The following is a 140,452-nucleotide window of genomic DNA, read 5'->3' as shown; positions in this document are numbered from 1 at the left end:
CTGTATTTGCACTAATTTTATATTCTTCTGTATCATTAATCATCTATAGTGGTCTTGTACTGTGCTGTATCCTCCCTAAGTTCCCCACTTAGATAAAGGTATTCCATGAGGGTAGGGAGAACTCTCCTATGATAACAAATGATGGCAGGTGGAACAATGGAGGAAACACAAGACACTGCACTGAAGACTCTGGCAGTCCAGGGGAATCCCCCAATCCTGCGCATGTCCTCCCTCTTTGGTGTCCTTAAGTTCACCTATGATGTGTCAGACCCCAAACATGCCACTACCTAGACATGCACCCTCCTCCTCGATGCCCATTTTGAGGGGGTTATGCCTAGAACAGCCCAAAATACCTAGGGATGATCTATTCTGGGAAAAAATGGATATTTCCCTGAAATTGAAGGTGGCAAGCCCCCAGACACTTAATAAATATGCAAACCTTGATCTACAACTTGGGCCATTCTATTAGCCTTAATAAACACTTTTATACCTCTGGACAGAATAGAATTTTGAGCCTCCAATTCTTTGGGAAAGATCCTGCTATAAACTTTGGTGTGTTTTCCCACAACAGATATATATATATAGGAGATGGGAGACAGAAGTCAAAGCTGATACGGTGAAAAGATAAAAGGACTTAAAAAAGAAGAGAAAAACAGCAGAGGATTAAAAGCTGCTTGTCATAGCACAGCAGAAGCAGAAATAGAAGCAACTGGGGCAGTTAGGTGGCTGAGAGGATTGAGAGCCAGGTCTAGAGATGGGAGGTCCTGGGTTCAACTCTGGTCTCAGACACTTCCCAATTGTGTGACCCTGGGAAAGTCACTTAACACCCATTTCCTAGCCTTTACTACTCTTCTGCCTTGGAACCAATGTATACTATTGACTCTAAAACAGAAGGAAATGGAAGGAAGGCAGGAAGGAAGGCAGGAAGGAAGGCAGAAAAGAAAGAAAGAAAGAAAGAAAGAAAGAAAGAAAGAAAGAAAGAAAGAAAGAAAGAAAGAAAGAAAGAAAGAAAGAAAGAAAGAAAGAAAGAAAGAAAGAAAGAAAGAAAGAAAGAAAGAAAGAAAGAAAGAAAGAAAGAAAGAAAGAAAGAAAGAAAGAGAAAGAAAGAAAGAGAAAGAAAGAAAGAGAACGAAAGAACGAAAGAAAGAAAGAAAGAAAGAAAGAAAGAAAGAAAGAAAGAAAGAAAGAAAGAGAAAGAAAGAGAGAGAGAGAAAGAAAGAGAGAAACAGAGAGAAAGGGAAGGCGGAGGGGAGAGGAAAGGAAAGAGTAGGGAAGGGGGAGGAAAGGAAGGAGTGGAGATGGGGGAGGGAGGAAGGAGTGGAGATGGGGGGGGGGGAGGGAGGAAGGGAAGAGAGGCAATAGAAGCAATTAGGAGAACAACATTATTCTAGAATTCCCCCATCCAAGTACTAACCAAATCCAACCTTGCTTAGTTTCTGAGGATAGACAAGATTGGATGCATTCAGGATTGTTTGATAATAGTAAGGACAATGCAAAGATCTAGAAATTTGATGCCATTGTGAATTTAAGAAAAGGCAAATCTTGCCAAAGGATTGCATTCCACTTGGGTAAGGTGAAAAAACAGATGATTATTTTGGACCACACTGTATTTGCTATTCCACAGTAGATACAAATTTAGCAAGGAGAAGCAAGGTGAAATGAAAAGCAGGGGCATATCAAGGAATAATCATTATTCTAGAAACCTCATGCCCACCCAAAGAAGACAAAAGTACCTTAGCACCTTTGGTGGCAACCAAAGAAAACAAATAATGTGCTTGATATTATTATTGTTATTATTATTTTAGAAACCTTTTCCTTCCCTTTTAGTATCAATACTGTATATTGATTCTGAGGCAAAAGGGTGGTAAGAGCTAGGCAGTGGCAGTTAAATGACTTGCCTAGGGTCACACAGCTAGGAAATGTCTCAGGCCAAATTTGAACTCAAGACTCAAATTTGAACTCCTGTCTCTAGCCCTGGCTCTCAATCCACTAAGCTACCTAACCGCCCCTCCAAAAAAATGTACTTTATAAAGATCCATGACCAAAGAAGCCCATCTGAATGGCTTGGGAAAAAGAGACCTCACCTCCAGCCCCACTCCCACATAAACCCTCAGACAAAAATATGGAAAAAAAATAGGAAGAAACTCCTAGATTAAGGGTTCTTAGCATTTTTGAGTCATGGACCCTTTTACTCAGCTTAGGGACCCTTTCTCAGAATAATACTTTTATGGGTTTTTTTTCCATTAACAAACATCTTTTTTCTCTCCCTTTCATTTCCCCCTCTTGCTGAAAAAAAAAAAAGAAAGAAAAGAAAATATGCATAGTCAAGTAAAATAAGTTCCATCATTGATTATATGCAAGGAAATCTCTTATTCTACATAAAAATAATGTTTTTAAATGCACAAAATAAAATACACAGAAATACAAAGGGAACTGATTATATTGAAATAGTTATTAAAAACAATTTTAAAGCCAAATTTATTGAGCCCAGATTAAGAACTCCCATTCCAGATAGTAACAAATCTGCAGAAATAACATCTACTGTCTAACCTTATCACAGAAAGAGTAATTATGTCCTTGGTCCATCTGTCCTACAGAAAACAAAGTCCTGGCCTCCACAATTCCTGCTGTGAGGCCAATAACAGAATCTGAAAAGACAAAGTCCTTTCCTAAAGGCATAGCACTGTATCATTTGGGAATGGGGTTACAGCAAAGGACCCTGGGACATCACTGTATGGAAACAGGACACAGAGTAGAACAAATGCTTCCCAGATTCCAGCAAGCTAAAATACTAAAACTCTAACTCTGAGCCATCTGGCCCCCTTCCATCCTTTTGAAAAGGGGATAAACAGGACTATAGGGCAGTGTTATATATTCAGTTCTGCAAGCATTTATTAAGCACCTACTATATGCCAGGCTATTTTGCTAGGTGCTAGGGATACAAAGACAAAAATGAAGAATCCTTGCTCTCAAGGAAAGAAAGTCTCTGCTCTCATATGCTACAAGGGTAAACACAAAACAGTGACAAAATATGAAGTATATGAGCTCCTCTTCCTGAGTTCAAATTTGAACTTCAACACTTCCCTGGGCAACTCACTTAACCCTGCCACTGCTAACCCTTCCTACTCTTCTGCCTTGGAACCAATACACAGTATTAGTCTAAGTCAGAAGATAAGGGTTTCTTAATAATAATAATAATAATAATAAGTAGATAGGATTCGAAGCAGGGAGTCAGAAGGATCTGGGTTCAAATGTGACCCCAGTCAAATGTGACTTCCTAGCTGTGTGACCCTGGGCAAGTCACTTCACCTTGTTTGCCTCAGTTTCCTCATCTGTCAAATGAGCTAGAGAAGGAAATGGTAAACCACTTTAATATGTTTGCCAAGAAAACTCCTGATGGGGTCATGAAGAGACAGAAATGACTAAAATAACTCAATAACTTGAGCTGAATAAACCTTGAGATTCCAAGAATAGGAGTAAAAGAGGCAAACCATTCCAGACCTAGGAGACAGCCTATACAAAGGAAATAAGATGTCACATATAGGGAATAGCAAGTAGAACATTTTAATTGGAACATGGTTTGCAAAGGGGAGTAATGGAAAATAAGTCTAAAAATATAGGTTAAAGCCTGATTGTGACATTCTTTAAATACCAAATGGAGAAGTCTGTATGTGTCCTAGAGGCAATTGGGAGCCACTGGAGCTTTTTGAGCAGAGCAAGTTACAGGGTTAGATCTTTGTTTTAGGAATGTCCATTTAGATGCTATATGGAAGATGGATCAATGAGGGGTAGATGCAAGAGACAGAGAGAACATTTAAGAGGATATTCTGACCTAAATGCAAATGATTCATACCTGAATGAGATTCCACACTTTTATCTGAGATGGAAAAAAAGTGTCTTAGAATCTTTTTTCCATTAAAGAGGCCAACTGACGTACCCCATGTGGAACCAAATTAGGGAAGCCAGCAGGTCATCTTCCCCAAGCCAAAACTTGCTGGATCTACCATGATGGAGGGAAGTAGAGAAGAGAACTTCTATAAAATAAGGAAATAAGTGACTACTTAAATCAACTTAACCAACATTTATAAAGCATTTACTGTGTGCGAAGCATTAGGGAGGTCCTGAAGACACAAAAATGGAAGAGTCCCTGTCTTAAAAGGATTTTGAGTCTCCAGGGGTCTGAGGTGAATCACATCAGATTGCACTCAGGAGAAATGATCCTTAAATTTTCAGTTGGACATTTACACTTCTGAAATCAGTAAATACTACAAATGAGGGTTGATTTTGTATTTTGTTGATAGTCTAAACTTAAGAACCTGATAGAAAAATAATAATAATACAAATTAAACTTGAAAGTATGTTGTACATGTATGGTTGTTAAACATTTACTGGCATACTGCCACATATACAATTTTATGAGATTTAAAAATATTTATTCATTTCTATCATTCAAGGCTCAGGTTCATTCCTCCTTCAGTTTTGGGTTAGCCAAAAGCCTGTCTTCTCTTAATATTTTTTTGTACTTCTCCAATTCATTTTTTTTAAACCCTTACCTTCCATTTTGGAATCAATACTGTGTATTGGCTCCAAGGCAGAAGAGTGGTAAGGGCTAGGCAATGGGGGTCAAGTGACTTGCCCAGGGTCACACAGCTGGGAAGTGTCTGAGGCCAGATTTGAACCTAGAACCTCCCATCTCTAGGCCTGGCTCTCAATCTACTGAGCTACCAGCTGCCCCCTTCCAATTCATTTTAGTTCAGGATATTTATTTCCCCAATTACATGTAATAATAATTTTCAACATGTTTTCAAAAATTACAAGATCCAAACTGTCTCCCTCCCTCTCATCCCTCTTCCCACTTGGAGATGGTAAATAGTTTGATCTGGGTCATACATGTATTATCATGTAAAACACACTTCTATATCGTTCATTGTTAAGAGCGGATTCATACAAAACTCAAACCCCAAATAAGACCATAAATACACTAATGTGAAAGATAGCATGCTTTGCTCCACATCCATCTGATTCAAACAGTTCCTTCTCTGGGGATGGATAACATTCCCTAACATAAATTTTTCAGAATTATCCCAGATCACTGTATTGCTGAGAGTAGCTAAGTCTTCATCATCGTACAATATTGCTGTTACTGTGTTCTCCTGGTTCTGCTCATTTCCCTCTGTACCAGTTCCTGCAGATCTTTCCAGCTTTTCTAAAATCATCCTGCATTTCTTACAGCACAATAGTATTCCATCACCAACATATAGCACTATTTGTTCAGCCATTCCCCAAATGATGGGCAATCCCTCGATTTCCAATTCTTTGCCACCACAAAAAGAGCTGCTATGAATATTTTTGCACAAGAAGGTCCTTTTCCCTTTTTTATGATCTCTTTGGGATACAGACCCAGTAGTAGATCAAAAGCTATGCACAATTTTATAGCCCTTTGGGTATAGTTCCAAATTGCCCTTCCTTCTGTGAATATTAATCTCACCTGACCAATACCTGATTCCTGGAATAATGTTTAAGAAAGACTATTTAACATGCTAACCTCATCCAAATAAAGAACAGTGGGAGCAGAAACGCAGAAGAAAAACATATGATTGGTCATGTGGTTTGATGGGAATATGATCAGAGTTTTGGTGTCAAAAGATATCTCTATTGCAAATATGAATAATATGGAAATAGATTTTAAACAATGATACCTGTATAACCCAGTGGAACTGTTTATCAGCTCCAGGAGAGGGGAGAAGGATGAGGGGTGGGAAAAATCATGAATCTTGTAACCATGGAAAAATAATCTAAATAAATAAATTTTAAATTTTAATTTTAAATTAATTTTAATTTAAAAAATTTAATATGCCTCTGATAAAAGCCAAAGTGGAGTTTGCACTCCCAGAGTGATTTAGTTATCTATTAGCTCCCTGATGTCAGTTTTCTTGATTGTCTTGGTGACATGTAAATCTTTCCCCTCAACTGCCCTCTAACTAAAACTCTAAATGTAGTTTATGCTGTAACCTGTCTTAATTTATCTATAGAGTCTATTAAACTAGATTTGTTTCCTTAAGGGATGTATGAGATTATAACTTTGCTTAAATAAGTTTGTTCAACTTTTATGACCATTGAAGAAGGCGTGGGGTTACAAATCTATCTTTTCTTTAACTTTTGTAACCTAAGAAGAAGGTCTAAGATTGTAGTATGTAAAAGAATTATTATTCTGTCACTCTGAGGTAATTTTGTCCACAAGAGACCTTGTTAGAATCCTAATCTTTGTTTTGTTTTGTTTTGTTTTGTTGCTGTTGTTTGAGACTGAACCTATGCTTAAGCATAATAAAAATTAGGTTTTTCTGTCTATAATTTCTTCATTGTGCTGAGTCAATTTTAGCAGCAAAAATACTTCCCACATAAACTTAGAAAAGAGATATTTGTCCCATAACAACATATATACCCTGTGGCTCCCCTCAAATGTGGGTCAGCAGACAGGTTACCCCAGGACTGAGGCAATCTGTGGAACCATCACTCACAGACCTCCTAGGGATAGGCTTATTCTTACCAGTCATCCAAAGGACACTTTAGTTCAACTCAAGACATTTACTCAAATGACAAAACAAATAATGTGGAAAAAAAAAGATTCCCTTCTCTCCCCAGGATAACCCATGCATATATGGAGTACCGTCTTCCCCAAGTTACCACATCACAGGTTGGGAAAAACTATTAGAGACTTCTTCTCATAAGGCTACTTTCCTTCTATTTTGTATGTATCTTGAATATACATCAAGATATAAATTCCTGAGAGCAAGGACTTATTTTCTTTCGTATCACCAGCATTTAGCACAATGCCTGGCATATAGTAAATGCTTAATAAATATTTGTTGAGGGAGCAGCTAGGTGCCTTAGTGAACTGAGAGCCAGGCTAAGAAAGGAGATCTCCTGAGTTCAAATCTGACCTCAGACACTTACTAGTTGTGTGACCCTGGAAAAGTCATTTAATCCCTATCACGTCATCCTTCCTACTCTTCTGCCTTGGAACCAATATCCATATGGATTCTAAGATAGAAAGTAAGGGTTTAAAAAAATAAATATTTGCTGATTGTTCAATAAAAATCCTACAAATATACATGGCTAGAAAATAGGCACAAAGGGGCACACACCAGGAATTCATTTGGTCAAGACACACATGTATAGCATACACACCCTGCCAAGACAACTTCTGCATGCAACCCTGCAGGGCTGTCAAGATCTTCTGAAGACTGCATCATGCTGCTCTCTGCTGAGCAGATTGTTCTGCCAGTCACCTTGCCTCCACTGGCCATTACTCTACCAGTCTTATGGATATTCCCTCTCTGTGCCACTAGTTTCTGGACTTTGTCTTTTCAGGACCATCTATTGGCCATCTCAGCTCCCTGTGAAGCACAGAAACTAGAAAGTATCTCCTTGGTCCAGCAGGATGATGTCTCTTTTAATACTTAGCTGCTGGGTCTATGAACCACCGGATCTAGATAAGTACAGTCAAACAAAAACAAGCTAAAATGGTCCAGGAGAAGTTAGTGCTTATTTCTGGTGCTAAGTCAAAAGCCATTGTTCCGGACAACTATATGACTTCAGGTTGGAAAATTTCCTAGAAACTTCCATTTAACCCCAATTTTCTCCCTCCCTCCCAATTCATTTCACAGAATCATGTTATATTTTTTTTTTTATTTTAGAATTAGGAGAGACCTCAGATAACATTATCTTACCCATATTTAAAAAAAGATTTGGACTTTCAGTGACTTGAAAACTTCCAAAGAGGGGAACATACTTCATCCATAGTAGTAGTCTCTCGGTAACCGAGGATGACGTTTGTCTTTGTGCGCTTTCATCTGTGATGTAGATGAGTGCACAAAAAACACTTGTGCGTGGGCTGCCCATTATACCACTTTTCAATAGTTCCAATTATTAAGAAAGTTTTCTTGATATCAGGCCTAATTTTGCCTTCTTGTAACTTCCACCCACTGAGTAAACTATCTGTTGGCCTGTTCTATCCCTGCAATGGCTACACACTCTTCTTCCTTCCCCGACTTAAGCTTTTAGTGAACAAATCCAGCTGTACACTATCCTTTCCTTTCAAATCAATTATCTCCTTATCCTATCACAAATCACTTCCCTGACAAATCCTAACCCTGAATTACACCTACAATCTGCCTCCTTCATTCCTACTCATATGCTGCAATATGGATCTGGAGGAAATCCTATAACTGTAATGATCGGGTACACTACAAATTTAAGTTATTTAATCTCAATTGAGTTCTCATTTCAGCAAGACAATCATTCTATTCTTGCTTAATTGATTCCCCTCCTACTCTCTATACAGCTGCTCTTCCAAACCTTTTCATTTCTTCTAAAGCTGAAAAAATTGAGGCATTCACCAAGAATTCCCTCTTCTCCCCTTCTCTTCATATCAGATCACTCAAACATTTGTCCTTGTTACTGCCTGCTTCGATACATATGACTCTTCTCTTTGACAAGGCAAACCCCTCTACATACACCTTTAAACCTATCCCTCCTTGTCTTTTCCAGTCGATTGCCCCCACTATCATCCTCACTTCGTGCCGCTCAGCCTCACTTAAATCCAATTTAAGTGCAGATCATTTGGTCCTCTTCAAAAAGGAAAGACAAACAACACACAAACTACTGGTTCCTTCCCCATTATCTACAAATGCAATCATATATCTTCATGCTTTAAAAATTCTCATTTGATTGTGTTACCCTGACTAGTTATGATCACCCATCTTTACTTTCCTTCATGGCTAAATTCCTTGGGGAAAAAAAAAATATATATATATACATATACTCAGTGCCTGTATTTCCTATTCTCTTTCCTTCCCTCCCTCTGTCTCTCTGTCTCCCTCCCTCCCTCCCTCTCTCTCTCTCTCTCTCTCCCCCAACCTCATCATTAAAATGGAACTGCTCTCCTTTTAACTGCAAATCAAATAGTCTTTCCTCAGTCCCTCATCCTCCTAGATACTCTCTCTTAAGTTTTCTTCAAATTAATCTCTCCCAATCCACTTCCTACCTACATAACTGTTACTTCTCAGTCTTTCTCCTCATTTTTTATCCATGTTATGCCAGCTAACTGTGGGTATCCCCAAAAATTCTGTCCTGGCCCCTCTTCCCTTTTTCTTCTATACTCTCTTTTGGAGATCTCATCAGACTTTATAAATTCAATTATCATCTCTATGCCTATAATTCTACATAGTTAGCCCTAAGCTCTCTCCTTAACTAGAGACCAAAATAATCAAATGCCTTTTGGCAGTTAGAACTCGATACCCCACAAGCATCTCAAACTCATTATGTCCAAAACATCTCATTGTCTTTCCCCTAAACTCTTTCCTCTTTCTCACTTCCATACTAATAACCCAGGCTCACAACTTCTGTGTCATCCTCAACTCTTCACATTCATTCACCACATATATCCAATCTGTTGCCATAGCTTGACTTTTCTACATGAAGAATCTCTCATACAAATACTTTTCCTTCCATTTACTGTGGGCCACAACTCCAAGAAACTAGGTGTCCCAACACCCAACAAGAGTGACAGACCTGGAGTCAGAAAAACTCATCTTCCCAAATTCAAATCTGGCCTTGGACACTTACTCTGTGACCTTAGGCTAGCCATTTAACCTTGTTTGCCTCAGTTCTTCATCTATAAAATGAGCTGGAGAAGGAAATGGCCAACCACTCCGGTGTCTTTGCTAAGAAAACCCCAAATGGAGTCAAGAAGAGTCAGACTGGCCTCAGATAATTACTAGCTATTTGACCCTGGGCAAGTCAACTAAGTTGCCTTAGTTCCTCATTTGTAAAATGAGTTGGGGAAGGAAATAGTGAATCATGGCATCTTTGCCAAGAAAATCCCAAATGGGATCACAAAGACTGAAATGACCTAACAACAACAAAAGACCACCATCTGAGTTTAGACTTTCATCATTACCTCTCACCAGGACTATTACAGTAGCCTTCTGATCTATCTTCACTTCATTTGACAAAGTAATTTTCCTAAAGCCATTATCTGACTGGAGTTGCTTCCCTACTCAATAAACCTCACTGACTCCCTATTACCACCAGAAATTTAATGGCCTCTATGTGGTAAAGCGCTCCATACCCACTATCCACTCTCAAATACGCTGGGCTATTTTCTGTTCCTTAAACACAATACAGATCCATCTCCTATCTCTATTCTTTTGTACCGGCTATCCTTCTCTTAATTTCCCTGGCTTTCTTCAAGTCTCAGTTCAGATACTCCCTGCTAGTATCTTTTCCTCTGATATCTCACTTCTACTCTGTATAGAAATCTTCTATGTAGAGAATTATGTATATGCTTTGAATGAGAATTCCCTGAGGAAAGGGCTGTTTTCAAACTTTCTTTGCTTTTTATAGTATCTGGCACATAGAAATTCTTTTTTCTTAAACCCTTACCTTCTGACTTAAACATCAATTTTAAGACAGAAGAGCAGCAAGGGCTAGGCAATAGAGGTTAAGTGATCTCCCATGGTCTCACAGCTGGGGAGTGTCTGAAGTCAAATTTGAACCCAGTTCCTCTTGACTCCAGCACTGGCTCTCTATCCACTATGCTATCTAGCTTTCCCTGCACATAGAATTTCTGAATAAATGCTTTTTTTTTAACCCTTACCTTCCATCTTAGAATCAATACTATATATTGGTTCCAAGGCAGAAGAGTGGCAAGGGCTAGGCAATGGGGGTCAAGTGACTTGCCCAGGGTCACCCAGCTGGGAAGTGTCTGAGGCCAGATTTGAACCCTCCCGTCTCTGGGCCTGACTCTCAATCCACTGAGCTACCCAGCTGCCCCCTGAATACATGCTTTTGGATTGACTGATTGAAAGCACTAATAAAAATTTTATTCAACAAATGCCAAATACCATGATATCCTACTATATTCTACTCGTATCCATGTAGTATCCTACTATAGACCTACTTCCAGACTGACATGAAACAATTAATGATTACTCTTTGGGCCCAGGAAGGCGGCTTCCAAGCCGCCTAATTGCACTCTTGTCTGGTCTACATCTCTCCATCTTTTCCCAAGCACAGCATTCAAGAATTTATCAAGTGCTTTTCTAAAATCTGGGTAATCGAGCTCTTTGGCATTCCTCCTAATATACCAATTTAGTCATCTTGTCACAAAAAAAAAGGAAGTAACATGAGCCAGATAGATCCTGCTCTTCATGAAGGCGTGCTGACTCCCTGTGATCACTGCTTTATGATGCTCACTAACTATCCCTGCAATAGTAGTTTCTTTTTTTCCCCACTTTACACAAACTCCAAGTCAACTAATGAATATCCACTGATGGAATCCACTGATTCTGTTCTTTCCTCGTTGAACAAAAACAGGACAATGATTGCCTCTCCAAGTTGGACGTGTTTCTCCTCTTCGACTTTTCCAATTCCACGGACAGGGGCTCAGCATTGCCTCGGTCCATTCTTTCAGTCCCCAGGATGCAATTTATCTGGGCCAGGCTCCTTGAATTTATCCAGGGCAGCTCAGTGCACTTCTACCGTCACCTTCCTTATCTAGAGTATCAAATCAACTCCCTCGTAGCTATTTTCGTTCTGTCCTTTTCCGTCCAAAGATCATTCTACCCCAGGGCAGAGAAAACAGACACAAAACAGTCCAGCAGCTTCACCTTCTGCTGGCATCAGGTTCGCTGCTCCTCCAGCCTGAGGGGCAGTCATCCTTTCTTGGAGACTCCCTTTTTCATACACTATGTCTATAGAGATAGGGAATGGGCCCGTGATTTCATTAGTATCCTGAACTCCCAGCTGAGGAAACTCTCTACCAATGCAGGTCAGCATCATCTCTGAATCTTAGAGTTGCCTAGAACACTGAAAAGAAGCTAAGGAACTAACCCAGTATGTGTCTCATTATCAGTATCAAAAGTGGGGCTTAGGGGGAAGCTAGGTGGCTCGGTGGATTGAGAGCCAGACCCAAAGATGGACGGTCCTGGGTTCAAATCTGATCTCAGACACTTCCCAGCTGTGTGACCCTGGGCAAGTCACTTGACCCTTATTGCCTAGCCCTTACTGCTCTTCTACCTTAGAACCAATACCCAGTATTGATTCTAAGATGGAAGGTAAGGGTTTAAAAGAAAGTGGGGCTTAAAGTGGGATTTTATCCCACTTTACAATTCACTATGCCAGGCTGTCTCTATTAGCCAATAGACTAGTTGTTCAGTAGTTTTTCACTTACTTGTTTTTGATTCTTTGAGACCCCATTTGAGGTTTTCTGGGCAAGGATACTGGCCTGGTTTGCCATTCCTTTCTCCAGTTCATTTTACAGATGAGAAAACTGAGGTAAATAAGGTAAAGTGACTTGCCTATGGTCACATAACTAGTAAGTATCTGAGGCTGGATTTAACTCAGATCCTCTTGATTCCAGGGTTGGCATTCTATCCATTCTATCCACTGTAACACCTATCTGTCTCAAAATAAACCAGAAACAAAAAAACCTGCCTTTTTGTTATTCTTAGCTTTCCTTACTTTCCTCAGTTCACTCTGAGTTTTCATGGACCAATATTGTTCTTACAGTTTCCTCTGACATATCTTGTTCGTTGACTATTGCTTTGCTTGCTTTCATCTTCTGTACATGTCTCTTTAAAATGTAAGCAGGGAGAAAAATAATAAAATAATAAAATTAAAAATTAACAGGAGGCAGCTAGGTGGCTCAGGCATAGAAATGGGAGGTTCTGGAATCAGATCAGGCCTCAGGAACTGCCTAGCTGTGTGACCCTGGACAAGTCACTTAACCTCCATTGCCTAGCCCTTACTACTCTTCTGCCTTGGAACCAATTTTCAATATTGATTCCAAAATGAAAGGTAAGGGTTTAAAAAAATTTAAGCAGGTTTGTTATGGAGGTTTTGTGTTTCTAAAATAAAATACTGTTGATCTTTTTTGTTGATTAGTTATTTTCAACTGTATCTAGTTGCATAATTCCAAAATGGTTGTACTGTTTTCCTATCACAGCACTGACATTGACTATTCCTCTCTTTTGTCATCTTTGCTCATTTGCAGACTGTGAGGTGGAACCTCCCAGTTGTTTTGATAAGCACTTATTATTAGTGATCTAGAATATTCTTTCACATGATTTTTAATTAATAGTTTGCAATTCTTCTTTTGAGAACTGTTTGTTCATATCCTTTGTCCACTTACCTCTCAGGGATTCTTTTTTATTTCCCCAGATGGGGGGAGAGGCAAGGTGGAGGGAAGATAAATTTTCATTAAAAATTCTAAATTTAAAAGTAGAATAAATGTTCTAAAATTCAAAATAAATCTAACCAGAAATTCAAAATCAAATAAAATATATGACTCTCCCTTCCTCTGCCTCCAGAACTAATGCCAACATTGGAGGCAGGGAGGGACTGAGGTCCTAAATAAACTTAGGAGACTAGCCTGGCCAAAGGCACCCCCACCCCAAGACTAAAATGATTTCCCTTGGCTCCTTGCTGAGAAAGAATAAGAAGGTGAAAATAATCCACATTAATTCAAAGGGAGTATCTATCCTCTACCCACCCTTCCTCCACCCTCACACAGACTCATTAATTCACACAAAGCAGGGCCAAATCCAGGGCCACCCTCTTCCCTAGCTCCCACTTTCTGTGGGTTTTTTTTAAATGTTTTTCATAACTTCCCTCATAAATTATGAAATCACTAAGTGCTAAATGTTTTATATCATAATGCTTTAAAAATACAACCCATTTCTTTCTTTCTGAGATTATGAACATTTAAGTAACACATTTACATGTGTTACTTTTTTCTATTATAACTTACAAAAATTCCTTTCTTTAGTTTTTAAATTATTGCTTTCATTTTACAAAGCACTGTACATACCTAATTTCATTTGATCCTTACAGTGATGCTGAAAAATAAGGAGAACAGATATTACTGTTCCCATTTCACAAATGGAGAGACGAAGGTCCAGGGCAGCTAGGGGAAGAAGTCGATAGAATGTAGGGTTTGGAGCCAGGAAGATTCATCTTCCTGAGTTCAAATCTGCCCTCAGTCACTTCCCAGATGGGAAAGTCGCTTAACCTCTGTTTGCCTCAGTTTCCTCAACTGCTAGCTGAGGATAATAATAGTACCTACCTTACAGGGCTTTTTTGAGGATCAAATGAGGTATTTGTAAAGTGCTTGGCATATAGTAGGGTCATATATAAATGTCTATTCCCTTAATGCTGTTACAGCTACTTCAACTAAGGGTGCCAATGCAGATCACACTCTATATATAGGATCACAGGTTTAGAGCTGGAGGGGTCCTTAGAGGACCCCCCTTGCCAACCTCTCCTTTTATATATAAGGAACTGAGGCCCAGAAAAGGTTAATTGACCTCCCCAAGGTTACACAGGTGCCCTATTGAACAGGAGTAGAACCAGGTTCAAACCATGCTAGCCACTATGTTCTGGGATAAGCTCTGAATTTTTTTTAACCCTTACCATATGTTTTAGAATTGATACAGTATATTGGTTCCAAGGCAGAAGAGTGGTAAGGACTAGGCAATGGGGGTTAAGTGACTTGTTCAGGGTCACACAGCTAGGAAGTGTCTGAGGGCAGCTTTGAACTCTGGTCTCTAGGCCTGGCTCTCCATCCACTGAGCCACCTAACTGCCTTCGATTGTTTTGAAAGTCAAAATTTCTCCTTATCCACCTCTCTTCCTTTCCTCCTCCTCCTCCTCCTCCCTGTCACTTTCTCTCTGTGACTATCTCTTTTTCCATCTCCTTCTTTGTCTATCTCTTTTCCTGTATGCCTGTCTCTTCCTTTCTCTGTCTCTCTCCCTATCTCTTTGTCTGGCTCTCTGTCTCCATCTTTCTGTGTTTCTGCCACTCTCTGTCTGTTGTTCTTTCCCTTCCTCTCTCTTTGTCCCCTTCTCCATTTCTGTCTCTCTACCTCTCTGTCTCTCTCCAACTAATCATGAACACTGAAACTCACAGGACTAAACAATTCACTTTTAATGGCCATGTAATTTATTAGTAGTATTGAAAGCATATAAAATATTAGTTAAAACAATATAGACCAGGGGGAAGTTAAGTGATTCAATGGATAGAACCCAGAGCTAGAGACAAGAGATCCTGGATTCAAATCTGATCTCCAATGCTTGCTAGTTTTGTGACCCTGGGCAAGTCCCTTAACCCCATTTGCCTAGCTCTTAACTGCTCTTCTGCCTTGGAACAGATACTAATTCTAAGAATTAAGAATTAGATTCTAATTGTAAGACAGAAAGTAAGGGTTTGAGGTTTTTTTTAAACCAAGTTTTTTTAGACCAGGTTGCAATAATGTTGAATTTCTTTCTTTCCTGAGTTCAATTTCCTGCCCTTTTCCATCCCATCCTCTTGCTTCCCTCGAAGCAGAATAGAAAGGAAAATGATTGGTAAGTGAAGTTGATAGGGGTTAATGCTAATTGGGTCTCATCCAAAGAATTGATTGATGGCTCAAACTGACTCCATTTTGAGGAAACAAGCTTTATTATAAGAGAATATAAAGAGTAGCTAGTATAAGTAAATAAGATAAGATAAAGAGATGAGGAGAGGAGGTGTGGTAAATAAAGTTAAAGAATGAGAGTGAGAGGTTAGTGTTTGGGGTTCTCAGGAATGCTTTTTATCTCCATTAGTTACTAAGGAAGGAGTCATTGGTTTGAGCAGTTGTTGCCCTGTGTCCCCCCCAGGGAACTGATGACACCATACCCATGGTCCATTTTGGTCTGGGTGGTTTTACCCAGGATTCTCTCTGTTTACTCACTGGGGAAGCAAACTGCCATTTACATGGCATGCTAATGATATGTTAAATACTCTGGGGCAACTTTAGGTCAAGTTTTGCTCTTTTCTGCTCTGACACTAAGAAAAGGCAATGAGTTTTTTTCATAATTGTGAATCTAAGCAATTCCTATCTCTTATCTGAAAGATGGCTTCATCCTAATCAACTACGGTTTCTATGTCATTTTGATTGCTTACAGATACTTGGAAGGGATGGTAGGACATTTTAGCTCTCATCAAAGTGAGTGCTGGGGGAAGTAAGAGGGAGAAGACTATGAATTAGATTTTACTTGCTCTTACCAACCAAAGCTGCGAGCCCAGCCCTATGTGATATCAATGTATTCTTCTGGGCTCAGGGCTCCCTACCTCCTAGAGCAATATCAGTGAACCTTTTAGAGACCCATGCCCCACCCCAACCCTTGCCTCCCCAGAGACCACCATGCCATGCCCCACCCTCCCACTGAGTACTGGGCATGCCCCTCTCCACCTGATCAATGCTCCAATTGGGCTGCTGGGTGAAAGCGAGTAATGGGAAGAATGTTCTCAGCAAGTGCAGAGAGGGGGAAGGGAGTGGTCCAAGTGCTCTGCTCCCCTCCAGCTTTGCTTCCTGTGAGCCATCTACCTTACCCCCTCTGTGTCCCCATTGGGCTGCTGGGCAGGGGGGTGGGGGATGTGAAAAAATGTCATCAAGCATGATGAAGAGGAGGAGGGGAGCAGCTCCACCTGAGTCCCTCTGCCTTTCTAGTAATGAACTCTTGGTGAGGGAGTGTGCTCACAGAGAATGTGCTGTGGGCCATCTTTGGATAGATTCACCATCACTGTCCTACAGTCATTCCCAGTTCAATTAGCACCTCACATCTGTTCTTGGTCTTGTCATCTCTACTCTCCACTATTTACCCCCCAAAATCCCTACTCTTCCTCTGCTGCATGGTAGGGCAAGCCTGGGGAACCCCTGAGCAGTTCCTTCTCCTTCTTATCTACTGATCTGCCCAGATGTTGGGTGCCCTTGGCTGAAGCAAACCCAAAGGAAATGGACACCTAGCCTTTGGCCTGCAATCACTCCAACCCTGCCAAGAATCTAAGACCTTTGGTCCCCCAAAGGCTCTGTGATCTCTGCAAGGTTCTTCTGAATCTTCCTAGGTCTCAGCCAGCACAGGTTACACTCATTTCCACTCATTACAATAGAGGTAGTTCAGAAATTTCTTCCTAACACACTTAAAAGATGACTGGAGACCCATGGAGTTCATGATCCACTTGCCTCCTTCTTCACTGGATTCAATAAATATTGTCACAATATGTTAAGCTGGGGTATGTGTACAGTTCAAGCTTGTAAGCCAATTGTTAAATTTTCAGCATAAGCATTTACACCATAGGCAGTGACAGCGAGAATTCTAGCAAGACCTTTTGGCCAGACCCATAGGGAAGGAGCTCAGTATCTTTTCATTCCAGCTCTTACAACCATTCAGAGAAACAGAAGGGATAAATCCCTATTCCCAGTCTAATGCCTCAATGTAGGTACACTGAGGAGACTACAGGTAAGGGAGACCCTGACACTGTAAAAATTGTATTTAGCTATTTCCTGATTGTAATAATGAAGATACTTAGTTTAACAAAATCAGGAATGTCTTGGGAACTCTAAATTACTCCACCCTACTTAGACCATACTTTAGGGAAAGATAAAGTTGTAATCTCCTGATTGAACAATGAAGGTACTTAACTCTTACCTTATAGTGAAGCTAGAACTTTAAGCTAAGTCTATTTTAATATCTTAATACAAAAAGGTGTTAAGTAACTATAAAGGTTAAATTAATCACACAAAGGTTAAGTAACTCACAAAAGGTGAATTTAACAAAGAAGTGTTAAGTAACTCTAAAGATATAATCTAATCAAAGAAGATGAGAACTAAAAAGAATGGGCATTTAGAGGAGGAGACACAAGAGTGAAAGGTCTATATATTTGGCTCACTTCCTCTCTTGGGCACCTTTCTGGCGGCAGAGAGTTGGCTAGTGGCAGCGTGCTGGGCCTTTAGGCATCTTAGCGTGGCTACAAGCTATTGTCCGGTTTGGTGGTGAGTTTCTGGCTTTTTCCTCCTTTACTTTCCAACTTTAACCTCTTAGAAGCCTCTAATCTTCTTCAGAGACCTAGAGGTGGGGATTTTAAACTCCCCCTGCCACAAGCCAGGCAGGAGAAATTCTATATCCTCTTCCCTCCTTCTCCTTAAATTCTTTCCCTCTATATTAATTAAATTTACCATAAATTTCCAGACTGACTTGGGTATTTTATTTGAGATTTCCCTTGGCGACCAATTAAATCTAGATTTTAAGTCACGACCCTAAAATTATCCTTATAACACATATATAATGAAATAATTGATCGGTAAGCAGAAATTACTTGTCCCTCCTGACAACCTCCACTGCAATAGAATTGAGGCATCTTTGGTGTCTGTTGCACACAGAATGAAGTCTTGATCAAAAAGGAAAACCACAAAAACAAATTTTCCTCAATTTTCCCATCACCTATGCTAATGATTAACCATGGCCTAAATGTACCTTATGACTTGAGAGATTAACTAATTTGGTTAATTCCAATTAAATAGACATTCAAAAATCTAGTCTTTTGTTGCCAAAAAAACACACACACAAAAAAACAAAAAAAAACATGTTTCCAAAGAATTTCAGTGCATTTTTGAACCTATTTGTTAACCATATAAATAGGTTAATGAGTTTGCAAGAACAATGAAGTGACAAATGGGAAGATAGAAATTTATTTGAGTTTCAACAACACCTTTGCATATTTGGTAGACATGACTTTAAAAAAAAAAAGTCTCATTACCTAGTAAATCCAAAGAGCAATTCATCTCTTCTATTTGGTTCTGTATATTTGTGTGAGGTGCATCATTTTTTTACCTCTAATAGACATAAAAACCAAGTATTGAAATAAAATGAACTTAGAACCAGATCACTATATCAAAAAGGGTTAAACCAAGATTTTCAAAAATAAAGCAGTCTTTTTTTTTTTAACCTCCATCTTAGAATCAATACTGTGTATTGGTTCCAAGGCAGAAGAGCAGTAAGCGCTAGGCAATGGGAGTTGTGACTTGCCCAGGGTCACACAGCTAGGAACTACCTGAGGCCTGAGGAGGACCTTCCTTCTCCCAGGCCTGGCTCAAAAGTCCCTTTCATTACCATCACACACCTGTTTGATATTAGATCTATGCAAATAACCTCCTGGAGGAAGATCAAGACCTGAAGGTCAGAATGAAGCTAGTGATCTTTTATTCAACATTCCTACAACAAAAGCACTGCTCTCTGAGGCAGCCAGGTGGCTCAGTGGATAGAAAGCCAGGATTAAAGTACAGAATACCTGGGTTCAAATCTAGCCTCAGACACTTCCTAGTTGGATGACCCTGGGCAAGTCCACTTAACCCTCTTTTGCCTCACCCTTCTTGCTCTCCTGCGTTAGGTCCAATACTTAAAATCAATCTAAGACAGATGGTAAGGATTTAAAAAGAAAAAGAAACTGTATGGGCCCTGAGGAGAACAAACAACTTTTATGTATGGAATGCAATAGTATCAAAATGGAACCTGAGGTCAAAATCTTGACAAAGACAATCAAAATGGAAAAAGGTATTGAGTTCATGCCATAGAAAGACTGGTTGAAGGTACTGGGGATAGTAAGCCTCGAAGAAAAAGAACCTGATGGGAACATGATAGCTGTCTGCAAGTACCTTAATGGTTGTTATATGGAAGAGAAGGTAGATTTTTCTGTTTTGTCCAAGAGGAAAGAATCACAGATGATCTTGAAGGATAAAATTATCATTTAGGCAAGTCAAGAAATTATCATTCACTCTGCTTTCAGCTGAGAATGAGTGCTCTAGCAGAAATCTAAATAATGTAAGTCCTTTACTACCATATCACACTACCAGGCTTGTGATAATTCCCAGACTCTTCATCTACCCTTAGAGAAAGGTGCTATTAACATACTCATTTTACAGAAGAGGAATTCAAAGCAGGTAAGAATTAAGTGACTTGCCCAGGGTCACATAGGAAGGAACTGTCTGAAGTTGGATTTGAACTCAGGTCTTCCTAACTCCAGGCCCAGAGCTCTATCCAGTTTAGTACTAATTATCTTAGGGAGACCTGTGAGAAAGAGGGATCAAACAGATTGTCACTTTAATGTTCAATTCAGAGTTAAGGAGCTAAGTGCTTTGTGTTTTCTGTATCCATTTATGGGATGAAGTGAGTCTCCTTCATTGTGCATTTTCTTTTTTTTCTTAATAATTTTACCTAATAGAATTTATTTCCAGGTATCTTAGCCCCTTCTTTCCCTCCCCAAGAAGTATCACTCGACAAACATAATAGATTATGCCTTTTGAGTTTCCATATTTCAATTCATTCTCTGGAGGTAAACAATAACAAGTTATTCTTCAAGTATTAAATCTGTAGTTGTACATAATGTTCTATTGATTCTACTTGTTTCCCTACATTATCTCATGTAGTTCTTTCCAAGTTTTTAAAAAAATTAATCTGTTCATTGTTTCTTTCGGGAGAGTAGTATTCCATCACAATCACACATCACAATTTATTTAGTCATTCCCCATTTCCAGTTCTTTGCCACAATAAAGAGAGCTGCTATAAATATCTTGGATATAGGTTCTTTTCCTTTTCCCCTGATCTCCTTGGGAAATAGATCATCTGCATTTTTCTAAAGGGTGAAATATATGCTTTCTTTCCCTATGTGCATTTCAGTAAATTAAATGCCAGTACAATATCTGAGGATTCCATCACCCACATTCAGGGAAACCTAGATATGAATTATGAGTATACCGGAAGATTTTTCTGGAATAATGTCAGGTGAAAGCAATGAGCCAAGGAGGAAAAAATAACTCTCCTGGGTCCAAGAATGGACCTGGGTTAGCACAAACCCAGAGTCTTGGCTTAGAAGCGCTAACACCAAAGGTTAAATTGAGAATCGGCAAAAGAATAGTTTATATTTTCTTCATTCTGCCTCTCTTGGAAAGGAAGAGAAGCAGAGGATTATGGGGCAGTACTATAATACAAATGATCTAATCCCCTCGCTTTAGAAACTATGTCCCAAGAAGACAAATGTGTCTAGAATCTCTCTCCATCAAAGAGACAAAATAAAGTACCTCGGGAAGACTCGCATGAAAGTTCCTATTGCTCCATCCTTCAAACAAAAACACAGTTAACCTACCATGGAGTGGGACTCTCTGAAAGAGAAAATTAAACAACTGATCAGCCAGCAGAGATGAGTTCCCCCTGCTGTCTACTTCTCTCTTAGAGAAAAAGAGGACTCCAGTGTAGCCAGTTCAGTACAGCTTCCCTGCTAGGCTGAGCACATGAACCTTGAGTTATGACCTAGAAAACAAGGCCCACAGGCTGCCACCAAATGTGGAAAAGAGGCTGGGGTGAGGAAGGAGGGAAAAGATAAGGAATATGATGCTTCAAATCCAGGGTGACCTTTATAATCTCACACAGTATAGGCTCATAGATCTAGAAGGGACTGCAGAGGTCATTTAGTCCAAACTCTCATTTTAAGCCTTTACCTTCTGTCTTAAAATTGGTACTATTTTAGTTCCAAGGCAGAAGAGCAGTAAGGGCTAGGCAACTGAAATTAAGTGACTTGCCCAGGATCAAACAGCTAAGTGTTTGAGGTCAGATTTGAACCCAGGACCCTCCTATTTCCAAGCCTGGCTCTCTATCCACTGAACCACCTAGTTGCTCAATAACTTTTTTTTTTTAAACCTTTACCTTTTGTCTTAGAATTCATATTAAATATGGGTTCGAGGACAGAAAAATAGTAAGGGCTAGGCAATGGTGGTTAAGTGACTTGCCCAGGGTCACACAGCTAGAAAGTGTCTGAAGGTACATTTGAACCCAGAACCTGCCATCTCCAGGCCTGGGTCTCTTTCTACTGAACCACTTAGCTGCCCTCCGACCCCTCATTTTATTTTTTTAAGCCCTTACCTTCCATCTTAGGATCAATACTGTGCATTTGTTCCAAGGCAGAAGAATGGTAAGGGCTAAGCAATGGAGGTCAAGTGACTTGCACAGGGTCACACAGCTAAGAAGTGTCTGAGGTCAGATTTGAATCCAGGACCTCCCATCTCTGGGTCTGGCTCTCAATCCCCTGAGCCACCCAGCTGCCCCCTAACCCCTCATTTTAGAAGGAAGAAAATTGAGGCTTGAAGTTAAGTGATTTGCCCAAGATCATACTGATGGGATTTGAGCCAGGGCTAATGCTCTTTCTACTGGAAGTAGGGCTAACAAGTTGTGGGGTAAGGGAAAGGAGAAAGTAACTGTGGAAACCCTGAACCAGTGAGTAGTGGTCCCACAATGAAAGAATGCTTAGCAGGAAAACCCAAATGAAAGAAGGGGCTTCCATTGAGATATAATTCTCCCCTCAGAAGGAATTTCTGTTATAGGCTTCTTGGTAGCTATGATAGGGTGAGGAGAGTTTCCAGCCCTGAGAAAATGAGAGGACTGCTCCAGACAATAATGGCCAGACCCTCTGCTCTGGAAAAACCTCAGATCAATAATGACAAACATTTATTAAGCCCTGGCACTGGAATTGGGAAAATAAAAACCAAAATGAGCCTGCCTCTGGGAAATTTGGTAGAAATAGGGAGTCGATCCACCATGCACACAGTAAGTAAATACGTGGTAATTTGAGGAGGGAGAGAGCAGCAACAAGCAGGAGGATGGAGGAGATGGAGGCCTGAGGTGGTGGCACCTTGATGATCACTGGGCCTGTTAGGAAGCTTTGGTGAAAGGGGAAACCTGGCCAAGCATGGAGCAACAATGCTGCTGGGATCAGTGGCTAAATCTCTTGTTGCCGCCCTTCCCCAGATGGAGCATTGGGCAAAGGAATAGGGTTTAAGGGGAGGCTGTACAGAGGACATGTCGTACAAGTGAGCTGAGGTAAGGGGTGGTAGCAGCAGCAGCAGCAACAGCAGTATCCTTGTATAGCAGACAACCAGGCAGAGATTCAGTCTCATTGGCTGAGATGGAGCAAAGGGACCTCATGGTCCAAGTGAAAAAAAGCAGGAGCCATACAGATAATCCTCAGAAGGGTGGCTAGGAGGCATGGTGAATAGACTGTTGGGCCTGAGATCAGGAAGACCCAAATTCAAATCCAGCCTCAGACACTTAGCTATTCAACCCTGGGCAGGTCATTTAACCAGTTTGCCTCAGTTTCCTAATCTATAAAATGGGGATAATAACACCAATCTCCCAGGGTGGTTGTGAGGATTGTTAGCACAGTGTCTGGTACATAGCATGTGCTCTATAAATGTTATCTTATGATTATTATTGAGGCCTTAAGGCCTTAGTTTCAGGTGTTTCAGTGCTAATCTTGGGATCAGATCCATATTTGAATTGGAGTGAGGACACTCATTAGATATTGGATCATGGGCGAAATATGGCTCTCTAACCCCATTTCCTCTTCTATAATGTAAGGATCACAGTCTAATAGTATTTATATAGTCCTTTAAGATTTGCAAGTCACTAAAGCCCCTATCAGCTCTGACTTTCCCATGTTTTATAATCTCTCCTAACTTCACCCATTTGATTTATAAATTTCCCCTTCAAGCTGCAACACTATATTCTTTATTATTCTATATTACAAGTTAAATTCTAGGTCTAACCATGCCCTGTTCCAAGGTTTAAGTCCAACTTAAAAGTCTGTGATTCTCTGAAGGTATCTCTACAAGATTTAATCTCTGTTAAGAGATTTAAAAAAATGTTCAAAACAGCATATAAATTATCTCATTTAATCCTCAACAATCCTGACAAGTAGGTGCTATTATTATCCCCACCTTACAGAGGAGGAAACTGAGGCAGACAGCAGTTAAGTGACTTGCCTAGGGTCACACAGCTAGTTAAGTATCTGAGGCAGGATCTGAAGTCTACCTGACTCCAGACCTAGGCCTCATGCCCATTATGCTACCTACTTTGGTACTGTATAAATGTGAATTTTTATAAGTGACAACAGCAACAACTGCTTCCCTGCTGATCTTCAAATCTATCTTGTGAGAGATTGGAAAAGGAAACAGGGTCATAGATTTAGAACAGGAAAAGACCTCAAAGGTCATCTGGTCCAAATCCATCATTTTACAAAGAAGGAAAAAATGAGAGAGATGAAGTAATTTGCTTAAGGTCACACCGTTAGGAAGTAGTAGAGCTAAGATTTGAATTGTAGGACTTTCTTCTGCACCATATTCCATTCATTTAACAGGGAATTATTTCTAATAAAACAGCTTCTCTTCTTTTTTACACCTCTGGAGGACAGAGCAAAAAAACCTTTTCTTTTATAGAGGGCTCAAAATTCCAATCATCTCTTCATTGGCCACCAACCACTCTGGTTTCAACTCATAATCCTGTTTGGTTACCCCCATACTCCTATGCTGGGTACCTTCTAGTGCCCTCATTTCCTCTTCAGCTTTCTTTTGTGTACCATCTTCCCCAGTTAGATTGTAATCTCCCTGAGGACAGGAACTATTGCCTTTTATTTGTATCTCCCAGCATTTAGCATATTCTGACACACAGAAGGCATTATATATAGTACAGTGGATGCCTGGAGTCAGGAGGATCTGAGTTCAAATCCAGCCTCAGATACTTATTAGTTTCACAACCACGGGCAAGTCATTTTACCCTATTTGCCTCAGTTTCTTCATCTGTAAAATGAGCTGGAGGAGACAATGACAAACCACTTCCACATCTTTGCTAAGAAAACCCCAAATTGAGTCACAAAGAGTTGGACACAACTGAAATGCCTGAACAAGCAAAATCACATTTTGGGGGGAATTCAGGTAAAGGTCTTGGTATTACCAAGTGTGTAATTTAATAAAGATTAGAATTGCTAACAAGGTTCCACTTCATTTGTGGAAGAAAGTCAGATAAACTTTCCAGAAAAATCACAGAAGCTTGAATCAAAAAAGCTTGAGCAAAAATCTCATGTAAGTTCCCTTAGGTCTCTGTTGTCAAACCAATGGATATGTGTGCTAGAGGGGGCTGCTCCCCATCCCCTTTCCATACAAGCCTGAGGACATTTCTCACATGCTGGACCTCTCTGCCCAGCAGTCCAATGGGAGCCCTTCTTCCCTCCCCTGTCTGGAGTAACTTGTGGGGGGGGGCCCACATTTGGGGTGAGGGTGCAGTTGGGACACTCAGTCTCTAAAAGGTTCCCTATCACTGCCCTAGGTCCACAGAGACAACAGGTCACACTGGGGTCACACAGCATATTCTCTATCTGCCTCACATTGAATTAAATCCTAACCTACTGTAGTTCTAGCACAAGAAAATCAAAAGATAAATCCCAATTTCAAAGATTTTCATCCATTTCAGAAAAAGTGAACAGCCAAGGATTATGGGGGCAACAATTTGAAAATGGTCAGAGGAGGAACAGCTAAGTCTTAGAGAGCCAGGCTAGAAATGGAAGGTCCTCTAAATTCAGGACACTTCCCAACTAGGTGACCCCAGGCAAGTCACTTAACCTCATTTGTCTAGCCCTTACCATTCTTCTGGTTTTGAACCCAAGACAGAAGGTAAAGGCTTAAAAAGAAAAAAAAAAAGAGAGAGAGAGAAATATTCTGGGTTTAGCTACCTACTACCTTTGTGACTTTGAACAAACCTTGAGGAAACTTGGTTTCTTCAGCTGTAACATAAGGAGAGTTGGATTAAGCAATCTCTGAGGTTCCTTCCAGATCAAAATCCTATTAAATCAATGCTATTATTGCCCCCAGTTTTCAGATGAGGAAACTTGGGAATCAATGAGGTTCAACAACCTGTCCATCTAGGAAGTAAAGGAGAGGAGAACAGCTAATATCATAAACTTCCACTGCTTTCTCAGTTCAAATTAAAAAAAAAAATCTACCAGATTAATGGGAGGCCTGTGGAGAAAGACATCTCTCTACCTATTAGTGGACCGCTGGGTTATGCTGACCTGGATCCTCTCTAATTGCTGGGTAAATTAAAAGCCCTGAGAGGATAGAGGCCAAATGTGATTAGGCAATTAATAAAGGCAGGAAATGATGCTAAGCAAAAAAAAAGTCTGGACTGCCTCTGTTCCTCCTGCCAGCCCAGTTGCCACTTAGAGGGGCCAAAAATAGACTCAAGGATGGGGATTTTCTCCACAAAGTAGGGAGGTACCGGGAAGGGAATGAAGGTATTATGCTAGAGCCCCTTCTCTCCCTTCCCTTACCCCATCCCTTGTCTCCTCAAGCCCCAACATTAAAAGTTATCATTAAATAACACCACTATTTCAGAGATGGGCAAATTGTGGTCTCTGACCAAATCCACCTGCCACCCATTTTTGAACAGCCCTCAAGCTAAGAACAATGTTTACATTTTTAATACAAACCTTACTTAAAAATGTAAAAACCATTTTTAGCTCATAGACTGTACAAAACAGGCAGTGGGCCAGACCTGGCTCAAAGGCTATAATCAGCCAACTCCTGAACGATATGACTCCTCACAATTTACAGAGCATTTTTCTCTGGGATGAGTAGATATGTTTTATTTCTGTTGCTCATGGTCCCACATCTCCCAGAGCTTAGCAAGGGTTTGCAAGATACTAGACACTTAAATGGTTTTTGAATGAATGTCTTGAGAAGATTTGCACTCAAAGGATCTGATTTTGCGAATTACTAATGGGAAGATAAGCACATCATTTCCTCTCCTTTCACCTCAGTTTACTCCTCTGTAGAAATAAGTTGAAATAAATATCTCAAAAGATTCCTTCTGCCTCTAAATCTCCTAATGACAACTATATTCATATTTTCATGGTGCTTTATGATTACAAAGTGCTTGCCAAAAAAAATACTGACAAGCAAATATTATTAAGGCCATTTTACAGAGCAGGGAAACTGAAGCTCAGTGATATGAAGGAATATGCCTGCAACCATCGTTCAACAGGGCTGTTTCTCCTGCAGTCCAGTTTGTAACAAAGGAATAACTGGACTTGGTGTTAGGGAGTCCTGAATTCAAGTCTTACCTTTGATTTGAACTCAGGTGTTCCTGACTCCAGGCTCAGTTCTCTGACCCACCAAATAAAATAAAACTTTACAATTATTGAATGGCTTTCGTTATAGCTATTGATCAAAATTTTGGCTTTGTCCGGTATGACCTCGGACAATTACTCTCGGAGTCTTTCCTCTTGTGTAAAATGAAGGATTTGGACCAGATGAACTCTAAAGTCCTTTCCAGCTCTACATGGATCTCATATTGAATAAAAGACTAATCTCAGAGAGGAAAAGAAGGTGTTTCTCCTCTCCTAGTTTTTTCTAAAGTTCCAAACGTTAAGACGCTAGAAAACCACTCCAGTAGGAGCCGCTGCACAAAAATGTCCCTTCTCACTTGCCATAATCCTCTTTTCACTACACCCCTGACCCCTGACCCCGAGAAGCCACCGCCAGAAGGAAAGATGGCGGCGGCGGCGTGGTTGGAAAACGGGTATCTGTGGCAGGCCTTCCGCAGGGTTCCAGGATGGAAAAGTCCCTGTCCTAAGACCTGGGCCCACCGCCGTCAGCTCTCCTCACGCCCTCCCCAGCCTTCGGCCTCGGTCATCCGAACTGCCTTCCTTCACTTCTTCCGGGATCGTCATGGCCATCAGCTAGTGCCCTCTGCCTCCGTAATGCCTCGCAGCGATCCTGGCCTGCTCTTCGTCAATGCGGGAATGAACCAGGTGGGGGCGGGGCTTGAGCGAAAAGCTGGAGGAAGCTGAGGGGGTGTGGCCTCCCTTTGGCGGGGAACGAGAAATTGTAGACCCAAAGGGAATTGGCGGCGGGACCTAAAGAGTTTGGGGGTGGGGCATATCCGAGCTCGGTCGGGGTTTTTATAAAGGGGTTTGTGGTCCCTGCTCCGGGAATTTTGCCTTAAGGAAATTTGTGTACCGTTTCCTGGAGTTGAAATGACTCACGTGAGTAGGGACGCGGAAATGGGGAGACATTTGGGGAAATCCAAGTCCCTAGTTTCTTCTAGTAAGGATGAAATGGTGTTGTGAATGGAATATTGGTCGGGGAAACAGGTGTTCAGATCCAGAAAGCAAATCACTTAGCCTCTCTCAATCTCCGTTCCCTTATCTGTAAAGTGGGGATAACACTAGCACCTACTCAGAATTATTGTGAATTTCCAATGAGTTAGCTTTTTTCAAGTAGTAGTGGTAGTAGTAGTATATAGGAAGCAGTTGGTGGCTCAGTGGATTAATTACCTTTTTTTTATTTTTTAAACCCTTACCTTCTGTCTTACAGTCAATACTGTGTATTGATTCCAAAGCAGAAGAGTGGTAAGGGCTAGGCAATGGGGGTTAAGTGACTTGCCCAGGGTCACACAGCTAGGAAGTGTCTGAGGACCCATTGAACCTAGGACCTTCTGTCTCTAGGCCTGGCTCTCAATCCACTGAGCCACCCAGCTGCCCCATATTTATTATCTTTTTAAAAGCTTTTTTTTTTTTAAACCTCGCCAAAGGGCCTGTCTTAGGACCAAATCTACACTGTCTTTACTCTCGTCTCTTTGGTACTATACCTGTATTTTCTAGTCACAGAATCAGTTATCCAGTATTTATTAAGCACCTACTATATGCTAGGCATTGTACTAGACCCTGGGGATACAAATACAAAAGACTTCCTTCAAGCAGTTTATATTCTGTACAGATGTATATTTCCAGTCTTTTCTGAGCTTCAGTACTGTGTCACCAATTACCTATAGAATATTTCAAACTGGACATCACAGAAACATTTCAAACTCAATATGTCTAAAACAACTCATTTTCTTCCATCCATAAGCTCTCCCTTTTTTCCAAACATATCACTATCCCAGTTTCCAGGGTTTGTAATCTTGCCATTCTTTTTTTTTTAATCCTTTCCTTCTGCCTTAGAATTGTATGTATTAGTTCTAAGGCATAAGAGTGGTAAGGGTAAGGCAGTTGGGATTATATGATTTGCTCAGGGTTACACATCCAGGAAGTATCTGGGATTAGAGTTGAACCTAGAACCTCCCATCTCCAGGTTTGGCTTTCTATTCATAATTGAGCCACCTACCCGCCCCTTACTGTTATTCTTGATTCCTCACTTCCTTATCCTTTACATCCAGTCAGTGGCCAAATCTCCACATCTCTTCCGACCACTTCTCTCTACTTATAGATCTTCTATCACCTCTCACCTAGATTACTGAAACAACTGCAGTCCTACACACACACACACACACACACACACACACACACACACACACACAGAGGGAACCACTAGAATTAACTGTAAAGTGATTTTCTTTATGCACAGGTCTGACCATGTCACTACCCTAAATAGTAAGTTCTTTCCTCTTTGAGATAAACTCTTTAGCTTTTAAAGCCTTTTGTAACCCTTATCTTTCCCCCTTCTCACACTCTTTGAGCCATATTGGCCTCTCTATTCCTCCCCCATGGTATGCCATCTTTGCCCTGGTGATCCCCCTGGGACCTCCAATGCACTCCTCCTTCACCTTTACCTCAAAGAAGTCCTTTCTTCCTTTGAGACACAGCTTAAGTAACACCTTCTACATTATGTAGGATGTATATATAAGTTACTTGCGAGTAAAGATTATTTCATTCTTCAAAAGGATTCTTTTAGGCTTTTCTTTTTCTTTTTTTCCCCCCAATTCAAGGGATATGAGGAGAGGGAAATGTGCTTATTGATTGACGAAAATCAAGAAGTTTAACAGTCCCAAATGAGAGAGAGAGAGAAAGAGAGAGAGCGCACTATTCCTTCAAAGCTACTCACATAAAGATTATTTGTAATTGTCAAAAAAACTGTATGCAAACTAAATGGACAACAATGGTTAAAAAAAAAGATTCTTTTATATTTGCATCCCCAGTACTTGGCAGACAGTAGGTGCTTAATAAATGCATGCTGATTGATTAATTGATTCTCTAGGTTAGTAGAATGTTAGAACTGGAAAGAACCTTAAAGATCAGATAGTTAATTGTCCTCATTTTAGAGATCACACCTAGCTCTCAGATTGCCCACTATTTTTTCCCTACTCAGTAAAAATCTGTGTCCTAGTCATTCTGAGCTCACCTTCCACCTTTCCTATACTTGGCCAGTAACATGGAAACATGACATAATAGAACATGTGCTAAGCTAGGATCAAAGTCTAACTTAAAGTCCTGACTTGACCTCTTAGCTGATACATGTATATCTTTAGACAAGTCATTAAAGCTGTTCAGGCCTTAGTGGCTTGAGTGGTAACATGGAATGCTTGCACTGTCTACCTCCCCAGGTTGTGAAGACTAGAAAAGATTATGTGCATAACCATAAAGTGTGAGTTATTAATTGTGGGATCCATTTCCATGTACTCTCATCCCAGTTCAAACCAATCTTCTTGGGCACAGTGGACCCTCGAAGTGAGATGGCCCGGTTCCGACGAGTAGCCAACAGCCAGAAGTGTGTTCGGACAGGAGGGCGACATAATGACCTGGAGGATGTAGGCCGAGACCTTTCCCACCATACCTTCTTTGAGATGCTTGGCAACTGGGCATTTGGAGGTGAATACTTTAAGGTGAGTTAACCAAGGACCCTTTAATCAGGAAAGAGAAGAGGTAAGACTTAGCAAAGAAAGGTGTTATTAGTCAGTGGATGGATCTTTCTTTCTTCCATCCTTCATGTATCCATTCACCCTTGTATAGACTCCTGAACCAGACACCAGGCAGAAAGAGAAGATGTGCTAGTGTTCTACATACTTATATAAATATCTCTTATTGGATTGTGAGTTTATGAACATTGGTGCAGTGCTTTGCACATGAGAGATGTTTGACAAATACCTACTGAACAAAGGGTACAAACTCAAAGCATTATATGAGTCCAGAAAAGTAAGGTGATCTCTGAGAGCTTGAATGTCTCAGAAGAACCTCCTAGGGAAAGTATGACTTCAGCTGGACTCTGAAGGAAGGCTTAAACTTATGGAAGCCAAAAGCAGGAGGGAGGACATCTCAAGAAGACAGGCTGCCTTAAGGCAAAGTTTAGAAATAAGAACACATATGGTGAGTTCAAGGAGATTTATTCATATAAATTCTGAAGAGTTAGGTTATATAGGATTACAGAAGGACAATGACATCTTTCCATAATACTCATCATTCCTTACTCAGGAAGAGGCCTGCAGCATGGCCTGGGAGCTGCTGACCCACATCTATGAAATTCCTCAGGACAGACTATGGGTAACTTATTTTGGTGGTAATCCTCCTGAGGGGCTGGCCCCAGACTACGAGAGCAGGGATATCTGGCTCAGCTTGGGGTAAGCATGGTTTTGAAGGGTTATTAAAAAATATGAAGCTAAGCCTTTGGGAAAGCTGCCAATTTGCATCCTGTATTTTTGGTTCTTTGGGGGAAAAAGAAAAGAGGAGGAGTACAGATCTCCAGCACTTAACTACAGCCAAAATTAAGAATAAGCAAGGTAGGCATTTTACCTAGGGCACAATACACATTTGGGAAGGTAGGAGTGAAGGACATTTTAAAATATTCCATTGTGTAAACAGCCACATTTATAACATCAGAAAATTTTGTTCTTTGTGCACCCAGATATTTATATTGTGGTGAGTCAAGTTGCATGTGTTACTGTGAAGCCTCCAAAGAATAATTCTAGAGGAAACATTTTCAAACTTGACCTCAGGTCCACAGATGCCTTGCCCAGATGTTGTCTTAGACCATCACAGAGGACTCTAAGGCTGAAGCTAAAAGGCCATAGTTGTCAAGTTTACAGATTCATGCTATTTACAGAATGGAGAGGATTCCTCCAGATTTTCCTGTAGATTGCCTAATCCTATCAACACTCAGCCAGTTTTTTTTCCCCACACTTAACTAGGGTACCTTCTTCCCGGGTGCTTTCCTTTGGACCATCAGAAAATTTCTGGGAGATGGGAGAGATAGGACCTTGTGGACCCTGTACTGAAATCCACTATGACCTATCAGGAGGAGTGGGTCCTCCCCAACTGGTAGAGCTCTGGAATCTGGTCTTCATGCAGTATAACAGGTAACAGGGTAACATAGTATCATGGAAATTGTGCTGACTTGGCATTAAGTAACCTGGATTCTGGTCCCATTGATTAGTTCTGTGAATATGGACAAGACAGACTAGATCAAGGTTTCTCAAGCTTTGGGCTTGAAATAGATTGATGGATGCTACAATTGTTATTCTGGGAGTCCAAGAATCTAAATGGTCCCATTAACAACAGGATAAAGGAGAGAGTTAAGATAAATTTTAGTGGAAATTAATCCTAATTCCATGCCAAAATTTTGCCATGTGGAATAAGTATTTTTTTTGGTTTGATGTATAATTCATTACAGATATTTACACATCATTCCCACTTCCAATTAAATAGAAGTAACAATAACAGTGACCTCACCTGAAAGTACATGTAGCAGTTTACATCTGTAGAAGTCTTCCCCATTTCTTTCTTTTTTTAAGTTTATTTTATTTAATTGATTAATTTAGAGCATTTTTCCAGGATAACAAAAATCGTGTTCTTTTCCTCCTCTCCCCCAAACCCCTCCCATATCCGATGCACAATTCTACTCCCCCATTTCTTTCTAACTAAAAAATAAAACTAAAAAAACAACTAAAAAATAAAAATATAAAAATAAAAAATAAAATCTATTGTTTATGCCTTCCACCCCTACCTTATTGGGGGGGAAAGAAAAACAAATTGCTTGTAACAAATATATAAAATAAACAAAACGAATACCCACAATGGCTGTATACCAAAATATACATATCTCATTCCACACCCTAAATCCTAAATCATGTAGAGAGGTCCTCTGGAGTTCCCAACAGTCACTATATTGCTCATTGTTCTAGTGACTTTCAAAGTTGTTTTTACAGTGTTGTTGTCAGTGTATAAATTGTTCTCCTGCTTCTGCTTATTTCATTCTTCATCAGTTTATAAAAGTCCTTGAAAGTGTTAATTTTTATAACATTGATATTATAATACAAATTGTTCTTCTGGGTCTGGTTTAATACTAGGAAACCATAAAATAATTAACATATTAGCAATACAATCCACACAAATTATATTATTATATCATTAGATGCAGAAACAGTTTTTTATAAGATATATGCCATTTCTTTTAAAGCACTAGCAAGTATAGAAATAAATGGACCTTTCCTTAAAATGATATATAATATATATCTAAAACCAAGAGCTACCATTTTTTATCACATAAACTGAATCCTTTCCAATAAATACAGGGGTGAAACAAAGAAGTCACCACTTATATTTGACATATTAGAAATACTGACTATAGCAATATGACAAGAAAAAAATTGGAGAAATAACCATAAGAAAAGAAGAAATAAAATTATCCCTGTTCACAGATAATATGATAATGTACTTAAAGAACTCAGAATGGTCATCTAAAAGATTAACTGAAACAATAACTTCATCATAATTGAAGAATATAAAATAAATCCATAAAAATCAGCAGTATGTCTATAAAATACCAATAGAATCCAGTAGAAATTCCATTTAAAATTTCTTCAAAGTATATAAAATACTTGGAAGTCTACCTTTCAAGTATTTTCAATAATGTTACTTAATATTAATAAGAAAAGACTACTGTCAGTATTGACATTTTCTCATTGAGCCTTTTTAGGCTTACCTTTTACCTTTACTCAAAGGTAAGCAGTTTTAAAATTATTACATTAGCTGATTTCTAAGATCCTGGCTAGCTGTGCAGCTACATGAGTGAAGGGTATACAGAAGCAGAGGTCAACCCTGAGCACCTGCCTGGGAAAGGAATTCTGCATTCTAAGGGGAGGAGCAAAACCCGAACAAAAAGGCTAATAATACCTCCACTGGTGGTTGGTCATGGTTGATGGCCATGACTACTGGGCAGTGGCCTGGGGGCAGGTTGTTCAGGTCCCTAACCCTGTTGCCACCACTCTTCCTCCTTTCCCTAGTAATTCTACCTCATACTTAGAATCCTAAAGCAGAGTCATCACTGAGGGAATCGTGGTGCTCAGAAACTCTTTGTAACTAACCTACTGTCATCAGGGAGGCAGATGGAAGCTTGCAGCTCCTGCCCCATCGGCATGTGGACACTGGCATGGGCCTGGAAAGGCTGGTGGCTGTGTTGCAGAACAAACGTTCTACCTATGACACAGACCTCTTCTCCCCGCTGCTTACAGCTATCCAGCAGGTAACACACACACGCATATCTCTCTCTAAGCTGGCCCCCTTGGACCCAAGGCAAAAACCATTCTGCTGCTTACCTGCTGTGACTCAGGCCAGTCCTTTTTCCTCCCTGGGTCTCAGTTTCCTCACCTGTGAAATGAAGTATTTGGAGTAGGTGATCTCCTAAGAAAGACCTGTTCCACCTCTCCATCTTATGCATGTTGTAGAGGGAAGAACACTAGATCGAGAGTCAAATGACCTGGGTTTGAATTGCAGCTGGGCCACTTACTACTAGAGCAAGTCATTTCCCTTTTCCAGGCCTCAGTTTCTATTTCTATTAAATGAGCAGGTTGAGCTAGTTGATCTCTCAAGTGCTTTGCCATTCAAAACCCTGAGATTCTGTGGCCAGTGTCCACCCTGTAAACTCTTGAAGACAAGAAATGTGTCTAGTGAGAGCTAGAAGGACCTCAGAGGCCATCAAGGCACATCCCCTCCCACTTTACAGATGAAGAAGCCCAAACCCAGAGAAATTAAGTGACTTGTCCAAGATCACACAGCTAATAAAAATCAGAGGGAGGATAATATGAACCCAAGACCTGGGACTTCTTTGTAGTGCAGCAGGCACTTTGGTGAATATTTGTCTATTATCTGAGACCCCGATTTCCTGCTTCCTAGCCTGACCAGGCTGGATGTGGTCATCTGCTGCTATGACTACCTGGGGAGAGCTCATGTCAGCCCATCCCTCTCTCCAGCTTTCCCTTTCACCTCCCCATCCCTCCCACCCTTCAACACTCACACATTCACAGGGTGAGATTTTAAAGGGGCCTGAGGGGAGGCAAGGGCAAGTCTCTGAGAGGTTGCTGCAGTTCATCTCTTCTCACTCCCTCAGGGCTGCAGGGCACCCCCATACCAGGGCCAGGTGGGTAAGGCAGATGGGGGACACACAGACATGGCGTACCGAGTGGTGGCCGACCACATCCGCACCCTGAGTATCTGCATGGCTGATGGGGTTTATCCCGGCATGTCTGGAGCCTCGTGAGTCTGGGAGGGCCCCCAGGGGACTGGCTACAGGGTGGGGAAGGGGGAGACACTGCACTGAGAATTGTCTCAGTGCAGAATGCAGAGAAGAGATGTTTTCATTTCTGGATCTGTGTCCTCCACTCCCAGACTAGTTCTCCGACAGATCCTTCGTCGAGCCATTCGTTTCTCCTCAGAGGTGCTCCAGGCACCTCCGGGCTTTCTAAGCAGCCTGGTGCCCATCGTTGTGGAGACACTGGTAAGAACAGAGATTCTCCCCAGCCCACCTCAGCCCTGAGAAGATCTGGACGATACCTGAATTTGGGGTGTTTGGGACTCTTCACTCCTCATTCTCCTTGTCATTAGGTCTGAGAATGATGTGAACTGCTTATGCTGGAACCCAAGGATAACTTAGGGGAAATTCTTAGCCTTGTTAGGAAAGCCCTCACCTAATAACTTCATGGTAATAGTAACAATAACAATAGAGAAAGCTAGCAGTTACAAAGCATTTTAGAGTTTACAGAGCACTGTGCAAATCTTATCTCATTCTCACAACCACTTTAAGAGGTAGAAGCTATCATCCCATTTTACAGGTGAGAAAACTGAGGCAGGCTAAGGTTAAATGACTTGCCCAGAGTCCTATAGTTGGTAAGTGTCAGGGTCTGAACTTGGGTCTTCTTGCCCCCAGGCCCAGTGCTCCAGCTACTCCACCACCTAGGTCCTTGGGGAATAGTGGGTGACTACTCTTTGAGGATGTTGTAAAGGGGCTTCTTGTTTGATCATCACAATCCACTTTGGGAGTAGAACCCATATTTTGTCTTGGCCCATGATCATTATATACTGATATTGTCTCTTGGCCCCAAAGCATCCAAGTGTCCTTGCTCTCTCTTTCCCCACTCTGTCCCCACTTGGGCCCTATCCTGTCTCCCTTCCCTCAAGCCAATCTCAAGACGAAGAAAGGAGTGGAAAAGTGTGTGGGAGAGGGGTGGTGACTGAGTGGGCACCCTGATCCTGTTTTTTTATGGCCCCCTTCTAAATTGTAAGCTCTTGGAAGGCAAGCACTGTCTTTCACATGGGCAATAAGAATCCATTTACAAAAGGAGGTGGCATAAAGTGTCCCTGAACCCAGGAAGGGCTAAGTATGCCCCACTTTCCTGTCTTAGCCTTTCTTCATCCCCTCTCCAGGGAGATGCCTACCCAGAGCTGCAGAAGAACACCACCCAGGTACGGGATTCTGGTGGCATGGAACAGCATAGGCTGTGAGGAAGGAGGAGCTTGGCCTGAAGCACAGCAGGGCAGGAGGGCCCTCTGTCCTTGCCTAACCTGGCCTGTCTCACCCCTTTGCTCTCATTCTTCTCCTCACCTCTCCAAGATTACCAGCCTGGTGGCAGAGGAAGAGACTGCCTTCCTCTCTTCCCTAGAGCGAGGCCGCCGTGTCATCGATCGGACCCTGCAGCAGCTGGGCCCCTCTCACCTGTTCCCAGGTAAATGGGCTTCTTGAGGAATAGTGCCAGGTGAGGGGTAGAGAGTGGTCTCAGAAGCCTCATCCCATTGCCCGCCCTCCCTCCCCTCTGCCTTGTTTTCTCTCCCCGTGCACTCCAACCCCTTCTGCAGGAAGGAAGCCCTCTGCCCTCCCTCCACCAGTCATTGCTGTTCTTTCTGCCTCATGGGCCCCCCACTTTTTGAAGAGCCAGAGTAGGGCTTCTCTGGAGCAAGCCTCAGAGCCTAGTATTTGGTCTGAGGCAGCACCATGCCAAGGCCTAGAAGTCAGTCTGTGGAATTAGAAAAGAAGCCTTTCTTCACTGTTTTTACCCAGCCCCTTCTTTTCCTTCCCTTTCTCCTCTCCCACCTTCAGCGTTCTCTGCCCCTTTTTCCTTTAAGCTGAAGTAGCCTGGTCCTTGTCTGGGAACCTGGGGCTGCCTCTGGATCTGGTGGGGCTGATGCTGGAGGAGAAGGGTGTGCAGCTGGACTCAGCTGGTCTGGAGCAACTGGCCCAGGAGGAGGCCCAGGTAACGGGACAAGTCAGGAAAGGCCAGAGCAATCGTTGAGTGCCGACGTGTCTGGATCACCTCTTCAGAGGCTCTCTTAGTTCACTATGGCAGGGGGCTTCCACCCATCAGGGCTGTGGCCATTGGGAGGATCAGAGGAGACCTGGCCCCCACCCTCCAGGAGCTCCTGCCCCCCTGGGGGCAGACAGACCTTATCTATGTGCAAGCGCTGGCCAGAGGGAACTAAGAAAGGATGCGTGGTGCCCAGTGTGCTTGAGCAGGGGGGTGAGCAGCAGGATCATTTCTCACTGATGCTCTCCCTTCTGGAGGTGGAGGGGGCGGGGGAGGTTGATGCTTACACACCTGAGCTCGCTGAGCTCGCTTCATCGTTGGGACTGAATCAAGGAGTCCTTCCAAACCTCCAGCAGTCACTTAAACCACCCCATCCGTGGAGGAGCTCCCTGCATGCCTTATTGTCCCCTCTGCCTCCTCTACCTCCCCTGCCAGCGACGGAGCCAAGCCCAGCAGGCCAAGCCAGCAAAGAAAGCGGAGCTGCGCCTGGACATCCATGCTCTGAGCCAGTTGCAGAGGCAGGGGGTCCCCCCGACCGATGACTCCTCCAAGTATAACTACTCATTGCTGCCTAACGGCTCTTATGGTAAGAGAAGGCTGAGGGAGCTGGAGCTCTGGCACAGTGTCTGCCTCACAAGCCACTAGGGTGGGAGCCGGCCTGATGAATGGTGCCCAGAGCAGGCCGCCAGGTGTCGCTGTGGCCTCGGCGCCCCTCTCTAACCATTTGGCCCAGCAGCAGAATAGAAGGGCTGCTGATCTCTTAGGACCTAAAACAGAGAAATACCTTAGACACCTTCCAGTCATGCACTCTGGTGTAACCCATGGCCCCCTTCTCAGAATAATTGTTTTAAAAGCATAAAGTAAAACATAGGATTAAAAAAGAAACCAATTATAGTAGAGTACAGTGATCAAAAAAATTGTTTTAAAGTTCACAGGCAAGGGGGCAGCTGGGTAGCTTAGTGGATTGAGAGCCAGGCCTAGAGATGAAAAGTCCTATTTCTATTCTCAGATATTTCCCAGCGGTGTGACCCTGGGCAAGTCACTTGACCCCCATTGCCTAGCCCTTACCACTCTTCTCCCTTGGAACTCATACACGGTATTGATTCTAAGATGGAAGGTAAGGGTTTAGGGAAAAAAAAGTTCACAAACCCTGATCTAGTCCAATTCCCACATGAATCAGCAGCTTTCCACATGCCCAACGTCCAGCCTGACTGACCTCCCTTCTCCCAGCACTGACCCTATACTCCTCTTACCCTCCTGCAGAATTTGGAGCCTGTGAAGCTGAGATAATACAGTTGTATACGCTGGATGGGGCGGCCACGGACTCAGTGGGGGAAGGTCAACGTTGTGGCCTTCTTCTGGACAAGACCAACTTCTATGCTGAGCAAGGAGGCCAAGCTTGTGACCGGGGCTATCTGATATGCAAGGGGCAACAAGTGAGTCAGACTATTCCCCCACCAGCTTAGCCCCTTTACTCTCCTTCAGCACATGACAGCCGTGCTTTATCACACTCTTCTCTCTCCTCAGAGCTCCTATAGCTTGAGCTTCCACTTTTCTTAAGATACTTAGCATACTTGCTTGGCTCGGTGATGACTTATATCCATCTTCTCCTTCCTACCAACTGTAGGCTCTGTGAGAGCAGAAACAAGCTTATTCATCTTTGTGGCCCCCTACAGTGCCTTGACCTCACTGACTATTTATTGACTAGCTGGTGGGTGATCTCCCAGCACCAGCCAGTTGTCCCTCTGCGTACAACTGTCTCTTTCATCCCCCCAGAATCCCAGAGGGGATCAGCCGGGTAATTCAGTGGGAGCTACTATTCGAGTCCTAGGCCTGTGAGGGGAGGAGAGGGGGTGTGGAGAACACTAAAGCAAAGATCAATACTTTTGTCTCTCTGCCTTTCCTCCAGGATGTGCTATTCCCAGTCATTGGGGCTCAGATTTATGGGGGTTTCATTCTTCATGAGGTGATAGCCCTGGAGACCTTGAAGGTGGGAGACCAGGTCCAACTGCATGTGGATGAGGTAAGGCTCTCCTGCCCCCAGAGCATCACTGCACTTCTCTGGGCCTTCTGGAATAGACTAGGAAAAGAAGGGAGGGAAGAGGCCTGGGGCTTCCCTGATGTGAACCACGCCACACCTGCCTCCCCGCTCACCCTTTCCACAGGACCCTAGATAACCCTGCGTCCCAGGAAAGCATGAGGATTCTTGTGTTGTAGGAATGGCGTCTGGGCTGCATGAAGAAACACACGGCCACCCATTTGCTGAGCTGGGCACTGCGGCAGGAGCTGGGCCCAAACACACAGCAGTGTGGTTCCCACCTGAGCCCCGAGAGACTTCGCTTTGATGTGGCCACCCTGGTAGGCAGGAAAAATGGAGGGAGGGCTAATAAAGGACACAAGTGAAGAAGGGCAGGAGCGAATGGGAACACACCCATATGAGTACAACCTCAAGCTGGGAGAACAATGTCACACAAGGATCACTTAAAAGAATTGGAGATGTTTGGCTGGGAGGAGAAAAGACTCAGGGAGGAACACAGCAGCCATCTTCCAAAGGGCCATTAAGGGAATCCTGGGTAAACTTACTCTCCTGGGTCTCAGAGGACAGGGAGATAGATGTAGTTGGTGGCAGTTTCAGAGAAGCTGACTTGAACTTGAATCAAGAGCAAACTGCCTGACATTGAAAGCTATTCAAAGGGAAAACTCCATGCCACCAGAGGTCATGGGCTCTTTGGGTTTGGAGATCTCCAAGCAAAGGCTGGAAAGTTGCCTTTGGGGATATTCCTAGAGGGTGTTCCTCATCAGGGCCTCTTCCTACTTTAATTATGTGACACGGGAAGAGTTGGGAAGATTGGTGACATTGTGTGCCTGGATGTGTGTGGTGTGTGACCCAGATCTGGTACTCAGAAAAACCCGAGTTCCATCCCCACTCTCAGCTCCTGGTTAGTTAGTTGTATGACTATGACATGACTATGAATATGACAAATGATGGGACAGTCCCATCTCTAAAATGAGCCTGATAGACTAAATGGTTTCTAAGATCCCGTCTAGGTCTGACAGGCTCATATCCCATGAGTTCTACATGGAGGAGGTATTAGGCCTAATTGGGTGAGGGTGAAAGAGCATCTGTCCTTTCCATCTATATAATATGCCCATTTCTGCCATCTCAGAGATTGCTGCCCTTTAAACTAGAATGCACTTCTCTCTGCCCACATATGTCCCTTCCTTCTTTCTGTGTCTGGCTCAAAACCCACTCCTTCAGGAGTACTTCTCTGGGGAACCCTCAGATATCTCAGACTTCCCCTAAACTTAGTATACCTTAGCATTTATGTTTGGTTTATCCCTGCATGTGTTGTCACGTAGTGTTATAGATGCTGTCTAGGTAAATTCCCTCACTTTATAGATTTTTTTTTTAAACCCTCACCTTCCATCTTAGAGTCAACACTGTGTATTGGCTCCAAGGCAGAAGAGTGGTAAGGGCTAGGCAAAGGGGGTCAAGTGACTTGCCCAGGGTCACACAGCTGGGAAGTATCTGAGGCCAGATTTGAACCTAGGACCTCCCGTCTCTAGGCCTGGCTCTCAATCCACTGAGCCACCTAGCTGCCCCCTACTTTGTAGATTATAAGCTTTCTAAGGGCAGAAATCTGGTCCTTTATCTCTTTAGATCCTCTCATAATAAAGGGGTTCAGCTTTTTCTAAACAGATCTCTTCCGTGATTCACTGGTTTTGAGAACCACCAGATCCACCAGTCTTAGAGCCACCCACCATAAATGTTCATTTCTGAAGAAATAAGTCCCAGGGAGTCATTCCTCCCTGTATTTCTGTAGGCTCCATTGACATCTGAGCAGCTTCAGGCAGTGGAGGAGACCATCCGAGTGGCTGTAGGGCAGGACAAGCCTGTGTACATGGCTGAGGTGGCTCTGGAGCTAACCACCCAAATTCCAGGCTTGCGCTCACTTGATGAGGTAAGGGAGAGGAAGAACAGCAAGGCTTTGGCTCAAGAACTCCCTCAAGGTGAGGGTCTTTAATGTGTCTCCTTCCCCTGCCACAGGTCTACCCTGACCCTGTGCGGGTGGTGTCCGTCGGGGTACCTGTAGCCATTGCCCTGGCCCCCACCTCCCAGGCCGCACTGCAGACATCTGTAGAACTGTGCTGTGGCACGTAAGTCACCCATTCTCACTGCCCCAGGCCAGGTGCCCATGTGCTTGTCAACCCCTCAACCTCTGTTTCCTCACATTCCTCTGGGGGTCATGGGCTTAGGATTCTAGAATGCCTATCCTCCTAGTCTCCCCCTTCATTTTGCCCCTAGGCACCTGCTACGTACAGGGGCCATTGGAGACCTGACTATAGTTGGAGAAAAGCCACTGTCCAAGGGCATCGTCCGCCTGGTGGCTGTCACGGGGGAGCAGGCCCAGCAGGTCAGAGATCATATGGGAAGAAAGCAGGGAAAGGGAAAGGGCAAGTCTAGCTGAGGGGAAATTGGAGGGGGGGGGATCCTGAGCTGGGGGAGGCAGGCTGGAGAAAGCACAGACAACCCTTGAGCTTTGGTCTGGGGGGGGAGGATGCTAGCAAAGGGGGGCCTGGCTAGCAGACTGTCCATTTTCCCCACTCACCAGGCCCGAGATGTTGGCCAGAATCTGGCTCAAGAGGTTGAAGCGGCTTCAGCTCGACTACACCAGGGAAGCCAGAATGTTGTGGAGGCTCAGCATCTCTCCAAGGCTGTGGGGCGGCTCAGTGATGTGAGGACCACATCTTTCTCTCTTCTCTTCCCATTGTCTGGCCGAAGCCCTCCTCCAGTCTCCCTGTCTCATACCAAGATGGTTACCAGGGGGCATTCTCTGTTGGGAACTTTTGGGTGAGAAGGTGATAGTGTGGTGCTTTGGGCCCAGGCCCTGCCTCTGCCCTAGAACTCTGTGAGAAAATGTAGCTATGTTGTTGTCTTATCTGACCAGACAGTGGACACAGCTGTGATGCCCCAGTGGCAGCGTCGGGAGCTGCAGGCCATCCTGAAGAGACTGCAGCGTCGTGCCAACACTGCCATCCGAAAACTGGAGATAGGGCTGGTAAGGGAGCTGGTCTTGCTGGGGCCTGGGAATGTGTGGGGTGACAGTCTAGAAAACAGTCTTCCCCATCACCTAGATGGCACACTCCACAGAAGGGGCCAATCATATAAGGCAAGGGGATGGGAAAATCAGAACTTGGGTCGTAAGGGAGAATAAGTCATCAGGGAAGACTTCCTGGAAAAAAAGGTCTGGAAGGATGTGGAGTTGGAGTAGAAGGAAGAAAGAGACTAGGGCTTAGAATTACCTAAAGGCAGCTTGGCTAGGATTGAGGAAGATGTCATTGAAACTTTCAGCTTCTGCAGAATGGCCAAGGCCAGCCTTCTCAGAGCTCCTGCCACACTTCTCAGAACCTGTAAGAAGTACAAGGAGTTGATACATGGAAGTACAAATGCTAAGACTAGGCCAGGGCACTAGGGGTGGGAGCTGTTCCCTCACAACTCAGGGAGGGGGAGAAAAGAGGAATATATGTAGAAAGAAGAGGATCTAGACCTCTGTCCCCTCCATACCACCATATTCAGAGACAGGCTTTCTTCTTTTCTCCCACTCCCATTTCTGTTCTTTAGGCCACAGCAAAATCCCGGGAGATACTGGAGAAACACCCTGTGGGCCCCTTCATTGTGGACACAGTCCCAACTGAGTCCCTCTCGGTATGTCATAGGGAAGAACCAGAGGACATCTAAGAAGGGAGGGAAACAGGAAGAGGCTGGCTTCAGGAGAAGGGAGAGAAGCAGCCTGGATGGGGCGGTTCATAACAAGTGTCAGGGAGACAAGGGGAGCTACAGTGAGGATCTTCTTGCTGGACCACTTCTTTGTGCTTTAGAGGGAAACAGACCAGTGGTCAAGAGGACCCTGATGGGAAAAGGCCTGTAATTAGTGAGCCATGGGGCCACTGAATCTCAGTGTAACTCTCCCTCCCCAGCTGCTAGTGAAGGTGGTGAAACAGCTGTGTGAGCAAGTCCCTGGTGCCTCCGTGTTACTCCTCAGCCCCCAAGCCCCAGGGAAGGTGCTCTGTGCCTGCCAGGTGGCCCAGGTGAGTACAGAGAGGAAAGAGGCCCCATGTTTACCCCATCCTACATCCTTAGTTAAAGAGGTAACGAGAGACTACCTGCTCACTGGTCCATGATGACATCTCTGCTTTAAGTCATCATTTGGAAGGGCTAGAGCTCTAAGAAAGAGATTAAAAGATAGCCCAGGATGGGGAATTCCCCATGTATTAAAAACAGTGCCTGCAGGGACAGGTAGGACCTGGCCTCAGACACTTCTAGCTGTGTGATCTTGGGCAAGTCACTTACCCCCTCCCCCAATTGCCTGGCCCTTACCACTCTTCTGCCGTGGGACCAATACACAGTATTGAGTCTAAGGTGGAAGGTACAGTTTTCAACAAAACAAAACAGTGCCTGCGCAAGGGAAAGAGTTTATTCTTCAATTCCCTGCCCCAGTGGGGAGCTGGTACCTGTATGTTCTCTTCCATGTCAGCCTTCCTCCTCTTTATCATGTGAGCTTCTGTGGTCCCTTCAGTTAGCAAGGACAGAGTCCCTGTTCCCTGTAGCTCTGAGCTATATACATCGCCCACCCAGCAGGCTTCCCTCCTCCACACCCCCTCCCTGTGTCAGCCCCAGACATCCCCAGGAGTATTCTGAGGTGTGTGTGTCTGTGTGCACACGCACGCACGCACATGTACATGGCCAACGACAACCCAGGGCTCACCTGGTCACAGGTGGGGTTGGGCAGCTGGAGATTCCCAGGTGCTGTGTGCTGGTGGTGAGGGGCAATGTCTTGTTCCTTCCCCAGGACGCAGTATCCACCCTCACCGCTGAAACCTGGGCATCAGCCGTGTGTAGCCACATGGGAGGCAAGGCCTGGGGCTCCCGAGCTGTGGCTCAGGGATCAGGGAACACCAGTGACCTGGAGGCTGTGCTGAACATGGCTCGGGCCTTTGCCCTCAACCAGCAGTAACCCAGGACTGTTGGGTGAAGAGGAGCAGGGAGGCCCAGTGGGGTGGGAACCAGAGGCCTTGGTGACCAATGACTAGGAAACTAAGGATATCAGTCAAGAGCTCAGGAGAGCCTCAGCTTAACTGTGGGTCCTTCATCTGTGCCGGTCTCCCTCAGTGGGGAGCCCAGGGGACCTTCCCACAAAGTGAGGATGTGTATCCAGTGTGTTTCTTAGCTATGAACACTGTGCCGAAGCTGTGGCTGCCTATGGAAAAGGACCGGCGGCTCTCACACGTTCCTAGGAAGGAGAGAGGTCTTTCCTTTCCCTTCCCATCTCTGAACAGAGTGCTCAGCAGCACTTCTGTCCATGTCTTGTTCCCTCGGGCCTGAGCCTAGGGTCCGAAACCTGTCACCACTGATTCAGCATCTCCACAGATGACATCAAACCTGAACAAGTGACAGGGATGAGCTTAGCCTTCTTTGTCCCCAGAGCTAAAGGGCATAGAGGCCCTGGCCTGGCACTCTAAGAGCCCTCAGACCAGATGGAAGATTAAACAACACTTGTGCCCAGAGCAAGCAACTCTGACTACCTCCTCCCTCCTGGACTGGTCCTCAGGAGGACATTGGAGGGCCCAACAGGACACCTGCTGAAATGCCAGCCTACTTCCCTCAGTCTAGGCATCTCACACTTCTGTCTCCTGGCAGTTTTTTCCTAGACTCTGCCATCAAATGCTGGGGAAGCTAGGAATGAGCCTCAATAAGGGTGAGGAGAGATGACCTAGGACAGCTTTCCCTTCAGGTCTCTGCAGCTGGATTTGGATTTCTGGCCGAGCATCAAAATTGTAAAAGGCCTCCAGTTTACCAGCATCCAGTGGTGTCATTTGTGAATTTTAAAAGTCTCCATCTTGGTCTAGCACCCAAAAATTGTGCACACCCACCTACACGGGCATGCGCTAGTCAATGACTAATCAGAAATAATTAACTGCCCACCTGGGCTGTCCTAAGCCAAGCTAGAGCCAACCATTGGATTTGTGAGACACAGGAAGTGAGGTAGGGAACAGCCTCTGGAATTCGCGGAACTTCCTGTGGAGAGAGCTAGAGGGAGTTGGTGTTAGGAGCTTGGAGAGAGAGGACGCCCGCAGACAGCTTTCCTTCAGATCGGTCACGTGAGTTAAGGACTGGTTCTTTCCACCTGGGCCTTTAGGCCTAAACTCCCTCTGCCTTGGTCAGAGGTTGAGTAGCCCCTTTTCCCTTTTCTCTTCTCTCCTTCTCTCCCTCTCCTTTTCCCTACTCCCGTTGTGATTAAACCTCCATAAACTCCATTCTGACTTGAGTGTTCATTTTAGGAATTTCATAAGTAAATTCCTTGGCGGCCATTGTTCAATATTACATAAATCCTGTAGCCACATTTTAGCCATTACAATATTATAACTCTCTCCCAGAGACCTAAATTTCCCCATTACAGTTTGGCGACCACGAAGGGACAAAGAACTTTCAGTCTTCTGATTTCTTTTCTGATCTTAAATTCAGTTTTAATAGCTAGTACCTAGAAAGCGGCCCCGCCGCTTCCTGCCTGCAGCCTGCAGCCCTGATCATCCTCACCTGGTACCTGGTCCCGGCCTTGCCCACCCCCGCAGCCGCTCCAGCTCCTGAACCTTATCAGTCTTCTGATCTCCTTACTATCACCTGGGAGAAATCCCACCCCGGCTACCCCCTCTGGCTCTTGGCCCTGCCTTAGTGCTTGGAAGGTTTCTAGAACCTCAATAAATTTCCTGAATTTTCTTGCCTTTTCAACCCACTTATTGCTCACTCCGTCAGCCCTGTTACCAAATACCTTGGCTTAAAGACACAGCTGCCAGAACAGGTGAGTATAAAACACCTTTTCTCTTTTCCCTTTACCCCTTAAGTTAAATTGGGGTCAACAGGATTTTTTTTCCTTCTCCTCTTTGTCTCTCATTTCCGTCTCCTTTTACTTTAAGGAGGTGGCTCAGTAGAGAGAGGCAGGCCAGGCTTACCTAATCAACTAAGCAAGGAGGAACCTCAGGAGAAGGAGCTCTTAGGAGCTCCTAGCCCGCAAAAAACAGCTGAATACAGCTAGGGAGCTAACTTAAAACCCATTTTTTTTTCTGTTTCCTGGCCTTTCTAGTCTTAAAAATTTAAGTGGGCTTTGCTCAAGGAAGATAGCACATGGTCCTAGCGGCTTTAGCCTGAGGGCCAAAGAAGATTGCTGGGACCCACCCACATACACTTTGTAAAGAAGGAGAATTTACAATACAATAGGCCCTTAGCCTGTATCTCAGAGCCACCTACTGTAAAAAGAAAAAGCCTGTGGAAAGTTTGCTGCTTTGCCCTGCTCCCCACTTGCTTTGTGAAATTACAAAATATACATATAAAAATGACTACTATATTCTTTGACAATTATATGGCAGCTGAAGAAGTAGGGGCATTGAGGAATGAAGGATACCTCCAAATTTTTATATTAATAGGTACTGTCATTTTTGTAATCCTCAATACTATATTTAGAGATGAAAAAATAAAAAAAATTGAGGATAAAATGCAAGCCCAATTAGAAGATCTAAAAAGTCTCTTACAAGATCAAGTGGAAAACAACCACTCTACCAGAAACAGACCTGTTTCTGAACCTTTGAATGAGGAAATTTCCTTCCCTGAAATAGAGATGGAAAGCACCCTCCCTATAGCCCAGTTAACAGACTGCTTCTCTCGTGCAGTGCAAATCTTGTCTGAATTTAATCCCCAAAACCCTCCCCCTGCAATCCCAGCTTCTCATGTTCCTTCTCCTACAGAAAACCAAATTCCAATGCAAGAGAAATCTTGTCCTCCTAGGGAAACCCGTTCTTGTCAAACTGACCCACAGGTGCAAAATTCAACTAGAGGCCTGTTTCCTCTAAGAGAAGTACCTGAAATAGGACGAAATGGGGATGTGGTGACTTTAAGACATAGGATACCGTTTACTCCCCAAGAAATAAATGAATTTACACGAAATATCCCCACATATGAACAAGATCCTTTTCTAGTAACAAAAAAGATGGGAGACATATTTTTTCAGTATAATCCGTCTTACAAGGACGTTGAGAGCTTACTACAGGCTTTTTTAAGTGAACGTGAAAAAAATAAAATAATTGCTCATGTCAACAAAACCAGGGGGCGTAATGCAGCACATTGGCCATCTCAGGATCCCGAATGGGACTATAACAATCCTGATGATTATCTACAACTATACCGTTGTAGAGAGGCCATCCTCACGTCCATGAAGGAATGTGCAGACAATACAGATAAGTGGATGGAACTGGAAAAAATTAAGCAAAAGGCCGAAGAAACCCCCTCCAGATTTATGGACAGAATTATCGAGTTTGGGGACAGATACTTAGATTGGGACTTAACTAAAGAGAGTAGTATAAGACAAGTTAGAAGAATCTTTGTAAACAATTCTTGCAAAGCAATTAAAAATTACTTCAAAACACAATGCCCAAGATGGTCAGATATGGACCTTGAAGAATTGCGAAAAACAGCTATATATGTTTTAAAGGGAAACGAAGAAAAGGAGATAGAAAATAATGATGACATGGAGGAAATGAAGAAAAAAATGAAATATTTAATAGATAGGATAACTAAATTAGAAAGTGGGCATGATAATGAACCAACGACAATTGCCCCTCTCCAGAAATCCAATTATCAATCCATTACTTGCCACTTCTGTGAGAAGAAGGGCCACAAAATGATGGAATGTAGAACCTTTCTTAAGATGTTTGGAAGGAATACACAGTTTAATAATAGTTTTAGAAATAATAACTATAATGAATATAGAAATAAGAACTTTAGAAACCAGAACTATAGAAATAGGAATTGGGAAATTAATGACAATGCTCAAATTGAAGAAAATTTTAATGATAATACTCAACAATATATGAGAAATGGCGCTCGTCCAAAAACTACTCGAGGTACTAATGACCCTCAGAGAGGTGCCCTTCAGGGGGGTGCCCAAGGAATATCCCAAAAACAATGATGGTGCCCGGGGGGGGCTGGGGCACAGGAATCAGAGGATACAACCTTTGATTTCCCGGACCCTGATGTCCTACTACCCGTTGTCCCTATCCACTGCCCTCCCCATACTAATGAACCCCATGTTACCTTAAAGGTGGGTAACACCTATTATGATTGTCTATTAGACACCGGAGCTTCCTGGTCTGTATTAAAGAGAAAACCTGATTTACAATGTTATTCTATTGGCTCAGAGAATGTAATGGGAGTATCAGGAATAACCCAAAGAGTTAAAAGACTTCCTCCTAGAATGGTGTCTGTAGGACCCCTAGAGGTACAACACTCTTTCCTTTTGATGCCTGACTCCCCTTTAAATTTGCTGGGGAGGGACCTTCTATGCAAACTCAGAGCCACAATAACCTGCTCCCCAGATGGCTCATTATCATTAGAAGTACCAGAGGAATCTTTAAAATTACTCCCTGTACTTCTCTCGGAAAACCAGGACGCAAAAGAGCCTTCCATTTTCGAAATACCTAAAGATATACCTGAGTCTCTTTGGGCCACATCTTCTTCTGATGTAGGATTACTTAAATCTGCTGTTCCTGTGCAGATAAAAACTAAATCTAGCCCACCTCCTTCTATCCCTCAGTATCCCCTCTCAAAGGAGGCAATTGAGGGTATTACACCAGTTATTAACTCATTAATAGAACAGGGAATAATAATCCCTTGCAAATCTGAATACAACACGCCCATCCTACCAATTAAAAAACCAAAAAAAGGGCCCGATGGCAAGCACATCTATAGATTTATACAGGATCTAAGGGCAGTAAATAATCACGTTATAAAAAGACACTCCGTAGTTTCTAACATACATACTATTATTTCATCTATTCCTAGCACAGCTACATACTTTACAGTAGTAGACTTGTGTTCAGCCTTTTTTTCCATACCAATACATGAAAACTCCAGACATATTTTTGCTTTCACCTGGAAGGGCTCACAATATACCTGGTGTCGGCTGCCACAGGGTTATGTCGAAAGTCCGAGCTTATTTGAGCAAATTTTGAGCCAAGACACAGACAATATAACATTTAAAAATAGCAAATTAATCAAATATGTAGATGATCTACTCTTGGCTTCAACAGATGCAAAAACATGTCAAGAAGATAGCAAACACCTTCTTTTGGAATTGCACAAAAGAGGTCATAAGATCTCGAAGGACAAAGTCCAGTGGTGTCTCCCCAAAGTAGAATATTTGGGGTTCATTCTGACAGCTGGTGCCCGCTCTATTTCTCCCAAGCGAATTGAGAATATTCAAAAATTGAGTGCTCCTACCACTAAAAAACAGTTAAGAGCAATTCTGGGAGCAACAGGGTTTTGCAGACAATGGATTCCTTGTTATGGGGAAATTACTAAACCTCTTATAGCACTAACAAGGGATGCAGTCCCTGAACCCCTCAAATTAGAGCCTGAACACCTGTCAGCTCTATCAGAGCTAAAAAAGGCTATCTTATCTGCCCCTGCTCTAGGCATCCCAGATTACAACAAGCCATTTACTTTGTATGTACATGAACGAAGAGGAGTAGCCTCTGGTGTTTTAACTCAGACTTTGGGACCTTCTCAGCGCCCAATTGCTTATTATTCAGCCCAACTAGACCCAGTAGCAGCAGGAGCACCACCATGCCTTAGAGGAGTAGCTGCTACAGCCTTACTAGTAACAAAAACCGTTGATTTAGTATTGGGATGTCCATTAACAATAATGTGCCCACATGAGATTGAAGCATTATTGGTAAAACATAGAACACAGGCATTCTCGGATCAGAGAATTACAAGGTATGAAATAACCTTATTAAATAGTGAAAATATTACCTTGAAACGCTGTTCAACTCTTAACCCTGCCACCTTGCTTCCAGATTTACCTACTTCAGGAGAACCATTACATAACTGTGAAACATTAGTGTCCATGGCAGAAAAGCCTCGAGATAATCTCTTGGACACTCCCTTAGACAATGCAGATCTGATCTTATTTACCGATGGTTCCTCTTTTATGAGGGATGGCATACGTTACACTGGAGCTGCCGTAGTCTCAGAATTTGCCACTGAATGGTCAGCTTCACTGCCCTCTAACATTAGCGCTCAAGGAGCAGAGCTCATAGCTCTGAAACATGCCTGTATAATTGCCAAGGATAAAAAGGCAACAATTTATACAGATTCTAGATATGCTTTTGGCATTTGTCACTCAGTCGGGATGCTATGGCTCCAAAGAGGATTTTTAACCTCAGCTGGAAAATCCATAGCTAATGCAGAAATTATTAATGAAGTTCTTTCTGCTCTCAAACTGCCTAAAGCCTTAGCTGTAGTTCATTGCTCTGCCCATACAGGTGGCTCTGACCCTGTCTCTAGAGGAAATGACCGAGCAGATGCCGCTGCAAAACTAGCAGCCATAGAAGGACCTGGATTAATTTTAACATTAACAACCACTGATAATTTAAATTTATCACTCTCCTATAATGAAAAGGAAGTGGAAAAATGGAAACAAAAATTTAAAGCAAAACAGATTAATGGAGTATGGGTGTCATCTGAAGGAAAACCCCTGCTCCCTAGAAGTTTCTATCACCAAATTTGCCAATCTGTTCATAATAATGGCCACTTTGGTACCCAGGGCATCGTGGACTCTGTTAAGAGAGTATGGATAGCCCCTGGTATAACTACCATAGCCTCTAAAGTGTGTTCATCCTGCCCTACCTGCCAGGCATATAACCAACATGCCTTTCGTGGTAAAGCCTTTGGTGGACGTCCTCTGGCTTACACACCTTTTGAGCACCTGCAGATAGATTTTATAACGATGCCAAAGGCTGGACAATATAAATTTTGTTTGGTCATAGTAGACCAACTGACCAGATGGCCAGAAGCATTTCCTACAGCCCGAGCCACAGCAGCTTTTGTTGCTAAGGTGCTTTTAAAAGAAATTATTCCTCGCTTTGGCCTACCAGCACGTATTGACTCCGATAGAGGGAGTCATTTTACCGATTCTGTTTTAAACCAGATATATTCTTGCTTGGGAATAACTCCCAGATTCCATGTTCCATATCACCCCCAGAGTTCAGGCCAAGTTGAGAGGATGAACAAAGAACTTAAAACTATGATTGGAAAATTATGCACTGAGACCCATTTAAAATGGCCTGAAATTCTCCCTCTGGCCCTATTTTATCTTAGAAGCAGGCCTAGAGGAGACTTACATATTTCACCATTTGAGATGCTTTTTGGACATCCGCCTATACAGGCTAAGCCTTTCTCCCCGGCTTATACATCGCTATTAGGGGGAGATATTACTATTGCTTCCTATATACAGGAGTTACAGCACAAACTGCGTGAGCTACATGAATCCGGAGCTGCAGTACAAGCTGGACCACTAGACTTCTCACTTCACGACCTGAACCCAGGAGACAACGTGTATATAAAGAATTTCAAGCGTACTGGAGCAACTGAACCTTCATGGGAAGGACCATTCCAAATATTGTTAACTACTCCAACATCTATAAAGGTTGGAGAAAAGGACTCTTGGATTCACTGTTCTCATGTAAAGAGAGCATCTTCTGTTGAGACTGATTGACTCTATCCTATACATGCATTGGAGATAACTACCCATTGACAAGTGGAAATGTTTTATTCTGCTTTTGACACATTGAATTCCTAAATTTAATTTTTTTTCCTTTTTTCCTTTTTTTTCTCTTTTCCTTATTTTATTATTATTATTATTTTTACATTATTTTATTTTTTCCCTTTTTCTCATTTCTATGTACTTAAGGTACATATGATCAATATTAATTTTTATTCTACAATATTAGTTTAAATATATATACTTGCTGTTATTATTAATACGCACCCAAACAGCTTTAGACTATGGGAACCTGCCAGTTATTGATAATTGTTGTGGGACTATGATTAATGTTTGTGTCTGATTCTAGGAATGAGATCAAACAAGGAGCACAGAGATAACCTGGATAATGCCAAAAGAGCTCACAGGTCTAAAAATCAAAAGACCAATCCAGGTAGGATTAATGCATTTCTAAGCCAATACTAAGGACTTGAACCTAGTGTGAGACTCGGGGTTGCGACACTTGACAGACGTTAAGATGTAGGCCTTCCCTGTATCCACACTCTTCGTGATAGTACCTACAGACAAGTACCTAAGGTTGGCTACCGTCCTGGCTCCATCCATTCCTGAGAACGAAGGTAAAATCAGACGAGGGAATAACACTTCCCTAGATATAAAATAGAAATCTGGTCCTCTTTTTTCTCTCCTATAGTATGGCAACTTCCTGTAGCCTTGGCTGCAAATGGGGAAGTAAAATTATGCTACATTCTGTCCTACAGACTTGTGGGATTAGAAATTACTTAACTGGACCCTAATTACAGGGGCCTGTAAAAATAAGAAAAAAATTTTTTTTATTTTTATTCTTGCTTTCTCAAATTTTGTATACATAGATTTTTTTTTGAATTTTGATACTGAATTTGAATTCTTCTTTAATATAAATATGCATATAAAAAGGGTTTATATATTTTCCCTTAATTTTTTCCCTTTTTCTTCTTTTGATTTTGATTTTTGATTTTATTTTCATATTTTTTTGTTTTTCTTTTGAATTAACTCACACACCCCCACAACTAAAACTTGAATCCTCAGCTGGACTCAGTGTTTTTTTCAACACTTTCTTCAGGGGGGATTGTATTTCATAAAATCCAAGATTTAAATTTTGTTCGAGAGAAATCTTCAGAGAAGAAGCTTGCTAACTAACTGAATCCAGAGAATGAACTGTTTGCAGAAAGATATCTAAACCTTTTCACTACAGGAAGATCCAGAATGAACCTTGGGGTGTGGTTGATTGAACATTCTTTGAATGTACACTCTTATGCCAAAGGGGACTGCCCCCTAATTGGCTTTTGTCAATGCGCCCAGCAAAACATTGGTTTTTGCTGTCTTTCTCTCTCCTCTATTTCCCCATATTTACAACTATTATAATTTTCCTCTTAGTGGGTAAAAAAAAATTTTTGTATACACATATAGTTAGAAATTTTTGGGGTGCAGTATGCTTATGTTTAGTGATCAATTGGGGAGACTAGTCTCCCAATCATCATCAGGGGGGATTGTGAATTTTAAAAGTCTCCATCTTGGTCTAGCACCCAAAAATTGTGCACACCCACCTACACGGGCATGCGCTAGTCAATGACTAATCAGAAATAATTAACTGCCCACCTGGGCTGTCCTAAGCCAAGCTAGAGCCAACCATTGGATTTGTGAGACACAGGAAGTGAGGTAGGGAACAGCCTCTGGAATTCGCGGAACTTCCTGTGGAGAGAGCTAGAGGGAGTTGGTGTTAGGAGCTTGGAGAGAGAGGACGCCCGCAGACAGCTTTCCTTCAGATCGGTCACGTGAGTTAAGGACTGGTTCTTTCCACCTGGGCCTTTAGGCCTAAACTCCCTCTGCCTTGGTCAGAGGTTGAGTAGCCCCTTTTCCCTTTTCTCTTCTCTCCTTCTCTCCCTCTCCTTTTCCCTACTCCCGTTGTGATTAAACCTCCATAAACTCCATTCTGACTTGAGTGTTCATTTTAGGAATTTCATAAGTAAATTCCTTGGCGGCCATTGTTCAATATTACATAAATCCTGTAGCCACATTTTAGCCATTACAATATTATAACTCTCTCCCAGAGACCTAAATTTCCCCATTACACATTTAAAGGTCTCTTACTCCAGTAGAGCTTGGACCCTCCATGGTGTGATTCTACTTGACAGTTGATTTCTCATTTTAATTAAGATGTTACTGATTTATTGATTAATCACTGCTGTGAGCACAATAGTCTCCAAAGTTCCAAGAGTCTGGCCCCAGTGTTGTTTACTCCTGCCCTGCCTATGCCTCTGGGGTTTCTACGTCTTCCATCAGGGCCAGACTCCTCCTCCCTCCCAACCTCATTAAGGCCATGAGCTCACTGGGGGAGGGGAAGGCACGGGAAAAGATGCTGGATAATGCACCTCTGGAGCCCCAACCCCTAGAAGATGGGATGGGCCCAAGGATGGAGACTACAGCTCTCTTCATTCCCACCTCCAGAAGGAAGGGAGAGCTAGAGGGACCAGGTGGGGCTGAGCCAGGAAGGACCTGGGGCTTAGGATTTGCCACCCGATTCCCTCTTCAGGGGTCCTAGAAAAAAAGGGAAAGGAGGATACCCTTACCCAAAGATGCCGGAGGCAGGAGAAACGCACCTTTTTGCACATCCCTGGTCAAGGGAATTATTTCACAACTTTCCCTGAGGTTGGGGTCAGGGTTAGGAGGGCTCAATCTTCCATCTCATCTCTAGGAAAGGGGTCCCAAGATCCCCTGGGAACACCCTTCTTCCTCAGCTTTAATTCTTGTCCTAAAGGGAATGAAGGAGGGAGAGGCGTTCCCCACAGTCAGCACTTCACACACGAAAGAAATATGACACACAGCCCCGTGGCAAACGTGTAAGAGAGCTCTGTGCTGAACAAAGCACATATGTGTGCACTGAACATCTGTGTATGCAGCACCCAGTACCCCAAGCCCATGCAAACTGCGCAGGCTCCTTCCCTTAACAACAGCCCGCGTGCATAGCAACCAATGCAGAGAGCCTTCCGGTTAGGGGGAGGGGAGGTGTCTCCATGGAGACAGAGCCAGGCAGAGGGTCCTGACTAGACAAGGCAACCCAGGCAGCTGGTGAGGAGACCTTGGGGAGGGGACCCGACAGATTGATGCCCTTGTATCCCTTGTCCTTGGAGGTCACCCTGCCCCATCCTCTCCTGTCTCCCCCTGGATTAAAGAAGTCTCCTTTGCCAACATCTCCCTTCAGCTCTTCAGTACCTTCCCCAGGTTAGCCCCTTGTGACTTATTCTCTCTGTGATGGCCCATCTGCCTGAGGGATGGGTAGGAGGGGGGAAGCCTCAGCAGTAGCCTCTTGGGATCACCCTACAGCTGAAGGAAGGTACCTGGGGTTCCCTTGCTTATTTACTTAATGATAAGTGGGGGAGGGTTGAGCTAGCTGTCTATAGAGGGGTGGAGAAGATGGAGAGAAATCCAAAGAAAAGGACCTGGGGATATCAACGCTTCTGCCTCTGCCTTGTTCCTACCCTGCTTTAGCATCCCTGGGGAGATTGGCCCCTTTGGGAGACCAGACTTTCTTTTCCTTGCCTCCCTCCTTGCAGTCTCTTCCCCTTGGCTCCCGAATAGGCTGCTACAGCCTTTCCTCCTCCCAGGGAAGTGGACAGGCACTGCAATGACCTTTAGAAAGCAGAATACTGAGAATAGCCCAGTAGGAGTTATCAGTGTTCAAGGTAGAGTGAGGAAGGTTAAAAAAAAAAACTCTTTTTGGGTCAGTCCTGGATTGGGGCCTGCCGAAGCCACAAGCAGGTCTGAGCAAGAGCCATAGGCTTAGAGGACAGGGAAACGATGTGATAGAGCCTGGGATGGAAGGCAGAAAACGTGAGTGTGAATCTCAGCAGCATCCATTACGAACTAGCCTGTGACCTTGGCAAATGATTCAGCTTCTCACACTGTCATCTCATTCTTATAATGGGAATTGGACTTCTACTGTATACCATATAGACACTGTTGGGAGGAGAGCACTTTGTAAAGACTAATGGCTCATGTAAATGTGTTTCTCTCCGTTTTATAAGTAATTCTGCAGGGCTGAGTGAGACTAAGTCCAAGTATTCTGGTTTGGGGGTGGGGAGGGCAGTAGGAGAAGGTAGAAGAGGAATGACTCAAAATGTAACGTGTCCATTGAAAGTCTTACTGGATCACCTTTGTGCCTTGGTTTCCTTATCTGTCAAATGGCAGCAGTGGATCCCTAGATGAAGATATCTTCCACAATTCCATAGGTTCCTCATTCCTACCACCAGAAATCCCCTTCTGCCCCTTGTCCTGATGCTCTAAGGAACCTCGATAACCCTTGATAATCCCCTGTTTGAGATGCCTTGGCCAGATTTCACTTAATGCCCATTCCCACACAGAGCTCTCCACAAGTTAAGATGATTATTTCACCATAAATCAGCTCTACCTGCTTGTAGAGTTTTATGGGAATAGTCAAGAAACATAGAGATAGCACTCCTCCCCAAGAAGGATGTATGAGAAGGCAAGTGAGGGTCCATTTGTTAGGAAACTAGTCTGGGGGAAATCCCTGCTTGTAGGGATATGGGAATGGTCTCATCCTATCTTTCCAGGCTTCTCACACGTGACATTTTTCCCCTTTACAAATCTACAACATCGGCCTGCTTGCTATTCCTCCTACAGAACAGAACATCTCCTACCTCTATACCTTTGCCCTGGCTGCTCCCTATTCCTCAAAGGTTCTCCCTTCTTACCTCTGCCTCTTATAATCTCAAGTTGTCAGCAGTTATACTAAGGACATTTCCCTGGTCATCTGTCTATCCAATTTAGGTCATTGAAAATCAGAATCATCAACTGAATTAGGACATCTGGTCACCCATATCAGTGAACCTACCTATTGTAGACAATAGATGCTAACATGGAACCTTGGAGTTGCTGGACTGGCAGAGAGGTCTCCTCAAATGTGTTTTTTTAACCTTGGCACCCAATTGCATTGGGTCTTAACTCTGACCCACCAGGTCTTAGAAGAAAATAAGTAAAGGAAAAGAAAGAAGTGAAGAGAATTAGCCCCATTTTTCAGGGACTGTATTCTCAGGATTGGGCCCTGCCTGTCAAGATATCCTTACCAGTCACACTAGAGACCACTGTGGTACAAAATCAGATACACTTGTAAGTGTGGTGAGCTCTGGCATGGAGGAGACCAAAAACCACTGGACATATTGCCACTTTATTGTATTCCTCATGGCCCAGGAATCCCAGGACTGAGTTCAATTCTGGATGACTGACCCTAAAGGGGGGGCTTCTCTTTTTGCTCATTACCACCACCTGGAGTTCCCCAGTGGGGTGAAAACTCTCCAAAGCAAAGCCTCAGTATAGCTGGTGTCTAGGTTTTCCCAAATGTTGGCATCACAGAGTCCCCAACCTCTACGTAGGCACTTGGTGTACAATATTTGTATCAGGTATGGAGTAGCCTTCATTTCACCCACTACAGAAAATGTATGAGATGATAACATTTCACAGCCTGTGAACAAATGAGGAGATATAATAGAAGCTAATATTTATATGGTGGTGGTATTCAGTTGTGGTCAACTCTTTCTAATCCCACTTGGAGTTTTCTTGGCAAAGATTCCAGAGTAGTTTGCTATTCCCTTCTCTAGCTCATTTTATAGATGAGGAAACTAAGGCAAACACAATTAGGTGACTTGCCCAGGGTCACACTGCCAGTCTAAAGCCAAATTTGAACTGGGGAAGATGAGTCTCCAGTCTGGTTACTCTATCCATTGTATCACCTAACTGCCCCGTTTAGAAGGTGTTTTATGTGTATATTTATATGGCAAGTGCTTTACATATCCTATCTCATTTGGTCCTCACAACAGCTTTGTGAGGTAGATACTAGATAACTCATTAGACTCCCCCTGAAAGTTAAAAGACATGGTGGACACTATTTAAACAAACAGTCATCTCCCACCTCAACTGTCCAAGCAGCTCACGTCAATAGTGTAGAGGGGATCATAGGATCATAGATTTAGAGCTAGAAGAGATCTTCCATTGAGCCCAATCTTTATTTAAAATATGAGTAAATCGAGTTTTGGAGAGAATAATTGACCAGGGTCACAGCTAGTAAGTATAGGGAGCTCTGAGGATTTGAACCCAGGACCTCTTGATTCCAGAACCCATGCCTTATCCCTCCAGGAGCCAGAGGCTAGGAGAGCACCCTGTCTAGGGATTCCCAACCCTCATGAAGACCGCTTCACTTCTTAGAGGGCCTGTTCTTCCTCAGAGACACTATCTTGCCTCAGCAGACCCACCTGCTTCATCTTCCTCATCATCTCTTCATAAACCCCATTGCCCTTCCCAGAATCCATCCCTCCCTCAAACTCTGTCCCCTCTCAGAGACAATGTCCTCTTTCTCTCATGTCTTTTACTTTTTAATCTCTGATCTTCCATTTTAGAATCAATCTTGTGTATTGGTTCCAAGGCAGAGGAGTGGTAAGGGCTAGGCAATGGGGATGAAGTGACCTGCCCAGGGTCACACAGCTGGGAAGTGTCTGAGGCTAGATTTGAATCCAGGACCTCCCATCTCTAGGCCTCACTCTCACTCCACTGAGCCACCCAGCTGCTCCTCAACATCTTCTTTTCAAAAGACCCAATTGCCCCGTTCAGATGCCATTCATTCATGGGCCTCTTTCTCCTTACAGAGTCTCAATCTTCCCTTCCCACCCCACCACATCGCTACAGGCCTGTCATTGTCCAGGCTGGTTAGTCAAATATGTTGGATTCTAATTGGCATGAATCTGAATTTCATTTCCATTCTGAGCATCAAAATGCAAAAATCCCCACCCTGGCTCCTTCCCTTTCCTCCTCCTCTTCCAGGACAGAGCTCCGCCTCACAGATAACCACCCCCTCGGAGGGCTCTTCGGCACCCTCCCTCCTTGCCCACTCCTCAGTGCTGGAGGGGCTGCCTAGAAGGGCCACCACCGAAGGGACCTGTGCTGCAGCCAGCACTGAGTGCTGAGTGGGGCCAGACAGGGGGCAGCACCATCTGCTGTGCTCCCTCTGCCAGGGAACACAGTGGCTTGGTTCAAAGGAGCCCTCCCCACCGTGCAGGAAGCCAAGAAACCATTCCAAAGGAATCCAGGCTAGCTGGGGAAGCAGGCAGAGGTCACCGGGCCCACCTAGGTCCTCCAGCCTCCACCTCCCCGTAAGCGAGGCAAGAAAGAGCCTTATGTCGCAGTCACATCCCCAGAAATTCAGAGCCAAATTTACCTCCATTTTCACTGCCAACAGATGCCTGCTGTTGTCTGGAATGTCGAGAGTGGAGGGAGAGAAAAGGAAACAAGGGGCCTCCTTCCCTGCGATCCCCCCTCCTCCACCTCCTTCCCATCCCTCCGTTCTGCTGATCCACTCCCAAGAAGTCCAGTCCATCATCCAACAGGGGGTCCCCAAAGGGTCAGTGAGTCAAAGGTGACCCTCTCTCCCCACCCCCAAGACAGAAATGTCAGTTCATAGCAAAAAGGAATCATTTTATTCTTTTATTTTTAAACCCTGACCTTCTGTCTTAGAATCAATACGGTGTACTGGTTCCAAAGTAGAAGAGCGGTAAGGGCTAGGCAATGGGGGTTAAGTGACTTGTCCAGGGTCACACAGCTAGGAAATGTCTGAGACCACATTTGAACCCAGGACCTTCCAACTCTGGGCCTGGCTCTCAATCCCCTGAGCCACCCAGCTGCCTCTCATTTCATTCTTTGCACCCAAGTGTCTGGCATATAGTAAGTGTCAAATAAATACTTAGTGTGTTGCTAAGAGGTCTCGGGTCAGACCAGAACTCTAGAAGGATGAGGATGGAGAAAGTTTCCCTGACCTGAGACCAGCTAGAGCATGGGCCTGGGTCTATTGCAACCCTGTTAGGAGGGAGAAGCCAAGGCCAGTTGAGGGGAAGGAGGCTGTGGGTGGGAGAACAACCCGGTCTTGTGGCCTGAGGCATTCAGATTCCAGTAATGAGAGGCAGATTTGTGTATCCTTTGTGCGTATAGAAAAACTGGATACACTTATCTCCAGTCACCGGTCGGGCCGCCCTGTACATCCATTTTTGGGAAGCCCATCGGGTTCCCTCCCAAAGGCTCTTCTGCTCTCGGGGGCTCTCAGCCCAATTGCTGCAGTAACAAATCCTCATCCCCTCTCCCACATCCCCGCGGTACCCCATCTCCCTCAGAGCGAACGAGCACACCTGTCAAGTAAACCATTGCTTACTTGATCTGTAAACCAAATTCTAATTAAGGAACTCTCTATTAAACGTTGAAGTTTAATCATTTTAAAGCATTATCCTTTGGTGATTAAACCCCCGTTTGCCCAAGAGTAAAGACATTCTCTTCTTTGATGGTAAGGTGAAAAACTGTTGTTTAAGGCTCCACATCGGTTCCTCTAATCTTCCTCTGGGGTCCCCACTGTTTCCCTCATCCCCTTCCCCTCTCCTTGGCTGCCCACTCTTCTCTTTCCAGCTCTTCCTATATCCTAAAAGACATTCCAGGATGGCGCTGGCCACAACCCGGCTTGATCTCTAACTCCATCTTTATCATCGAGCATTTTGTGGATGCCTGCGATGCACCAGCCGCTGACGGACACTAACCATGTCTCTTGCCCTAGGACCTTGGCAGCGACTTCTTCCGGCTCTTCCTGCTTGAGGAGTCTCCTGCTCCCAAACCAGTGAACCCTTTGCGTCACAGGCTTAGCCTGCTCTCAGGTAACCATGACGGTCCCCCCACCATCAACGACCTCGGGGGCCAACCCGGCCTCCAACACCCGGAGGATGCGTCGCATCATTTCAGAGGACCCTGAATGGACCTTGGCCATCGTACCCATGCTCTCTGACCTCTGCTTGCAGAATATTATCCTCAACTTTGAGAGTAAGTCCCATTTATCCCTACTAACCTCAGGGGTAAGTCTCATTTATCCCTACTATCCTCAGGGAGGCTGCTCTCGAGACTACTGGGAGGAGAAGCCCAAGAGAATCAGTGGCAATAATCAGAGTCCCCGGACATTGTGCCATGGCTTTCTAGAGATGCCCTATCAGCTAAGCAAAGGGAAGGTTCTCAACTTCTAGGCCTGGGTCTCTCCCCCAACTCTCAGCTTCCTCCTGATCCAGTAGCTGACAGAGCTTTGCTCTCAGCCATCCTGGGTTCACAGCCACCAGGACTGAGGTTAGCCTAAACTTCTTTTTGTTGATCTATGGATGGCTCAGAAGAAATCTTTAGCCACAGTGGAAAGTCTTCCTGTCCCAGGAAAAAGCTAAACCAGCTTCAAAGAACTCCCAATCTAATGGGGGAGACATAGTCCCTCCTTTAGGGTTTCCACTTAGATAAGAAAGGTGGGCACTGCCAATCTGATGGGACAGATGCTGTCCCTGCCTTTAAGGAGCTCCCAGGCTCCTGGAAGAGGCAAAATTACCTACAAGGGCTCCTAGTGTCACAAGGAAAGACAGGAAAAACACAAGTCCTTACAAGCCAATACATGAATGGAAACAGGAATAAATATTCATTAATGTTCATAAAAAATATGGCAAAGTAAATACATAAACACCCTCTACTGGGGTCAAACCTGTGCCCTCCTGGAACATATCCTAACCGTTGCCCTCACAACCTTTCCAGCTTGCCCAAAAGGCCCTCCCTTGCTCTCTTTCTTGACCAACTCTACCCCTATCTCTCCTGAAATCTGAGGGGGATCTTGTTTATTTGTTTGGTTTTTATAACCCTTCCCTTCCATCTTAGAATCAATACTGTGTATTGGTTCCAAGGCAGAAAAGTGGTAAGGGCTAGGCCAGGGGTCCCCAAACTATGGCCCTCGGGTCACATGCAGCCCCCTGAGGCCATTTATCTGGCCCCCACCACACTTCCAGAAGGGGCACCTCTTTCATTGGTGTCAGTGAGAGGAGCACTGTATGTGGTGGCACTGCAAAGCACGGTGTCTCTCACGTACAGTAATACTTCCGGTGACATAATCCTTTGTGTGGCTCCTTGTTCTTAGAGTAACTGAAAGAGAACGAGGCATCGCGCAAAGGATTATGTGGCTGCACAATGGAAGACGTCAGCATCGTGAGCAGCAATCTGGAGAAGGGGATTCCGCACTGTGTATACTGCTGCCCAGTATAGTGGTGGCTGTAATGGGCCTGTGCAAAGTGTGACAGGCCCATCCCAGCCAGCGCTGCAGCCTCCACTATCCCAGACAGCAGTATATAGATTTGTTCATCTCCAGCCCTCCAATGGTCTGAGGGACAGTGAACTGGCCCCCTTGTGTAAAAAGTTTGGGGACCCCTGGTCTAGGCAATGGAGGTTAAGTGACTTGCCCAGAGTCACACAGCTGGGAAGTGTCAAAGGTCAGATTTGAACCCAGGACTTCCTGCCTCTAGATCTGGCTCTCAACTCACTGAGTTGAGCTGCCCCATAGAGGTTTTTTAATTAAATGTTATATTTTTTCAATTATGTGTAGAAACAATTTTTGACAATCATTTTCTGACATTTTCTGATTCAGATTCTGTCCCTCCCGCCCCTCTCCCACTTCTGAAGCAGTAAACAGTTTGATATACGTTATACTAGTGCTTTTTCTGCAATACATATGAAATCAGAGTTTCAAAGGACAGGCTGGCACAAGAATTATCATTAGACAAGGTGAATGGTCCATGTTGGGAGTAAGGAAAATATTTGACAGTGAGAGTAAGGACGAGTTGGGAGCGATCTAGTAAGATGCCCTTATAAGTGAACTAAGGGTAAACTGAGGCACCCTGTCTCTATCATCTACTACCTCCATGACCTCAGGTCAGTCACTTAACCTCCATTGGCCTCAGTTTCCTTATGTGTAAAATCAAGACGACTAGCCTAAATAGCTTCTAAGGCCTATTCCAGCTTAACATCCAGGATTCCATGATCATATGCCCCGCCATTTGTCAGATAATGGAAAGAGTACTGGATTGGAAGTTGAAGAACTGGGTAAAATCTTGTGCCCATCACTCAGTCTCCCCAGATGTAAAATGAGGGGAACTGAATGAGATGATTTCTGATATCCCTTCTCGATCTAGAAATATGATCCTGGGATTACTATGTTTCTTCAGCGCAGGGACTCTCTTGATCAGACCAGGTCAGGGTAAACCTTCCAGGTAGCTCAATCCCAAGTTTGGGTTCCTGCACAGAGTTCCACTTCTAGCTGGGTCCACTTAGGAAGACCCTGGTTCAAATAAAACAGTTCAAAGCAAGTCCCCTTCTTCCCAGAAGCCTTCCCTGACTAATTATACCCTAGGATGTCTTCACTAATCTTCCTTGAGACATCTAGATGTAGGAATTCTGGTTCCCGAGGCAGCTACTGGACCCAGAGTCAGGAAGAACTGAGTTCAGATCCAGCCTTGGGCTTTTACTGATTGTGACCCGGAACAAGTCAACTGACCTCAGTTTGCCTCCGTTCCTTCAACTATGAAATGTGTATTAAATAGCACCAACACACAGGGTTGTTGTGAGGACCAAAAGAGATAATATTTGTAAAATATTTAACAAGGTACCTGGCTCATAGTAGGTGCTTCATAAATACTGATTCCCTCTCTCCTCTTTCCCAGCCTATGATCTAGTCAAAAGAGCCTACTGGCTATCCCCCATATCATACATTCCATTTTGCACAGGTTTTCCCTCCAAGCTTAGAATGTTTTCCTGTTTGAACTCCTGGATTCCCCCAGTGATGCCAGAGGACAGAGAGAGGTATATTTTGGGGAGACATGACCAGTTTGGCAGCTTGTTTTCTTTGACTATGCCTCTGTGTTACCAGGGTCTTGTTTTTCTTTTTTCTTTTTTCCCAATGAAATGGGGAAGGAAGTGGGAGTGAGAGAAATTGAATTTTTGTTCATTAAAAATTAATTTAAAAATAATTATTATCCTTGGCAGATAAAACAGAAACAGATTTTTCAAAAAAAACTTTAATATTTCCCCAGTTGCCAACCACTTTGTTTTTGTTTTTCATATAATCCTCTGTTACTTTTCTGTGAACTTCTAAGAATGATAAGTTCTTTGAAAGTGGAAACTCTCCCTTTTGTTGTACCCCATTGCCTATAATAGGTAATATTTATATTTATATGGTTGACAAATAGCTTTGGGGTATATTACCTCATGTAATTTTCACTGCCACCATAGTGTTGTTATTGTTCAGTTGTTCAACTCTTCCTGACCTCATTTGGGGTCATCCTGAAAAGATACTGGTATAGTTTGCCATTTCCTTCTCCAGCTCGTTTTGCAGATAAGGAAATTGAGGCAAACAGGTTAAGGGACTTGTCCAGGGTCACACAACTAGTATCAGAGGCCACCCTTGAACTCATGTCCTTTTGACTCCAGACCCTGCACTCAATCCACTGCCCCACCTAGTTGCCCCAGCCACCATGGTAGGTAGGCATTATTATCATCCCTGTTTTACAGGAGAGGAAACTGAGGCAGAAAGGCATTAAGTGACTTCCCCAAGGCTAATAGTTGAGCTCAGCTCTTCCAGAGTCCAACACTCAATCCATTCTTTCACCCCTGGGGATCGGGAAACCTGCTGTCCCACTGAGTCCAGATGAGGCCACCTTGGATTCCACTTTGCCTTTCCTCCTCACAGGCAAGCCCATACTCACAGAGCTCCGTCCAGACCAGCAGCGGAAGGTGCTCGATCGCCTCTCCATTGACCTGCCCCTGAAAGTGGTGGCCAACCTGATTTCGGACGAGGACTACTGGCACCGCCGCTGCAACAAGTGCTGGCCGGTGGGCCACGTGGAGAAGTACGGCCACAGCTGGAAACGGATGTTCTTCGAGAGGTACCTCCAGGACCATTTGAAGCTCTTCATTCCGGGCACCACGGACCCCAACGAGATCCTAGACTTGGTGCCTCTCTGCAAGGACTACGTGGTCAGGCTGCAGGTGGACCAGTTCCTGCCCCCCGTGAAGCTAGAGCAGCCGCCCCAGGATCTGGATCAATCAGACTCAGCCAGCGAGGGGGAGCCCGAGGAGCTCAACATGGATCACTTCCAGCTGGATGAACTGGTGGCCAAACTCCATCGGCTGGAGGAGCTCGATCTGGTGTTCGGAGTGAAAGACTGCGGCATGAACTTCGAGTGGAACCTCTTTAACTTCACTACCCGAGACTGCTACTCTCTGGCTGCCACGATTAAGGCTTGTCATACTCTCAAGGTAGTGAAGCTCATCCCCTTCTCCCATCCCCCCACCCCTTTTTTTCACAGAACCCCAGAACGTCAGGGCTGAATAGGCCCCTGAGCCAAGGAGTGAAAAACATTTTCTGATTTAGAATCAGAAGATCGGAGTTTGAATCCAGATTGTCATTAACTAGCTGTGCCTGGAGACAAATAATTTCATGTGTTTCCTCATCTAGAAAATGGGAGGTGGGTAGCTCAATGGATTGAGAGCCAAGTCTAGACACTGGAGGTCCTGGGTTCAAATCTGGCTTCAGCCACTTCCTACCTGGGTGACCCTGGGCAAGTCACTTAACCCCCATTGTCAAGCCTTTACTGTTCTTCTGCCTTGGAACCAATACAGTTTTGATTCTAAGATGGAAGATATTAGGGGGGTGGAGACAGAGAGAAGGGGGAAGGAGAGAGAGAGAGAGAGAGAGAGAGAGAGAGAGAGAGAGAGAGAGAGAGAGAGAGAGAGAGAGAGAGAGAGAGAGAGGAGAAAAAAACCTTCTAAGGCTAGCTTTAATATAAGAACACTTCAGGAACCTCAGTCTTGTCATTGGGTTGCTATTCCTTCCACCAGCTTAGATCTCATCCCCCTTAAGAGAGAGTTTTTAAAGTGTGTTAAAAAATTCATGACCTTCTTCCAATATATAGGCCACTCTTCAGACCAAAGACATAAAAACCAGTACTAGACTCACCACTCAAAGCCCTTTTCCCAATGGTAAGATCTCCCAGCATTTTGACAATTTCACACAGCTAGAGGTGGAAGAGGCAGCTAGCTAGGTGGCAGAGTACATCCAGTGCCGGTCCTGGAGTCAGGGAAAACTGAGTTCAAATCCAATTTCAGACATTTACTAGCTGTGTGACCTTGAGCAAGTCATTTAACCCTGCTTACCTCAGTTTCCTCATCTGTAAAATGAGCCAGAGAAGGAAATGGCCAACCACTCCAGTATCTTTGCTAAGAAAATGAAGAAAAATCCAGAATGAAGTCATGAAGAGTCAGACATGATTGAATTCAAACAACAAGAGCTGGAAAGGAACTCAGATGCCAGTTCAGTCATCTAACTTCCTCATTTTACAGAGAAGGAAACCAAGGCCAACAAGGTAAAGTAACTTAGGCAAGTTTGTTCAGGGAGTTAGTATTTGAATTCAGGTCTTCTGCTTTCAAAAACCAAAGCTTTTTATGAAGTACCACCTTGGCTCCCCTTATATAGCCTTCTAGATCTTAGGGTCCCCTCCATATCACAGTGAAATATCACTGGAGAATGACGGGACTTACTTATAATAATAATTTCATATGATATGTTTAAACCTGCAAAATTCTTTACAAATATCTCGGAATCTCCCAACAATCTTGCAGGTGGGTATAATATTCTATTATCCTCATTTTATAGATGAGGGATCAAATACTAAGAAGGTTGAGACTTGCTCAAATTCACAGAGCTAGCAAGTGTCAGAGGTGGGATTTGAACCCAGGTCTTCCCAACTCCAAAATCAACACCGTCTATGGAGAATACTTCTTTTAGCAAGCTAGAGAGATCTTTACTAGTGATGCCATCCCCCCTATCCCATCCTATATCTTCCTCCTGTGCATGCCCTCCACCTTCAGGGCCCAATCCAAGAAGTCAGGCTATGGAACAATGGCTAGACTCAGATCACTGCTTCCCTCCCTGTGCCCATGTTCCCCGAGGAAGAACACATGGCACGTTGTTAGCCGGTTACCCCCAGGAAACTCTTCTGCCCCTTCAGGTGTTTAAACTGACTCGGAGCAAAGTGGACGACGAGAAGTCTCGTATCCTGATTCGAAGCCTCCTGGACCACCCAGCCCTGCTGGAGCTAAACCTGTCACACAACAAAATTGGGGACCGAGGTGTGAGGGCTGCAGCCAAACTGATCAACCACAGCCAAGTGAAAATCCTCAACCTCGCCAACAACAGAATCAGAGCTATGGGGGCCCAGGCACTAGCCCATGCTCTGGCTTACAACACCACTCTCATCTCCCTCAACCTTCGCCTCAACTGCATCGAGGATGAGGGCGGCCAGGCTGTGGCCCATGCCCTGCAGACCAACTCAACCCTCACCTACATAAACCTGGCGGGCAACGAGTTATCTGAGCCCACAGCCACTCTGTTCTCTCAGGTGCTGTCAGTCAATACCACCCTGACCTGTATCAATCTCTCCTGCAACCACATTGGTTTGGTGAGTCGGCTAGGAGGGCCCTAGGAAGGGATGGCAATGGGGCAGATGGGCAAAGGGTCCATGGTAGGAGGGATGCCATTATTCAGTGCTATAGATATACTTGAATTTTTTTTAAACTCTTACCCTCTGTCTTAGAATCAATTAAGTCAGAAGAGTGGCAAGGGCTAGGCATTTGAGGTTAAATGACTTGCCCAGGGTCACACAACTGGGAAGTATCTGAGGCCAGATTTGAACCCAGGTCCTCTTCTCTCTAGGCTTGGCTCTCAATCCACTGAGTCACCCAGCTGTATGAATTTGATGCCAACCTAACAATAGACATGATACAGGAAGGGTTGCAGAGAAGATGAATGGAGCTGAGAGACAAGAGAGGAGGGCTGGAGGACACTATTTGTAGACTCACAGTATAATGACCCATAGTACCATAGTCATGAAATTTAGATTGACAGGGAGGTCAGATATTATAGAATCTAACTTCCTTATTGTACAGAGAAGAAAACAGGTCCAAAAGTGAAATAGCCTGTTCAAGATCTCATGTTGGTCACCCTGAGGGCACCTGGGTAGCCCAGTAGATTGAGAGCCAGGCCTAGAGATGGGAAGTCCTGGGTTCAAATTTGACCTCAGATACTTCCTAGCTGTGTGACTCTGGACAAGTCACTTGACCCCCATTACCTAGCCCTTACCACTCTTCTGCCTTGCAATCAATACCTAGTATTGATTCTAAGACAGAAGGTAAGAGTTTATTAAAAAAAAAAAAGAATAAGGCCACCCCCAGGAAGAATGCCTCTCCAATGCATCCTTCCCCAAAAGCTCCCCTTCCTTACCATCTTCTCTTCCTCACACCCCACGGCACAGGATGGTGGGAAGCAGCTCTTGGAGGGCATGTCTGATAACAAGACCCTGATGGAGTTTGACCTGCGGATGTCTGAGATTGGCCAGGAGAGTGAATACCTCATCAACGTGGCCCTCAATGCCAACCGAGAGTCTGCCCGTCTTCGTACCTTGCAGTCTACCTGCTGTCATATAACAGTCAGCCAACTCAATTTGATGACTTCGACAGCAGCAGCAACAACAGCAACAACAACGACAGCGATGACCAGTTCAACAACTACAATGGCCAATTCGACAATGACAGTGGCCAATTCAACGATGACGATGACAACAATTACAACAGCGACAATGCCAACAGTGACAATGGCAGCAAGCGTGACCAGCTCCTGAGGCATCTACCTGCGACTGAGCCTCTTCCCCACTCACCGAGCCCCAACCCCTTGCCCATAAACCAGCTTTGTCCCCAAGATAGTTTTCTAATAAAGCCCTCATCTTCTTTCATCTATCCCATCATCAGCTCTAGACCAGAGGGTTTAATAGAGGTGCAGGAAGAGGAGAAAAGAGCAAAGGAGAGGAAGGTTAGTAGTGGAAAGAGAAAGGGAAAAATCTGGTAAGGAACTGGGGAGGGGTGTTGGGGTTGAGGACTTGGCTTGGAGCAAGCAGAAAAGGGACAGAAAATCTGGGAACACGGGGAAGAAGCAAAGTCTCTCCAAGCCTAGGATGGGTACAAATCTCTGGAGGGAGTGGGGAAATTCAAGACACCTATAAAGAGGTTATAAATATCTCCTTCATCTGGGCCCCCTATTCCTGTCCTTCCTTGTCCCTCTGCCTCATTTGCCTCTGTGTTGAGCCCTGATTCCTTACCCAGAACACCATAGGAGACACTGATAAGCATGTCTTCCAACCTACATATATACAAACACAGAGCTGGCTCTTTTGGGACCTGATGCCTGGCTGCCATCTGCCATCCTTAAAACAGCCAAGGCCATCTTCCTCTATCTCTGTCCTCTTCCTGAGTCATTCCCCTACCTAAGCTGCCTCTCTCAGGGAGTAGGAAAACAGAGCTAGTTGAGGGTAGGAAGAACTATTCCTGGGTGATCCATTTATGGAGGAAGGGATGATATACACATACCTGCACTCCACCTTCTCCAAGGGGTCACCACAGAATAGAGTAGGGTTTAAAAGATAGAAAATCTCTGAGTGGAGAGGTTTAAGTGGCCTTCCCTAAATCTAGACCCAAGTCCCACTATGCTACCAGCTGCAAATCCTAAAGGACTATAAATGGAGTGTATAGCAAGCACAGGGAAGAGATTGGAGGAGGAAGGAAGGAGACACCAAGCTGTTGAGGGAAATCAGTGAGTCATCTGAAAACTTTATTTTTCCATGTTTGGTTTGTACAATCTTTCCACTTGGAGATCCTTAACAGAAAGGCCACAGTGTGATGCACCCAATGGACAGAACACTGTCCAACCCCCCTTTTGCAGCCCCTAGCCCTCATCCCCAGCATCCTAAACTTTCCAGATGTTGCCCAAGGCATGTGGCTAGTAAATGCCTGCATCCCACTATCTCCATCTTCCCAGGGTTGCCTTCACCCTGTCTACCTACCCCAGGGTGTGGGGAAGACTAGGAAACAGACAAGCTCTCCCTTTCCTACCCCTCCTGGTGGTTGTCAAAGAATCTAACAGAGAAATGACCATTCTCCCCATCTTGTTATCCTGTCCCCCAATCCTGGAAGCCCAGAGAAAGGGTGAGCCCCCTTCCTGGACAAAAAGCCAAAAAGTATCAGGCAAATCCCCAGGGCAGGGCATTTGGGGAAAAGAGATAGCTGGAGCTGCCTTGCCATCCAGCCGACACCTAGCAGAGCACCAATGGGGAGTGTGTATGTGTGAGTCCCGCAGCTTGTCGGTGCCCTGCCCATCTGTGTGCCTGTGCCACTGTGAGTTTGATTCCATCTCTGTGCAAGTGTGAATGTGTGGGTGTGCATGTGTGTGTGTGCAGACTTCCTCATCAAAGGAATGAGAACATTCAGTGTAAGGTTTAATTTTGGAGATTAATTTCACTGGTTTGAATTTCTCCTGCCAATTACAATCACCAAGCAAGAACCAAAGGACTGATGCCTCTAAATCTGCTGTGTGTGTGTGTGTGTGTGTGTGTGTGTGTGTGTATGTGAGAGAGAGACAGAGAGAGAGACAGAGAGAGACAGAGACAGAGAGAGACCAGAGGCCAGAGGTGGTGAGTACAGACAAGGAATGAGGGGTCCAAGTCCTGATCCCCTTCACTTGGCATCCTGCATCCCCACCATAACCTCTCTGGCCCTTTCTGAAGGGAAGGAGCTAAAAAGGTTTTCCTTCTTTCTGAAGAAACAAAATGTTTTTACAAGTTGACAGTAGGAGGAGCAACATGGAATGGGATGTGGCTGAAGAGGGAAGGGGTCCCCCTGCCTCACCACCTATATCTCATAGATGCCCATTAGGTGGGGGTGAAGAGATGGCTTAGACCAGGCTAGAGACCAAATGGGGGAGAGGGGACAGACTCAGGGAGGCAGCCAACTGAGTGTGAGATATACAACGGGGGGAGAGATGGGGAGAAGAGTTCCCATAAGAATCTAGTGGACATTCTGGTACCACCACTTTCCCATAGCCTCTCCAACCCCAGCATCAGCCTCTCAGCCACAAACACACAGGCCCACAGCAGTCTAATCAGATCCAGGCCTTTAACACCTTGAAAAAGAGTCCAGAAGCAGTGCCTCCTGAATCTCTTTCCCCAAATCCCTGAGGAGGGATGTGGGGACAGAGTTGATGTTGCATAGGTGAAGGCCACAATGAGGGGCCACTGACATTGTTGGGCCTGAAGTGGGGGGGAGGATTGGTTACCTTTAGGTGTCTTCTGAGGGAGATGGGAGAGAATAAGGGAAAGGAAATCCTAGGCAAAGGCCTACTGTAACTCATCTCTAGACTGCTTTTACCTTTCTGCACTAAATCAGCAGAGGTGAGCTTGAGCTGAGGACACAGTTGAGAGAAGAGGGAAGCACACAGACATGCAGGCTGAAACCAGGAACAAGAAGGAAGTATTGGGGCACTTTTGCATCAAAGGACCAGGTTACTGAATAGAGCTTAGGGGCAGCAAGAAGGAAAGGCTGCTAAGCCACAGATAGCAGAAGAGAATTGGGGGCAGGGCTTGTTCCTGCCTTCCTTAAGGGAGCTTAGGATACATAGCAATGACCACCTCATGGGGCTAGTGCTGCTGAGGGTTGGGGTAGAAATCCCTCCCTCAGAGCCCGGAAATACCAGAATCCAGCATTTCTCCAGCTTAGGCTTGGAACAAAATTGTCAGCTCAGGGAATATGGAGAAAGGGGCACAGAGGGAAGCCCACTCTCCCCCTCTCAATTTTGTTCAAGTTCTTCCCTACTCTCTTCCTGGTCACTATCTCCATTCATTCCTCTCACCCCACATCACTTTATTCTGTCATTCTCCCTGGCCAGAATCCTGTGTGTCAATCTCACCCACTTAACCTCCCCTCTAGAAAAGGCACATGACCTCTGTCCTAAGTGGAGAAACTAAGACCCAAATGAATTTAGGGAAGGAATCCATTTGTCCAATCTTCCTACAAGGAAATCTCATCCCCCAGCAACAAGAGAAAGAGATCCAAAGGCAGGTGATATCTTTGTGAAAGAGGAGTCTGGAAGCCTAGACTCCTGGGACCAGAGGGATAAACAGGAGGCTTAAAGGAGGGAGAGGCAGAAAGGAAACTGGCCTGGGGGTGGGGGATGGGGAGCAGAGAGGAAAGGATCTCAGTATTTTCCATGGAATTGAAGTTGGGATGTCCAGAGTGCTGAGCTCATCCATAGGACCCACCTAATTAGGGGAGTAGAGGTTAACTCTCTAATCCTTCCCTTCCACCATGCCCCAATACAATATCCAAATGTAGTAAAGTGAGGGAGGAGGGGAAGTCCTTTTCCCCAGTATTTTTCCTCTATCCAAGATCTTTCTCTCCCTAGCTCTATAAGTAAGGCCTCTCTCTTCCATGGAGAAGGCTGACGAGGAGAAAGAGGAGGGGTGGACAGAAAAGAGGGAGATAACAGGACCCCATATAACAGTCAGATCTTGTAAAAGGCTAGGTCCCAAGCCAGGTTAGGTGAGGCCACCTGTGTCTCTTTATGCCCTTAGAAACACAGGATTTGACAAGGGGCAGGGTTTGGGTCGCTTTGGCCTTGACAGTTCTGAATCCCCCAAATCTCTCTGAAAACCCAGAGCCAGTCTCCCCCTCCCCCAAGCAAACACACAAGCACACAGGCACGCACTCACTCACCCACCCACCACCCCTACTCTTTCTGTATAAGAGGGGAGCCGAGGTCTCAGTCCATGCTGATCTGTCCAATCTCCTCAAAGCATGCCCTTTCCCCTTGTGGTCACTCGGACATCCGTGGCTCCCCCGATTGGGGGTAAGGGATAAAGTTTGGCGTGGAGCAGGGTGGGGGCAGGAAGACCTCCCAGCCCCCTCAATCCTTGCGAGACCTCCCCCTCTGCCGCCCACCCCCTCTCGACAGATGGGGGAGGGAGGGGTCACAGTGAGGTCTCCACGCAGGAGCCGTGGCGATGCAATGGCCGGTGACTGTGGCCTAAGCACCCCTCCTGCCGGTGGACTATGAGCACGGGAAAGTAGAGCGCGTCGTGGTACGGTGGGGGGGGCCCTCCCTCCTCATCTTCATCGTCCTCATCATCTTCGTCGCCGCCCATGCTGGCCTGGCTGGACAAGCGCGTCTGTTCCGTGGGGCAACTGGCGTCGTTGACGCTTCCGCTCCGGCTCCTCCACAAGCAGCTTCTTCGAGAGCCGTAGAGACGACCCAGAGAGAAACGACTCCCGCCACAGCCGCCGCTGCCCCCTGGACCCCCAGCCCCGCCCGCGCCTCTGGGACTGGCGCAGATGCTGAGCGCACTGCGCGAGAAAATGGACGAGCTACTGACGGCGCGCTGGCAGTGCTCGCAGCTGCGACGGTATGGGGCCGCCCCCGCCGCCCCCGAGCCGCCCACGCCACCGTAGCGGCAGGAGGGTGCATAGCCCCCTCCGGGACCCCCGCCGCAGCGCGCTCCCAGCCCAGCCAGGTCCATCAGCACTGCCTCCGAATAGCTGGGCACCAGCTGCTGATTGGAACGGATGTGCCACTCCAACTCCGTGCTGTCCACCGTGTTGACCCGGGGCAGGCGGTGGGTGAGCGGTGGCAGAGACTCGTCGCCGCTCGGGGTGGAGCCGCCGCCGCCCCCCTCCAACCCAAAGAGCTTCTCTACGTGGTAATGGGCATACGCCGTGCGGTACTCGCTCAGCACCCGCAGCGGCCAGGACAGCGTGAGCAAGGCGGCTGCCCAGAAGGCTGATTGGCAGGCGTACCACGGTGGTCGCGTCGGGTCCGGGAAGGCCACCATATACTCGCGGAAGTCCACGTTCTTTAGGTGCATTCCCTCCCGGGCTTCCATGTAGTCGTCCAGCCCCTCGTTTTCGGCAAAGAAGCGTGCGCGCTGGCACAGGTACGCGTTCTCTGCCTCCACGCTCGCGAAGCTGAAACACTTGGTGAAGCGCAACCGCGTGGCTGGCGCGCCCTCCAGCCCCACCAGCGCTTTGGACACGTCGCGGACGCCGCAGCGCGCATAGTCAAATTCAGCTTCGGCCACGTGGGTGTTCACCCGCTCGTGATAGACCTGAGGTAGCGGGATGGGGTGGGGAGAGAGGTAGAAGGTGGGAAGATTGAGGTGGGGCTCAGAAGTGGAAGAAGGTCTACAGGCCTCTAACTTCCTCCCTGCAAAGTCATTTCCTCTATCTGGTCTTGGAATCTTTTAGGGGAAACAAAGGAGGTCAGACCAGGTGGTTGCTGAACCCCCTTCCAATTCTAATATTCTAAAATCCTTGTCCCCCCTCCCTCTATCCTCCATCCAAACTGAAGCATATATTTCTTCCTCATCATCCCCCTACCCCAAACGCCAGGGACTTAGAGTGAATGAAACCGCAACAATGTTGTCCTAATGAAACTCCAGAATTCAACTCTACAGGCTCAAGGGCTCTCCATCAGCTGCCTGCCCTGCCTTACCCTCCCTATCACATCCACACTCTACAAGAGCTCCCAGTACAGCCAAGCTAATTTGTTTCCTGTCCCTGCACTTGTGACATAACTGTCCCCCATCCTTCCACTACTCTTCTCCAGCCTGCACCAAACTCTTTATCCCAGGAAGATTTCCCTGACCATGCCCAATATGTTGAGGGCTGTACCCCAATCGGAGTTTAACCTACTGAAATGTCTATACATTTGCTCATTTCCCTGCCTTTTTAAAGGTGGGGGGGGGGGGTCGGTGGGTGTGTTCTCTCTGCTACTAGCTGGTGAGCTCTGGAACTGGTGAGCTCTGGGGACTTGAGGCAGGTGACGGTGGCTCATATTTCAAATCAGAAGATCTCAGAGTGTCCCTCATGAAAACAGGAGCTTCTGAGCTGTAAGGAATGTCTCCCTCCATTAGATTGGTCAAGAATTGTGTCTGCCCATCAGATTAGGACTTCTCAAAGAGCAAGGAGTTTCACTATCAGAAAAGGAACTCTTAGAAGGCAGTAAGTCTTTCCCCCATCAGATGGGAATGTATGCCCACTAAGGGAAGGCACTGTGTCATCTTCGTGCCTGCACTGCCTAGCAAGACACCTTCCACACTAGGGAGTTTCCTCATAAATGATGCTTCAACTTGAACTTGTGCAGTTCCACAGGATAGGACCTGCCTTTCCCCAAAGACTGACAGCCCCCTGCGAGTGGGGATTCTGTCTCCCTCATCAGATCTCAAGCCTACCCAGGAGAACAGTAGTGTCTTCTCCTTTTTTTGGAACAACCAAGACATCCCAATAGGGCAAGCCCTCAAGGGGATGGTTCTGTCTGTCTGACAGGGCTTGCAGTGTCAACACAAACACCATCTCACATTTTATCAGCCAGCACTCCTTCAAGATCTCTCTGTCTCACCATCTTCATCTACTCCATTCCTTCCCAACCCACTCCAGCAGGGACCTCATGTTCTATCAACTTCCTCCCTCTGAGGCCATGGCTCTTACCTGTGTGGTGGTATAGGCATCCCCATTTCGGTAACGGGTGACCTGTCGGGTGCGGCGGACATAGTGGTAGCTGATTGCCTTCCACCAGATGCACGGTGTGGCCTGCTGCATTCGACCCACACGCTCCCGAACACTGACCACGTCCACACGGTACTGCAGCTCGTGGCGGGCCTGGCAGTGCCAGCATTCCACGAGGTAGACAGCATAGAGCATGAGCAGGAAGGCCAGGGGGATGTAGACATAGCCATTGGAGCAGGGACTGTCATGGTACATGAGGCTGTTGCCTTGGTAGGCGCTGCTGAAGGTGAGGCGAGTCACCGTAGTGACATGGCACCAGGCCACTGCCCCCAGGCAGCCGTACATGAGCAGCGACAGCAACAGGCACTTCCAGTGCGACTCACGACAGAGGGACTTGGTGAAGGAGGGCTGCACTGGGCGCTGCTGCTCAGGGGGGAAAGAAAAGGAAAGAGAGGAATAGAAGAACACAGAAACAACCAGCCCCCCCCCCCCCCAGGCAGCAGACATACATAGAGAAGAGGAAGAAACAGATACCAAAATTTAAAAATAGAGACAGGCAATAAATATAGAAAAAAAGAAAAAAACCAGCAACAGTAAAGAACATAAGCAATTCAGAAAGAGAGAAAGAGTCCAGGGAAAAAGAGATACAGATGTGAAGAAAGATACAAAATTTTAAGAGATGGAAATAGCATGATGCAGAGCCAGAAACAAAGTCAGTCACAGAGAAAAAGAAATCAGAGAAACATCAGCAAAAAGAAACACACACACACACACACACACACACACACACACACACACACACACACACACAACCAGGCAGTTAGAGAGAGATTGAATATCACAGAGAGAGACAAAGAAAAAAAAAAGCAGACAAAGAAGATGAGATGGGAGAGGCAAGAGAAGGGGGGGGGGACAGGAAAGAGACAGCCTTCCTTGGTGTCCTCCCTACTCCATGATGGGCACTGTGTCCATGTCCTTCCAGCAAGTAGGTGATAAGAATAGTAAATGATAGTAAACATGACCCTTTCAAATCCTATTTCTTCTTCTAGACCCCTATATTCCAACTTCCTCCCCTCCTGCTATATTTTTACTAATATTGTCTACCAATGTAGAGCAAGAGGGAGAAATCTGGAGGTCTCAAGGCAAATGAGAGCCCCAGATAATGAGGACACAGGTGAAGGAATGAAATTGGAGTTCCAGAAAACCAAGGAACCCAAAGAGAGCACTAGGAAGGAGCCAAAGAGGTGGCAGGGATCTCTTTTCCAGGTATATGGCCTGTCTTCCATTTCTTTTCTCCTTGTCCATTTGTCTCTCTGATCTTACTTATTCAGTGTTTGTTACCTAGAATGAACCACTCTGCTCTTCTTCTACTGAAATTCCTCCCTTATACGCCCAACTTCAGTACACCTTCCTCCAATAACAGCTCTATCTTCCCCAGCACCCCATTTCTTCAAGGTTAGAAATGTTCTCTCCTTTCTCAGACTTCCTCATCAGAACTCATCTGGACCTGACCTTTCATTTACATTTCTGCCTTAGATTATGCTTAGTTGTGCACACATTTGTTCTTGCTTATAAGAATGCAAACTCCTTGAGGGTAGGGACCAAAATGTCATCTGTGTATGCTAATTACATATAGCATGTGAGGATACAAAGATGTAGGTGTTTAGAAAACATTTGATGAATTAAATGATTTTTGCCTCTGTTGCACTATTGTGTAGGAGAGTGATTGCTTAAACTAAGGTTCACCTTGTGCTTAGGGTCACTCATCTCTCATTATTAAGTAGTTCTTCCTGATATCTAACAATCTTATTTCTGCTGTGATTCTCTCTCCCTCATTTGGCTTCCTATATTAATCTTGAAGTTTGAGCTCAGGGAGAAGACAGGAGAAAAAGAGGAAGTTTAGAGGTCAGAGAGAGAAGAGACATTCAAGGGAAAATAAAAAGGAGGGATCAAAAAAACCATGAAAAAGAGATGGCAAAGGAGGATTCAGAAAGGATGGGAGAGGAGTCACTAGGTGGATCAGTGGACAGAGAGCCAGAGGTAGAGATAGGAGGTCTTGGATTCAGGTTTGACCTCAGATACTTCCTAGATGTGTGACCCTGGTCAAGACACTCATCTCCAATTGCCTAGCCCTTACTGCCCAATACTTAGTGTTGATTCTAAGACTGGAAGGTAAGAGTTGAAGAAGAACAACAAGAACAAGAAGAAGGAGAGAAAGAGGAGGAGGAAAGAAAGGGTGGGATAAATTTAGGCAAAGTATGTATGCATGTACATATATGTTTCTGGGACATATTTTTGTGTATTCTCAGAGGCATGTTTCATGCCTATTTCCAATTATACTGGAAAGTGGGTCTGCACAGTTGTGCCCAAATCTATGCATATGTGTACATCAGCAAATGTATGTGTGAGAATTAGCATGTTTGTGTCTGGAAGGGTAGGGGCTGTCGTGGGTGTGTCTGTTTCTGCATGTATTTTGTCTCATAGAGCAAGTGATTGTTAATGAGTCATTAGGAAGGGGCATTTTCTGAGCCCTCATTTCCCTTGACCCCATCCATGTTTGTGGGGTTTATCCCTTCCCCCATCCTAGTGGCCTAGCCTAAAACTCTCATACAGACACAGTATGAAGGTTTGGGAAGAATCGCAGTCTGCCTCCAGAGACAATGGGAAGAGGGCTGCCTGCTTCCTCATTTACTACCCTAATGCTCCCTTCATGAGATCAGGAGGGAAATCTTCAGTCTTCTTCTTGCATGCCCCCTTCTGCCAGAAACATTATCCAGGGTAACCTGTTACCTAACCGAGCTCCCCTGTACACGACTCTCTCCCCACTCCACACCCTTACAGTCTTTCTTGCACTGCCAAGGACCCTCTGCCCCTTCCCTTCCTGAATGGAACCATTAACTCCTGATTACCCACTTGTCCCTTGCCCAAAACACACAGACATTTCCCACTCCAAGTTCTCCAGCCCCACCAGAGAAGCCCCGCCCCAGTTGCCCCTCCCCTCCCCAGGACCCCCAGAGCCCCGCCCCTTGCCTCTTCCCCCTTCTCGTTACCACGGACATCTCCGGAGGGGGGAGGGGAAGGGGGGGCATCGAGGTGCAGGGCTGCGGCTGCAACCGGCCAAGCTACTGGGTAGGGGGGGAGGGCAGCGCTGCGGCGGAACGAGCAGGGGACCCGTATTTAGGGTCAGGTCAGATCCCAGAAGACCACATCAAGGTCTTAGGAAAGAAGGGGGACGGGAGGAGAGGGGTTTTCTGGACCGCGGCTGAACCCTACAGGGAGCGGAAGGGCTTGGGATGGGAGAGATGGAGAGGGACTTGGACACGGTCCCTCGGAGAATACGAAAGGAGGTGTGCTGGGGGAACAGGGGGCACGGGGCATGGGGCACCGGGATGGTCCTCACCTCCTCTCGGGCGGTGCCCTCCGCCGCCGCCGCCGCCTCCTCCAGGGGCCCGGGGCCGCTACCGCCGCAGCCGCCGCCGCTGCCGCTCTCTCCTGCAGCCGAGCCGGGGGGAGACATGGCGCAGGGTGGGGGGCGCGGAGCTCAGAGCCTCCCTGGGGGCCACCGGGGGCCGGGGGCATCCTGTGCCGGCCTGGAGGTGGGGGGGAAGGGGGCGGGAGGGGGCGGGGCCCTGGCTGCTCCCCACCCCCCCGCGGGGGGTGGAGAGGGAGCCGGTAGAGAGCTCTAGGGTTGGAGAGGCCGGGTTGGGGAGGGAAAGGCACCGGGGAATGTGGGGTGGGACGGAGAGTGAGGGCTGGGGTGGGTGGGGACGGACCAAGGAAGAGGGGCCGGGACCCGGGGCAAGTGTCACCTTGAGGCCCTCCCGGCGCCGCTCCGCCTCCCTCCCGCTCCCGCCGCCGCCTTTTGTCTGAGCCGGGAGCCCGAGCCAGTGCGCCCCCCCTCTTCCTCCCAGCGCAGCTGAGCCCCGCCTCCAGCCCCCCCCAACTCCGCCTCCCCCAAAGTCCCACCTAACAATTACCCCTAGTAAAGAAGAGATGTGACAGAGGGGGATCCCATACCCGCATCCCCCACTGTACCTGGCAACTCTGCCTACAATTTCTTCTTTCTCTGGTCCCTTTCTCCCAGCCTGAGGGAGCCTTCTCCTTTGCAGCAAGCCTTCTCCCCACTAGCCTGGGTCTCCATGAAGACAGGCAGAGGTCGCCCCCCTCCCCAGTATTCCTGAAGGTTCTTGAAGATTCGAATGGATTAAGACCAAGAGCCAAAAAGCGTGGGGGAAGGGTGGAAATCAAATTGAAAGGAGACTGGGAGGATAGGAAATCAAGCACCCCACAGACAAGGGACAGACGCCAAAGTCACACTGTCGGTAGAAACCCTAGAGTACATAGCCTTGGCACTGGATCCTAAAGTAGGAGTGACCAACCAAGCATATATACACACACCTCTTGTTTATCCTTCACTTCTGCAGGTTCATAATGCAAAATGTGAGTGCAGGCAGGTGAAATGAGGGGGGGGGGGCGCAACTCAAAGGCACTTGAGGTCCTAAACACTGTCAGGTATTCTGGCTCCCCAGGAATACTCCTGTCCTTGTGGGCATAGTAGGGAGCAGCAAGGGAGGGGGGTGGTATCCAAACAATTCAAGTTGGTCTTCCTTCACTTTCCTTTTCTCCCCAGTCTTCCTCTCTTGGTCCCCTGGAGCTAGCTGTATTGTGGTGTGGAAAGCACAACATCTGGAAAAGGAAAACTTGGATGATGTGCAAATTCAGATTCAGGAGCTGAGTGATCTTGGACAAGTCACTTCCCCTCTATGAGACTCAGTTTCTTTATCTGTAAAATGAGAGTTGAAGTAGATGGTCTCCTAGAACCCTCCCAGCTGTAACATTCTATGACTCTTTCCAGGTTCCTGGGAGAGAGAGAAGGTTTTCATTGAAGCTGCCTTTTAGAATCTGAGACCACCTTAATGTTCTGGCCTTGCCAAATTCAATTCACCCAGCCTCCCATCCTTAGCCTAGCCCCAGCCCAGACTAAGTAGAGGGAAGCCTGTGGACCAGGGAGAGGGAAGAGATTAACATTGGTCCCTTGTTCCGATATCCCTTAACTCAGTCCCTCTGAAGAAATCCTTCCTCACATCCAGTCTCACTTTCTGCTGTTCCACTTTCCATCCACTCTAGCCTGTTCAAGACTAACTGGAGAGGAAGATTGCATTTCTGACCCCTAATCATAGACTAGGCTAGCTCATATGTTAGTCTCTGGAATACTTGCACTCCATATTTGTCATGAGTAATAGCTCCACCTGCCTTCTTCCCTATTGTCTTCTCTTCTCCACTTGAGTGGGGTCCGGGATTGGGGTAGAGCTTGGGGACAAGCATCCTGAGCTCCTGATCTCTAACTTCTGCCTGCCTAGAAGACAAGAATATCCTCTCCTTTGCCTTTCCCAATCCCCAGCCCTACAGCCTCAAGAAGGAGGAGGATGGGGTAGGGGGTTCTGGTTGGAGCTGCCTCTAGAGCCTGCTGACCAACTGGTTGTCATGACAACAGGCATACTTCTCATAGAGAAGCTAAATGGGGTAGGCGGAGGTATGTATGAGGGGGGATTAAGGGGCTGGAAAACAAATGAGGGAAAGGGTACAGAGAGCTGGGAAAATTGGATATCTGGGCATGAGGCTTGGGTGGGAGGCACCAGAGTTCTCCCCAGACTGTGTTTCCTAATACTGTGACTTGAAAAGAAGGTCCCCTCTTTTCCCTCTTCCCAGGTGACACCCCCTCAACTTAATAAAGACTAGAGGGATTCAAGGTGCCAGAGCTGAGAAGACCATGGGTGGCTCTATGCTGACCTCATGTGGTCAGAGATGGAGCTATCAGAGGGCTCCAACATCTGGATTTTGTCCTCTATTCAGAAGGAAGGAAGGAAGGAAGGAAGGAAGGAAGGAAGGAAGGAAGGAAGGAAGGAAGGAAGGAAGGAAGGAAGGAAGGAAGGAAGGGAGGGAGGGAGGGAGGGAGGGAGGGAGGGAGGGAGGGAGGGAGGAAGGAAGGAAGGAAGGGAGGAAGGAAGAGAGGGAGGGAGGGAGGGAGGGAGGAAGGAAGGAAGGAAGGGAGGAAGGGAGGGAGGGAGGAAGAAAGGGAGGGAGGGAGGAAGGAAGGGAGGAAGGGAGGGAGGGAGGGAGGGAGGGAGGGAGGGAGGGAGGGAGGAAAGAAGGTAACACTTCAGCCCTGGGTTGCTACGTCTCAGTTGCTGAGATACCAAGGACATCTGGAGGCCTCCGGAATGTTTAAATTTTCCCATATACAGTTTTTATGTGTTTGGGAGCAGATTCAAAAGAATAAAAAGAAAAAAAGATCTTGGAATAAAACACCTTGGTTGAAGTCTCAGCTCTTCCACTCCATGTGTGTATGACTGGGCAAGTCTCTTAATGTCTGTAAATCTCATTTTCCTCATCTGTAAAATGAATACAATGATACTTGCAAGCTTCATGAATAGTAAATGAAAGCTAGATTATGGAGTCATAAAGATATGGATTCAAATCCTACCTCTGAAATACAGTAAGCCATTTGACCTTGTGCAAGTGATCTAATCTCTCAACATCCGAAAATTTCTTAAACCCTTATCTTCTGCCTTAGAATGGATACTAAATATTAGTTCCAAGGCAGAAGAGCAGTAAGGGCTAGGCAGTAGGGGTTAAGAGACTTACTTGCCCAGGGGCACAACTAGAAAGTGTCTGAGACTAGATTTTGAACCCAGGTCCTCCCAACTTCAGGCATTGTGCTATCTAGCTGCCCCTCAGCATACTAATATGAATTAGACGTTTTCTAAGTTGAATTCATCAGAAGATGATATCTATCTGCTTTGGAGGCTAGAGCTCCCAAATCTTGAGTTCCCCACACTGGTGAAATCACTGGTCTAGAACCTTCCCCACCAATAAATATTTGTACTATTTATTTCATAAAATTGTTTGGAGCATCAAATGAGATCATTGATTTAAAACTTGGAGGTCATGTAGTAAAAACATCCCATAATGAAATAATAATGTATACAAAAATGCTTAGCAAATAATAAAATGGTATAGAATTGAAAACTATTAATAACAACAAAGATGAAACTGGGACAATACATTTGTACATGCCTAAGCAAGATTTAAAAATTGTTTTCCCTATGTGTTACTATCCACCAGAAGACTTGGGCCTTTACTCTGACATATAACTTGATTTATCACAAAACAAATACCTCCTCAACAGGGAGAACAGAATTTTCTGGTATATATTTACTAACACTGAAAAAAAAAGGAAAATAATAAATGTTGGAGGGATAAAGGAAAATTGTGACTAATACACTGTTGGTGGAGCTGTGAATTGATATAAACATTCTGGAGATCAGTCTGGAACTTTGCCCAAAGGACCATAAAACTGTTCCTACCCTTTGATTCAGCAATACTACTACTATATCTGTATCTCAAAAAGACTAAAGATAGGGGGAAAGAACATACCTGTACAAAAGTATTCATAGCAGCTCTTTTTGTGATGGCAAAGAATTGGAAACTGAAGGAATATTCATCAATTGAGGAAGAGCTGAACAAGCTCTGGTATACACTTATATGGAATACTATTGTGTCCTGAGAAATGAAGAAATAACAAGGTGATCACAAAAAAGCCTGAAAAATTTTATATGAAATGAGGCAAAGTGAAGTGAGTAGAACCAGAAGAACATTGTACACAGTAATAACAATAATGTATGATGATTAATTGTGAATGCCAACTTTATTGGCATTTTTTATTAATATTTGGCATTAATAATTGGCATTATTATTAACAAGGCAACGATCCAAGAAAATTCTAAGGGACTCATGAGGATAAAAAAGAAGTCCACCACCACAAAAGGAGCAAAGTCCAAATGCAGATTGAAACATAATTTTTCACCTTATTTTCTCCATGAATTTTTTTTCCAGTGTAGGCAACATGTTTCTTCTTTCACAACATGACAAACATTGAAATATGTATTATGTGATAATGTATGTACAAGCTATATCATATTACCTGCCATCTTAGGGAGGAGAAACGCATGAGAGAGATGGAGAGACTGGATTGCCAAATGTCAGAAAATAAATATTAAAAATTATATCAACACATAATGAGGGAAAAAATTTAAAATAAATAAACAAAAGATGTACATTTATACAAAGTCATCTTTCATTGTCTCCCCCTCCCCATCCCATGGGATTGGGTCCATTCTCCCAACCTTCATGGAATATGGCATCAGGAAAGGGTTGAAGGGAGCCAGACCTCCATTCATTCACAGCTTCCTTTGGTTTCATGAGGAAACATCTCCAAAATCACCAACACTAGTTTATTCATCCATGGGAATCCCCTCTATATCTTGCATAATTCATCCCTTCCTTTTGTCCCCAATTAAAATGATGGGGGAGGAACCACAATGCAAGAGTAAAATGAAAACAACTAAGGTTCTCCCCCCAAAAATGCTTTTAAACCCAGTGGAATTGCTTGTCAACTCTGGAAGTGGGGACAGAAGAGGGAAGATACAACATGAATCATGAAACTTTGAGAAACTTATGTGAAAATTTGTTATTGGAATAAAGATAAATTTAAAAACAAAATGCTTTTAATTTTGTAGATATATGATATGATTTATATATACCATCTTCCCCAGTGAGAGTCTTGAGGGCAATGACTGCTATCAACTTAGCATCTCCATCAGCTAGCATAGGTGCTTGGTAAACATTTGATTGTTTTCCTTTCACTGTGGATGCAAGAGGAGCTGGGTCAGGAGTTGGCAAGATAGAGGATAATTCCCAGGGATGAGGAAGAGGAAAGGAAGAAGCTGATTTTTAGTACTTAGTACTTAGTACTAGATTTTAGTACTTAAGTGGATAAGTATTTCTTATCCAGAAACATCATAGCTCTAGCAAAAACAATCTAAACTTTCCCTTGCTTCAGGGATGAGGAAAGGAGGTTGAGTGCTGATAGTGGAATGCTAAATGCTGGAACAGAACCAGGATCTAAAGGCATGACATAAATGCTGGGGCAATAGGGACTAAGTGCTGAGATGAGATTAAAAGCTAGAGTTTGGGGGGTGATATTGAGTCTCAGGGATTGGATCTAAGTGATGAGAATGGAAGAGAAGTATTGGGAATGGAGGGGCAGCTAGGTGACTTGTGGATAGAGTGCTCAGCCTAGAGTCAGGAAGACCTAAATTTAAATCTGCCATAGACACTAAGCTGTATGGCCCTGGGCAAGTCATACAGACCCTATTTGCCTCAGTTTCCTCCTCTGTAAAATGAGTCAGAGAAGGAAATGACAAACCACTCCAGGATTTTTTGCCAAGAAAACACCAAAAGGGGTCAGGAAGAGTTGGACATGACTAATAACAACAACAGCTGAGAACTGGAGAAGTGTGTTAAATGGCAGGGGGTGGGGTGGTGGAAGGGAGGCATTGGCTCATCTTGTCCCTTACTCAGGAGAGTTCTGTTAAAGGACAGTTGAAAAATTCTGGCTCCTGGGACAAATTCATTTTGGAGAAGGGTCTGAGTCCTGCTCCTGAGAATAGTTGAAGTAATCTGGAGAAAGAGGCTGCAGAAGTGAAGGAGGTTAAGGATGTAGGAGGCTAGAGTATTTAAAGAGGATGGGGTGAGGGGAAAAGTCTATGAACCAGGTACTGAACTTCTTGAGGAGGAAGAAAGTGATATGGCAGTCTGTAGATGACTCCAACAAGAATCTAGCTGGATGAAATTGTTTTTTAAAAACCCTTTACCTTCTATCTTAGAATCAATACTGTGTATTGGTACTAAGGCAGAGAGCAATAAGGGCTAGGCAACAGGGGTTAAGTGATTGGCCCAAGCTGAGGACAAATTTGAACTCAGGACCTCCCATCTCTAGGTGTGGATCTCTATATCTCTGCCCCTTGGGTGAAATGAATTAAATTAAAGGTGGTTGCTGATAGAGAGAGGCACAGTCTAAAAATGGCAGCAGAAAGAAAGGAGTATGCCAAACTTCCCCATTGTCCCCACATGTCAAAGTATGTGAGATAAGAAGCAGTCAGCAATGAAGAGGACATCAGGAATTGAGCTATCTCCAGGAAAAAAGATAGGACCTAAAAATCTTTGTCATAAGGAATGACCTAGGGAAGGAGGGGACCAGATATGTGTTCAGAAATGAAGATGGTACCAAAATAAAGAGTATCAGTGTAAGCAATATGTGTCTTGTTTCACTGTATGACGAACATGAAAATATGATTTCTATAATAATATATGTACAACCTATATCATATCACCTGCCTTCTTAGGGAGGGGGAGGAGTGGGAGGTAGAGAAAGAACATGGATTGCCAAATGTCAGAAAATGAATATTAAAAATTATATTCATGTAATTTGGGAAAAAATAAAAAATATCAAAAGATAAATTTGCTAAATGAGGAGGCTTGGTTTTAGTGAACATCAGGTGATGGGAGAAATATTTTTTAAAAAGAAAGTAAATATCTAGGATAAAATGAAAAGTGTGAAATATAATAGTGGGTTTCAGAGGGCAGAGAAGGACTGATATGGACTAGGATAATAGTATGGGGGAAGTAGCTGAGGAAAGGGGCTCTTCAGCGACAAGTAGACCCTACTACAGGATGAGTATCTGCCTTGGAGTGAGAAAGTATGGCCCACCAACACTCCTCTGTTGTCTTCTTCTGGGTCAGCCTTCTCACAGGAACCAGAAAGGGATCTCCTGGATTCACAATGAGGAGGAAGTAGTACCACCTTCTTAGATATTACCTTGATTTCTTAACCTAATAAAACCCTATCTCAGAGCCTCAGTTTCTTCAGGAGCGTCTCTTTGAGAATTTATTTAAAAACATCTTAAGGAGGTCTCTTTCTTTGGAGATATAAATATTACAGTTTTTTTAAAATAATTTTTATATTTTTTATATTGCTATAGTATCCCATATGACAAATTGTATTGGGTTTTTTATATATTTGTTCATTTTTGAGAGGAAGAAAAACTTCAACATAACATAGATACATCAAGAAGGTACAAAAATATGTGCAATGCAAAAGATATGTATAACATCTGTGGATTTCCAACCTCCATAGGAGTACGTTGGGGTTTTCTTCTCACATATCTTCATTCAAATATATCACAGTTTCTAAATAGTTCGTTTTTATGCTTATTTATATAGAGACATGTCAACCAGGAAAAAAATATGCACCTCAGGAAAATACAGGCAAATACAAACCCGTGATACTGGGGGAAGAAGTCCCAAAGGAGTATATTGGGGGCATCCCCTTAGGAACACTATTTTGAGAACTGTTGTCTAAAGCACAAGTTTTCCCCTACCTCCCACTAGATTCCCGTCCACAAGCCTCAAAAGTAACAGACTAGAGAAGGAACAAAAGAGACAGGAAAAGGGGGTTGACAAAGGAAAAGCTAAGGAGAACCATTCTGAAGCTCTCACTTTGGACTGAGGAAAGGAAGGAGCTTTGTTTGTTCCTTGCAGTGGGAGGACCTTTACCATAAGTAAATCAATGTAGTCTGAGAGGTCAGGGACTCCTTTTATCTAATCTTTGTGTCTCCTCCATCTCTGAGCACAGTGCTCTGCACACAGATATTTAATGAAATTTGTCCAGGGAATGAATAAAAGGACCCAGGTTCTGGAGTGTATCAAAAACAAGTTTAGTACAACGCAATCACCAGTGATGTTCTCCAGAGACGATTAATTACTTGCAAGACAACCTTCAATATGAAATGAAGATTATTGCCCCTCCAAGCTGGGGACTCAGAGCAAATACCCTTATGTGGTAAACTGTCTCTGTCCAGGGTATCCTCGGGAGGGTATAATAAAGCCTTCAGAGGAGGGAAGATTAGGGTACCTATCCCCTCGGGTGAAGGACCTACTGGAGAAGACAGGAGACCAGAGTCATTCCCGGGAAAGGGAGTTGATCTTCCCGGCTTCTGGGGAATCTAGATCATTTCCACCTGGTTTGATGGACTGTGCTCATCTGTTGAGAACGGGGATAGATTTATTGGAATACCACAGTCCTTACTATTTGCGCTGATGTCTTTATTTTCCTCTCTATCATCTCTCAACGAGCATTTAGCGAGCTATGTGTTCTGGGCCAGGCACTGTGCTAGGCGCTGGGGACACAAGTACAAAGAATGACACAATCCCTTCCCCCCAGTGAGCTTGCGCGAGCTCAAGGAGAAGGGACCCCATCACTCTAGGTCTCGCAGCCCAGAGAGAAGTTGCTTGATAAATATTTATTATCTTATGCTGTGTTGCTTGGGACAGGGTGTTCCTAGGAGCCTAGGTGTACCCAGGGTGTTCCCTCCCGGGAGTCAAGCCATTCTTCTGCAGGGTGTTTCTGGGCGCCGAGGGTCCCGAGGGCGGAGTCGAAGTGGAACGGGGAGGGCCACAGGGTGGGGCGTACCTGGGGCGGGGCGTTGCTGGGGCGGGGCGTCCCGGGCCGCATTCTCAGGTCCGGGTTACTGCCAATGAGTCTATTGGGGGCGGAGCTGGGGCCGGAGCCGGCTGTCTCAGAAGCAGGAAAGGGAAAACGAAGGTATCCCCAGCCTCGGAGCCTTCGCCGCCGCCATCCCGCTGTCCTTGTTCATGCTCAGCGCATCCAGTCTGGAGGCCAGCATCCCCCAACCTTCGCGAAGCCTCAGAGGACGCGGAAAAAGGCTCACTTCTTCGGCGTTGTAGGCTTCCCTTGCAACGGCAAAGCCCGAAAGCTGAGAAGGAGGCCTCGGGAAGCATCCGGGCCCTACGCCCCAGGGAGCCCAAGCCCAGCAGCGTCTGAGTGAGCCCGGGGAACGCCTCGCTGCATTCGGAGAGGGAGCACAGTAAGGCGCAGGGGCGCGGGCTATGTCGGAGCCTGGGAAGGGGCCGGATGAGCCGGACGAGGGCCAGTACGACTCGGGCATCGAGTCCTGGCGCTCGCTGCGCTCCCTGCCCGAGCCGGCCCTGACCTTGGGGCCCTCAGACGGCGGCCCCCTGCCTAGGACTGGGACTCGGGCCCCCCCAGGGACCAAGGAGGACCTGAAGGAGGAAGATGGGGAGCGGATGGACTCCGCCTACGGCTCGTCTTCGCTCACCGAGCCTCTGCCCCCGCTGGGGAGCCCCGAGGCCGTCGAGGGTGGGGAACCCCGCGTGTCCGAGGCCCGGGTGGGAGTGCTTGGGCAGCAGCAGCTGGAGGCGCTTACCTACATCTCCGAGGATGGAGACACGTGAGTCTACAAACCTGATGGCCCGAGCCCTCTCCCCCCTTTGGCTGAACACCAGGAGGCTCCTGAGTGAGGTCGTCTCCTAACGGGACAGCCTGGTGCTCCAAAGAGCCTCTCCGAAGGGGGAAAGAATGGGGAGAGGGTTGACTATCCCCAAGGCCCGTTGGTATAGCTATTGCCCCTAGACTTAAGCCTTCTCAACTCTCTACTTCCAACCCAGATCTTAGAACCTGCCATGACTGCTCCATGGGTGTCCCTGGGTTAAGAGTGGGGAAGATCAGGCTGAACTGGCCGGCCAGTGTCTGCTTCTCCCTAGGCTGATGAACAATTTCTCTGACGGCGCCTCGTGAATAACTTTGCTGATAATAATGCCCTACCATTTAAGAATAAGAATAAACCAGTTTACCTGGTTCTCTCTGGACTGAGGAGGGGGTAAAAGGGAGGAGTCCCCGTTCAGAGCCAGAATTAATTATTCCCTTCCCCCAACTCTAGACACCTCAGTCCCAGGAAGTAAAGCTTCCCAGGATCGGAATGAGGGGACAGGGAGAAAAAAATCATAGAAGCAGGAGTCTCCACGTCCTGGGGGGAGAGGGGCTGGGCCTAGGGAGATTGAGAGGGGATCCAGGCCCCTGCAGGGCAAAGATCAAGGCTGAAGTGTGTGTGTAAAGGAGCAGGGGGACCCAATCAGATAGACTGAGGGCAAGGTCTAGCCTTATTACAGCCACCTCTTCCTAGGTTGAGAAAGGGGAAGTCAGGGATGAGATCAGTCTTCTGCACTCTCCCTCCCACCCCCAAACCCCTTTCTGTCAAGTCCAGGTGCTGCATGGGTTTAGAAGCTTTGTATGTGGGATGGTCTGGTGGGAATGGGCAGGAAGGAGAACTGGTTGGCTGTGGGGGAAGGGGAAGATATCTGGGGGAGGGGGAGTTCTCACCCCAGCCTCTTTCTTTGAGATGGGAATTTTCAGGCCTAACATTCCTTCTTTGTAGACTGGGGTATAAAATTAAGTATGCTTGACTAGGGGTAGGGATTGGGCATCCTGACTCACCCCTTCCAACTTCCAGACTCAGCAAACTTCCATTAAGTGCCTGCTAGATGCATAGCACCTTGCTAGATTCTGAGGGTCACAGTCCAGCCCTAGAGCAGGGTGAGTGGGAGCAAGCAGCAAAATATACTCACATAGCTACAAGAATAAGGGAAAAGGTAATGACTGTGATCAGTACAAAGGAGAGTTCTAGATCAGATGCTAGAGAAAAATTTGAGGATTGAGAGATCCTACTTGATCTTAGCCTGAGCTCCCCCCCCCCCATGTGCCTAGGCCTGAGGCTGTCCCTGTCTAGATTCAGTAATGCCTCACCAGGAGCTCCAAGTCCCTCCAAAACCTATCCTTGAGATTAGCCCTCAAGCATTACACAGGACATAGAACTTCCACTGTTCCAAAAGGTATGGGTAATATGCATGAGATTAGAGAAAGGGGATTAAACCCAAGAAATAAGGATAGGATTCAAGGCTAGATGACTAGATTAGGGCCTGGGACCCCCTTCTAGGGTTCTCAGAAGCATTGAGAAGAAAGAAGGCAGGATAAGAAGATTAGTGTGCAAGTAGGTGTTGAGAATTCTGGGTTTGTTCCCCAGAGGGGTTCCCCTAATGGGGTTGTCAGACTTAGGGGAGGGCGGGTAGGGTACTTCCCCTTAGAGGTGTCTAGGGTAAGGGAGCTGGGAGAAGTGGGAAAAGAGGAAGTCAGAGGAAAGGAGATGAGGGAAGGAGGGAGGTGGCTTCTGGAATGTGACCCAGAGAGCGCAGCCCAGAGCAGAAAGGGGATTTCCAGAGCTAGGCCTGCTCCTCCTCCCAGGACTGTCCCAGCCCCAGCCCCAGCCTTTCCTCCCTGTTGGCAGTCTGAGCCCTGACCCCAGTCTTGCCTGTCTGTGTACCCACCTACCTCAATCACCCGCCCCAGCTGTTATGGTCCGAGCCATCCCCACCCCCTTCCTTCCACTTCTCCTTTCCCAGCTGTTAGGGGGGAAACCCCAGACCTTGGGACTTTCCCTCCCATCTGTCTCCCCCATTCTTGCCCCCTGCCATAGTTGGAGGGTGGGCTAAGCCAACACTTACACCACCACCCTGTGATCCTTCCAACAGGCCATCTGCTCCCACCTCCATAGGTCTGGTGTTGTCCAGGGTGAGAGGGGCAATCATGAGCAAACAGGGCCAGGTTGCCACCTGGGGCACTTGGACACGTAGTGTCTGTACCAGTCACCCCCAGACTTGGAGCCCCTGCATTGGGAGTAGACACTGTATTTAGAGAAGAGGTTCCCTCATTGCATACCCCTTGTCCCTGGAGTCTTGTCTCTGTGGACTCACCGAAGAAGGAGGGGGAAGTTGAAGGCTTCTTTCTTGTTTCTTCTACCTTCTTTCCAGGGGGAGACCAGGAACCTGAAGGAAGCAATAGATCCTGGAAACCCCCTTTCCTTTTTCACTTTGGTTCTGAGCTAACTCACAGGGGCAACCTTGAGGGTGGGGACAAAGAGGAGGCTAAGGGGGGAGTCAAATCAATCTTTACCCTGACCTCAGTCTACCAGAATCCCTTAAGGATGGGGAAATCCATTGTCTGCCATCTATTTCCTGTCTCAGACTTTCACTTCCTATCCCTACCTGTTGTATAGTTGCTCCACAGATTACCCACTTGACACTGTCCCAGCCCAAAAACCTCTTCCCATCCCTCCCAACCTGGGCACTCTGATACTCCTGCCCCCTCCTTTCTTCACCTTAGGCTGTTACACCTGGCTGTGATCCATGAGGCTCCTACCGTGCTGTTCTTTTGCCTTACTTTGCTGCCCCAGGAAGTCCTAGACATACAAAATGACCTCTTTCAGGTGAGTGGATGGAGCATGAAGACTGTGCCAGGGCCTCTGCCTACTCCCCTACCTGCCTTCCCCCTCCTAGCCCTAGTCAGCAGACTCCCTGAACAGAGCAGCTGTGCTAGCCTCACTGGTTCCTCCACCACAAAGAGCCTGGGGCCACTGCCTCATTGTTCTTCATTCTGTGAGCAATTTTTAAGCCCTGACTCCTTTCCATATTGTAGACAAGCCTTTTCCCTCAAGGAAATTATATTCCATTTGGGAAGAAACAATATGTACAGGGCGCGCAGCTTGGTGACTCAGTGGATAGAGAGCCAGATGTGGAGATGGGAGGGTCCTAGGGTTCAATCTGGACACTTCCTAACCAACTGGGCGACCCTGGACAAGTCACTTAACCCCAGTTGCCTAGCCCTTGCCACTCTTCTGCCTTGGAAGGGATACTTAGTATTGTTTCTAAGACAGAAGGTAAAGGGGGAAAAGAGAGACAGAGAGAGAATGAGGGAGAAAGGAGAGGGAGGAGGAAAGAGAAAGAAGGAATAAGAGAGGCAGAGAAAGATACATAGAAAGGAGAAGGGGGAAGGAGAGAGACACAGAGAGAGAAATCGAGGGGGGAAGAGAGGGAGTGGGAAAAGAGAGGAAGAGAGACAGAGAGAAATAGAGGGGGAAGGAGGGGAAGAGAGGAAGAGGGGGAGAGAGACAGAGAGAAATAGAGGGGGAAGGAGGGGAAGAGAGGGAGAGGGAAAAGAGAGGGAGAGAGACAGAGAGAGAAATAGAGGGGGAAGGAGGGGAAGAGAGGGAGAGGGAAAAGAGGGGGAGAGAGACAGAGAGAGAAATCGAGGGGGGAAGAGAGGGAGAGGGAAAAGAGGGGGAGAGAGACAGAGAGAAATAGAGGGGGAAGGAGGGGAAGAGAGGGAGAGGGAAAAGAGAGGGAGAGAGACAGAGAGAGAAATAGAGGGGGAAGGAGGGGAAGAGAGGGAGAGGGAAAAGAGGGGGAGAGAGACAGAGAGAGAAATAGAGGGGGAAGGAGGGGAAGAGAGGGAGAGGGAAAAGAGGGGGAGAGAGACAGAGAGAGAAATAGAGGGGGAAGGAGGGGAAGAGAGGGAGAGGGAAAAGAGAGGGAGAGAGACAGAGAGAAATAGAGGGGGAAGGAGGGGAAGAGAGGGAGAGGGAAAAGAGGGGGAGAGAGAAATAGAGGGGGAAGGAGGGGTAGAGAGGGAGAGGGAAAAGAAGGGGAAAGAGAAGAGGGAGGGAAGGAGAAGAGAAATAGAGGAAAGAGGGAGAGAGAGAGGGAGGAAGGGAAGGAGAAGAGAAAGAGGAAGGAGAGAGAAAGAAATGATAGAACATCTCCTCTGCACCTTGTAGAACTGCCTTGTCTTGGTAGCATGGCCCATGTGGTTGGAGGCAAAACATTTTCCATTTTAATTCATTTGATCCTCATAACAATCCTTGGGAGAGAGGTGCTATGGTTATCCCCATATTACAGATGGGGAAACTGGCCCAGATGGTCACAACTTGCCCAGGGTTATAGAACTGGTAAGTCTCTGAGGCAGGGTAGGAAACTAGGCCTTACTGGCTCCGAGTCTGGTTTTGTATTTACAAGGCTACAGTGACCTCTTGTATGTAGAAAAGCAGATATATAAAACACATAAAGTGATTTCTCTGAGGAGGTCATTAGTATCTGGGAGTGAGGAAGGCACAGGGAGGAGGTGATTGAGGGTAGAAATCAGGGTAGGTTTCTTGTAGAAGGTAGCATTTAAACAGAGCTCTAAAGGAAGTTAGGGATTTTATGAGGATTTATTCCTTATTTTATGAGGCAGCTAGATGGCTTAGTGGATAGAGTACTAGGTCTGGAGTCAGGAAGACTTGGGTTCAAATCAGGACTCTGGATTTTTATTATTATATATTAATTATTATATAATTATTAATTATTATAATGTATTAATATATTATATATTATTAACTGTGAGACCTTCGGTTTGCCTAAGAATTGGCTACATGGTTTAGTGGATAGAACTCCAGACCTATAGTCAAAAAGACCCGAGTTCAAATCCAGCCTCAGACATTTATTAGCCATGTCACCCTGGGCAAGTCATTTAAACTGTTTGCCTTAATTGGTTGGAGAAGGAAATGGCACAGTATCTTTGTGAAGAAAATTTCATAGATAGAATGATCTACAGGACCTGACTGAATGACCTAACAACAACAAGGGAGTTTTGTAAGAAGGAGAGTGATATGAGGAAGGTATACATCTCAAATTCAGGGTGACAGCTTGGTCAAAGGCACGGAGATGATGGGTGACTGCAAAGAGGTAGTTTGGCTTTTGAAGGAAATCCTATGCCATGACCTAGGAAAGGTTGGCCAAATAAATCCAAAATTGAAAAAAAAAATTTTTTGAAGGTCAGTTAGAGCCCGTGTGAAGTGAATTAAAAGTCACACAAAGAGGTCTGTATTAACCTACCTCAAAGGGAAGAGGGGAGCCCCTGAAGCTTCTTGAGCAGGGGAGTGAGGGACATAGTGTCCGATTTAGAATTCAGGAATATCAGGGTGGCTGGCTGCCTTTTGGGGAATGGGTTGCTTCTGCTCTGGTCATGCCAGGGTGGCCTGCTCTCCCTCCAACCCTGTTTCCCTGGCCATCCCTAGGGAGGGAAATCCCACCCCCCACCCCCAGGAGTGAGAGTCCCCACATCTTCTGCTCACTCACCTTTGAGGCTGGAGGCTGAGATGAGGCCTCAGAGCAGGGCTGTCTGGTACAATATGCAGACTCAGACCCTTCAGAGCTTCTTTTCTCTGAGTTTGAGCGTCAGGAACCTATCTATAAAGTCGAGATAATTATAATTAGGCTACCTCCGGGGCTTCTGGCCCAGAGCCCTCCAATCCCTTCCTACCTGGGCCCTGCCTGCTTACACCTCTCAGCTGTGTGTTTGTGTTACACAGATGGGCTCCCCCATCCTCAGTAATAATAGCAAACATGTATATAGAGCAGCTAGGTGGCTCAGAGCAACTGCGCTGGGATCAGGAAGACTCATCTTCCCGAGTTCAAATCTGGTCTCAGACACTTCCTAGCTGGGTGACCCTGGGCAAGTCACTTCACCCTATCTGCCTCAGTTTCCTCATCTGTCAAATGGGCTGGAGAAGGAAATGGCAAACCATTGCAGTATCTTTGCTGTGTAACTCTGGGCAAGTCACTTCACCCTTCCTGCTTCAGTTTCCTGAGTTGGAGAAGGAAATGGCAGACCAATCCAGGATCTCTGTCAAGAAAACCCCAAATAGGATATGATTGAGGAAGTAGACTCTAAATGATCACTCTATTATAAATATTAATAATATGGAAATAGGTCTTGATCAATGACACATGTAAAACCCAGTGGAATTGCATGTTGGCTATGGGGGGGGGGGAGGAAGGGAAAGAACATGAATCTTATAACCATGGAAAAATATTCTTAATTAATTAATTAAATGAAATTAAAAAGTAAAGAAAACCCCAAATAGCTTACTAGCTGGGTGACCCTGGATAAGTCACTTCATTCTGTTTGGCTCAGTTTTTTCATCTGTCAAATGAGCTAGAGAAGGAAATAGCAATATCTTGGCCAAGAAACTCGATCTTATTTGGCTCAGTTTCTTCATCTGTCAAATGAGCTGGAGAAGAAAATGGCAAGATTTTAGCCAAGATACTCCATTCTGTTTGCCTCCGTTTCCTCATCTGTCAAATGAGCTGGAGAAGGAAATGGGAAACCACTCGTATCTCTGCCAAGAAAAGCTCAAATGGGGTCCCTTAAAGGATTGGGCAGGAGTGAAATTACCCTGAGGTCAGGGGCCTACAGGGATGTGTATCTCTTTGTCCCTGTCCCTCTTTCCAGGGGACATCCCATAAGTAAGATGCTGATGATGCTTCTGGAGCAGAGGCAGCCCGAGCCATTCCCACCCCCACCCCCACCCCCCATGCTCTGTTTTGACCATCAGGCTCTTCCTAATAGCCTGGCCTCTGAGGATAGCCAGGGAGAAGGTAGAGGATTAAAGCATCCCCCAGAGGCAGGGGAATAAAGAGAATAACCTTCATCTCCCCCATCTTCTCTTTCCCAAATCTGGTGCCTGCAGACAGCCCTGCACCTGGCCGTGTATCTGGACCAGCCCGGCACAGTCCGGGCCCTCGTGCAGAGAGGGGCAAGCCGGACGCTGCAGGACAGGCATGGGGACACAGCCCTGCACCTGGCCTGTCAGCACCAGCACCTGGACTGTGCCCGGTATCTCTTGGAGGCTCCCCCTGACCGAGGCCGGAGTCAGCAGCACCATCCAGAGCTTCTGCTGCAGAACTGGCAAGGTGGGGAGATGCATCTGCCATTGATGGTGGGGATGGGGAGGTTCCTCACTTGTGATGGGAGATCAGATGGGGAGGACCCAAAAACTCCTGGGGCTGGATCTGAAGGCAGGAATTCTTGGGTTCCAGACCCTCACTAACCATGTCACTTTAACCTCCCTCAGCCTCAGTTTCCTCATCTGTAAAATGAGGATAATAAACCTACTTCACACTGTTATTATAGGAACAAAATAATATAAGTAAAGTATTTTGTAAACCTTAAAGCCAAGGGCAGATCTTGGGTTTGAATCTGGCCTCAAACACTTCTTAACTGTGTGATCCTAGACAAGTCACTTGAATCCCATTGCCTGGTCCTTATGGATCTTCTTTTTTAAAATTAAAAAGAAAATTTTTTTAATTGTTCCTTATGGCTCTTCTGCAATACATAGTATCAATTCTAAGACAGAATGTAAGGGTTTAAAAAAATTAAAGCATAATTATTGCTGTAGTTGTTCTGATTATCGCCTATATGAGCTCCTAACGCCTATATGAGCTCCTAACATGATTGGGGTGATAATCTTGTCTGCCCTCTTCCCTTCCTTCCTTCCCAGGCTTGGCCTGCCTACACCTTGCTACGTTGCAGAGAAATCGTATGCTGATGGAATTGCTGCTCCAAAATGGGGCGGACATTGACATCCAGGTGAGGAAAAGCCTGTGTCCTTGAGTCCAAGCGTCCATGGGAGTCAGAGAGCTGCCTCTTTCCTCAGTGACTCCTAGGAGGGCGCCAGAGCAGGGAGCAGAGCCCCCTCCCCCAGAAGACTGAGGCAGATGAGGCTTGTGCCTAACAAGTCCCTGTCCCGGCTGCCCTCCAGACTCTTTCTACCACCCCTTCCTCTTAGGTGTCTTCCCCCTTTAGAATGTGGGCTCCTCGAGGGCAGAGATTGCCTTTTAATGTGATTTCTCTGTGCTTTGTCCATAGTAAATGTTTAATAAGTATGAGTAGACTGACTGACTGATCAATGATGTCTGTAACCCCCCTCAGGAAGGCACCAGCGGGAAGACAGCCCTTCACCTGGCCGTGGAGACCCAAGACAGGTCACTGGTGCGGTTCCTGCTTCGGGCAGGAGCTCGGGTGGATGCCCGAATGCACAATGGCTGTACCCCCCTCCACCTCGCTACTGGGCGCCATCTGTCGGGCATCGTCGCCACTCTGTGCCAGGCCGGGGCGGACTCCTTTCTCCGGAACATTGAGGATGAGACCCCACAGGATCTGGCTGACAATGTAAGGATGGGCCCTCCCGAACTGGGAGTGAGAAGACCTAGTTCTTGTCTCTGCTCCGGTCCACTCTGAGGGATCCTCACATTTCTCCCCCATAAAACAAAAGGGTCGGACCAGATGACTCCCTAATGGACTTCTGAGTCTGCTGTATAAACCTGAACCCATTAGAGCCACTGGGGGGTGGAGGGTGGGGGGTGGGGTGGCTTCAGGCCAGTTTCCTTAATTTCTTTCAAATAATCCCTGCAGTAGTGGAATTGGAGAGTTGGATTCCTGCTCACTCCACCATCATTGTCCTTGTCCAGGCAAATCTCACTCCTCACGACCCTGTAGACTATAGTAATCCTTGGAGTTTTTTCTCAGCAAAGATACTATTTATTTCTCCAGTGGATCCTTTTGTCAGGCAATCAGAGCTTAACTGACTTGCCCGAGTGTCTGAGGTCACATTTGAACTCAGGTCTTCCTGATTGTGCCACGGCTGCCTCCTCTGTTCACTCCACCAGACTTTGAAAATTCTATCTTCTCCTTTTCAGCCCATATTCTTGACCCATTTGTGCCACCTCCCCCACCCCCCAATCTGTTTACTCCAACTCTATAACCTCTCTCTCTTCTGTCCCTCCAGCCTCTCACTCTTCTGCCATTTGATGACCTGAAGATTTCTGGGAAGCCCCTGCTATGTACCGACTGAAGGGCCTGGGCCCTTACTGCCTCCTTCCTCAATCCAACCTCCTTCACTGGGCCACTGCCTAGACTCCAGCTCACAAGGGCAATGAGCTGCTGTGAGCCTCTGGGCATCTGTCTGTCTTCTTTGTCCTATCGAAGAGGGGGGGTCGGCATGGGCACGAGGACCTCTCTGAGAGATTGTGGCTGGGCAGAGAAATGCCGAGAGGACCCAGAATCCCAAGGAGCAGACACAGAAACTACACCACAAAGGCAATTTGTTTGGGAGGAAATCAACTTTCTTAGACTCAGTTGTCACAGGAAGGAGTATCGAGATGCTTACAACAGCAGGGGTCTCCCCTATCCCCTTTACAAATATGGAACCAGAAGCTCTACCCATGCTGTGATTCTCTGGGGATCTGGAGCCCTGGGTATCACTGGGAACACTTCTAGAGCAAGCCTGAAACAAGTGACTGAGGGAAGAGGATGAAGAAGCATCTACAGGACTTTGTCCTGTAGGAAATCCTCATCTTGTCCTTGTGGACACCAAGGATAGCAGCAAGTAGTTGTTTAAAGGACTTCTGTGAAGCCTGGACTATGTTTTGAGGAAGGAGAATGGCATGACACTAAAAAGGCAGAGTGTTTTTCCCACATCTCTTTCTCTAGATTTTTAAAAGTACCTTCTCAATAAATCAGGTGATAGGGCAAAAAGGCTTAGGGAGTAATCCCAGAGAGAAAAAGGAAATTAAAAAAAAGATTGAGGGAGTGTCATAGTGTCTTTGGGGCCAGGGGAACCTAGTTTGTGTTCAAATGCAGGTTCTTACTTGGCAATGGTGCTGTTTCTTCATCTGTCAAATTGAAAGGGTTTTACTAGATACCATCTAAGATCCTTTCCAGCTCAAAAAAATCTCTGACCTGTGACCATACAACTGAACCCAATAATCAGCTGGCCAGCCCTTTCCACTCTCCCCCCAGTCTCTTCTCCCCCACTCTTACTTTTTGCCATCCTAAATACCCCATTCAGCACCTTTGGTACTGAGGATAAACAACAGAGTAAGAGGGAAAGAGAGCCCTTGCTCTTAGGAGAGCTTGCCATTTGAGCAGCCATAGAGAGAGGACAGCTAGGTGACAGAGTGTAAGGTGCTGAACTTGGAGGTAGGAAGACCTTGGTTCAAATCTTGCCTCAAGACCCTGACTAGCTGGGTGACCCTAGGGAAGTCACAAATTCTATCTGCCTCAGTCCTCTCAACTATAAAATGAGGATAATTAGAGCACCTACTTCTGAAGGTTAGTCCTGAGGATCAAAATGTATAAAGCACTTAGCTTAGTGCCTGATACATGTATATATACATATATATGTTTATTCCCCTTTCAGTTTACAGATGAAGAAACAGGCTCAGAGGAAATGACTTGATCTTCTGTCTTCTGACACCAAATCCAATTCATTCCATTAGAGCATGAAGAAATATGTCAACTAAGAGAGGAGAGGAGAGAGACAGAGAGAGAGAGAGAGAGAGAGAGAGAGAGAGAGAGAGAGAGAGAGAGAGAGAGAGAGAGAGAAAGAGAGAGAGAGAGAGAGAGTGTGTGTGTGTGTGTGTGTGGTTCTGTGAAGTCAGTAAACATTTATTAAGTACCTGTGACCACTATGAAGGGCTCTGTGCTGAAAGCTGGGATCACAAAGAAAGGCAATAGACATATCCTGCCCACGAGGTATTTATAGTCTAATGAAGGAGACAGTATGCAAAGAACCATCTGTGACCGAACAAATTATATCCAGAATGAACTGGAAATAACAGGGGAAATTGCTAGAAATTAGGACGAATGGGAAAGGTTTCCTGTAGAAACTGGGACTCAAGCATGCCGGGGAACAAGGTGGGGTAGGGAAGAGGGAGGTTTCAGCCAATGGAACAAATGGGGTCTACACAACCAAGCTTGGAAATGCCAAAAAAAACTTTTAGTCCAGCTCCTTCATTTTAGAGAAAGAAATTGATGTCCCAAATGGTGAATGTGTGGAAGGAAGATTTCATTGCTCCTGGGGAAGAGTGGGGAGAAGGGGTGAGTTAAGTAAGAAGAAAACGATCTGGGGGTTCTCAGGGGAACACAAGCGTGGCAAGGGGGTTGCAAATTTCCAGTGACTGGGCATCCTGAGGAGCAGAATGTGCTTCGGAGCTGGAGTTCCCTTCTCAGAACACGAGGTGGCGCTGCGGGCAAGGTTCTAGTCGGCCTAGAGGCTGGCTACGGCACTGACGCTACCTAGTCGATCACGAAGGGGTGCCGCGAAGCAGGTTCCCCATTCGCCAGCCTTTCCCACCAACCCCCTCTTCGGACTGCACTCCCCCTCCCATCCGTCGGGCGGCGCTGCAGCGGAGGCGGCGCCTGCTCGAGGCTGTGTTGCGTGGCAGAAGCCGGAGGAGCCCCGGGAGGCGGAGAGGCTGTCGGATGACACTTCCGGCGGCTGCTCAAGTCTAGGGGAAGAGGAGGAGGAAGCGGCGGCTGCGGCGACGGCTCCCCGGGAACCTCAGAAACCTCCCCTTCCCCCTTTCCCCCTCCCCCGCGTGCCCCGGGTTCCCCTCCCCCCCCTTCCCCCTCGGCGGCAGCGACCATGGAACGCAGGTGAGCCCGGGCGGCCGAGCCCCCCCCACGTGACCCACCCCCTCATCTTCCACGTGATCGCCCTCGTAGCTTAGACAGCCCAGAACTGAGCTGGATGGAAGGAAACCCATGGCGGGGATCGGTAGGGAGGAGAAGAGAAAGGAGAGAGAAAAGAGAGAGAGGGAAGGAGGAGATGGGTGGTCGTGAGATCAGTGCCCAGCTGTGGTGTGAACGGATGCTCGGTGAGCCCGAGCTAGGAACAGAGGGGGCCTGTGTAGCCAGAGGGGCGGGCCCATCCCTAGGGAGGAGGGAGGAGAGCCCTACTGGAAAGGCTGCCTTCTTCCCCCGCCCCCTCCAAGAAAGCATCTTTGTTCTGCCTGGAGGAAAAGAAGGCGCTTCGGGGGGTCTCCTCATTCTCCCCCCCTGAATAGAGGCCACTTGGGACCCAAATCTGAGTGAAGGATGGGAAAAGCCTTTTCACCTATAGGAGCTGCCCCTTAAGAGCTCAGTGGAGATGGAGGAAGAGACCCCATTGATTCACACATAGGTGTTTTCATCTTTTACCTTGCAGGTGGTGGTCAATGTTGGTGCTGGCCACTTTCCCCATTCTGGGAATGGGAGGAGAGGTGCCAGAGGGTGCCTCAGAACGCTGGACCCAGTTCTGGTTCGTCAGATTCCTTGTGAATGCTGCCGGCTACGCTAGCCTGATGGTGCCTGGCTACTTCCTGGTCCAATACTTCAGGCGCAGAAACTATCTAGAGACAGGTGTGTTTGAGAAGATGGGGTCCTGGGGCAGAGGGCTGGCACAGGGGTGTTTGGGTACAGTGGGTTCATGATGGAGGAGATGGGAGACTATAACATTGAACCTGACCCTACTGATCCTTCCCCAGGCCGAGGCCTTTGCTTCCCTATTATTCGGGACTGTGTTTTTGGCAATGAGCTCAAGCCTTCAGATGAGCCCCCAACCCCGAGACAAGACCTGACAGAAACCACTCGAACACGGCAGTTCCTCAAGCTTCTTTTCTGTGCTGGGGGGCTTCAGGTAGGTCAGTTTAACTCCAGCATGAATGGGGTCCAAGATTTTGTATGAAGTAGCTGCTTAGAGGTAGGGGAAGTACCAGTTAACTGGATTTCTCTTTTTATCTTTTTGGCTTTCTTTAACTTATGTATCAACAGTAGGTTAGTTTTGCCATTAGCATGAATCCCAGAGTTCCCAAATTGTGCTCCACTTTCCATCACATATTTGGCAGGAGCGGAATGGATATAGACACCAAGGTCAGATTAGGAAAAAGAGGGAAGGATTTCTATAGCAACTAGTATGTTCTAGGCACTGTACCAAGTACTTTATAAATCAGTTATCTCCTTTGATCCTCATTTTCAGCCCTGCAAAGTAGGTACTATTATTAACCTCATTTTATAATTGAAGAAACTGAGGCAGACGGGTTAGGTGCTTTGCCCAGGATCACATAGCTAAATTAGTGTCTGACATAAATTGAACTGAGGTCTTCCTGCCTCCAAGTTTAGCATTAATCTCTGTCACCTAGCTGCCCTCTCCGAAATGACTGTTACCCTGTCAATGGCAAGCTCTCCTAAGGGCGGGGGCACTCTTTCCTCTGTTGTTTTCCCTCATTACCAGTGTGTCTGACTGAGTATTAAGGCTGGTAAAGGCAAAGTGGGAGAAAAGGGACAGGAGGAAGAATAAGGAAAGCTGATTCTCCATCAGTTGCATATATAGCCCCTTCTCCCTAGTAATCTGTGCTTTAAGACTGTAAAGTTGGGTTAAGGAGTGAGTACTTCTGTAGCTTGTCAGTCAGCATGCATATACTAAGCAACTCTAGTGTGGAAGACAACTGTGCTAAGTGCCAAGATTATAAAGCAAAAGATAATCTCAGCCCTTAAGAAGCTCACAGTCTTAATAGTTTGAAAGACAACATGTGAACAACAATGTACAAACCATATACAGAATAAATTGGGAGATGATTAATAGAGGCAAGGTGCTAAAATTGATGGAGATCAAGAAGGGCTTCTCCATAAAGAAATAGAATTTTGGCTGGAACTTGAAAGAAGCCAGAAGATGGAGAGGAGGGAGAGCCCTGTGAAGATGCTCAGTGCTGGGAGGCAAAGTATCTTATTTGACAATAGCAAAGAGGCCATTATCATTGGATCACAGAGTAAGCAGAGAGGTATAAGGTAGAAGACAAGTGAATGAAGGACTTTGAATGCTAAACAAAGGACATTTGATCTTAGAGGAGATAGGGATCCACTAAAGTTTATTGAGTGAGGGGGTGACATGGTCAGTAAAATCTGCCCATTAAGATCGTTTGGCAACTGATAGGAGGGTGGATTGGAATGCTTATACATGAGGCACAGAGATCAACCAGCTTTTGAAATAGTCATCAAAGTGGTGGCAGTGTCAGAGGACAGAAAGAGCTGATGAGATGATGAAAGTGAAATAACATAAAGGGAAAAGAGGACCCAGTACAGAGCCCTAGAGGATACCCACCATTAGTGGACATGACCTGTCCCCTAAATCCACTAAAGGAGACTGAGAGGGGCCAGTAAGACAGGCAGGAAAAGAACCAAGAGAGTGATCTCATGAAAACCTAGAAATGAGATCATTTGAGAGAAGAGGGTAATGGATATTTTCAGCTTGTGTTGACAGCCTCTTCATTCTTCTCCTTCCCTTTAAGATCTATTTTCCCAAATAAGATGCTGGCCATGGAGGATCATAGTAGAGACAGAAAACCTAGATTCAATCATTGCTGCTTTGTGATCTCAAAGCAGACAATGTACCTTCTAGGTAGGGGGCAGCTGGGTAGCTCAGTGGAGAGCCAGACCTAATGATGGGAGGGCCTAGGTTCAAATGTGGCCTCAGACACTTCCCAGTTGTGTGACCCTGAGCAAGTCCCTTAACCCCCATTGCCTAGCCCTTACCACTCTTCTGCCTTGGAACCAATACACAGTATTAGTTCCAAGACAGGAAAGTGAGGGTTTTTATTTTAAAAAAAAAAAAGAATAATCCCTTCCTCTGCCTCCCCCTCAGCCTTCCATAGTTGCATAAGATAATAAATGCCTATTTCAAAAATACTTGTACTGATTAACATCTCTGACTTGTGATTGTACACACATACCCCCTTCTCTATTGATCCCCCCATATTTGACAAATTAAGTCTCAGAGTATTATGATTTCACCTTTATCAAGGCAAATTAGGGAAGTTTAAATATTTTTGCACTTCTTTAAAGAATTAAAAATCAAATGTATTAGATGAGGTATAAAGAATTGGAAGTTAATGAGGGCCAAGTCATAATAAGGACACAGTAACCAAGTGGCAATTAGAACATTCTGAGAACAAGTCAGGAGCATGTGCTTTTCTTTTTTTTTCTTCCCCCAGTCACTTAGGGTAGCAGTGGCCAGCCACCTATAGCCCTTTACAGTCGTGCCAGGCTTTCTGGAAGCATGACCCAAGAAAATGGACCCAGAACTGATTCCACATGAAGCAAATATATAGATGGAGTGGAAATAATCCCTATATGTGTTTATAAGGAAATAATTGTTTTTTTTTTTTAATAGTGCTATTGACTTCACTTTTAAAAGTCCTGGACTCAATCTCACCTCTTCCTTCCCCATTCCCAGTTTTCCCCTTTCCTGTCTATATTTCTCTCCACTCTAGTTCCCCTCTACCCTCACAATGGATTCCTAACTTTTCTCTCCCATTTCTCTCAGGCGTCATACCTTACTTGGGGTGTACTTCAGGAGCGAGTCATGACACGAAACTATGGGGCTACAGATAAAATGCCTGGAGAACGATTCACCGACTCCCAGTTCCTGGTGCTGATGAACCGAGTGCTGGCACTGATGGTAGCTGGCCTGTGTTGTATGCTCTGCAAACAACCCAGGCATGGGGCACCCATGTACCGATATTCTTTTGCAAGCCTCTCCAACATCCTTAGCAGCTGGTGCCAGTATGAGGCCCTCAAGTTTGTCAGCTTCCCCACACAGGTGCTGGCAAAGGCGTCCAAGGTGATCCCTGTAATGCTAATGGGCAAACTGGTATCCCATCGTAGCTATGAGCACTGGGAATACTTGACTGCTGGCCTAATTTCTGTTGGGGTAAGCATGTTCCTGCTGTCCAATGGGCATGAGCACTCTATTTCCCCAGCCACCACACTCTCAGGCCTCATCCTGCTTGCTGGCTACATCATTTTTGACAGCTTTACCTCCAATTGGCAAGATGCTCTTTTTGCTTACAAGATGTCCTCAGTGCAGATGATGTTTGGGGTCAACCTCTTTTCTTGCCTCTTCACAATGGGCTCACTGATACAGCAAGGAGCTCTGTTGGAGGCAATGAGATTCATGGGGCGACACACAGAGTTTGCTGCCCATGCCCTATTACTATCCATCTGTTCAGCCTTTGGCCAACTCTTCATTTTCTACACCATTGGGCAGTTTGGTGCTGCCACTTTCACAATTATCATGACCCTCCGCCAGGCCTTTGCTATTTTTCTCTCCTGTCTCATTTATGACCACACAGTCACTGTAGTAGGGGGTCTAGGCATGGCTGTTGTCTTTGCTGCACTCTTCCTTCGTGTGTATGCCAAAGGGCGCCTGAAGCAGCGGGGAAAGAAGGTAGCTCCAAATGAGGCTCCAATACAAAAGGTCTGAGACTTGAGAAAATGCAGTGTTTAGGAAGTAACCACATATTTTTTCAAATCTTCCTTTTATGGCTGGAGAACAGTGTTTTCTAAGTCACACACCAGCTCCAGCAAATGTTGGGGCCTGGGGGCAACCTCCACCTTTGCCTTAAGAATCATGAGTCCTGATTTCAAGGTACTGGTTTTCTTATGAACCCAACCCTCCCCCAGTTCAGTGTTCAGTTTATTAAACTGCTAGTGCCCCCTGCTGACTGGTTTCTACTGTACTTCAACTTGCCCCTGGCCACCTCCCCCACACCCCCAGTGCCAGACCAGCTCAACATTATTTAGCTCTGGCCATCTCCTGACCATTGAGAGCTACATATTCCTTCCCAGGTGAGAAAAGCACAAAGGTTCTAGATTGCTGCTGGTCCCCCAGTGGGAAGGAAGGCTGCTGAAGATGGCCTCTCCAAACCAGTTTATAGGCTCTTAACACCCCCCACTGCACTGAGCCCCAAATTTTGGTACTTTAAAATGTAACTTTTTCTCAATTAAAAAAAAATGCTGCAAGGGGGAAATCGACCCTGTGTATGCATTGGGTACAGGGGTGGGAGCATAAGCGGGAGCAGCCTACCAGTTACAACCTCACTACCAAGCAGACTACTTGTAACTATATTCCCAGACACTGCCAAAAAATGTTTCGGTGATCATTGGGTAAATATATTCACTCCCCCCCCCCAATAAAACTCAGGTTTTCAAGTAATAGTGAGGTCTCCCTTTCTTTAACCCAGGATTTCTCCCTTCAAAACCAAAAAGTTCTGTGTAAAAACGGCATTCTCTTTATTCTGCATACTTTAATTTCAGAACAAATAAACAAACAGCCCACAATACACAACATCCTACTCCCCACATGGGGGGAGGGGTAACAGGGACCCTGTAAGCCCTGCCCTAATACACTGGAAAACAGAAGGGGGAAAAAAAACACCACTAGACATTGGCAGATGGAGCCAGGCAGGACAGGGCCTCTACTGCGGTTGTGGGAAACATGGGAAACTATACAGAGGCTGGGGTCTTATGCAGAGGTTTCTTTTTAATCCACCTCCTCCATGCGGGATGCATCTTCATCACCTTCAAGTGGGGGAATCTCATCAGGAACAGCAGCACTGGGCTCCTCTGCTGTCACCTCATCCTCATCAATGCCTGAAGAGAAATGGGCAGATTTTTATAAATCTCAAGGATAACAAGACAAGGCAGTTTTCCTGAATGATCTACCAAGAGATTCAAAGGGCAATTACAAATTGGTAATACAGCCTTTGCTTATATCCTCCCCCCAGCTAATCACTTAGCCACCCTTCAGTTGTCAAATTGTTAAAAAGGGCACTGCCTCAAAGTTTTATAAAGCCCTTTATGATTTTCCCATTTTATAGCCCCACAGGTTAAGTGATTCACCCTGGGGTCATACAATGCTGAGTCTCAGCCAGGATTCTAAGCCCCTGGATCATATTGCTTGCCTTTCTTACACTTGACATATAGTACTCACCAAGACCTAGCTTAATCATGCGATAAATTCGGTTTGAGTGAGTCTGGGGATCTTCAAGGGAGAAACCTGAAGACAGCAGAGCTGTCTCAAAAAGCAGCACCACCAGATCTTTCACAGCCTTGTCATTCTTGTCAGCCTCAGCCTTCTGCCTGAGAGTCTCCACAATGGGGTGATCTGGGTTTATCTCCAAGTGCTTCTTGGCCATCATGTAACCCATTGTGGAGTTGTCTCTCAATGCCTGTGCCTTCATGATGCGTTCCATATTGGCTGTCCAACCATATGTGCTAGTCACGATGCAACAGGGTGAAGACACCAGCCGATTAGAGATTGTCACCTATGAACAATGTTCAATGTTAATTTCTAAGTAGCAGTTGCCCTGTGGGTAGAAACAGTGGCCCTGAGAGTGAGCCAGAAGGTAGCATCTCTCTAGATATAAGTTTATAGCAAATTATGAAATGGCTTTCCAGCACACAAAAATGGTTTTAAAAAATGGTCAAAGCACTGCCTGCAATGATTAAAAATAAATCCAAGATATCATTTCTCCAAGGCAAACAAAAAAGTAAGTTATCTTTACAAAGTAAGGTTTACTTACTTTCTCAACCTTCTTATCCAGAATTTCCTTCATTAGCTTGCACAAGTTTTCAAATTTTGCCTTGCTTTCCTCCATTTTTTTCTTCTCTTCTTCATCCTCTGGAAGTTCTAACCCTTCCTTAGTAACAGAAACAAGGGTCTTCCCATCAAACTCCTTTAGCTGCTGCACACAGTACTCATCAATGGGCTCTGTCATGTATACTACTTCAAAACCACGTTTCCGTACCCGTTCAACAAAAGCAGAGTTGGCCACTTGTTCCTTGCTCTCACCTGTAAGCCATAAAAAAAAAGTCAATGGAGACATGTTATGACCATTACCCCACATCCTACAATGTAATGCCTTGACTTCACCATCAATATTCTGAACTGCTGTTGCCCCCACCCTCAAAGACCTAAAGCTAGAAGGCTCAGTCTCAGCTCACCAGTGATATAATAGATGCATTTCTGGGATTCCTTCATTCTGGACACATATTCAGACAAAGAAGTCATCTCATCTCCAGACTGAGATGTGTGATAACGCAATAGTTCAGATAAACGGCGCCTATTGGTAGAGTCCTCATGGATTCCAAGCTTCGGGGAAAAAGGAGAAAATACAAAATCGAATATTAATAAATATATCTGGTAATGTGCCTGACACACTTATCCCCAAAATGGCATTTAACAAACTAGAGATCCTCACCTTGAGGTTTTTTGAGAAGGCCTCATAGAACTTTTTATAATTCTCTTTATCTTCTGCCAGTTCAGAGAAGAGCTCTAGGCACTTCTTGACAATATTTTTACGGATGACCTTCAGGATTTTGCTCTGCTGCAGCATCTCTCTTGAAATGTTGAGGGGCAGATCCTCAGAATCTACCACACCTCGGATAAAATCTAGGGAGAAGCAGGGTAAAGATAACCAATTCCCATTTGTTAGAAATTAAAGAGAATTTTTTCAGCTTAAATATAGAAGTTAAAATCTTGACAAAGTCAAAGCAAACACTGATAATAAGTCCATGCAAGAATATCACAAAGAGTAACACTTACTAAGATACTCAGGAATAAGCTCATCACAACTGTCCATGATAAAGACTCGTCGAACGTACAGTTTAATGTTGTTTTTCTTCTTTTTGTTTTCAAAGAGGTCAAAGGGGGCACGGCGGGGGATGAAGAGCAGAGCTCTGAATTCCAGCTGACCTTCCACAGAGAAGTGCTAAAAGGAGGCAAAGAACAATTTTTTTCCCTCTAGTGGTTCAGAAAATTGCTGCCTGGAGTTAAAGGATTTTTTATATGGAGAAAATCCGAGCAGAATCACATTTCAAAGACACCCCAAGAGTTGGCACTCAAGCTTTCTTACCTTTACTGCCAAGTGATCTTCCCAATCATTGGTGAGACTCTTATAAAACTCGCCATACTCTTCTTGGCTGATATCATCAGGGTTCCGTGTCCAGATGGGTTTGGTCTTGTTCAGCTCTTCCTGATCAATGTATTTCTCCTTGATCTTCTTTGTTTTCTTCTTCTTATCCTTGCCTTCATCTTCTTCATCAGATCCTACATCTTCAATCTTGGGTTTCTCTTCATCTTTAGCTGGCTCATCTTCTTCTTTCTCTTTGTCATCCTCTGTCTCCTCATCGTCACTGATTTCCTTCTCTCGTTCCTTCTCCAACTAAGGGCAGCCAAAAACAGACAGTTCAGTTTGAATCAGTGTGCAGATTTGTAAAGGTAATCTGAATGGTTAATTGGATAAAACATATATTCCTTGAGATTAATGATTCCTTGAAGAAGTGATTATGTATAAAAGCTAGTTTGTACTCACATAAAGTGTGATGGGATAGCCAATGAACTGTGAATGCTTCTTAACAACCTCCTTGACACGCCTCTCTTCCAGATACTCTGTTTGGTCTTCTTTCAGATGTAAGATCACCTTGGTACCCCTGCCAATAGGCTCACCTGAGATAATAAACAGGATGATGTTAATTAGTTGATAAAGAAACAAAAGCACTTATCCTACACATTCCAATCTAAAGGAAATGTGATCTAACCCAATTTGGAACAAATCCAAGCTACACACCATGGTCAGCACGGACTGTGAAAGAGCCACCAGCAGAAGACTCCCAGGCATATTGTTCATCATCATTGTGCTTAGTGATCACAACAACCTTCTCCGCTACTAGGTAAGCAGAATAGAAGCCCACACCAAACTGACCAATCATAGAGATGTCTGCTCCAGCCTTCATGGAAAAAAAAAAAGAAATTAGAAATAAAGAAAAAGGTTCACATTAAGGACCTTTGGTGACAATTACAAAGGCTGAAGATGTCATACCTGCAAAGCCTCCATAAAAGCCTTGGTACCAGACTTGGCAATGGTTCCCAAGTTATTAATCAAATCAGCTTTTGTCATGCCAATGCCAGTATCCACCAAAGTAAGGGTCCTTTCCTGAGGATTGGGGATGATGTCAATCTTCAGCTCTTTTCCGCTGTCCAATTTGGAAGGATCTGTCAGACTCTCATAGCGGATCTTGTCCAAAGCCTAGGGGAGAGAATCTTGTCAGGTATGCCACATCAAGACAAGACAATCTCCCCCGCCTTGTCTTCTCACCCTCTTCCTAAATAACATCTTTTAAATTGTATTTTTCAGGCTAGGTCGATAGGTTTAGCAGGAACTGCCTGTACCAGTCTCTGAACCACCTTTCCTTTTTCCTATGATACAGAATCTCCTATCCCCCTCCATAAAGTAAGGCAATAGAAATATCAAGGAAACCTAGCTGGGCCCACCCTTGCCATCAACAATATCTCCACTAATACTTACATCAGAGGCATTGGATATGATCTCACGAAGGAAGATTTCCTTATTGGAATAGAAGGTGTTGATAATCAAGGACATAAGCTGGGCAATCTCTGCCTGGAAGGCAAAGGTCTCCACCTCCTCCTCTCCATGCTGTACTTCCTCAGGCATCTTCAAATATAAAGGAAAACAATTAGCAACCTGAAATTGATCTTCACCTCATCCTTTTTAAGAATCTACAATCTGAAATTACAGTAGGTTCTACCCATATCGGGTCTGATTAACTGGTAATTTGACAAATTATAACACTGGATTTACTGTCGTGTCCAAAGAACCTGAGACCAAAAACATATGCAATATAGGTTTCCTCTTATTAGAGAAAAATTTTTAAATTTTCTAGACTCTACTACACCCAATAATTGGCATGGGGGAACGAAGATCCTAAAAAACCTTGTTACTGCTTTATATATGCTAGAGATTCTACTTGGAAAACCCCAGACTGATATTTCAACAGAACTAAAAACGTTAAAAAAAAAAGCCCATCACTCTTGATGGGCTTGATCAATAAGCCTTTCTTCTCAACAAGTACACAACCTCAGTTAACACTAACAAAATGGGAAGACTTCCTGCACCAACTAATAAGATGAGGAAATCGGAAGCAGCCAAGCATTCGAAACCTGGGGCAGCATCCCTGGGGCCCTGTTCACCCCGCTTAGACTCGATAGACTAGTGCAGCCTCCCAAGAAAGCCGTCATGGGGTGGGGCCAGCCTCCCTCCCCACGGCATTCAATACAAAGTAACTAAATACAAGGTCAGGAGCGCTCTCCCCCGCCCCCACAGTGCCGCGGCGGGGGAGGGGGCGGGAGTAGAGACGACACCAGAATCAGGGCCGGCCTAACACAAGGGATGACAAAGGATGCGGACAAAGAGCCACATCATTTGTGTCTCCGAATTCCCAAAGGAATCAAGGCGCCCTGGGAGGGCGGAGCTCCCGCCTGGGGCCGGTCTTCCACTTGTCCGTGGATAAACACCCCCGCCGAGGGGGGCACGGTGTGCCCGCCACCTCCGCTTGGGGGCTCCGGCGCCATCCTAGCATCCGGGCACCTGGGCGGGGCGTGCGGCTCCAGAAGCTTCCAGAACAATCTGGGCCCAACGCGAGGGGAGGGGGCGGAGTTCAGGGAATGTTCTAGAACGTGCTCCTCCCTTTCGTCCTCCCCCTCTGATATCCCCTATCGAAAAATATCAAGGCGGCTGGGGGAGAGAGAACGGGAGAAAAGACACCTACAAGACCGACATAGTGGCGCAGCCTACTCAGAAAAATTAGACCCAATGTGGGGACCCCCCCAGGTGCTGAGTCACCCTACAAGCCCCCCTCCACATGTACGCTTCAGACCCCTCTCGTTCCCCGTAGCCGCCGGAAGTGGAGACGCGCACCCAACATGGCAGCATCCCGTGGGGCCCGGCGCGGTCACCACGTGCTAACCCAAGCCCACCGGGACCGACCAAAGCTCGCGTCCAACGGGCCCTCGCGCGCCAGTCTTTCGTTTCGCGAGTTCTCCCGCGGCTTGAAAGAGAAGGGAAAGGAAGTGGGAATGTTGCTGGCTACAACCTGAACGGTCAGCGGTATGGGGGTGGGGGAGTATTAAAGGGCGTTATCGATCGTTAATGAAAATAGGCAACCCAAAGTTAAAAAATAAAAATAAACTGTGGGAAAGAGTGGGGAGGGGGAAGCCTCACCTTGAGTGGTTGCGGCTAAGAAGGCCGTTACAGAGAAATGCTGAGTCCAGCGGCTCCAAAGACGTAGGAGCTTGAAGAGCTTGGCACAAGAGAAACTGCCGGCCGCCCCCACCCGCCCTATATATTGGCTGCGCACCGACCGAATCGGGGCTTCCAAGACAAATCCCTCCGCCTTAAAGGGGCCGCCGCGGCTCGCGCACCTGCAGCCTCGGAAGTTTCAGCCGTCTTTTTTCTCCAGTCTCTCGCCATCCCCCCTCCCTCTAACCACACACTCAGACGTAGATTCTAGAAACGAACCTACTGGAAATGGAAAGAATCTTCCTTAGACTATCTGGTTATTTTACACCTGGGGAAACTGAGGCCCAAGCTAGGGAAATTGAGTTGCCCAAGGTTGTACATATCGCGCCTATCTTATCTGGGCATTATCTGTTCGTAGTCTTCTAGAAGAGTGGATCCGAGCTGTCTTCTCGGATCCCCAGCGTTTAGAGGGTCTGACCCTCGGTAGGGGCTTAAGAAACATTCGTAGACTGATGTAAATTGTGAAACGTCTCATGCCAATACTATTCTCCCTGCAGTAGTGACCCCTCCCATCCTCTTCTCCACTGGGGAGGCCGAGGATGAGGTGTGTGTGTGGGGGGGGGGGAAGACAACGGTATCTAGAGGGAGATGGGAATGGGGAGGCTGGTCTAGGAGTCCCAAGACCCTCGGCATGGTCTGCCCTTGGGAAAGATTTGGGGTCCTTGCCTACGACCAGCAGCCATTTCACTTAAGCCAGTAGCGCATATTCCACCCACCCACCCACATATCGGCGGGGGGAGGGGGGAGGGGGGAACAACTAAGCCATGAGATAGCCTGAGCCTTTTCCAGCCCACCTGGGATCTGCGTAGGGGATGAAGGGAGACGAGGGGTCGCGTGGGAGAAAACCCCAAGGGCTTTTTCGAGCCCCAGAGAGGGGCACACGTGGAGGGGAAGGTGGAGCATGGTGAGGGCTCATCTTTGGAAGGTCGGGGATATATTTCATTTACAAACAACTCCCTTTATTTAAAAAACAAACAAAACAAAAAACCCTCACCCCTCTTAAAGAACATGGACAAGGGAAAGAGTTCTACCGCCATCCCAGCCCCACAGCCCCAGCCCCACCCCACGCAGTAGTACAGGAGGAAGGAGCTGGAGGAGGTGGAGGGGGTGGTTCTTAGGAACTTTTTTTCGAGGAGCTCGGCGGCGGAAGCCGCGGCTCTGCGGTGGTGCGGTTTTTCCAGCAGTTTCCACGCCAGTCTAGTCGCGTTCTCCTCGTCCCCCTCCCATCTCTGATCCCGCGAGCCCAGCCCCGCCCCCTCCCTTCTCCTCCTCCTGGCGCCCCCCACCTCCGGGGCCTGGGCTGGAGAAGCGCGAGCCGAGGCGCCAATGCGGATCTATACTGGACCGGCCTGCAGGGCCCCGTAGCCTAGCCCTGCATCCTCTGCATCCTCCCCATCCGTGCAGCTGCATCTCCATTCCGACCCATTCTCTATCGCTTTCCCCTTTTGTAAAGAGCTTTGCAAGGGTACTGGAGCATATACTGCGCGCATAATGCGTGTTTGTACTTCCCCCTTCCTCCGCTTCACCCTCTCCTATTTCGTTTCCCTTTTCAATAACCGCAATACTATTAGCTCCATTCAACACCCCTTCCCCAGCTCTCAAACCCTACCAGATAAGGACTAAAGACGGTTCTTCCATGCCCACCCTCTGGCCCGCCTACCCCTCCAACCCACCCCCACCCCCACCACTAAACCCTTTTCTTCCTCACCCCAGATGCTCCCACAGAAAGAGGGGCTGGGCTCCTCCACGATCTTTGCCTTTATGGCTCAACCCCCACCCCTCCCCCGTGAACTGACTGGAAGCTAACCCTAGACCTGCTACAGCCCCACCAACACACCTGCCCCTGGGTTGTGGGAGTTAGCATGGAAGGCCACCCTCCTTCCAGATGCCTTTAGAAGAAGCTATTCATCTTTCCCTTTCGGGTTCTTACCTATCCTTGTTTTGCTGGGAGGGGGAGGGAGAAGAATGGCTCCCCAAGGTATGCAAGTTTTCCAGAAACTGTAGGGCCCTCTCTGGCCTGGCTCAGGCCTTTCCCAGGGTGGGGGAAGACTGAACGATCTGCAAAGTCATTTCACGCACAAACTGGCACACACATCCCCTTGACCTCTCCTCCACACTGAGAGGTTGGTGGGGGAGCCCATGCGATTGCCCCCAGGCCTTTGTAACTTAACTTTTAGAAAGACCTATGTTCTGAGGCTGAGGAAATTCACCCTGGAGTGAAATCACCCTACCACACACACACACACACACACACACACACACACACAGACAGTGTGGCAACACTGGTTGGCAGGAGGGGGTTGGTATAGCCCAAGATGTTACTAGTTTGGAGACTGAAACAGATTTAACAAAGGATTTGAGAAATTCCAAGGTCATTCATGTCCACAATTTGTTTTCTGCATAAGGCCAGCCTTGGAGAAAAGATAGCCCCAGGGATGGGAACGGGGATGAGGAAGTCCCTGCACAAGGAGTTCTCCTACACCCTAGCCACAGAGATAGGAGGGCTGTCTGAGGACCGAATTTAAGATAATGATTGAGCTTGGGTCTTTTGACTAGTCGAATCTAGTTAAGGAAATTCACATTTAAGTGTGCCTAGCATTGAGTTAAGTGCTGGGCATACAAAGAAGCAAAAAACAATCCCTGCCTTCTGGGATCCAGCTTCCAATCTAAAGGGGGAGACAACTTGTAAATAAATAGGAACAGAGATGCACCGATAAAGGGTCACTTCAGAGGGGAAAGCTTTCAAAATAGAATCTTGAAGGAAGATGATGAAGAAAAGTCAGTGTTGCTGGATAAGTGAGTTTGGAGAGGGGAATAAAATGTAAGAAACCTGGGAAGGTAAGAAGGGGTCAGTTTAGGAGGAGCTTCAAAAGTGAGAGTCCCTTCTATCTGAGCCTGGAGGTGATGGTGGGGGTGATGGTGGGGGTGATGATGGAATGCTAATTCAGGATCCTGAAGGCTTCCTACAGGCAGCCACTGGAGTTTACTGAGTAAGGAAGGGACATGGTCAAACCTACACTTTAGAAAAATGCTCTTTGGGAGGTGGGTGGGATTGAAATAAAGGAAGATGAGGCAGAGAGACCTAAGAGAACGAGATTGCTATGATAATCCAGGTGGGAAATTAACAAGATTACACAGACAAGCATCTGAGCATGATCTGAACCCTCAGGTTTCCCATACTTAGCCCTGATGATATGCCTAGGGCAAAGACTAATAAGTGAAGAGCACAGCACATCATACAAGACAGCTGAAGGTAGAAATGATCAAACTTGGCAATGGATAAAATATATGAGATTAGGGAGACATCCAAACAGAACCTGGGGGACTAGGAGAATGGTGACGTCCTCTATAGTCATAATAAAATCTGGGAGAGGAAGGTTTCAATGAGTTCACTTTTGAACATTTTGAGTTTAAGATGCTTATAGGACTTCCAATTCAAGATTTCCAAAAGGCAGTTGGTAATATAAGACTGAAACTCAAGGGAGAAACTAGGTCTGGATATACAGATCTAGGAATCATGTGTATAGAAATAATTATTGAATCCATGGGAGCTGATGAGAGAGGAGGACCGTAGGTAGAGTTCTACGGTTAGTGGGCAATATATGGATGAAAAACCAGCAAAGGATACGGAGGAACCATCAAGTCGGAAGAGAACCAGGTGAGAGTAGTATCACAAAAACTCAAAAACTATCTAGGAAGTAAAAGTGATTGATGATGTCAAGTGCTGTGAAGCAGTCTAGAGAGATGAGGCCTGAGAAAAGATCATTACATTTGGCAACTAAGAGAACAATAGTTTCCGGTGAAAGAAGGAAGCAGATTGCTGGAGGTTTAGAAAGGAGAGAAGAATGAAAGCAGCAGCAATGGTTAGGTGGTTTGTTTAGTTTGTTGTTTTTTTTTTTCAAGAAGTTTAGTTATAAAAGGGGACATTTAGATACAAAAGGTTGACTAGCAGGGATGGTAGGATCAAGTGAAGGTTTTCTTTCTTTCTTTTTTTTTTTTTATTAAAACCCTTACCTTCCGTCTTGGAGTCAATACTGTGTATTGGCTCCAAGGCAGAAGAGTGGTAAGGGCTAGGCAATGGGGGTCAAGTGACTTGCCCAGGGTCACACAGCTGCGAAGTGTCTGAGGCCAGATTTGAACCTAGGACCTCCCGTCTCTAGGGCTGGCTCTCAATCCACTGAGCTACCCAGCTGCCCCCAAGTGAAGGTTTTCTAAGGATGGAGGATACGTGGTAGTATTTATGGATAGCAGAGAAGGAGCCATTAAGGGGGTGAAGGGGGGGAAGATAGAAAAAAGACAGAAATTGGGAGAGAGAATAGGAAAAGAAAGAGGGAAACAGAAAAAGGGTCAAAAAGAAACACGGAGAGAGAAGAGATAGAAAAAGAGAAAAGAAAATATAAGAAAGATGAGGGGGCATCCATCTGCTGGGGAAGACTGGAGGGGTTAGACTACATAGCTCTTTTTATTTTTTTATTTATTTTTTACTTCTTTAAAGTTTATTGAAAAAGATAATTCATCTCAATTCTCCAGTTGACTATAAGTAGATAGCTCTGTTTAGAGACCAGAGTGAAGAAGGAGTTAGTGGAGTGAGACAGTTGAATGAGATGAGATGACTTCACAGGGAATGGCCTTCATTTTTTCTCTTTCGGGTCTTCAGGCAGGAAGGGTGGAATAAGGGGTGCTCTGGGAGACTGGAGGAGTGATAAGGTTTGGAATGGCTGCTGAGGAGAATGAGTTTCTGAATCAAGTACTGGTGCAGAAATGCAGGGCCTTTGAGGTTAGATAACACATTCAGAGTAGACCTAATCAACAAGGTTTTGTGGTTTCCTCCAGCTTCATTGAGCTACAAGTAAATAGGAGCAAAGAAGGCCAATGGTGTGATAGATTAAGGAAGAGTCTGGCAAGGTGGGATCATGCATAGGACAGAGGATGTTGAGTGTAGAGTTCAGCTGGTTCACCAAGGGGACAAGATAAGGAAGGGATGAAAGTCTAGCCTGTGGAGGGGAGCTGGCCTGGGAATGAATTGAAAGGTGGAGGAAACAGGGGGCGCAATAAGGGCAAAGAACAGGTTTAAAGGCACAAGAAAAGATAGAATGACAAAACATGATAAAATAAAGGGATCTGGAAATAAATAGAACATTTTTTGGACAGACTAGAGTTAGGAGTCCCTGTAGGAATAATAATAAACATTTATATAGCAATTTAAAGGTTGCAAAATGTTTTACAAATATTATATCCTCCTGAAATCCATGAGAGGTAGGTGCTATTATTATCTCCTTTTTACAAATGGGGAAACTGGGATTGGGACAGTCTTTTTCTTTCTGCCCACCTTACAGGAGTGTCTAAGCAGGATTTGAACTTAAGTCTTTCCAAATCCAAGTTAGGCCCACCATCTACCAGGTTACCTAATTGTTGTAGGAAGGTACTTTTTTTGTTTAGACCATAGTTTCAAATCTGGGTTATCCCTATGTTGGGTTAGGGAAGCTCAAGAGTAGGGAGAGAGCATGCTGAAAAAAGAGTGCTTTTATGAGCCTCTCCTTTTCCCCAAAGTATTTCAGTGGCACTTTGATGGCTACATGGTCTCATCAGATTGGGTGCACCCTAGAGTAGTGATAGAGATCATAATGAATCTGTGCGTTATTCATTCATGTCCAACCACTGTACCACCTAGCTGGGAGTTCAAGTCTGGACTTAGGTACTTACTTACTAGCTGGGCAAGTCATTTGACTTGTCTATTTCCATTTCTTTTTCTGTAAAATAGGGATAAAAATTGCACCTATCTCCCAGGGTCATTGTGAGGATCAAAGGACATGTTATTTGTAAAGTGCTTTGCAAACTATAAAGTGTAATATAAGTGCTAGTTTTTATTATAACACAACTTGTGACTCTAACCTTTCATAAAATCTGAATAAACTTGCACAGATCTCCCTCTGGAACTGAGTGCCGTTCCCTAGATTGGGATCTCTCAAAATATGGTCCAGAGACCCTCAGGAATCTTCAGGACATTTCTTGTTTTTTTTGTTTTGTTTTTTTTGTTTTGTTTTTTTTCCCACGACATAACATTTTATTCAGTAAATATTCATTCTTCCCCCCTTTTTATATTTAGAATAGTTTTCCATGGTTACATGGTTCATGATTCCCACCCCTGCCCCACCCCCACCTTTCCCTCCCCCCTCCTGAATCTGATAAGCAGTTCCACTGGGTTATACATGAATCATTGTTTGAAATCTATTTCCATGTTATTCATATCGGCAGTAGAGCAATCATTTAACATCAAAATCCTAATCATATCCCCATCGCACTACATGATCAATCACATATTTTTCTAATGCGTTTCTGCTCCCACAGTTCTTCCTCTGGATGTGGATAGCATCTTTCTCATAAGTTCCTCAGAATTTCCCTGGATCATTATATTGCTGCTAGTAGAGAAGTCCATTACCTTCGATTATACCACAGTGTATTAGTCTCTGTGTATAATGTTCTCCTGGCTCTGCTCCTCTCGCTCTGCATCACTTCCTGGAGGTTGTTCCAGTCTCCATGGAATTCCTCCACTTTATTATTCCTTTGAGCACAATAGTATTCCATCACCAACATATACCACAATTTGTTCAGCCATTCCCCAATTGAAGGGCATCCCCTCATTTTCCAATTTTTTGCCATCACAAAGAGCGCAGCCACGAACATTCTTGTACATGTCTTTTTCCTTATTATTTCTTTGGGATACAAATCTAGTAGTGCTAGGGCTGGGTCAAAGGGCAGACAGTCTTTTAGTGCCCTTTGGGCATAGTTCCAAAATGTAGGAATCTTCAGGACATTTCTATGGAGTCTGTAAGGCCAAAAATGTTTTCACAATTTTGGGAGCAGCAGGGCAGCTCAATGGGTTGGGAGCCAGACCTAGTGATGGGAGGTCCTGGGTTCAAATCCCTACTTAGACACTTCTTAGCTATGTGACCATGAGCATGTCACTTAACCTCCACTCTTCTGCCTTGGAACCAATACACAGTATTGATTCTAATAGGGAAGGGTTTAAATATATACATATATTTTTTTCTACATATATAATTTTTCTTATATATACTAAGACATTTTAATTTTTAATATGGTAAATAATGATAGTTTCCCAAATTAAAAAAAACTCTTTAGGGGTCATCCTCAGGAATCTTTAAGAATGTAAAGAGATCAGACCTGAGACCAAAAAATTTGAGGGGATTTGACATTCCTTGAAGACCAGCTGGGGCTCTCACAATCTGACCAGGAAACTGGGGAGACAGAGGCCAGGAAAGCCTTTAGTTGTGAGTGTAAAGCCCCCTGCCCCCTTTTATGATTATAATAGTATTAGCCTTTATGATTATTTTAATAACATATTCATTCATTTTGAGTGAATAGTCAAAGGGATACCTTTTGCTTTATAAAATTATAGGGATTAGCTAAGAAAGTTACAGTTTAGGGTAGTACTAATTCTTGTTTACATCCTTTTGACCTGAGGCCTATAAGCACAAGATGGTCAAGGGGTGGAGGCCTGCTTTGGGTGCAAGCCCAAGGCAGTCCCACTGGAGGAGGGCCCTTCTTGTTCCTCTAAACTGCTGACTCCCAATATTGTCAGTAAAAGCCCCCAAGAGGGGAAGGACCTCTAAAAGGCCAGCAATAATAATAATATTAATAATAATATAATAAGCACCCAAAGTGATCTTTTACAATCACTTGCTTAATCAGCAGTTGCATCACTAATTAAGTACAGCCTATATGAAAGATTTTAGCATCTTTTACTATTTTTGTAACACTGTCACTATGTCCTAAGATTTCTTTCTATAAAAACGGCCATCTCCTGAGGCTGGGGCTCTCTGGTTCTGATGGGACCAGGATTTGGCTTTATTGTGAGGTGGGCCTCCTTGGAATTCTCTATTGGTGTGATAAATTTTTACCACATAGTTTAGTGACTTAAACTCAAAAGACCTCAAACTTAGCAAACATAATAATAGTAATAAAAACAGCCTGTGCTTTTCAAGGTCTGCAAAGTACTTTGTTATGTCACTTTGTTTTTTAAAGCTTAATTCACTTTTTTTGGTAATTTATTATTTTACCAATTAATAACAAATTTCCACATATAATTCATGTATTTTTAATAGCACATTAATTTCCAAATGTACCCTTCCTTCCATTTCCTACCTCTGGAGGTTAAAGGTGCTTTTAAAAAATATTTAATAAAACCAACAAACAGAACTTGAACAGCAAATGAAACATTTCACCCGTATAAATTCCACCTCCTGAGCAAAAGGAGATACATTTTTCTCTTCTCTGGGGTCAAATTTAGTCATTATAATTTCCCAGTGTTTGTTGTTGTTTTTGAGTCATGTTAGTCCCATCCAACTCTTTATGACCCCATTCTTTGAGGGGTTGTTTTTTTGGCAAAGATACTAGTGATTTACCATTTTCTTCTCCAGCTCATTTTACAGTTGAGGAAACTGAGGCCAACAGGGTTAAGTGACCTGCCCATTGTTACACAGCTATTAAGTATGTGAGGCTAGATTTTAATTGACTTCAGGTCAGGTGCTCTGTCCACTTTGCCACCAAACTGTCTTTTCCCAGTGTTCAGTTTTGTTTTGTTTTTTTGTTGTTGTTAATTGTACAGTGCATCATGGAAGGCAGCTAGGTGGCTCAGCCACGCCTGGCCTGGAGTAAGGAAGACCTGAATTCAAACCTGGCCTCATTCACTTACTAGCTGTGTGACCCTGGACGAGTTATTTAACCCTTTTGGCCCAGTTTCCTCAACTGTAAAATGAATTGGAGAAATGTCAAACCACACCAATATCTTTAACAAGAAAATCCCCCTAAAAATGGAGTCACAAAGAGCCAGCCACAAGGGAACAACAAAAATCATTGTGGAAATCATCCTACTTCACTTTGTACTATTCCATATGCATCTTTACTTCTCTAAAGGACTCATATTTGTCATTGGTTATAGGGCAAGAAGATTCTATTAGTATTGTATAAGGAACTATACTAGGCACTGATATACAAAACAAACCCTGCCCAGTAGTAGCTGATAATCTGTTGGTGGAGGAGTGGGATGGGCTATGATGGGGACAGATAACACAGTGCCTACTATGTGCTATCTTGATTACATTGAGTTATTTTAACATCATCTTCCTTCTGTTCTTGTAAAAAATAGACTCGAATACAGGACTACAATTCCCACAAGCCTTTGCTCCACTTCCCCAGAATGCCTTGTAATCTCACCTGGGCCAAGATCGAGAAGGTATTTAAGCTGATTCAAAGGCTTTTGAGGGACTTGGCTCTTTTTGGACTTCTGTTTTGGAGCAGGTGGTCTCTTGTGTGATGTGAGGTTATTTTGTCTAGGCCTCTGGCCTAGGCACATGTTTCTTACTTGTATATTTTTTAATCTTTAACCTTTAATAAACCTCTAAAAAATATAATACTCCTTGCAGAGAGAAACTAATTTCTACCTGCCTCAGTCTCCCCATATTCCTAAATTTTAATCTTTACAGTTGGCGTAACCACTTCGGGAAAACAAAATATCTCAATCTTCTGAATTCTTTTCTGATCTTTAGTTCAACTTTTAATAGCTAGTACCTAGAAAAAAATTTTTTTGAGCCATATCTCTCTGGCCAAGGTTTTCTACCCTCGAAAAGCTGCTACAGGCTCCGGACCTGCTGCCCACCCCACCTGGCTCTGCCCCGCCGCTTCCTGCCTGCAGCCCTGATCGTCCTCACCTGGTACCTAGTCCCGGCCTTGCCCACCCCCACAGCCGCTCCTGCTCCTGGCCTCTCACTGGCCTGCTGCCTGCCTATTTCTGCACCCCAGACCCTCCAGCACAGCCCCAGTTGGCTCATCACCCAGATCCTTGGAGCAGATCGCTCAGGACTCATTGCGACCAGCTGGTAACAGTATTGGCCACGTGGGCGGAGGGGAGAGAAGAGAGGGAAAGGAGACCGGGCAATTTTCCCTTAGGCTAAGCCTCCACGTGGATGGGGGTATTGGCCACAGGGGTATCAGAGAGGGGAAAGAGAGAAAAGACTAGAGAGAAGAAACAGATCTTTTCAAACAGAAACCTAAAAAGCAATGGGTTTAAAAGGATTTTTGACTCTTCTGGCAATTTCATTGATTTTACCTGCCTGTCAGGGAGCAGACTCAGCCCAAAGATTCAACTTTAACTTTGGGGAGGAAAATGGGTGGCCCAGCGAACTGGAAGCCAGGCCCAGAGACGGGAGGTCTCTAGTTAAAATCTGGCCTCCGATGCTTCCCAGCTATGGGGCCCTGGACGGATCCCTTGAACCCCATAGCCTAGCCTTTACTACTCTACCTTCGGACAATAGACATTTAAATGGATAATAAAAACAAACAAAAAAAAATACCCAAGGAACTTTGAAGAGACTAAAGGCTATATTCTAAGGCATTTCAGACTGCAATGGTTTATAAAAAAAAATCTCTGTATTCTATTGCATTGTTTTGTTTAAGATTTAACTTTGTGATTTTAAGTTCATATATTACTGGATTCAATATTATTCTGTGAACTGAAGGTTGATTGAATTTATTTTGAATGTACTAAGTTTTAAAATTCTGTTGTTTTTTCCCCTATAACTGTGTTGAACAAATATTATTGTGAATAAGCCCATATATGAAAAAACAGCTTTTTTCTATTTTGCTGAGGATAGATGGACTTCAGAACTGGTGATAATTGTATTAACAACCTTTGGAATTTTAATGTGCTAAATACCTCAAATGATTTTATTTTAAGGGTTCTTTTAATATGATTTTTGGAATTTTTTAACAATCTGGTTATTTTTGCCTGCCCCTACCACGAGGTAAGGCCCATTAGCTGAAGTGAAATACATTTTATAAACCCCCAACCTTCCCACATGTGAATGGAAGTTGGGCAGTTAATCTCAGGGCATTTGTACCCTTAAAAAGCCTCCAAAAGGAGCACCCCTTTATTTATGCTTTTCAGCTCACTATTTTACTTCTACCAGAATGATATATAGATTTCTTGATTATGTTCGAAACCCAAGATGAGTTTTACTTTGTTTTAAAAAATATGTTTAAATACCAAGGTTGAAGGATTGTTATGTTTGTAAAAGTTGTGACAAATGTCCATCAATTCATAGGTTTTAAAAATGTCATACAGCAACTTATGTGAAATATGAAAGTGTGTTTGTTTGCTATTGTAATTAATTGGGCTATTGAGAATTTTGGGGATTTTGATATCTACATATTTGTCCTACTGTATTTTTAAAGATGAAAAAATTGTTAACCTTGTTCAATTCATTTGCCTTCTACTCACAGTGATCATGGCCAGATACAAAGAGGAAATGGATCTCATTTTTTGGTGAGAAAGCCTTGTATTTTATATTTTCTTAACTGACACAGAGTGTCAATGGTTATAAGCTATATTTTTGAATTTTTAAAGCTCTTTTATTATTATATTTTTCTTGCATGTGCAATATACTTTTTTAGTTTTTTTTATTATTTTTTCTCTCCTTTTTATATTTGAAGCACATGTCACCAGTATTAAGATTTTCTTTAACCTTTTGATTTTTAAGTTTAAGATACATTTGCTAATGCATGCCCTTAAAAGGCTTGTGACTATAAAAATGATGCCACTAATTATTTAAAAGTTATGGGACTTTGCTTAATGATTCTGTCTGATTCCAGGACAAGAGATACACACAAGAGCCATTTCATAGGGCCAAAGAAAGGCCAATTTGGATGGATTGATGCACTTCTAGGCCAATACAAAGGTCTTGAACCTAGTGTGAAGACTCGAGGTTACTGTGTTTAACATGTGTTAAGACATAAGCTTTCCTTGTATCCACACTCACCGTGAAGATACTCACAGACGAGTATCCCACAAACCTTGGCTCCTATAATCTGGTCCCCTTTTCTGCCTCTTAATGTGTGGTACCTTTCTGTAGTCCTGGCACTGATTGGGTAAATGCATCATTACTTAGATCATTTTGATTGGGCCCTGATTGAAGGACCTGTTATAGGTTTATTTTTCTTCTACTTGGAATTTTTACACATAAGACTTTGATAGTCTATATTTTCATCCAGAAATTTTTCTTTTCTTTTGGATTTTCTGATGTCTTTTTAATATCTCTTGCCAATTGATTCATATACCTCATACCTCAGCCATGCATCCCTAACTGATTCTGAATCTTTCAATCACCCACAACACGGGGGAATGTAAAAAAATATCATTATTTAAATTGCAAAGTTTAAATTCCTTTTGAGAAGAATTTTAGGTAAAGAAGATGCTACCTCTCTGAATCCAGAACTGAACTGTTGGAGAAGCCACCATGAAGAAGCCTCCAGACCACAAGTTGTACAAAATTGAACTTTGGGTGTGGTTGATTGAACATTTATGTGTATGTATACTTTTATGCCAAAGGGGACTGCCCCCTAACGGCTTTTTGTCAATGTGATCAGCAATTATTGGTTTTATTCTTTTTTCTCTTATCCTCACACTATTGTAATCTTTTAAGTTTATTATGTTTTTATGATCCTTTTGGGGGAAAAGTAATTTTTCCAAAATGATCACATGGGGGAATGTAAAAAATAGACTCAAATACAGGACTACAATCCCCATGCTCCACTTCCCCAGAATGCCTTGTAATCTCACCTGGGCCAAGATCGAGAAGGTATTTAAGCTGATTCAAAGGCTTTTGAGGCACTTGGCTCTTTTTGGACTTCCGTTTTGGAGCAGGTGGTCTCTTGTGTGATGTGAGGTTATTTTGTCTAGGCCTCTGGCCTAGGCACATGTTTCTTACTTGTATATTTTTTAATCTTTAACCTTTAATAAACCTCTAAAAAATATAATACTCCTTGCAGAGAGAAACTAATTTCTACCTGCCTCAGATGCCTCAGTCTCCCCCATATTCCTAAATTTTAATCTTTACATTCTTTCCTTCCTTTCTTCTCTTATTCTTTCTTTCCTTCCTTCCTCACTCATTCTCTCTCCCTCCCTCTTTCTCCCTCTTTCTCCCTCTCTCATCCTCTCTCCTTCTCCCTCTCTCTCTCTCCTTCTCCCTCTTTCTCCTTCTCCCTCCCTCTCTCCCTCTGTATTTCCCTCTCTGTCTCTCCCTCTCTATTTCTAATCTCTGTCTCTGTCTGTCTCTCTCCTCTTTCTTTCTCTTCCTTCCTTTTTCTCTCCTTAGGCAAGTTGGTGGCCCTCCCCTACTCTACTCCCAAGGGCTTACCATATTAATGCCTAACAATGTAGATGCCTGATACAGTGATTAGCCTATTGGACCTCGGAACCCCTGAGCTCAAGAAGTCATCCTGCCTTGGCCTCCCTGTGCAAGTCTGAGAGACAGTGTGGTGCAATGGATAGAGTGAACATCTTCCCTCCTAGACAGCTCGCTGGGTGATGCTAGGCAAGTTTATTTAAGCTCTCAGTATACCAAGGAACTTTCTAAGATTGCTGCAGAGCAGGTGACTAAGAAGCATGGATGGAGGGAGTCTCTTCACTGGGAGTTCCCCCAAACCAATGAAATCAAAGGTTCTGTCCAAGAAATGTTCAAGGCCCAATCCCAGGTGCCACAAAATCATCCCAGGCCTTCAAGAGCTGATAATCTATTGGAGGGGGAGGGGAAGGGAGTGGTAGGATGGTGGGACTAGGTTGAACTTTACAAGAGGAAGAGTGTCCTAGGAGAGTTTACAAATGTGGAACACCAGAACCAGCTTCTCATTTACTTTTTTTTAAACCCTTATCTTCCATCTTAGAATCAATAACTGTGTATAAGTATAAGAGCAGTAACAGCCAGACAATGGGAGTGAAATGCCTCTCCCAGGGTCACACAATTTAGAAGTGTTCAAGGCCAGATTTGAATCCAGGACCTCCTGGACTCCAGGTCTGGCTCTCTATCCACTGAGTCACCCAGCTGCCCACTTCTCATTGACTTTTTTTTTTTAAACCCTTACCTTCTATCTTAGAATCAAAACTATGTATTGGTTCTAAGGCAGAAGAGCAGTAAGGGCTAAGCAATGGGGGTTAAGTGACTTGCCCAGGGTCACACAGCTAGGCCAGATTTAAACCCAGAACCTCCCATCTCTGGGCCTGCATCTCAATCCACTGAGTCATCCAGCTGCCCCCTTTTATTGATTTTGAATGGTTCCAACACAATTAATAGCATCTGTTATACAGGAATGATCAATAATTTCAGTCAAGGGGTTGGGGATGGCTGCTCCCTGCACCATGGATGGCAATCCTAGTCTGTGACTTAATAGCCAAATCCTAGGCAGTGCCCAGGGTGGCTGAGCTAGGGCATCAGAGGCTAGACTTGAATTCAGTTCTTCCTGACTCTGATGGCCTGGATAATGGTAACTACTACCTAGATCTCTAAGGTCTCTTTCTCAAGAATTCAATTTAGTTAAACAAATATGCAGGTATAGGCTGTGTGCTCGGTTCCAAGAAATAAAAAGAATATTAAAAAAAATTTTTTAAATGTATATGTTCCAATCCTGAAATAACTTTAGTTCTCCTGATCTTAGGTGTATAGATTTAAGTATGCAGGAGATAATTTGAGGAAGGAAAACTTATTCGACTGGAATGTATGTGTTGGGGCGAGTCAGAAAAAGTTTGCTAAGAGATTCAGGGCCTAAACAGAGCCTGACTAGACTGGAGTCACTATATTTTAGCCATGAGGGAATATTGTGATCAGAGAAGGCTAGGAGGTACAACGTCCAGTTAGAGAAATATCTAGTATTTTGGGTTGGCTTAAATGTAGAATTTGTGGAGAGGAACAGTATGAAATAAGACTAGAAAGGCCGATAATGGAGGGCCTTACATGCCAGGATGAGAAGTGTGTATTTTTTCATATAGGCAATGGGGAGTTACTGAAGGGTTTAAAAAAGTGTGCAAAAGGTCTGATTACAGAGATCTCCCTCCATTCCCTACTCCTACCCCAAAAATGTCTCCTCCATTAGAATTTCAATTTCCCCATTAGAAATTCATCCTATGGGTCTACCTAAAACCCTCCATTAAAAGGCAAATATCTGCAATAGAAGATCCAGTGTTTGAGCACAGATTATTTGCCCGCTAGATGCCAACAGGTTTCTGAATTGGTTTTGGAACTTTGGGGAGGCACCCAGTGGGATGAGGTGGGAGGGAAAGTAGAGTGGGAGTGCCCCTAACCAAAACCTCATTTACTTCATAATTCTGTCCTTACCTAGACAGGTGTGTCCCCATTAGTGGGTCACATTGTTGACTAGAGTGAGGAGTGGCTGAAGGAGGGGTGCCATCCACACCCCCCAGCCAGAAACAGCTGGTCTTAGTCCCATTCACTCCTCAGCCAGGCATGCCAGGCAAAAGGGGGTGAATAAAGGCTATGTGAGTGTAGTAAGGTGGTGAAGCAGAAGGGATTGAGTTTTATCTGTTAACTGTGTGGAAACAATGAAATGCATTATGCTTCTGCTCTCCCCAGGGTTTGAGAATAAGAACCATTCACATTCTTCTAGGTGTGCAAAGTTTGCATTTGAAGAATTTCCAGTCTTAAAATGCTCTATAAATAGGAGCTATTATTATTATTATTATATTCTAGGAGGGGAGAAGAAGGGTAGGATTATTAGGATTATTAGTTCAGGCACAGAGAGATGACTGGGATTGTACTATGATGGTTTCAAAACCTTTTTTGTAGAGTAATTTTGCCCCAGCATTCCTCTCCCCACTTCCCCTCTCCATTCTGTCTCTTATTTCTGAGGAGTTTTTGAGAAGATGCCCTGTACAAAGAAAGGTACTTTCTATTCCCTTTCCATTGTCTCCAGTGGCATCACCCCATCCTCCCTCACCCTTCTCTTATTGCTGATCAGTTTTTGAGAAGGTGCCTTGGACAACTGAGAGGTTTACTCCTTTCTCTTCCTGTTCAGTTTTCTCCAGAGGAGTGACATTGACCCAGTGTTCTCTACCCCATCCCCCTTCATCCTTCTATTATTCCTGGTCAGTTTTTGAGAAGGTGCCATGTTTAGCAGAAGGAAAGGTTTACTCCTTTCTATTCCCTTTCAGAGGAGTGACATTGCCCCAGTATTCTCCACTCCACCCCCTTCATCCTTCTATTATGCCTGGTCAGTTTTTGAGAAGCTTCCATATAAAGCTGAAAGGTATACTCCTTTCTATTCCCATTCCATTTTCTCTGCTGACATTGCCCCATTCCTCTCACCCTTCTCTTATTGCTGATCAGTTTTTGAGAAGGTGCCATGGTCAACTGAGAGGTTTACTCCTTTCTCTTCCCATTCTATTCTCTGCAGAGGAATGACATTGCCCCAGTATTCTCCACCCCACCCCCCTTCATCATCCTTCTTTTGTTCCTGGTCAGTTTTTGAGAAGGTTGCCAGGTATAGCTAAAGGAAAGGTTTACTCCTTTCTATTCCCTTTCTATTCCCTTTCAGAGGAGTGACATTGCCCCAGTATTCTCCACTCCACCCCCTTCATCCTTCTATTATTCCTGGTCAGTTTTTGGGAAGCTTCCTTATACAGATGAAAGATATACTCCTTCCTTCCTATTCCCCTTCCATTTTCTCCAGTGCATTGGCCCATTCCTCTCACCCTTCTCTTATTGCTGTTCAGTTTTTGAGAGGATGCTGTGTACAACTGAAAGATGTACTCCTTTCTATTCCTATTCCATTTTCTCCAGAGGAGTGACGTTGCTCTTGTTTCTGGTCAGATCTGGTCAGGCATGGGGGTTGGTAGAAAGATAGCTTGGCTCTCATACCCCATGATGAAGGGCAAGTTACCTAACCCCTCATCTGTAAAATGGGGATGATAATAAATTAAACATTCTTTGAGCTCTTTAACACTGGCCAAAGTCCTACACAAAAATTTTAAGGTTGTTTTTTTTTTCAATTACATGTAGAAGCCATTTTTAAAAATTATTTTCTGAAATTTTATGATACAGATTCTTTCCCTCCCTCTCTCCCTCCTTCCCCCACCCCCCCCCACCCCCTACCCGAGGCAGTAAAACCTGCCCAAATCTTAAGTTTCTCCATCCTCACCTTCTAGTGCCCGGTTCTCAGGAGGTGGTAAAAAGGGGCCTATTTAAATAACCTTTTTAGCACGGATGAATCGACAGAAAGCTCAGAACAAGGGTCTATGGAATTAGATCATCGGGGAGGTACCCACAGGGATGCGGCTGCGCATAGGAGAAGACGGGTGCCGAAAGGGATAGCCGAGGTGGGGCACAGAGCTGCCTTTGTACCTTTAGCCCCCTTTTTTCTGTTTGGGAGCTGGCCGGGGGTAATGGAACCACCCAAAAGCAGCTTTAAGGGATGAAAAACGACCTAGTTAGCCTGGTGCAGTGAGGCCCAGTGCCCCCAAGGGGGAGCGCCAAGACCTCCGTGATTTAATCGAAGGCTGATGTCATAGGCTCCAAGGGAGGGCACCTCCGAGCTCCGCCCCTTCCCCCCGCAGTGAAATGAGGACAGTGACGCTGGCCCCTCCCCTCCTTCCTCCTCTTTCAAGGACAGTTGCAGGACACAAAGTTCTGGGAGTTTCTAGGCGCTGGAAAGGAGGAGAATGGTACGGGCACATCCCGGGAGGATATGTCCGTGACCTGGGGCTAAAGGTTCAGGGGAACCGGAGAAAGGGATGCTAAAGAGTGTGTTTGTGTCCCGAGGCCTCCCTGTCTACACTGTGAAAGCAGTTTAAGCAGCCTCCGGCCCCGCAAATACAGCTATTAGCTTAGGGCCACCTCCCCCACCCCCCAAAAAAGCAACGGTTGACAGATAAACCCCTGGCCCAGACTGTTACAGTTGGAAGGTCGTCTAGCCCAACTCCCCCTTTTTTTTTTTCTTTACAGATGAAGAAACTGAGACCCGTGGAGGGCTACACACCGAGTCCGTGGCAGAGCTAAGAGTAGCTAGGCTGGGATAGTATGGACAAAGAAGACCGAACAATGCGTCCTCAATGGAATAGGCTTTCTGGAGTCGGGCCAGGGTGCCCCAAACCAGGCCGGTCACTCTTCAGAGCCTTTCCCCAGCTGAAGGCCAGCATGTACCTTCCCGAGCTTTTTAGCCTTTCTTTCCTCCTTAAAGATCTCCCTTCTACCATCTCGTGACACTGACGTCTGAAGAACGGAAGCCTCTCTCCCAAGACCTTCCTTCTACCTAGTCGATTTCCAAACCCAGTTAGATGTCAGCCTGGTGTCACAGACTGGATTTGCGTCGTGCTATTAAATGGGAAGCTTCCCTCCAGGCGGGGACTGCTGCTTCCCAGAGGGGCTCCGCATAGAGCCAGCCTTAAAAAAGTACTTGTTAAACACGAACATGGAAGTGCCTATTGCAGGATAGCACCTGTAAAATCTGTAGCATATCACCTGGGGAGGGAAGATTGGGCCTATATGGATCTCAAAATGTCAGAAAATGAGTATGAAAATATTACGTGTATGCTATCCTAACCCAGGACATTCCTGAGGGACTTATGAGAAAGAATGCTATCCACATTGAGAGAATGAAAGTAGAATGCAAAAGATAACTTTTGACATCACTTGTTTATATGGGTATATGATTGGGTTTTTAGTTTTAAAAGATCTCTTTTTAGTAAAAATGAAAAATATGGAAAAGGTATAAGTGATAACATTTGTACAACCCAGTGGAATTGCTTGTTGGCTCTGGGAGAGGGGGAAGGAAGAGAGGAGGGAAAAAAATAAATCCTGTAAATATGTAAATATATGTAAAATGTTTTTTTAAAAATATATTACATGTATGTAATCCAGATTGAATTGCTTGTCAGCTCTGGGAGGGGGGAGGGGAGAAGGGAGGAAGACATCATGGATCATATAACTTTGGGAAATGTAGAAATTTGTTATTAAAATAAAGATGAAACAAAAAATAAAACATTAAAATATTACATGTACACTAGAATTTTTTTCCAAATAGAGAAAAGGAAATTTTTCTTACCAATGACATGTAATAACACATTTCCACACAAGTTTTCCTAAGCGATATATGATGGAATTTCATCCCCTCCCTCCCTTCCCTTCTCCATTTCCATGCTTGGTAGGCTATTCTATCCAGGTTATACATGTATTATATTGTTCAAAACAGAGAAAAATTTTTTTCTTTAAAAAACATTTTTTAAATTTAGCATATTTTCTATGGTTACATCATGATTCATGATCCTCCTGCCCCTTTCCTCCCTTATCCCAAAGCTGACAAGCAAGTCATTTCTCTATGGTAAAAATGAATATTATGGAAATAGGTATCAAATGATAACATTTGTACAACCCAGTGGAATTGCTTGTCAGTTCAGGGAAGGGGGAGGGAAGAGAGGAGGGGAAAAAAAACCAACTGTTCGACAGGGTTATTATACATGTATCATTGTTCAAAACCTATTTCCACATTATTCATATTTGCGTAGAGTTTTAACCTCAAAACCCTAATCATATCCCTATGGAACTCTGTGATCGATCATATGTTTTTCTGAGTTTCTGTTCCCACAGTTCTTAGAGAAAAACATTTTAAAAAATATCTGTTGATTTCCTCACTCTGGCTCCTTTTGCTCCTGTCCCGAATTCCTCCTTCATCATCAGACTATTGGCTTTGCCTCATGTTTTTTTTCTCATAAAGAGGTTGAATCCAGGAAGTACCAGAGGGAGTAGGAGTTACTGAAAGCGCTGGGTGGGGTAGGGTGTGCCAGTGGATGGGGCTAAAATAATTTTCCCCTGATCCATGATAGAACACATTGCTACAAAGGAAAAGAAAAATAATAAACCTATGAACAAGTCACCCCCTCCTCCCCCTTAGCTTGGGCCTTCTTAAGTGTTTTTGTTTTTAAGGGTGTTTTGTAACCAGGAAAGGGAACAGTGGTATTTCCAAAAATGATTCTGACATAGGAACAAATATCAATGAAAAATTTTTTAACCCTTATCTTGTCTTATTGGTTCCAAGTCAGAAAAGCAATAAGGGCTAGGCAATGGGAGTTAACTAACTTGCCCAGGGTCAAAGCTAGGAAGTGTATGAGGTAAGATTTGAATCCATGACCACCCATCTCTAGGCCTGGCTCTCTGTCCACTGAGCCACCTAGGTGCCCCAATAATGGTTTGTTTGTTTTTTAAATAAAGAAGTTGTAAAAGGGGAACAAACTTGTACAAAAATATTTCTTTTTATAGTGACAAAGAATTGGAAACTGAGGGAATGACTGAACAAATTGTGGTACCTGTTGGTGATGGAATACTATTATGCTGTAAGAAATGATAGACAGGATGACTTCAGAAAGAGCTGGAAGGCTCTTTGGGAACTGATGCAGAGTGAGATAAGCAGAACTTGGAGAACATCATACACAGTAACAGCAAGATTGGACAATGATGATCTGTGAAAACTTGGCTACAATCAGCAATGTGAGGATCTGGGATAATCCTGAAGGACTATCCATCTCCAGAGAAAGATCTCATTAGCCTATTTATGGTTTTAATTTGGAGTTTTGGTTATTAGGAGTGTGTTCTTACAACAATGACCAATATGGAAGGGGGTTTTGCATGACAATAAAAACAAAATAAATAAAGGAGTTGTACAAGAGAAAAGGTTCTTTGTGTTTCTTATATCCTGTACTCTTTTGTTAGACTACAGGTCTAGTGAAGCCTATGAATCCTTCAGAGAATAATATATTGAAATACAATAAAATAAACCACATAAGATTACAAAGGAAAACAAAAGTTAATTAAAATAAAGCTATAACTCCCCCCTATTTGAGCTCACAGATCTCCACTATATGTAGTCCATGGACCCCAAGTTCACACTCCCCGGACCCCAGATCTCTGAAAAGGGAAGCATGGTAGTTCCAGAGGGAAGAAGGTTAGCTTTGGAGTAAAAGAACCCTCAAATCCTAACTTTTGTTTATCCCTTTTGGGACATTTTAGGGAAATCCCTTGACTACTCTAGGCCTGATCTGTGGACTCCTCCAGGTCAAGAATTCCCAGATTAAATGATCATTGAGGGCTGCATTTGGAATCAAAGTTTTTCTAGTAAAATTCTGGCCTCTGTGATCTTGGGCAAATCAGTCCCTCTAGGCTTTGGGTTTCCTCATCCTCAAATCTATGATCCCATGTTCCTCTCTGCTCTTCCTGAGTAGGCCAAGTCTCATCTGTTCTCTTCCTTTTTCCTTCCAGGCTCCTCAGAGATTAAGAAGAAAGAACCAATCCTATTATATTTTGCTTCCTGAGTCATCCCAGACTGCCTCTAAGAGCTTCAAGAGCACGCATGTCTATCAAGGCACAGGGAAAGCAGAACTCCTGTTTGGGAGTGGGGAGGGATGCAATTCCAGAACGAAATAAATGAAATAAATATTAGGCATTATCCATCATATTGAAGGTCATTCCTGCCTCCTTCTGCTCCTCTCTGTCATTTGGGCAGAGTGCTATAAAGAGAAAAAACCCAAAGGCCCCAATGGTGTCAGGAGACGTGTTCCTTACTCATTTGTTATGCAATCCAGCGCCTAGCACATAGTAGATGCTTCATAAATTTTTATTGATTGATTTGCTGAAAACCAGATATGACTTTCTCTATTTGGGATTCTGATTTTACCTTTGCTACATCTCTTGGATACGCCTGATACAGGTCCCTCATTGCTTCACACCTGGACTGCTGTGATGGCAGCCCCAACCCCCCAACCATCTTCCATTCAGCTAAGTGATTTCCCTAAATTGAGGGTCTAACTCTGTCACCCCCTCACTCAAAAAACTAAACTACAGCAGCTCCTTTCCCCCTCTAAGACCAAATACAAAATACAAAAGCCTAGCCCCCCTCCCATTGTGTCCCATCCAATGGCACTGGCCTCCTTCCCCTCTTGGCCATGGCCATTCTTTGACGGTTCCCCCAAGGCCTAGAATGCTCTCCCTCTTCATCTTTATTTCCTGGCTTCCCTGAAGTCCCATCTAAAATTCCATCTTCCAGTCCCTCTTAGTTCTAGTTATTTTTTGGGTCATGTCCAATTCTTTGCGACCCGATTTGGGGTTTTCTTGACAAAAACACTGAAGTGGTTTGCCATTTCCTTCCTCAGCTCATTTTACATATGAGGAAACTGAGGCAAAAAAGTGACATGCTCAGAGTCACACAGATAATGAAGTGGCTAAGGCCAGATTTTAATTCAGAAAGATTGATTTCAGGACTGGAATTCTCTCCACTGCACCACCCAGCTGCTCTTTTCTTCTAGTGCCTTCCCTACTAATTATTTCTTGTTTATCCTGTATATAGCTTGTTTGTCCATATTTGTCTGCTGGTTGTCTCCCGGGTTAGGGGGGCAGGAGCTACCTTGTGCTATATTTTTCAGGAGCGATTTGTTATTATTATCATTATTATTTTTGTATCCTCAGAGCTTAACACAGGGTAGGTGCTTAATTAAAGTTTACTGAAGGCCGCTGGGTGGCTCAGAGGATAAAGCACCAGGTTTAGAGACAGGAAGGACCTGGGTTCAAATGTGACCTCTGACACTTCCTCAGCTGAGTGACCCCGGGCCAGTTACTTAACCCCAATTGTCTAACTCTAACCTTTGGGAACTGACACTTAGTATTGATTCTAAGACCGCAGGGATAAGGGTTTGGGGTTTGTTTAAGTTGATTGATTACTTACACAAGATTTTTTTTTGAAGTTGCCAGCTGTTTGTTCACCTGGAGATCTGGAGTAAATGTGGGGGGAATGTTGAATACAATAGCTGAATGAGGGGATTATAAAGTTGAAAACAGCCCTGGTAACCCAAGTATAATCTCCTCTGTAAGGCAGGTCTAATGGATGGACAGCCAAGAGTTCCCTTGCCCATATTTGGAAACCAGAGAGGGCCAGTGAATGAATGGACCAGCTTAGAGGCAAAGCTTCTCTGCTCCCTCCCCCCTTAGCTCCCGATGGGCACCATGCTTTGTCCCAAGGATGGAACCTAGAACAGGGGGTCTGCTCGACCTTGTCTCATTACTCAGTCCTTTCAGTTGTGTCTGACTCTTCCTGACCTCTTTTGGGGTTTTCTTGGCAGAAACACTGGAGTAGTTGGCCATTTCTTTCTCTGGCTCATTTGACAGATGGGGAAACTGAGGCAGACAGGGTGACTGAATAGTGTCTGAGGCTGGATTTTGAACTCAGATCTTCTTGACTCGAGGCCAGGTTCTCTGCTGTGTTATATTGTTATTTAATTCTGGGGCAGTGGAAAGGGTCTTGGAGATGGGGGACCTTGGTTCAAACCTGTGTGCCTTTGGGCAAGTCAGAACCTAGAGCTCTGGGCTTTGCTTGCTTTCATCTGTACCTGTAAGAGGCCCCTCTGATTCTAAACTGCTGCTCCTGTGATGCCTTACACAGGTGTTTGTAACCTGGGGTCTGAGTAATTGCTTTCAAATTATATTCTGATGAATATATTTCAGTAGAATGGATTTCCTGTGTAATTTATTTTATGCTTTTATTTAATTAATTAGTTTATTTGTTTTCATTTTAAACCCTCACCTTCCATCTTAGAATCAATACTGTATATTGGTTCTAAGGCAGAAGAGCAATAAGGGCTAGGCCATAGGAGTTAAGTGACTTGTCCAGGGTCACACAGCTGGGAGGGGTCTGAGGCCAGATTTGAACTCAAGAAGATCTTGCACTCTATCCACTGAGCCATCTCCCTGCCCCTGAAAATATGTCCTTAATCTAAAAGGAATAAATTAAATGAAAGGAGCAATGATTAAAATGCATTGCCAGTGAATTTTAAAATTAGGCTTTTGTAAGGAAATCCAAGAACCAGAAGAACAGCAAGGCTAGGCCATGGGAGTAAAGTGACTTGCCCAGGGTCACCCAGCTAGAAAGTGCCTGAAGTTAGATTTGAACCCAGGACCTCCCATCTCTAGGCCCAGCTCTCAATCCACTGAGCCACTCAGCTGCCCTCTATTTTATGCTTTTAAAAGCAGAATTGTGGAAAGGGCTCCTTAGACTTCATCAGAGGTACAAAAAAGATTAAGACTGGAAGCTTTTTACAGGAAGACTTTCTATTTTCATTCATGAAAGCCAGAGAAAAAAGTTGGAGTTATGAATGAATCCACTGAGTCTCACTGCGTCCTTTAAAACTCAAGATGAAGATGAAACAAGGTAAAGTTGATAGAGAGCCTGGGTAAAAGAAAACATTTATCAAGCATCTACTATGTTCCAGGCACTGTGCTCAGTGCTTTATAAATGCTATCTCACTTGATCCTCATCTCAAACCTAGGAGCTAGTGTTAGCTCCATTTCACAGATGAGGAAACTGAGGCAAACAGGTTAAATGACTTATCCAGAAAGCTAGGAAGGATCTGGGGTTGGATACGAATTCAGATCTTCCTGATTCTATCTGTTGCCAGTAGGTCATCCATCCAGAAGGTCTTGGTTCCAGTCTTATCTCAGACATTTACGAGCTAGGTGACTTAGGGCAAGTCACTTAACCTCTGTTTGCCTCAGTTTCCTCATTCTGTAAAATGGGTATAATAGCAACTACCTCCCAGGGTCCTTGTCAAATAAAAGAATAACTGTAAAGCAAAGAGCCCAGTACCTGGCACACAGTAAATGTTCTATAAAAATGAGCCATTATTAACTCCAGGACATCTGCATGGTGTCCTCTAGTGGCTATAAAACACAATTGCGGCTTCGGAGCCAGCAGAATGGGAAGTGTTTGCTTTAGGAAACCTTCCTGATGAGGAAACTGAGGCTCTGAAGCCTTCACTCAAGGACACATCGTGAATGAGTGTTGCAGAAATTTCCAGTTGGCTTAAACCATCTAAACACAAACCCAGAGATCTGACTGTTTGTACCCTGAGAAAGTCAAAGAAAAGTCCGAGGGACCCCCCCAATGTGGATGGCAGTGTGTTTGACAGCCAGAGGATGCTTCTGAACTGGGGAATGGCCAGGCACGGGATGGATGGATGGATGGATGGATGGATGGATGGATGGATGGAAGGAATATTGTATCTTTAAAAGTACCAAAAATTCTAAGAAGCATATGTGGGGGCAGCTGGGGAGCTCAGTGGATAGAGAGCCACGTCTGGAGTCAGGAGGTCCTGGGTTCAAATGTGACCTCAGGTGTGTGACCCTGGGCAAGTCACTTAACCCCTTTTGCCTAGCCTTTACCATTCTTCTGCCTTGGAACCAATACACAGTATTGATTCTAAGACAGAAGGTGAGGGTTTTTAGGGGGCAGCTAAGTGGATTGAGAGCCAGACCTAGAGATGGGAAGTTTTGGATTCAAATCTGCCCTCAAGACATTTCTTAGCTATGTGACTGGGCATGTCCCTTAACCCCCACCCCTTACCCCTTAATGTTCTGCCTTGGAACCAATACATAGTATTTGCAGAAGGTAAAGGTTTAATAAAAAAAAAGAATTGATACTAAGCCAGAAAGAAAGGTTTTTAAAAAGTCACTGATTCAGGATGAAGTCAGCAAAACCAGGAAAACAATACATTAACAACAACTAAAATGTGACCAACCACAAAACTCCCTTCAGGTGTCATTCTAAGGACCCAATCTGACCCTAGAGATAAGCAGGCAGAGATACAGGGACTCTGGATGTGCACCAGGGCACGTAGCGCCAAACAGCTGAGAGCTTGGGTTAGTTTCATGGAATTGTCTTTTCTTCTTCCCTTTTTGGTTCTTTGTCATCAGGAAGGGTGACCCTTTGGGGAGAGGGGCCGGAGGTATGGATTCAGAAATGAATAATGAACATGATGTAAAAACCAAAGAGAAGATGCCTGAAGACTTCTGAGAAGCGGGAGCCCCGTGTGATGGAACCAGACCCAGGAAGACCACATACAGAATGGCCATAACTGAAAAAAGAGAATGGGCAAACCCTCTGCAACCGAGCCCTTTGGAAGTAGTACTAAGCTTGGTCCCCAGAGAAAAATGAGCACATGAAGCTCCCTCCCTTCATCGCCGAGAGAGGGAGTATGGGAGTAGAATATTGCATTTACTATCCCATGTGGCTCAAGTATTGGCTATTTTTGCCTGCTCTTAAGTTTTCCCTTCTTTTTTTTTTAACTCTTTAATAAAGAATGGCATGACTGAATAAGCTTCCTGCTTTGTTTAAGGGATGAGTGACCAGTTAAGTTTTCTTCTTTGTTATTTGGAATAGCATAATGAGCTTAATGTTTCTTTTGTAACAGTATTGATTCTAAGATAGAAGGTAAGGGTTTAGAAAAAAAAGGCAAGGCATGACTGGCTCAGTTTTCTTCTTTGTTACAAGGGATGGCACCACCAAATTGGGGAGTGGGGAAAAGGTCCATTCATGGATAAATGTGATCAAAAGTGAATGATGAGATAGCTGGGTGGTCTAGAGGATAACAAGATTGGAATCTGGAATTCATCTTCCTGAGTTTAAATTCAGCCTCAAAGGCTTAGCAGCTGTGTGACTCTGGGCAAGTCATGTAATCTTATTTGCCTCAGTTTCCTCATCTGTAAAATGAGTTGAGGAAGGAAATGGCAAAGTACTTCAGGATCTCGGTCGAGAAAACCCCAACTGGGGTCACAGAGAGTCAGACAGAAATGAAAACAACTCAATAACAAAGGGGAAAAGACAGTGGAAGAGTCCCTCAGAGATGAGAACAAAGAAAAATAAGACGGTGTAGAGGTGTCTTCTGACTCTCAGGACCAGGGTTCTTTTCACTGGCTCATTACCAGGGACCTGGGGTTCAAGACAAGAACCCTGCTGGGTGGGTTCAGAGTGGGTGAATAGATAGATAAGCAGTGGAGGGAGTTTAGGAAACAATGGCCTTATGGTTTTCTTCTGGAGTAGGAGCAAGGGGTGGGTCTTACATTCACTTTCTTTCTTGTAGCCAAATTGACTCTTTATTAGGTGATTAAGATCTTTGCCAATAAGATAAACATTTCTGAATTGAGGAACAGGTTGGTCAAAGCCTATCAAATTCTAAAATTGACAAAAGCATTGGATCCTCTATTTCTGAGGAAGGGGAACTTGGGAAGTGGAGAGGTCAGCAGTCCAGTAGCCCAGATTTCTTCTCCATCCCTTTATTGATTCCATAAATGGTTTTTCAATTCCCAGCTTTCTCCAAGAGACTTTATAGAATTGGTTAGAGGAAATGAACAAGGGATGGCTCCTGGCTTCCTCAATCTAGCTAACTAGCTCTACAGATCCAGCACCTGGCAGACCTGCTATTGTTTTAAACCTTTACCTTCTGTCTTAGAATTGGCACTAAGTATGGGTTCCAAGGTGGAAGAGCAGTAAGGGCTAGGCAATGGGAATTAAGTGACTTGCCCAGGATCGCGCAGTTAAAGTTTTTTGTTTTTTTTTACAATTTATTTATTTGTTTAGAATATTTTTTTCCAAGGATACTTGATTCATGATCTTTCCCATCCCTCGCAGTTAAAGTTTTTAAGGGCACATTTGAATCCAGTCCTGACCAGGCTCTCTATTCATGGATCCACCTAGATGCCTCATAACTGCACTTTTGACCTGCAGAGGATGTAAATAAAATTCATTTGTCATTTCTAAGTAGGACGTCTGCCTTTCAGGCTCACTCCCAGCCCTGAAATGCAGAGACAACAGCAGAGAAAAGTGGGTTTTATGGCTCAAGACTATGCAAATGAGATGGGAGGCTTCAATTAGATAAATAAACCATGGACCAGGCAAGAGGCACAATCTCCTTGAGTCATTCACTGACCTTTGGTAGCAGTGCCAGGAAAAATATTTCCCCGCCTTAGGTATTTTTCCCCCACTGTGTGTGTGCCCTGTATATTTGTGTCTGCACAGTGTGTCTGTCTGGGAGCCCATCCAAGGGCAGGGCCTGCCCGTGTCCATCTGCCACTCACTCTCTGTGACACAGCTCTTTGGGAGGTGGATGGCAATATTTCTCTGAACTATGCCAGGACTTTTTCATTAAGTTGAGGGAAATCCCGTTCAGGGAAGAGGTTCAAGGAAACCCAAGAGACCCGAGCTCCCAAGCTTGTCTGTCTACAACCACTCCCCTGCCACCCAAATCCTGGCCCCCAGAAAGTGGCCTCCCTTCTCCCTTAGACCCTTCCACCCAGACACAAGCCCACTGGGACTTGGGGAAAGGGTCCAGGCTGGGCCCTAGGGCGCCAAGCTGGCTAGCCCCCTCATTCTCAGGAGACACAGGCCCCCTTGTTCTCCAGGAAGCCCAGCAGGAGTGAAAAGCGGAGGTGCCAGCGACGGATGCCAAGCTTTTGGAGCCCTGAGTCTAGCCTCTGACTTTTTTAGCACAGGCATCTTAGGAGGCCAGCCAGGAGCTGGGGGGGTCTGAGATCCTGCCTGGAGGTCATTCACTCCTCAAGCACTGGGTGGGGAAGGGGGAACAAAAGGGGGGGTACATGTATTTTAATGGGAGGGGGTGTCTGACAGGTAGAATAAATATTAATTGGAAGTCAGAGGAGGGAGAAAGCTCACTGAAAAAGACAAAAATAGGTTCTGTATACTTTTTAGAAATAGAATGGCTTATTGGGGAAATAGGGCACTGGACTGGAAAGATCTGGGTTCAAATTGCACCTCAGTAACTTACCAGTTCTATGAGTCTCAAGTTTCCTCTTGTAAAAGGAAGGACTTGGACTCAATAGCTTTTAAGATTTCTTCTAGTTCTTGAGCCATGTTGTCAGTCATGACCAACATTTTGGGGATTTCTTGGCAAAGATCCCAAGGTGGTTTGTCATCTTCTCTAGCTCATTTTATAATTTGAGGAAACTGAGGCAAAAGCTCTTGAGGTGTGATACTGTCAGTCATGTCCTACATTTTGGGGATTTCTTGGCAAAGATTCTACAGTGGTCTGCCATTTCCTTCTCTAGCTCATTTTACAATTGAGGAAACTGAGGCAAAAGCTCTTGAGGTGTGATGCTGTCAGTCATGTCCTACATTTTGAGGATTTCTTGGCAAAGACACTAGAATGGTCTGCCATTCCGTTCTCCAGCTCACTTTACCGATGAGGAGAGGCCAAAGCTTTTGAGTCATGATACTGTGAGTCATGTTCTACATTTTGGGGATTTTTCAGCAAAGATCTTGGGGTGGGCTGCCACTTCTTTCTCCAGCTCATTTTCTAGATGAGGAAACTGAGGCAAACAGGATAAAGTGACCTGTCCAGGGTCACACAGCAAGTGTCTGATGCCAAAATTGAACATGAGTGTTTCTGACTCCAAGCCTGGCACTCTTTGTGCTGTGTCACCTCGTGCCCTCAGAGCTGACCTTGGTATGACTCCAAGCATTCACTTAGTGAATGGGCAGAGTCTAAAAGTCCAACATGACCAGGACAGAGGAAACACTTAATGAGGAGCCTGTCCACTGTCTCCTCCTGGCTAGAGAGAGTGTGTCCTGATTCCTTACAAGTCTGGAGCTCTGGGTCCATCTCTCCTGGCCGGACCACCCAGAAACACG

The 140,452-nt window shown here is 44.9% G+C and overlaps 6 protein-coding genes and 1 long non-coding RNA gene across 14 annotated transcripts in view; 4 read left to right on the top strand and 3 right to left on the bottom strand.

Annotated features, from left to right (window-relative positions):
- Positions 1 to 45,341, top strand: part of AARS2 (alanyl-tRNA synthetase 2, mitochondrial) — an 89,164-nt gene extending 43,823 nt beyond the window's left edge. For 2 of the 4 annotated variants that reach the window (XM_056818325.1, XM_056818326.1), the window contains 21 exons: positions 30,150 to 30,341; positions 30,928 to 31,073; positions 31,641 to 31,808; positions 33,829 to 33,973; positions 34,838 to 34,983; positions 35,116 to 35,224; positions 36,151 to 36,189; positions 36,338 to 36,449; positions 36,847 to 36,974; positions 37,461 to 37,611; positions 38,289 to 38,461; positions 38,935 to 39,048; positions 39,243 to 39,383; positions 40,850 to 40,987; positions 41,074 to 41,183; positions 41,332 to 41,440; positions 41,639 to 41,761; positions 41,975 to 42,085; positions 42,649 to 42,732; positions 43,005 to 43,115; positions 43,877 to 45,341. In XM_056818325.1, the coding sequence (XP_056674303.1) occupies positions 30,150 to 30,341; positions 30,928 to 31,073; positions 31,641 to 31,808; positions 33,829 to 33,973; positions 34,838 to 34,983; positions 35,116 to 35,224; positions 36,151 to 36,189; positions 36,338 to 36,449; positions 36,847 to 36,974; positions 37,461 to 37,611; positions 38,289 to 38,461; positions 38,935 to 39,048; positions 39,243 to 39,383; positions 40,850 to 40,987; positions 41,074 to 41,183; positions 41,332 to 41,440; positions 41,639 to 41,761; positions 41,975 to 42,085; positions 42,649 to 42,732; positions 43,005 to 43,115; positions 43,877 to 44,041 (2,715 nt within the window). In that variant the 3' untranslated portion in view covers positions 44,042 to 45,341. Of the gene's footprint in view, positions 1 to 26,425; positions 27,493 to 27,584; positions 27,727 to 30,149; positions 30,342 to 30,927; positions 31,074 to 31,640; positions 31,809 to 33,828; positions 33,974 to 34,837; positions 34,984 to 35,115; positions 35,225 to 36,150; positions 36,190 to 36,337; positions 36,450 to 36,846; positions 36,975 to 37,460; positions 37,612 to 38,288; positions 38,462 to 38,934; positions 39,049 to 39,242; positions 39,384 to 40,849; positions 40,988 to 41,073; positions 41,184 to 41,331; positions 41,441 to 41,638; positions 41,762 to 41,974; positions 42,086 to 42,648; positions 42,733 to 43,004; positions 43,116 to 43,876 lie in introns of those variants that run through there. The other 2 variants (XM_016431091.2, XM_016431092.2) reach the window with 2 other exon arrangements.
- A 9,002-nt stretch (positions 45,342 to 54,343) lies between these two features.
- On the top strand, positions 54,344 to 68,352 carry TCTE1 (t-complex-associated-testis-expressed 1). 4 transcript variants are annotated; one of them, XM_056818329.1, is made up of 6 exons: positions 54,627 to 54,742; positions 58,920 to 59,081; positions 60,276 to 60,535; positions 64,254 to 64,822; positions 66,574 to 67,023; positions 67,876 to 68,352. In XM_056818329.1, exons 3-6 carry the CDS (start codon positions 60,379 to 60,381, stop codon positions 68,239 to 68,241), a joined length of 1,542 nt encoding a protein of 513 aa, XP_056674307.1. In that variant the 5' UTR covers positions 54,627 to 54,742; positions 58,920 to 59,081; positions 60,276 to 60,378; the 3' UTR covers positions 68,242 to 68,352. The 4 variants fall into 4 exon arrangements, with proteins under 4 accessions (XP_056674306.1, XP_056674305.1, XP_056674307.1 ...); XM_056818330.1 differs by having other exon boundaries at positions 58,920 to 59,096; XM_056818328.1 differs by lacking the exon at positions 58,920 to 59,081 and having other exon boundaries at positions 54,344 to 54,742.
- Positions 68,353 to 69,193: 841 nt separating this feature from the next.
- TMEM151B (transmembrane protein 151B) lies at positions 69,194 to 78,792 on the bottom strand. Its single transcript, XM_001363089.4, has 3 exons — positions 78,345 to 78,792; positions 74,927 to 75,367; positions 69,194 to 73,545 (listed from the first exon to the last, which is right to left on the bottom strand). Exons 1-3 carry the CDS (start codon positions 78,459 to 78,461, stop codon positions 72,415 to 72,417), a joined length of 1,689 nt encoding a protein of 562 aa, XP_001363126.1. The 5' UTR covers positions 78,462 to 78,792; the 3' UTR covers positions 69,194 to 72,414.
- Positions 78,793 to 82,695: 3,903 nt separating this feature from the next.
- On the bottom strand, positions 82,696 to 94,844 carry LOC103106724 (uncharacterized). Its single transcript, XR_462543.3, has 5 exons — positions 94,464 to 94,844; positions 94,117 to 94,217; positions 93,671 to 93,781; positions 90,473 to 90,544; positions 82,696 to 90,385 (listed from the first exon to the last, which is right to left on the bottom strand). It is a non-coding gene; the product is annotated as an uncharacterized LOC103106724 (long non-coding RNA).
- On the top strand, positions 87,390 to 97,964 carry NFKBIE (NFKB inhibitor epsilon). Its single transcript, XM_001367590.5, has 6 exons — positions 87,390 to 88,116; positions 90,882 to 90,984; positions 95,065 to 95,287; positions 95,875 to 95,963; positions 96,306 to 96,545; positions 97,162 to 97,964. Exons 1-6 carry the CDS (start codon positions 87,755 to 87,757, stop codon positions 97,225 to 97,227), a joined length of 1,083 nt encoding a protein of 360 aa, XP_001367627.2. The 5' UTR covers positions 87,390 to 87,754; the 3' UTR covers positions 97,228 to 97,964.
- Positions 97,965 to 98,810: 846 nt separating this feature from the next.
- On the top strand, positions 98,811 to 105,186 carry SLC35B2 (solute carrier family 35 member B2). 2 transcript variants are annotated; one of them, XM_003340418.4, is made up of 4 exons: positions 98,811 to 99,812; positions 100,363 to 100,556; positions 100,682 to 100,833; positions 103,516 to 105,186. In XM_003340418.4, the coding sequence occupies exons 1-4, from the start codon at positions 99,802 to 99,804 to the stop codon at positions 104,452 to 104,454; spliced, it is 1,296 nt and encodes a 431-aa protein (XP_003340466.2). In that variant the 5' UTR covers positions 98,811 to 99,801; the 3' UTR covers positions 104,455 to 105,186. The 2 variants fall into 2 exon arrangements, with proteins under 2 accessions (XP_003340466.2, XP_056674302.1); XM_056818324.1 differs by lacking the exon at positions 98,811 to 99,812 and adding an exon at positions 99,910 to 100,033.
- A 53-nt stretch (positions 105,187 to 105,239) lies between these two features.
- On the bottom strand, positions 105,240 to 111,581 carry HSP90AB1 (heat shock protein 90 alpha family class B member 1). The gene is made up of 12 exons (XM_056818323.1): positions 111,053 to 111,581; positions 109,340 to 109,486; positions 108,854 to 109,060; positions 108,602 to 108,761; positions 108,347 to 108,480; positions 107,888 to 108,196; positions 107,578 to 107,743; positions 107,234 to 107,424; positions 106,977 to 107,124; positions 106,556 to 106,824; positions 105,964 to 106,297; positions 105,240 to 105,623 (listed from the first exon to the last, which is right to left on the bottom strand). Exons 2-12 carry the CDS (start codon positions 109,484 to 109,486, stop codon positions 105,514 to 105,516), a joined length of 2,175 nt encoding a protein of 724 aa, XP_056674301.1. The 5' UTR covers positions 111,053 to 111,581; the 3' UTR covers positions 105,240 to 105,513.
- Between the last annotated feature and the right edge of the window lie 28,871 nt (positions 111,582 to 140,452).

This window comes from Monodelphis domestica, chromosome 2 (genome assembly GCF_027887165.1).
Source record: "Monodelphis domestica isolate mMonDom1 chromosome 2, mMonDom1.pri, whole genome shotgun sequence".
Taxonomy (NCBI): domain Eukaryota; kingdom Metazoa; phylum Chordata; class Mammalia; order Didelphimorphia; family Didelphidae; genus Monodelphis; species Monodelphis domestica.
The sequence above is the reverse complement of the archived record's forward strand: the minus strand, read 5'-3'. Positions and strand labels throughout refer to the sequence as shown.

Excerpts from the sequence above, each read along its gene's own strand:
- TCTE1 (XM_056818328.1), top strand. The coding sequence starts at position 60,379 with ATGACGGTCCCCCCACCATCAACGACCTCGGGGGCCAACCCGGCCTCC. Across the intron at positions 64,823-66,573 it reads AGGCTTGTCATACTCTCAAG|GTGTTTAAACTGACTCGGAG; the intron begins GTAGTGAAGCTC and ends CTGCCCCTTCAG. Across the intron at positions 67,024-67,875 it reads CCTGCAACCACATTGGTTTG|GATGGTGGGAAGCAGCTCTT; the intron begins GTGAGTCGGCTA and ends CCCACGGCACAG.
- TMEM151B (XM_001363089.4), bottom strand. The coding sequence starts at position 78,461 with ATGTCTCCCCCCGGCTCGGCTGCAGGAGAGAGCGGCAGCGGCGGCGGC. Across the intron at positions 75,368-78,344 it reads AGGGCACCGCCCGAGAGGAG|CAGCGCCCAGTGCAGCCCTC; the intron begins GTGAGGACCATC and ends CCCCCTGAGCAG. Across the intron at positions 73,546-74,926 it reads ATGCCTATACCACCACACAG|GTCTATCACGAGCGGGTGAA; the intron begins GTAAGAGCCATG and ends CCGCTACCTCAG.
- NFKBIE (XM_001367590.5), top strand. The coding sequence starts at position 87,755 with ATGTCGGAGCCTGGGAAGGGGCCGGATGAGCCGGACGAGGGCCAGTAC. Across the intron at positions 88,117-90,881 it reads ATCTCCGAGGATGGAGACAC|GCTGTTACACCTGGCTGTGA; the intron begins GTGAGTCTACAA and ends TCTTCACCTTAG. Across the intron at positions 96,546-97,161 it reads CACAGGATCTGGCTGACAAT|CCTCTCACTCTTCTGCCATT; the intron begins GTAAGGATGGGC and ends CTGTCCCTCCAG.
- SLC35B2 (XM_003340418.4), top strand. Across the intron at positions 100,557-100,681 it reads CAGAAACTATCTAGAGACAG|GCCGAGGCCTTTGCTTCCCT; the intron begins GTGTGTTTGAGA and ends ATCCTTCCCCAG. Across the intron at positions 100,834-103,515 it reads TCTGTGCTGGGGGGCTTCAG|GCGTCATACCTTACTTGGGG; the intron begins GTAGGTCAGTTT and ends CATTTCTCTCAG.
- HSP90AB1 (XM_056818323.1), bottom strand. The coding sequence starts at position 109,486 with ATGCCTGAGGAAGTACAGCATGGAGAGGAGGAGGTGGAGACCTTTGCC. Across the intron at positions 108,481-108,601 it reads CACAGTCCGTGCTGACCATG|GTGAGCCTATTGGCAGGGGT; the intron begins GTGTGTAGCTTG and ends TTATTATCTCAG. Across the intron at positions 108,197-108,346 it reads GCTATCCCATCACACTTTAT|TTGGAGAAGGAACGAGAGAA; the intron begins GTGAGTACAAAC and ends GGCTGCCCTTAG.